Source organism: Phaseolus vulgaris, chromosome 7, assembly GCF_051622355.1.
Source record: "Phaseolus vulgaris cultivar YP4 chromosome 7, ASM5162235v1, whole genome shotgun sequence".
NCBI lineage: Eukaryota > Viridiplantae > Streptophyta > Magnoliopsida > Fabales > Fabaceae > Phaseolus > Phaseolus vulgaris.
Genome location: NC_143504.1, coordinates 11,008,908 through 11,133,985, shown reverse-complemented (window position 1 = coordinate 11,133,985; position 125,078 = coordinate 11,008,908). Strand labels below are relative to the sequence as shown.

Genomic DNA, 125,078 nt, shown 5'->3' with positions numbered 1-125,078 from the left:
CAGATGCTTCTATAAAAATAATGGTTGATTATCAACCTAAAGAGAATAATAGAATGGTGAACTGAATTGAATATCAAAGGGCTTTACCTCATTCCTGTATATAATAGGGAAGACTTTGAGAAAAGTTGGCAATGTAGGGTTATTTTTTTGTAAGATGTATTTTGAAATCAACGAAATAACATTATGTTCAATTGCAAGGCTATATTTTTGTTTCTCTCTTGTGAAAGCAGCATTGTGGACTATTGAATTGAACTGCATGTGTTTGACTCATCCAGTGAAGTAAAGAAAGCTGTAAAGTCAACATAGCACTACGCATGGGCAATTTCCTTTCTTCATTATAATAATATCACTGTATGTTGAGTGCTCTAGTTTCAAGGAATCAGCAACACATAAGTGAAATGCATAGCATTAATATTATTAATGAGTGGATGGGAGAAAAGGGAAGTCAAACAGTTATGCGAAAATGGAGGGGTTGCTTTTCAAATTCACCACTTATAAGTTATAAACAAGCATTGCAACGGATCTCGGTCTGTGCTTTCATACAGTAGCATAAATGAATGTCGAGAAGGCTGCTTCTTCCATATGTTGTTGAGGCACCCCGTAACTTTTATAATTTTAGAAATAACTTCTATAATTTCAGACATAACTTTTGTAATTTCATAAATAACTTCTATAATTTCAGAAATACCCTTATGTAAATAAGTTAAATGTTTGAAGTTATGGTTATGGAGGTGCATTGGCGTGAATATTTTGGATTGTGTAATTTGTTGAATCTTTGGATTATATAATCTAAAATTAATTGAAAGGGTGAGATAACTTCTCGATAGAATAATATGGAATTCATAATTGTTGAACAAGGTGCTTTGATGTCTTCAAACTCAAGAGGAATGTTTGAAGACTTTGCTGCTTGTAGTGTGTGTCTAGAAGTATTTGAATTTGTTAATCCATTCTTTATGATGATCCAAGGTTAATTGAATTTTAATCTTTTTGAAAAAGATGTGTTTTCTAAAGAGTGTGAAAATTCAACCTGTTGAAATGTCGATTCAACCGGTTGTTTTACACTTAGTGGATTTTGAAAAACTTGACTTTGTTGTCAAATCAATTCAATCGGTTGTTTCGAGAATTCAACTGGTTGTTTTTCTAAAAACCTTAACAAAATTCTGTTAAGCTGTACCAATCTGTTTTAAATTATTCAAACTGCTTTTGGTTATTTGAATTAAATGCTTTGATCATCTGATTGGAGTATAAACATGTTGTTTTACACTCCTGATCATTAACTAAGAAAGAGAGATCAATCAAAATAAATTTTCAAGAATTCAAAGTGCTTTTGGATCATCTCAAATTGTGGAATAGGATTGTCTTGTAATTCTAAACTTTAATATTTGATTTTACCCAGCTCTATTCTATTCTCTTCTTCCTTAATCATTGTATTTTTGTGTGACTTGGTGTTGTGCAGTTTCAGAGGGTTGTTCTGAAAACTGTGTTTCGTTGCCAAAGAGTGGTGTGTGTTGTTGAGAGGTTCAAGATTATCACTCTTGGCGTGTGTTGTGTAATCTAGATTTGATTACATAATGAATTCTCAGTGGTTAGATGAGGATTGGATGTAGCTATTGGTTAAGAGTGAACCAATATAAACATCTTGTGTGAATCTCTCTATCCTTACACTCTTTAAACTACTTTAGCTTTGATTTTTATAAATTGCTGGTATAAAGAACCGTATGTTTCGCAAAAACAATTGGCTGATTTTCTGGAATCAAACTAAAAAAAGTTTTCTAATTGGCTGAACAATTTTCTAATTGATTGATTTTTCATAGTCTTTCACTCTACCTTCAATATTTGCGGAAATATTTCAAAAATAATTCACCCCGTCTTATTTAAGGCTTATAATTATATTATAATTATAACAATAACATATAATTATAATAATAACCAGATTTGGAAAAATGGTATGGATTAAGCAATTTTCGTAAGACAAATATATATTCTGAATTACATGATTTTTTAACAAAAATATATTTCGGATTACATAGACCAAAAGCTAATATCAATTTCGAAAATAATTTTTTAACAAAATATATTTTAGATATTACATAAACTGAAAGTTAACCCGAAATATATTTTTTGAAAAATTACTTTCGAATTGTCCAAATACGGTGAACAATTTCATATTACAAAATGGATTTCGACATACGTAATCTAAACTATTTACAAAATACGAAAAACAAAATGACAGGAGGCACATTGACAAACTAGTGAACAATAATAGTAAAATATATTCTTTTTCACCACATAACCACAAACAAATTGTTAAATTTTCCCAAAATGCGTAAAGAACCTCCAAGAAATCTTCAACGAGTTCAAATGGATATTTGGGTGCTTGGAATTGCAACACTTAGAAAAATATAATGAACGAAGAAGGTGAAAAACTGTCCAGAATTTTAGAATTTTATTTCTTTTTGTAGTGGAAGACAAAATCGTATTTTCACATTTATTATGGATTCCAAGAATATATGAAAGTGCAGAAAGAAAAATCACATCGAAAATCTTACAAAATTATGTTTTTATTTTGGGTTATTAGACTAACGAGAATTTTATAAGATAATTTATTTTTATAACAAAATTATAATATTTCATAATAAATATATTGTTTGGATATACAGTTTCAAAAAAAATTAAATTCTTTTGAAACTTGATAATACATTCAGATCATGTACGTTTGTTCCTACTCTCCCTCATTTAAGATGTTATGTCATTGTTTATGTTATGATAGACTATAGTAGCACCTACTTATTATCTGTCACATATTTGCACAAATTGTTCTACTGGTTTGTTTCTCAAATGATTAATCAAGCATTTAGAGTTAAGTTTTAAGTGTTAATACCCAAAGAAATGAACCATTTTAAACTTATAGTTTTTGAAGGACAACTTTTAAATTAGATAATAATTGTTAAAAGAATGTAAAATCATTTTAAAAAAAAGTCTTTGAAATAAAATATTAAGAAGTAAAAAATAAACAAGTTGGGAAGTATTTTTGAATGAAATCATGAACAACTTATATAAGAAATTAAGATATCATTTTCAACTCGAAATCCTAAAATGATAGATTTTTGGGTTTTCTTTCTTATGTATTGTTCATCTTACTTATTGTTATTTCATGTAAAACTTAAACTTAGTTACATTTAGAATCTAAGCATGAGGGTAACAAACACAACAAAATCTTCTGAGTTATTTGACTCATTTGATTAATAACAAAAGTATAGAAACAATATTTGTGCAACATATATCAATATCATAGATTAAGCACCTTTCAATTGAAGGGTTTTCATTGTTATGCATTGTGAGTATTGCAAAAGGAAAATGAGTCTTACATTGTTTGGATTATAAACTCTCAAAGGACTTATATAATATGACTTTCCATATACCATCAAAGTGGGTAGAAAAGTAGGTGGACTCGTGTGCACAAAATTGTGGGCCACATTTTGTACCTTGGGAGCTTGTGCAACATACCACAGATAAGGGCAATGTTCATTCATTCCTAAGGAAACGATCTTGTTCATGTTATCAATCAACTTTTACTACAATCTTAAAGATTTAAATATCTACTCTGTTAGACATATATAGAGTTATTTTTGTTCTTATGACTTCTAAACCTAATTTTATACCAAGCACATTGACGATTTGACTCATGTGAATAAGGTATGTTGTCGCACTTTTTGTAACACATTATCCAACAATTTGCTATTGCTCTTATAAGGAAGTCAAATGTATTTGAGATTTTCTTACTCTCAAATACATTGTAGAAGACATGGTTAGACAAAATTTTGTTATTATAAAATACTATTGCTGGAAAATGATCGAAGATTAAGACATCAAGATATGTCACATGTTGCTTGAAGATATTAAAGTAGAAAACACAAACCCTACACGATGAATTCTTTTCAGAACTGCTAATTGAAAACCTTTCGTAACTAGACTAACTACAAATAAAAATTGAAGCACATACATAAACAAATATCACTATCGGATCTTATCACTCATATCATCATCAAAGACAGTAATAAAAATGAACGTGTTGTTGCATGAGCTAAGAATTATTTGCTAAGACAATTATGGTAGAAGACAAACCAACTCAAAAAAGGAACGAGAAAAAACTTAATCACAAGAAGATTTTTTTTTTAAATTTTCCCGTCCCAATGGATCTAACCTCACCCTGAAAAAGAAGGGAACTTGTTTTGTTTGTGAAAGGGCATGTCATCATGCACCTCAATGTAGACATAAAGTCAAGAATGAAAATATTCTTAAGACAAATATAGCTAAAGGGGAAGATACAATTGTTATAGTTGTTTCCAAAGTGAAAATTGTGACCATTGTGAACAGATGAGTGGTAGACTTTGAGACAAACAAAAATGTGTTTACCTCCTACATCGGTGTTGTGAGCAAATTAGTGGTAGACTTTGAGGCAAACAAAAACGTGTTTATCTTCTACACCGATGTGGGAGATGAAGAAAAAAAAGTATATGTTAGTGATTTAAGGACAACTCCAGTTCTAGGAAAAGAAAAAAATATTTTAAAACTTAATTTGAAAATACTTTAACTTTAAGTGACGAACTACATGTGTCATCTATTATAATTAATTTAATCTTTATAGCATTGTTGGGAAAGGTTGGGGTTAAAATGTCATTTGAGTTTGATAAGATTGTTATAACAAAGAATGATGTGTTTGTAGGGAAGAGATATTATAATCAATGTCTTTTTGTACTTAACATTTCTAAAGGTATCAATGAATCTACATTTGAATTTTCTGCTTATATGATTCCTATTTTCTATGACATCCTAGATTAAGACATGCAAATTCTTCGTATGTTATTAAATTACAATGAATATGATTAATTAACATTCATGACAAACAAAGTAGAAAATGCGATACATTAGTAGAATATACAATAACAAATAAAACATGTCATTTTGTAGAACGTCAAATTGAACTTCTAGGTTTAATTCATACCAATTTTGCTGACTTCAAAACAAACCATATCTAAAGATGGTAAAAATTATTTTATAACCTTTATGGGTGATAATTCTAGATAAACTAAATTGTACATAGTAAAATATAACGATGAAACGTTTAATATGTTCTTAACTTACAAAATCAAAGTAAAGAATTAATTAAATAGAAAAATTAAAAGAATTAGATCAAATATAAATGATTAATGTGTTTTCTTTAATGATTATTGCGTAGAAAAAGATATTATCCATAAAGTAATCCCGTCATATTTACCTAAATATAATGGAGATTGAAAAAATATGACTCTAAAAATTTATGAAAATTATATTTAATAGTTCGACTACTCTTGATATGTTTGCATATTAGTTTTGTGATTCTTGGTACTACTCGATAAGTTCCCATTATACCTTAAATTTTTTTACAATGTACCATAGATAAGTCCTTAGATACAATACCCGCACATTAAAAAAATCAAAAAATTATTTTGTTCTTATTATCACTCAACTTTTACTACAATCAACCCAAAAAGTACTACATTGTTGGTTGGTTGAGTATATAGATCACGGGTCATAACATTATAAAAAATTATTAAATAGAAATTAATTTTACAGACTAAAATAATTAGTTTCTATTTGATTAAATTAGAAATGATTTCATAAACTAAGAAAATTATTGATATTTAAAATAGTTCTATTATTAACAAAAAAATATAAAATAGTTTCTAAATTGGTATTTAACCACTAACTACTAAAATTTTAGCTACTAACTATTTTATATTCTAAATTAGTCTCTATTAATCTTTTAAAGATTAATTTAGAATCTAAAGTATGAGTAACTAAAACTTTGGTAGCTAATTTAGATATTAATTTATAAATCATTTTATATTTTTTATTAATAATAAAAATCATTTTAGATATAATATCTTTTAGTCTCTACATTATTATCTAAGTTAATTAATATAGTAATTAATTGCTTTTAGTTTTTAAATTTAATTTTTATTTAATAATATTTTTGAAATGTAAAATTTTTCAACTATGTTTTTTTTACTAAATCATTATATGTAATTCCTTTTATACCCATTTTACATTATAAATGGAGTAACAAAACTCTCACTCCAAATATTTAAAGCATTAAATAATTATTAAATGTAGCACGTTTAACTTCGGTCTTGGGATGTGTCGGGATAATCATATTAATTCACGAATGAATATTTATCAAGTTTCTAAATATCACATGCTCTATGCTATAAATTTAACATTCCATAAGTTAATAAAATAGAATGAATTGAATTTAATGTGATAGGTGACACGCAAAAATGCGTGAAAAGGAGCTCTTTTCATAAGTTCAAATAAAGTTTTTATTTTTATTTTTATTGTGAACAGATTATAATTAATGCTCCTTATGTCTTTCTCTTTCTCTATATATATATATCATTATTATTCGTGGCAATTACAAATATATTTTTATGTTCTGAAATAATCTATTGTAACCGGTTAAAATAAGATATGGTAAGACTTTGCATTAAGAGAGAAAATAAACAGACAACAGAAATATAATATGAAAGGATATTATTTGAATTGAGAGAGAAAAAGAAGATGTAATTTATTGATTTATAATAAAATAAAAATAACTCAGTTAATTCCGATCTCATTACGCGTGTATACCCATTTATTTTGATACATAAATTTTTTGAGAGTATAAAATTTTTAGTAGGTGAATTGTGTCCCTTTTATAATTTCTATTTAAAGAGATAATTGTACTTGTAATTGGTGTGTGCCCGTGGATGTAGATTGCAGTTGGCGACCGACGTTAAATCCTGTGTTGTTTATTTTTCTGCAGTTGATTCATGATTATGTGTTGCTTTCGCGTAAGTTTTTTCATCAATTTTTTCATAGCCAAAATTAATTGGTAATATCATATGAAACAACTTTTGACAAACTTTTTTTTCATGGATAATTTTCCACGGAAAATTCGCAAAAATAAAGTCATGAAATTTTTTTCATGGATAAATTATTATCTTTTAAATTCTTTATTTTAAAGAATATATCTATCAACATTCATTTAAGAAATAAATAATTTGTAACATTCCTTTTAATAGTTATATTAACTATAAATATCTTAATATCTCTCTCACATATATATATATATATATATATATTAATTAATGATAGGTAGGATTTTGATATTTCTCTCGAAATTAATTAGGAAAATTAAGATCTGATTACTAATAAATAAGTTGAGAAATATTTATTTTAAATAAATATAGACTTTATCATAATGAAGTGAGAAACGAACATGTAATATAGAACAAATCTGATTAATAGTCTAATAAATCTTAAAATGAGTAACTAGGATCAAAATAATAATTAATTAAAAAAAATAAACTCAATGTGAAAAAAAAATTAGGATGTAGACCTTATTTTACAAAAAAAGTTATAAAGTTTAAGAGAATACTTGACGTGTAAGATTTAAGAAAGAAGACATCATGTGCTCTAGCAAAAGAGGTCACCATATCACTTGACTAGAACATTTTGACTCCATCAGCAGACAAATAAAATTAGTCATGCACCACTTAAATTATAACAAGAGATGCTAGGAACGTGGAATATAGTCGTTAAGGGTGGATAAGTTTTCAAAATAAGTTATCTCCAAAATGGATAATTCAATATCCAATTAGATTGGTGATTTGAAAAGAAACATATTACTTTGAGACGTTGGATGAAAGAGTCATTCACAAGACGTGTAATGTAACAAATTTATTTTATCACAGTTAAATTGTTGTTTTGTTGGACTTTTAAGCTGTTATTTTATCGGTCTTTTTTTTAATAACATCTTTATAATGAGACAATAAGTTCCATGAATTTTTTTCAAAACTACATTAATGCAAAAGTCAAGAAAAGAACAAGCTTATAAAATTAACTAATAAGATAAGGTCTGTACCAACTTATATACTATTAATCGATCTTATTTTTAGTTAATTGTGAGATCTTTAACACACAAAGTAAAATTTAAGTTTAATTCAATTTTACAAAATTCATTTATATTATTATAAATATTTGTTTGTCGATAAAAAAATGTAAAATATTAAAGTATAGAAATATTTTTGTAAATACCTTTAATATCATCTGTAAGACATTGGAAACAATTCACTCATTCTTCTCCTCCTCTCGGCTTTTCGGCTTTTCAGTCTCTTGATGTTGACTCGGACTTTTGGTTACTGAATCAGTTAGCTTGGACTCTATTATATGATATTAGGGTTGTTCATGACTACTGGATGTGGACCATCACTCAGCTATTGGATCTCGGCTTCTACGTCCAGGATCACTCTCAGGTGGGTGTGTATACCTGCAAGGGGCTCCGATGATAAAGTCATAATCAGTTTGTTTGATTATTAGATAAAAACACTCTACTTACCTGTTAAACAAATCACTTATTTATAGTGGTTGTTGTTGGGCTTTAACTTGATTGGGCTTTTACTTTTCACACATTGCAATTACTAAGTATATTTTTAGTGTTTTGGGTCTATTTGTTGGACTTTGATACAATGTTATTTTATTCTATTATTTATTTATATTATTTTAAATTTCAATATTCTAACGACCTTTTGGCCTTTTGGCCTCTCGGCCTAGTAAGTATAAGAAATAATTCAATTATTCCTTTCGGTCTCTCAGCTTAGTAAGTACACTAGCCCCCAGGCATGAGGATTTTGGAAATGAAGAAATGTCGATAAGAATCACCAATTTTCCTTCTTTAAAAAATCCATCTATTGAGCTTTCAACTCGGTGTTTGCTAATTTCAAAAAAGCTTAAGAAAGAAGCTATAAATAGTGTTTCTACCACTGAGCATGAAAATTTAAAGAGAGAGATTGTTGAATCCGGGAAGAGTCTTCAACCTGCTCTTGATGCCAATTTGGCTTTAACTGCTCAAATTAAAGAGATTTTAGATGTTCATTCTTGTTATGATGCCGAGAAGGAGTCTTTTTAAAGACGAAATTGCTACCTTGGTTGTCGAAAGATTTTCCTTGCAAGCCGAGAATGAAAAATTGAAAGAAGGTTTAAACGATTTATCTGCTTCGAAACATGCTGATGGTAAGAAGATAAATCAGTTGGAGAAAGATTTAGAAGAAGCCCAAAGTTTTGTAATAGAACAACATCAGTTGGGTTTTTCTAAATCTCTCCAGCAAGCCGAATACTTTTACAAAATTCCTTTGAATACAGGCAATTTTGATGTTCAAAAAGATTTTTATAACGACAACCTCATTCCAATTGGAGAAATACCTTATGAAGAAGGTCAAGAAGAAGAAGCCGCCAATGATGATGATGCTATAGTGGATGTTGAATGATTAAGATCATTCTCTTTTGTTGGTTTTTGACGTACTTCCAGGTTATTAGTTACCGATTTTGTATGCTTTGTTATATTTAATATAATAGTTTTAGCATCATTATTTTATTCTTATTTTCCTTTCGGCCTCTCGGCCTAGTAAACTTATAAAACAACTCATGTAAAAATGATTAATTGTTTTAAGCTTACATTTTAAACGAAATATGCTTACGACTTTTCAACCTCTCGACGTTTTCAACTTATGATAAAAAAAATCATGTAAAGATAGTTAAATGATCTTAAACCTTTCGATCTCTCAACCATTTGACATTTTCAACATATCAACTTATGATAAAATAAATCATGTAAAGATGGTTAAATGGTCTCAAACCTTTCGACCTCTAACCCATTTGACATTTTCAACATATCAACTTATGATAAAATAAATCATGTAAAAATAGTTGAATGGTATGAAGCCTTTCGACCTCTAGGATATTTGACGTTTTCGACATATCAACTTGTGATAAAATAAATCATGTAAAGATGGTTAATGGTCTTAAACCTTTCGACCTCTCGACCTTTCCAAACAAATCATGAAAAAATGATTAGATGGTTTTATTCGAGAGCTTATATTTAGTTAAGAACATTTAGTTTAACAAGATAAGTTATTTTCCAAAACGAATTCACTTATATTGAAAACATTTTTTGTCGAGAGATTTGTGTTTTCTCTTAAGCCGAGAGATTCAACTTAAATAAAATAAGTTTTTCTTGAAGGAGAATTTACTTACGCTGAAAAACATCTTTGGCCGAGAGTTTTGAAGTGTTGGATTATGTAGATTTGTCTTAGAAGGGATTTGCTTATGGTGAAAATTTTGAAATGTATTTCTCTTGGGAGAGATTCACCTGGAATGAAAACTTCCTTGGCCGAGAGTTCAGGAGCATTAGATTATATAAGTTTCTTCTTGAGAGAGATTCACCTGGAGTGAAAACTTTGAAATGTATTTCTTTCGGGAGGGATTCACCTGGTGTGAAAACTTCCTTGGCCGAGAGTTTTGGAGCATTAGATTATATAAGTTTCTTCTCAAAAGGGATTCACATGGAGTGAAAACTTTGAAATGTATTTCTATTGGGAGGGATTCACCTGGAGTGAAAACTTTGAAAAGTATTTCTCTCGAAAAAGATTCACCAGGAGTGAAAACTTCCTTGGTTGAGAGTTTTGACTTGACTGAAATAAGTTTTCTCTCGGGAGGGATTCAGTTGGAGTGAAAATTTCCTTGACCGAGAGTTGTTACTTTTCGTTCTTGAAGTAAGAGAATGACAACATGCTTTTAGAAATGATTTCTTCATTAAACAGTTCAATCTAAAGAGGGATTCTCTTTTGGAATGAGAAAGCATCCTTGACCGAGAGGTATTATGTACATTGGTTGAGTATGTTAGAATATATGGCCTTAAACGAGGGGGGGGGGGGTGAATTGTTTAAGAAGGATTTTTGCAAACTTTTAACCTTAGAATGAAAATTCTTTGAAAGCACCTTGATTAAGCATTCAGTTTTTCCAAAACAATCAGCAAAAGCACAAAGCTGGAAAAACAATCGGTTGTTTTAGCGAAACAATCGGTTGTTTATACCAGTTCCAAAAAATCAAAACTGAATTAAAGAGATAGGGATAGAGAAATTGTACACAGTTGTTTATACCGGTTCACTCCAAACAAGAGCTACATCCAGTCTTCTCAGAAACCCTGAGGATATCCACTAAGCAATCACCACTTGATCACTTACACCACAACCAAGAGAATGACCTTGAACACCTCAAGAAACACACTCTCCTTGGCCAACACTAAGATTGTTGATCTTGAACACCTCAAGAACACACAACCAATCTCAGCAAAACACACACACGAAATGTTCAGCAGTTTACAAAGATTACACTTGTTACAGATGAATATCTGAAATCAATACAAGTAGAATCCTATTCAGCACCTTGATTAATCTCTCAACTCTTAAGCAATCTCAGAACTCTTTGAAAAACTCTTAGTTCAAAACTTTGTTTCAAGATTCTTAAAACGTAAAACAGTTTTTCAGAATATATCTAAGAATATAGTTTGTTATCAAATCTTAACAAACTCTTAATTGCATTTAAAACAGATTGGTCAAAGCATTTAATGACTGGAGCGTATTCAGTTAAAGCATTTAAAGCTCAGTCAAAGAAAACAGTTTTTCTGTTATGGTTTCAAAACAAACAATCGATTGTTTCCTCGAATCAATCGGTTGCTTTGTTACTTAACAAAATTCACCATTCAAAAACAGTTTTCAAACTTTCTCAAAACATCTAAGTGTAAACAATCGGTTGTTTCGATAAAACAATCGGTTGTTTCAACTTAGTTTGAAAAACATTTTACTTTGTTAAAATTGAGATGCTAATTGCTTTGAGATTTAATCTAAGGGTTGATTACAACATTAAACTACCCCAGAACAAAGCTTAAACCAGCACAACAGCATCAAGCAAAGCAGAGGCTTCATCATCCTTCAAAGGATTTGGATTCTTCAAAACATTGAACACCACTTGGTTCAACAATCTCCCCCTATTTGATGAAGACAAATCCCTGGTGCTTGTGTTGTACTGATTAAATCTGAAGCAGTTCCTACAGAGAAAACATTCATACTATCCAAAGCTTCTTACAACAGCAAGTTAGATTACAACTCTTTAAACATAATAAACAATTGGTTGTTTACACGAAACAATCGGTTGTTTCTATCAGCAGCAACAGAAAACAATTTTATACTTAGAGATTTAAACATTTTATTGCATATAAGACACAGATATACAAGAACCAATAATTCTCCCCCTATTTGTCTTCACAAATAGACTTTAACATGTATCAAAGACAGATTTAAGAGAGATTATTAAGATCAAGAATACCTAACTCATTTCTCAAGAAGAAAAACCTCTCTTTTGGCAAAGGCTTTGTGAAGATGTCAGCTAGCTACAGTTTGGTCTCCACAAACTTTACTTCACAGTTCCCATTTTGCACATGATCTCTGATGAAATGATGTCTTATTTCAATATGTTTGGTCCTTGAGTGCTGGATTTGATTTTTGGTAAGATTTATTGCACTTGTGTTATCACACATCAAAGGAACTTTGTTGATTTGTAAACCAAAATCTGCAAGTTGTTGTTTGAGCAATAGGATCTGTGCACAGCAGCTACCAACAACTATATATTCTGCCTCAACAGTAGAGAGAGCAACACATGCTTGCTTCTTGCTATGCCATGAGATTAGGCTTGAGCCAAGAAGGTGACAAGTGCCACTTGTGCTCTTTCTATCTAGCTTGCAACCTGCAAAGTCAGAATCTGAATAACCAATTAAATGTATTGGAGAATGAGAAGGATACCATAGTCCTACAGATGATGTTCCTTTGAGATATTTCAAAATCCTTTTTGCAGCTTTGAAGTGTGACTCTTTAGGATTTGCTTGATATCTTGCACATAGACACACCGCAAACATGATGTCCGGCCTACTTGCTGTTAGATAAAGCAATGATCCAATCAAACCTCTGTATTTTGTTTGATCTATACTCTTTCCAGCAGCATCTGCATCCATGTAGCAGCTTGATGGCATTGGAGTGCTTGCCTCTTTGCAATTCTCCATTTCAAACTTTTTGAGAATTTCCTTGCAATACTTTGATTGACTTAAGAAGATCCCATCTTTTGTTTGTTTAACCTGCAATCCAAGAAAGAAAGATAGTTCTCCCATCATAGACATTTCAAACTCACCTTTCATTGCAGCCACAAATTCTTCACACAACCTATCTTGTGTAGCACCAAAGATGTCATCAACATAGATTTGCACAAGAATTATTTTTGCATTTGACTTCTTGTTAAAGAGAGTCTTGTCTACCATTCCTCTTTCATAACCATGAGATAGCAGAAAGTTGCTAAGCCTCTCATACCACTGCCTTGGAGTTTGTTTCAGTCCATACAAAGCTTTCTTCAACTTGAAGACATGGTTGGGATACTTGTGATCTTCAAAACCCGGTGGTTGATCTACATAGACTTCCTCATTGATGTAGTCATTCAAGAAGGCACTCTTTACATCCATTTGGAAGAGTTTAAAACCACTCATACATGCAAAAGCCAGCAGCAGCCTCACAACCTCCAATCTAGCCACAGGAGCAAAGGTTTCACCATAGTCTATGCCCTCTTCTTGATTGTAGCCTTTGGCAACTAGCCTTGCTTTGTTTCTAGTGATCACTCCATCCTCATCTAGCTTGTTCGTGAAAACCCATTTTAAACCAATAATATTCATTTCATTAGTTTTAGGGACAAGAAACCATACCTCATTTCTTTCAAATTGGTTTAGCTCTTCATGCATAGCTTCAACCCACTTCTCATCCTTGAGAGCTTCTTCAATTGACTTTGGTTCAATTTGAGAAACAAAAGTTGTGTGCCTGCAGTAGTTTGAGATGGAGCTACGTGTGGAGACACCTTCCTTTATCTGCCCTATGATGTTATCCACTGAGAGATCTCTAGGAATCCTCCACTCTTTGGGCAGCTCACTCTGTTGCAGAATTTCAATCGGTTGTTTCTGCGAATCAACCAGTTGTTTTTCTGCACAGATATCCAGCTTTTCCAAATTGATGCTTTGTTCGTCTTCCTCAGCACTGATCTTTGGGTTCTCACTGATTTTGCGATCTACCTCATCAAAGACTACATGAACTGATTCTTCTACAGTCATCAATCTTTTGTTGTAGACTCTATATGCATGGCTTGTGAGAGAATAACCAATGAAAATGCCAAGGTCAGCTTTCTCATCAAACTTTCCCAAGCTTTCCTTTCCATTGTTGAGAACGAAACAGCTACAACCAAAGACTTTGAGGTGACTGATGTTAGGCTTCCTTCCATTGAAAAGTTCATATGGAGTTTTCTTCAAAATGGGCCTTATAAGCACCCTATTCATCACATAACAAGAGGTGCTCACTGCATCTGCCCAAAAATACTTAGGAAGTGATGACTCACTAAGCATTGTCCTTGCAAGCTCTTCAAGAGATTTGTTCTTCCTCTCTACAACTCCATTTTGTTGTGGTGTTCTTGGAGCAGAGAAATTATGTAGAATCCCCAACTTCTCACAAAACTTTGCAAACTTCTCATTTTGGAATTCTCCTCGATGGTCACTCCTTATGGAGCCTATGTTGCTGTTCTTTGTGTTTTCAAGCCTTATTGCTAACTTTTTGAATGCAGCAAAGGCATCACTCTTTGATTCTAAGAACAAAGTCCAAGAGTACCTAGAGAAATCATCAACAATAACAAGAGCATAATAATTTCCACCAAGACTCATAGTTCTAGAGGGTCCAAAGAGATCCATGTGAAGGAGTTCAAAAGGTCTCAATGAAGAGACAATATTTTTGGTTTGAAAAGAACTTTTCACTTGTTTCCCCTTTTGGCAAGCTTCACAAATGTGATCCCTCTTAAACTTGAGTTTTGGCAGCCCAATCACAAGATCTTTTGATATTAGCTTGTTCAAATGATTCATGTGAATATGAGCAATTCTTCTATGCCAAAGCCAAGATTCATCTTGCTTGGATAGAAGACATCCAATTGAACATGGTGAAGAGATATCTAGAAGATACACATTATTAACTCTCTTACCTACCAACATTACCTCTTTGGTGTTGGGTAGATAGATTTCACATGTGTTTGTCTTGAACATCACTTGATACCCCTTGTCACATAGTTGGCTAATACTAAGAAGATTATGCTTTAGGCCTTCAACAAAGAGCACATCATGAATCACCAAGATGCTTTCATCTCCTATGGATCCTTTTCCAAGAATTCTTCCTTTGTTGTTGTCTCCATAGGTGACATGACCCTCTTGCTTGAAGGATTCTCAGGAACTTTGATTTGTCCCCTGTCATATGCTTGGAGCATCCACTGTCCAAGTACCAAAGTTGTTTTCTTTCCTCCAAGATGTCCTACAAAAAAGATTTTCAAGTACATAGGTTTGGTCCCCTTATGAATGTGGGTCCATTTGGTTTATACTCATCAATACAAGCTTTATTTTTCTTGGGAATCCACTTCATAAGCCCTTTAGGAACAACATGTTTTCTGATTTTACAGAATCGCACAGAATGACCTCTTTTCATGCAATAGAAGCATGTAACAATCGGTTGTTTCGATGGTCCAATCGATTGTTTTTCTGGCATTTTCGAAAATGATTTTGAAAATCTATCTTGCTTGTTTTGTGGATTAAAACCCAATCCAGATTTTCCAAAAACACAATTTTGAGATGCTAGCACACTCTCAAAGTTAGATTGGCCTTTAGAAAGCTTATCCACTGTTTTAACAAGATAATGGACCTTCTTTTCAAGATTTTCGCAATTATCACAAACTAGAGTATCACACTTGCAAGAGGAGTTTTTGTAAATGATTTCCAGATTTTCAAAATCCATTTTTGAATTTTCTAAATCCTCTTCCAGTGCCTTTACTCCGTTTTCAAGCCAACTATTCTTTTCTTTCAATCAATTGTTCAAGAGAGCCAATCGGTTGGCTTCTTCATGAGTTTCTTGAAAGGCTTGAAGCAATTGACCATAATTTTCAGAGTTTGAAGAGTTTGATGAACTTACACTACATGAGTCATCCTCCCTTCTGGCCATTAAGCAAAGATTGAGGCTTTTTCTTGTTTTGCCTTTTCTTTCTTCTTGCTTGACTCTTTGTCATTGCTTCCTTTGGTTCATGAGCAGCCTTGAGTGTCTCCCACATTTCCTTAGCAGTTTTGCACTTTGATATTCTGAAAAATTCATTAGTTTCTAGTGCAGAAGCTATAATATTTTGAGCAGACTTATCAAGCTGAGCCATCTTACATTCATCATCTGTCCATTTGGACAAAGGTTTTGTAAAGAAAGCATTTTCCTTTTTGAACTTTGGAATGTAAGGACCATTCTCAATTGAGTCCCTAATTCTTTGATCAATGGATTCAATAAAGATTTTCATTCTTGCTTCCCAAAACTTATAATTCAATCCACAGAATAAAGGTGGTTTGTAGATTGAAGCACCCTCCTCAAAAGATAGTTTTCCAGCCATAGAAAAAAGATTTTTAGATCAACTTGAATAACTTTCAAGAACCAAGCTCTTGATGCCAATTGTTAGAATATATGGCCTTAAACAAGACGGGGGTGAATTGTTTAAGAAGGATTTTTGCAAACTTTTAACCTTAGAATGAAAATTCTTTGAAAGCACCTTGATTAAGCATTCAGTTTTTCCAAAACAATCAGCAAAAGCACAAAGCTGGAAAAACAATCGGTTGTTTTAGCGAAACAATCGGTTGTTTATACCAGTTCCAAAAAATCAAAACTGAATTAAAGAGATAGGGATAGAGAAATTGTACACAGTTGTTTATACTGGTTCACTCCAAACAAGAGCTACATCCAGTCTTCTCAGAAACCCTGAGGATATCCACTAAGCAATCACCACTTGATCACTTACACCACAACCAAGAGAATGACCCTAAACACCTCAAGAAACACACTCTCCTTGGCCAACACTAAGATTGTTGATCTTGAACACCTCAAGAACACACAACCAATCTCAGCAAAACACACACACAAAATGTTCAGCAGTTTACAAAGATTACACTTGTTACAAATTAATATCTGAAATCAATACAAGTAGAATCCTATTCAGCACCTTGATCAATCTCTCAACTCTTAAGCAATTTCAGAACTCTTTGAAAAACTCTTAGTTCAAAACTTTGTTTCAAGATTCTTAAAACATAAAACAGTTTTTCAGAATATATCTAAGAATATAGTTTGTTATCAAATCTTAACAAACTCTTAATTGCATTTAAAACAGATTGGTCAAAGCATTTAATGACTGGAGCGTATTCAGTTAAAGCATTTAAAGCTCAGTCAAAGAAAACAGTTTTTCTGTTATGGTTTCAAAACAAACAATCGATTGTTTCCTCGAATCAATCGGTTGTTTTGTTACTTAACAAAATTCACCATTCAAAAACAGTTTTCAAACTTTCTCAAAACACCTAAGTGTAAACAATCGGTTGTTTCGACAAAACAATCGGTTGTTTCAACTTAGTTTGAAAAACATTTTACTTTGTTAAAATTGAGATGCTAATTGCTTTGAGATTTAATCTAAGGGTTGATTACAACATTAAACTACCCCAGAACAAAGCTTAAACCAGCACAACAGCATCAAGCAAAGCAGAGGCTTCATCATCCTTCAAAGGATTTGGATTCTTCAAACCATTGAACCCCACTTGGTTCAACAGAGTCTTGATACTATTCATAGAAGTCTTCTTTGCCTGGCTAACTTGGATAACGAATCTACTCTTGAATTTTGTTCTATCAGAATATGCTCAATTTTGAGCTTGTTGAACTTTTGCTTGATATTTAAAACTTTATGATAATATTGTAACAACAAATGATCTTTTACCTGGTACTCACCTCTTATATGTCCTATAGTTAATTGAGAATCGCTTCTGCAATCATTGCTCTCATGTCCCTAGCAAGCAACAAACCTGCAATTAAAGCTTAATATTTCGTTTCGAGTTGGAAATTTCTCGACCTTTCCAACACTATTCCTGCTTTGCTTCCTTTCTTGTTTGATGACCCATCTATGTATAAAGTCCACGTGTCTCCTTCCAATGGTGTTGTCGGCAACTCGATGATGAAATCTGCAAGAGATTGTGCTTTGATTATTCCTCTCGACTCATATTTTATTCCAAACTCTGAAAGCTCGATTGACCACGCTACCATTCTTCATGCAAGCTCTGGTTTTCTCAAAACTTTTGCTATCGGACAATCGGTTCTCACTATTATCTGATGATTTTGAAAGTATGGTCGAAGACGTCTCGCTGCATACACCAAGGTAATGGCTATTTTCTCTACAAGTTGAGACCTAGTTTCGGCATTTTGTAGGGCTCGACACACAAAGTAGATTGGCTTTTGTTTTGGGAACTCTTGGACCAAAGCTACTCCTATGGCTTCATGTGAAGTAGCTAAGTATACAATGATGGGCTGAGATGACGCTGGTTTCACTAAAATTGGGGGTTCAACTAACATTTTCTTGATCATTAGGAAGGTTTACTCACACTACTCATTCCACTTGAAAGCTTCTACTTTTCTCAACCGTTTGATTATAGGTCTCATCCTTTCGACTAGGAATGGTAAGAATCTTGCTAAGGCAATCAATCTTCCAACTAACCTCTGAATTTCTTTTAAGTTAGTTGGACTTCTCATTTTCCAGATTCTTTCACACTTGTCAGGGTTTGCTTTAATCCTTCTGTTAGTCAACATAAATCCTAAGAATTTTCCACCTCTCACCCCAAAAACACGTTTACAAGGATTCAACCTTATACTTTCTTACTCTTGCAAACCTTATATCATTCCCCCTCAAGCAAACCCTTCAGAATATAGTGTTGATAAAACCTCTGATAGGCCTACTCAAACTTCGTTCGCAGCTTCTACTCCTTTGAGGAGTTTGACGATTTCTTTCTTCTCTTCTTTCGACCCTTCCCTCCCTTCTTTCATCTTATAAAAATGTTCTTACCTTCTACTCGCATACCTCATTTCCCTTTGATTTGGACTTCTTCCCCTTCTCAGTATCCCTCCATCTCTTACAAAACGCTTTAACTGCCCAACCTGAACTAACTCTTCTATTTGGTCTTTCAAAGCTATGCATTCTTCTGTGTGATGACCATGATTTCTGTTATATTGACAGTGCTTACTTTGATCAGCTTGTTCTGATGTTCGTGTTTTTCTCGATGGTGGTATTATCTCTACAGCCATTGCCTATTGTAATATTCGAGCTCTATTAGTGCTTAAAGGTGTATAATGTGGAAACTTTTGTCCATGAGGTCCTTCTCTAACTCTTTTATATTTTTGCCCTTCTTCTCTTTCATTATGTTTCTTTTCAACTCCACCATGTGCCCTCACCTATTTTCGAAGCTCCCTCAACTCTTCCATTTGCATAAACTTTGTTGCACGTTGTCTCAACTCATCAAGATTAGTTGTTGGCTTTTTACAAAGGCTTTCGGCAAAAGGTCCCGACCTTAATGCCGTGATCATATGTGCATTGTTAGTTATGGACTTAGATTGTGTATACTTAGTGCAACCTTTCCAAAATGCTCCATAAACAACCTGAGTGACTCTCCTTTCTCCTGCCTTATATTCACCAAAGTGATTGAAGTCAAGTGATGTGGTTGCCTTGTAGCAAATTGTGCTCCAAACTTTTCAACAAGTGTATCAAATCAATCAATAGATAATGGTGGCAAATGAGTAAACCAACTTAAAACTGCTCCCTTTAGTGTGGTTGGAAATACTTGGCATAAGATGGTGTCACTCCAGGTATACAAGCTTATATGTGTTGTATAAATTGATATGTGTTCATCAGGGTCCGTGCTTCCATCGTACTTATCCATAGTTGTATTTTTCCAGTTCTAGACAATGGAGTCTCTATGATTGCTTCTAAAAAAGGATGTCTTCTCACAAATTTTTCCAGTTCTCGGACAATAGAGTCTCTATGTTGGTTGAACAATTTCATATGAAGTTGTGTTCAAAACTGTTTCTTCATTCAACTTCCGCTTCATATATGCATTTTCAGCTTTAACATACTCAACTTTTCTTCATTACTTTTCTTTAGAGTTTTAAACTTCTCTTGTAACCTCATCAACATAGCCATTGGCATGACATTTTGGTTGTCCTCCCGCTTGGTCTCTTCTTCTACTTGCCATTCTTCACCTCTTTAGTTAACTCGCTTCTCGACTTCATGGTGGGCGCTAAAATGTTCTTACGGGCCTTGGAAACAATTAACTCCCTCCTCTCGACTTCTCGGCTTCTCAGTCTCTTGTTGTTGACTTGGGCTTTCGGCTACTGGATCAACTAGCATGGACTCTGTTATATGTGCTTGGGCATGTTCTCGGCTACTGGATGTGGACCATCACTAAACTATTGGATTTGATTCAGCTTTCGACTTCTAGGTCCATGATCACTCTCAGGTGGGTGTGTGTACCTGCAAGGGGCTCTGATGATAAAGTCATAATCAATTTGTTTGATTATCAAATAAAAACACCCTACTTACATGTTAAACAGATCGCCTATGGTTGTTGTTAGACTTTAACTTCATTGAATTTGTACTTTTCACCCTTACAATTACTAAGTATATTTTTAATGTTTTGCACCTATTTATTAAATTTTGATACAATGTTATTTTGTTCTATTATTAATTTATATTATTTTAATTTTTTAATATTCTTGTAAGTACTAGAAATAATTCAATTACATTTTTTTAATCTCTCGGCCTAATTACATTATCCATATATAAAAGAATTTCATACACTACATGCTTATATCAAACAACAATGATTAACTGTATTTTTTTTTTATCAGCACAATGATTAACTGTATAGAAAATATTCAAATACATAAATATACTTTTAGTTATGTAAAATAAAGGAATTTCGATTCCGTTGCCTGTCTTTATTTTCTCTGTCTTTAATTTTTCTAATATTGAAAACTTTTTTTTTATCTCCTAAAATTAGTTAATTGTTTATACATATTGAAAAAAAGTTACTATTATAAGTAACATATGATAATATTGTCGTATGACGTTAAACGCGACACTTAAAAAAACATAAAATTAGTAAAATAAATGTTATTATTTATTTTAAAATGAATATTAAAAAAATAAACAAATTAAAAATAAAGAAAAATATTTTATAAAAGCTAAATCAAAATTTCACACATTTGATAAAGATTAAGAATAGTTATTGTACCGGTATGGGCGAGACCGACCCCTTGTCTCCCTGACCGAGATTCACCTGGCCGCCCGAGACCCGGTCTACCTGACCGAGACCAGGAAACCCTGGCCGAGACCTAAGAGACTTGGTCGAGAGGACGAGGCTGATGGTCTACCCGATCAAGACTGGGGAAGCCTGACTGAGACGACCGGGACCATGGAATCCTGCCCAACGGCCGACCCATATTACCGTTAATGCTCAAACCAAGGTCAGTTAAGTTAATCTGTCATTAAGAATTAGGTAATACAACCCTAAGCAGGATCCACTCCGATAAACGGGCCCAACAAGGTAGACCCATTAGAATAATATAAATAGCACGCATCCCAAGGAGAAAAGGTACGTCATTTATTATTGTTCACCTACCAGAATATCATCACCCGCTTGACTAACTTGAGCGTCGGAGTGCCTTCGCACGTACCCCCACCATCCAGTGTTCACCCAAGACCGAGTGCCAAACGAGAAACAAGAGGACGAGAAGAAGAACCACAGTTCATCACCCAACAACCTGACCGACCGAAGGAAGGAGAAGAAGACTTCAATTGTTCTCTAGGTCCCATCTCCCTAGTAGAAACAATTATTTCAAATTTCATAAATAAAAACTTATTTAAATCAATACTCAAATGACAAATAAAAAGAGAAAATAAACAAATTCCATAAATTAAAACAAAATAAACAAATTTATAGAAAATAACACCGTAATCCGTAAACCTTAAGGAGAGAAATTAAAGTAATGAAGTTGAAGAATCAGTTTTCTTCAAAGAAGAATAATTATGACTAATGAAAAGCATAGGGATGAGAAGATATTTAGTTATGGTAAAATAATTAAATAATTAATTATTGTAAAATTATATTATTAGATTTATATACAGGTAGGTTTATAATACGTAATTATAAAAAAATTAATAATTTTCATAAGTTTATAATAAATAGTTGTTTTTTACTGTAAATAGTTAATTAATTTAAAAATAATTACAAAATTTAAAAGATAAAATAATGAAATAAAATATATTAATAAATTAAAATCAATAATGCATTTTATATACTAAAATAAAAAGTTTAAAATGAAAAAAATATCTTTATTAATACATGTGTATTCACATTTTTATTACATTAAAAAATATGCAATTTTATTATTTTAATGAATATTTAATTAAAAAATACAATTAAAGTTCTATAAAAATGATATTAAAAAAATTATAATCGTTATTTTTAAAAATAGAGATTAGTTATTTATTTTATTAAACAAATAATATTTTTTTTGTATCTAATTAAAAGATAACATAAAAAGAAATTAATAAATGACATCCTAGTAGATTATAAACAACTTTATGGAGCTTTATTTTAAAATATATAAAATTAAAATTGATATGATTATTATATATTATATATGGACACAGGTGCAATATCACTTAGGTTTTGCTATTTAAAATAATATACAAATTAGTTTTAATCAACAAATATACTTAATTATGAAATAATAAATGATTGTTAAGAAATAAAAAATTATTGTTAACAATAAAAAAAATATTTTTAAGAAATAATTTAAAAGTAAAAGAATTTAAGGAAGAAAATTATATGAATTTATTATTAATAGAAAACAGTGCTCTCCGGCTGACTTCCTAAAGTGGAGGGAGCATAAAGAATGAGATTGACCATTCCCTATTTTGAAGTTGAAACACAAAAAGAATTGCTGGTGAAGCTTCTGACATTTGTCACTTTCCACACTTTCGCTTTCAACTCTCTCCCAATCCCACTCCACGAACCGTTTTATTTTCCTCCACCCTGCTTTTCATTGCACCTCATTCGCACACTCTTCTCCCTCTCTCTCTCTCTCTCTCTCCTCACCGCCATGACGCGTCTCAGGAAACTCGGCACTGTCACTGTCACCGCCATCGCCGCCGTGTACGGCGGGGCTGTCATTCTGCACGATCCTCTAATATCCGCCAGCGACTATGGAGGCAATCACCGCCTCGAGGCCCTACGAAAGAAGGTACACCACCCCGGCGCCGTCGTGCCGGCCAGGGAGGCGCAGCAGTCGGTGCTCGCAGCCGCCTGCAAGTCTAATCCGCTAGATGTTCTCGTCATCGGAGGCGGCGCTACCGGTTCCGGCGCCGCCCTCGACGCCGTGACGCGAGGACTCAGTGTCGGGCTCGTGGAGAGGGAGGATTTCGCCGCGGGAACTTCGTCTCGGTCCACGAAGCTCCTTCATGGAGGTACATTGTTGCGAATGGATTATGATTTGTTTATTTTGTATCACTGATGCTTTAGCAGTGATGGATAGAATTCTCTCTGCTTTTCTGTTAAATGAATTTGCATTAATGAATTCAATCGTTGTTCGGAATCGAGAGCCTTCAGTTTTAAGGAACGTTTTAAACTACAGTGGTCAGTGTGGTTTGTTGCAATATTTGATATTTCAGGAATTTTTGGACAAATGTAGCGATGCTTTCACTAATACCTGTTGTATTAAGCCTTGACGTCACGGTGGTGTTGCAGACCGTTTTTTGACCTTTATCAGTTTAAGTAGTTTTATTTTCGGTCAATTTTGTGATTATCATTTAGTTGTTTTTTTAGGTGTAATAATGTGTGAATAATGTATGTCGATTATTATGATTTGAAAAATTATTTTTTAAGAAGATGATAGAACTGAACATATGCACATGGAACAACATCAATCTGTTTGAACTGGGTATATTCCAGGTTGGATATTGGCCATGATTCCTAATTAAGTATTCAAGGCTTTTGCTTCCTCATATTCCTTTTCTTTGTGTAAATCCTGCACGAGTCTACCTAACAAAAATAAGCTTTAGAGAGTTGGTACGTGGTATTAGAGCTTCTATATACAGTCAAATGATTTTCATTCTTCTAATCAAATTTGAATTTCTGTAGATTATATATATATATATATATATATATATATATATATAACCTTTGTTAACCCTTCACCTAACAGTTTGAACTTTTGGAGGAGTTGATTGTTAGAATTTCACTTTCTTTTGCACCTTGTCAAAGCGAGGTTTTCGTGTTTAAGCACTTATCTCGTTTCTTGTTGAGATCAAGAAGCATGAGGGGGCTAAGGCCCTTGAAGATGGGGAAAGAAAGAAAGAAAGAGAATGGATAAGAGTTAGAAGCAAAAGAAGAGAATGGATAATTCGTTATCAAATTTCTTCTTAATCAAGTTGGCTGCTGCCTAATAGCTAGTGTTTTTAAGATATCATTTGCATTAGGTTTTCAGGCGGAGTTCTTCCATGTGTTCACCTGTCATTCTGTTCTGTTTATATTCCCTTCATCCCTTTTTAATTGTCGTATTTTTAAAAGATTTTGTTTTTTATCTATTATTTTTAAAGTTGAAGATAATATTAAATACTCTTTTATCAATTGTACTCTTACTATCCGCCAATGTTTCATTATATATATATATATATATATATATATTCTAATGTAAAAATGAAAAAAAAGATAAAATAGGAAATCTTAAAACTTTTTTATCAGGATAAAATAAATTTATTGCATTTATTGATTTCTATATAAAAAAACTTCAACAGACAGATAAAGAGGAAAGGGGTACTTTTTTTTTAATGTTTTATTAAATTATGCACTGTTTTATTTTTTAGATTAAATTTTCTAAACACTTCTAAATCTAATATGTCAGTGTTTTTGTGAATAAGGTGTTCGATACCTGGAGAAAGCTGTCTTTAACCTTGACTACGGGCAATTCAAGTTAGTGCTTCATGCACTTGAAGAACGGAAACAGGTTATTGACAATGCACCACACCTATGTCATGCATTGCCATGCATGACTCCATGTTTTAGCTGGTTTGAAGTAGTGTACTACTGGATCGGCTTGAAAATGTATGATTTGGTCGCAGGAAGACAACTGTTGCACATATCAAGATATTATTCTACAAAAGAGTCTGCTGATCTCTTTCCCACTCTGGCAAGGAAGGTAAATGATAGAATTCTAAGGGGCACAGTTGTTTATTATGATGGGCAAATGAATGATGCACGGCTTAACGTTGGTTTGGCTTGCACTGCTGCTTTAGCTGGTGCAGCAGTGCTGAACCATGCTGAAGTTGTATCCTTACTGAAGGATGATGATGGAAAACGGATAATTGGTGCACGGATTCGGGACAATTTAACTGGTAAATATCCTTTTATTTCTATCTTTTAATAGAGACACTCGAGATTTGCTATATATATGTGTGTATATTGTATGTATGTATTTATTAGAAATTTTTTGGATAGTATATGTGAGTAGTTCAAGGAAACTTGCACTTTATATGTAAGACAATGAAATTCGAAGCATTATTGCCCTGTAGCAGATTTTTAGATTAGATTAAACTACATGTTCACAGCCTGGGTAATCCCCTTTTCCCTTAAGGGAATAAACATAAATGCTGATGAAGTAGAACTATTGGTCTCTGGTAAAGTCAAATGTGAACGGTACTCCAAGTTTTGCATCATGGATGGATGCTTATAAACAGATTTTTTACGTATAGTTTCCTATGTTTTTATTTGTATGAGCTAGGTTGGTTCACTTAAGATGTAATCAACTGGCTATTAAAATACTATTTTGGAAGTGTGAAATACTATTTGATAGAAATTAAGACAAAGAACTTGCTTCTGTGTGGGACGTATGGTAAAAGCATATACATTACAGTTTGGGAGCACGTCTTAATATGTTAGTTTTAAGAATCAAAATTAAATATTAGTTATGTATAGCTTAATAGTTAATTATTTTTTATGTAATTTTACATGCTGCAGGCAATGAGTTTGATACATATGCAAAAGTAATTGTGAATGCGGGTGGACCATTTTGTGACTCTATAAGGAAAATGGCAAACAAAAATGCACAGCAAATGATTTCTCCCAGCAGTGGGGTGCACATTATACTCCCTGATTATTATTCTCCTGAAGGAATGGGCTTAATTGTCCCTAAAACCAAGGATGGACGTGTTGTTTTTATGTTGCCATGGCTGGGAAAAACGGTTGCTGGAACTACAGATTCTAGTACTAGCATTACTTTTCTTCCAGAACCACACGAAGATGAAATACAATTTATATTGGATGCCATCTCCGGTTACCTTAATGTTAAAGTATGCTATACCTGCCAATATAGATGACTGTTTTTACTATTATTTTCTGAAGAATTGGTGTGGACAGAATACATTGATGTGATGATGTTTGATTGATTAAGTTCACACCTAGCAGGAAAAGTTATTGTGTTTTTCCTTTCTCTTATTCCTGATTTAGATTCAGAATTTAAAAATCTCATGGATATTGCTTGTTTTGAAATATGATGGATTGTCTAAACAAAAAATGGAAAAGAAAAGGAGAATGCGTTTCACATAAACCCCCTCCCTCTTCTTTTATTCTTATCTAGGTTTGTGTTTGTAATTCTTGATTAAATGATGTTAGTGAATATCCACTTAATCTACATGTTTTTTTTTTCTTCGAAAGAATTATAATTGATTTCTCCATACCTCACTGTTTGCTGATGGGGAATGAATAACGCGGTAGGTACGCCGCGCTGACGTTCTTTCTGCTTGGAGTGGCATTCGCCCATTAGCAGTGGACCCAACAGCCAAAAATACCGAGAGTATTTCAAGGGATCATGTTGTATGCGAGGATTACCCTGGGTTGGTCACCATCACTGGTGGCAAGTGGACTACCTATCGGAGGTAATTATTTAATGTGCAGCTAAAGTTTCTTTGTTGAACTGTTTTTTTCAAGTGTTGTTTCGTTAACCAAGTATGTAATTAATGATTGTTGCCTTTTTCTCAGCATTCCAGCAACATTGGTATTATTCTGACCAAAATGTCTTTTCAGCATGGCAGAAGATGCTGTTAATGCAGCTATTAAGTCTGGAAAGCTGACTCCCACCAGTGGATGTGTGACCAACAATCTCCGTCTTGTGGGTGGTGAAGGGTGGGAGCCTTCATCTTTTACAGTTCTTGCTCAACAGTATACACGCATGAAAAGTACGCATAGTGGTAAAGTTGTTCCTGGGGTAATGGATTCTGCCGCTGCAAGGCACTTGTCTCAGGCATATGGAACATTGGCTGAGCGTGTGGCTGCCATTGCTCAGGTTTGCTTGCATTACTTTATATTCCTTATTGTCAATTTCATTGAGCAACAAACATATACAAATGCATCGTAATGTAAAATAGAATATTTGATTAGTACCTTTTGTGATTTGGCGTCACGTTGGCAATTTTTTAGTTACTAGTGCTAGCAAAAGGAATATTATACTTTTTCACTCCTTTGAAAAAATTACATTTATTTTACAATCCACTTTAATAATATAATAATATATTAAAATTTTAAATTAAAAAATAAAGCAGATTTTATTAAAATATTATTATTTTAAGTTGGGAAATGAGTGTTATTTATTTGGTGGCACCACCCTTACATAAAAGAGACATGATTTGTCATAAATATGACATTTTGGATGTGGTGTAACGCATTACAAAATATTGTCAAATTTATGAGCTTTTATTTTTAGCTGATATCTATTATGGGATGTATCACGTATTAAGAGTGCTGATGTATCGAGAATCCTCCACCTATATTACAAACAAATGGAGAGAGAAATAATTTTTATTAAAATTGAACAATTTACGTGACATCAAAGTTATAAACGAGTCTGTTTCACTTTTATTTTTTTATGTATTAATAACCCATGGTATAGAGACTCAACTATTGCTGTGGATGTTATCGTATATAATTTTGCTGAGTCGTAGGGCATCTTCATAATAGTTTGGTTGCTGGTTGATGCGATTCGTGAAACTAAACAAATGGGATTGGATTTTTGTTTTCTGGACCTTCCTATTGGTGATTGTAAATAACAGTAACAGATGTTGACTGATAATAATTATGCATTTTGTAACAATAAGGATCAGGTATGAGATGGTAATATTTCTCTTAAGAGGCTTCATGCATGTTATAGGAGTTCTAGTATGTTGGTTGTTTCACAAGTGGTGCAGTTAAAATTGATTCTGTATTTTTCCTTTAAGAATGAAAGTTTAGGTAAACGACTTGCACACGGTTACCCTTATCTGGAGGCAGAAGTGGCCTACTGTGCTCGTAGTGAGTATTGTGAATCTGCTGTTGATTTCATTGCAAGGAGGACTCGTCTTGCTTTCCTTGAAACTGATGCAGCACGAAAAGCATTGCCTCGTGTGATTGAGATCTTGGCAAACGAGCACAAGTGGGACGATGCAAAGCAGAAGGAAGAGTTGGAGAAGGCTACAGAATTTTTGAGGACTTTTAAATCCTCCAAAAATGCTAAGTTCCATGATGGGAAACACAATTAGCTTTGTACTTCTGCCAAAGCATTCAATCAAATTAAGGAATCAAGGCCTTTAGTTTACACTTTACCAATCATCTTTGTATTTTGGCTTTTCATATTTATTTCTTCTTTTAATATTGCGGGTTATACAGAATAGAATTCACTTAACTGAAGCACTTTCGGTCTAAAGTTGACGTTCAAGATAGAAAAGTAGAAATCTTTTATTGAAAATAAATGAAATGAATAACTTTTCTATCTTTTTGATGTGTAATAAATGTTTTCTTTTTAATAAAATAATTCTACTTTTGTATGATTACCAAAGCCCGGACTTCTACTGTGAGGACAATGACTATATCAATTTTAAGGATAAGGAATTTTATATTTTTTATAAAATGCAAACACATTTAATATCAAATTTTGTTTCTGTTTGCTTAAATGATTTGGTTGAATAATATAATTTAAATTTATTTGAATAAAGTATTTTAATTATTATTAAATATTATATTTAACAATTTGAAAATATTAATCAATGATGTTATTCATTCTATGATGGTTCTAAGATTTCCCCAGATGTTCTTAAAGTTCAAGATTGTAGACTTTTTTCTTTTCCTTTTATTCTTTATTTATTTCTCAACTCTCTTTTAGCTAGACTCTCACTACACTCCATTGACTGCTTCGAAACTGTACTGGTATGGGTGAGACCGAGATTCGATCTCCTTGATCGAGATTCATCTACATGACCGAGACTATGGAAATCTGGCCCAGACCAGGGAAACCACCACGGACGGCCCGACCGACACATAAATCCATTAATGCTCAAACCAAGGTCAGTGAAGTTAATCTATCATTAAGGATTAGGTAATACATCCATAAGTGTGATCCATTCCACTAATCAGGCCCAATAAGGTAAGTCCACTAAAATAATATAAATAGCACACATTCCAAGGAGAAAGGTACGTCATTTATTACTGTGCACCTACTCGAGTGCCGATCACTCGCTTTATTGACTTGAGCGTCGGAGTGCCTTATGTAGGTACCCCCCATTCGATATTCACCCAAGACTGAGAGCCGAAGGAGAAGCATGAAGGCGAGAAGGATCCCAATGAAACCCTAGCAAGCTGCCCGACCGAAGGAGGAAGACAAAGACTTCAATAGTTCTCTAGGTCCCATCTCCCTAGCAGGAACAATTGGCGCCCACCATGGGGTCGAGAGAAACTAGCTAAAGGAAGAAAGTAAATGGTCTCAACTAGAAGCAGGGAAAGGATGATTGAAGCTGACCAGACGATGTTGCTACTGTCTCTCTAGAGAGAGATGGCCGAGATCAAGAGAAAGACAGAAGAAACTACTCAAAAAAACGAGCAAGAAATGCAAGTTCTCTGTAGGGAGAATGAAGAGATGAAGAAGAAGCTGGGGGAGGGAGGACCTTTTGCTGTGCCGACCAATGTTGTCGGTGTTGGGTCTATTAGTGTCTAAGTTCAAGAGGGGAGGGGTGAATTGAGCTTATAAAATTTTCGCAAGAACACACAATTTTTCAGTATTCCAGAGGCAAAAAGAACAGATTGTTTTTACATGAAACAGATTGATTTTTCAGAGCAGTCTTGACACAATTTGAATTTTGTTCAATGTAAAATTGTGATCAACAGAGAGTTATGACAGAACCAGATCAGCTTAATATAGTGAGGGTGAAGGATACAACTATGCTTAGAAATCAACCAAAAATTACACAACACAAGATTTCAAGAAGTATGATCCTTTCTTAGGTTTTAATGAATGGTCAGTTTGTTCACAATTCACTTAAACCATTATATGCAGCAACCTTGTTTATGATAAGAAAACTTTAACAAATCAGGAAGAACAGTTTTCACTTAACCCAGAATTAACATATTCAATTTCAAAAGAACAGATTTAGTTCTTGACAGAATTAAGCAAAAAACCAGAAAAGAGTGCAGGGATGAGAATACAAGATACACACGTTTTTATACTGGTTCACTCATACAGAGCTACATCCAGTCTCACCTTACCCCAAGGTGGAATACACTAAAAACAGTACCAATCACTTACAAAACCAGCAGTTCTTGAACACTACAAGAACACCACACACAATGCTGAAAAACCCTATTTCAGCACACCTTGCACTCCAAGAAACCCTATCAAGGAGTGACTAACACCTACACCTTTACAAAACAGAATAAAGGAAAGATTACACCTGAAAAGAAGATGCAAGAACTCAAAACCAGTAGTTCAATTTGCTGCAGAACTGCACCAGCACCTTCACCAAGATTCAAGGTTTCCTAGAACAAGCACACTTGAAAATCTCTTTGGAAAACCTTTCAAAAACTCTTTCAATCCTTCTTCTCACATGGAAATTGTTTGATCTCTGTCAAAAGCGTAATTCCTCAGCACTAATTCATGTGAGAGAGACTTTTCTTTATATAGAAAACAGTTTCTAACTTCTTTTCAAAAAACAGTTGAAAAGTAGTTAAGAAAACAACAGATTCATTTTTGAACTTAACAGATTTATTTTGTGAAGACTGCCAACTCAGCTTAACAGAAATAACTGTCTGAGTGGTACCTTTGGTGCCCTAACTAACTTGTGAAAAACCTTTCAGCAGACCAAAGAATAAACCTGTTCTTTCTCAGTGAAACAGATTAAAATATAGCACACAGGCCAGCTCAGCTTTAACTGAAATAACGAACTGAGCTTTCCCTTGGTGCCCTAACAGAAATTTAGAAAAGCCTTTTAACAGAGAAGAAATAAACAGATTCTTTCTCCATAAAACAGATTTATTTGTGTACTGTTTTAAAACTGTTAAAACCATTTTAAAAAGCTTTTCAAAAACCATTTAACCACATCATGTGCTTGATCTAGACTTGGTTAGGCATCTAGGATAGGTTACACAGCAAAAGGCAATCATACACACTTACAAGCCTAATTACAAATGAATCTAAAAACCTATTACAATCTTCAAAGCACTCAAGACATTTTCTTCATCAAACACACATCAAGCCTTGGTAGGGAAGAAGCTTCCTCCAACTTCAACAGTCGGTAGGTCCTATACCTCTCCCCCCAACCCGAGACCAGCGGAAGGGACGAGAGACAAGGTCCCACCCTGGGAGACTGAAATGGACGATGAGTCCTGTCTGGTCAAGTCCGCTAGGACAACCGTGACGACCGACTCGACCCGCCGACATCCTTTTACCAACACTATCATTGAAGTCCCACTACCAAACAAGTGGAAGGGTTTCAACCGAGGCCGATATGACGGGTCTACTGACCCGAACGAACATATTGACGCATACACCACCCATATGAGTCTCTACACCTTGGACAACGCAGTGTTGTGCCGAGTGTTTCCTACATCGCTGAAGGGAGCAACCCTTAGCTGGTTCACCAAACTCTCACCCAACTCCATTAACAGCTTTGCTCACTTGTGGCAAAGTTCGAGACTCAGTTAGCCACCAGCAGGCCACACCACCTGACCTCCATCGCCCTGGTAGGCATTCGCCAGGAGAAGGGAGAGTGGGAGAGTCGCTAAGGACCTTTGTTGATAGGTTCAACAAAGTGGCAATAAGCATCCGAAATCTCAGCCCGGACGTTGCCATGCATCACATGCTGATGACCCTGCGCCCAGGACCTTTTGCTGACAACCTGTGTATGCAGCTGGCCAAGAGCCTGGACGAGCAGAGAAAGAGAGCTGCTAAGTACATGCAGCTGGAAGAAATTCGGGAGTTCCGTAACCAAGCTCAAGCCGAGGCTACCGGGGAGAAGAACAAGGAAGAAAAGGATCGCCAAGGCCGATCAGGCCAGCGGGGCGACAAACGCAGAGATAACAGAGATCGACCAATCCGATTCTCGAGGTACACACCCTTGATGACCGAGAATTCTGAAGGACAAGATTGAAGAGCTCATCCAGGCCAGGCACTTGCACCGATTCGTCAGGAACGGTCGGGACCCACCTCGCCGGGCGGATTCCCCAAGGCGAACAAGGTCACCCCAACAGGGTCGAAACAACCAAGAGCGTAGAGACGACAAGCAGCCTAGGAGAGAAGATCCCCCTCGCACGGATGACCCTCCCAGGGAGGCCGACATAAAAGGTAACCGAGAGGTTTTCAACACCATAGTTGGCAGCTTCGCCAAGGGAGGGAGCACCAACAGCGCCCGGAAGAAACACATGCAGGCAGAAGAAACACCATAGTCAATGCGGTGACATTCCGACAGAGGATGCCACCCATCACCTTCACAGATGAAGACTTCAAGGGTGTGGTATAATGCCAGGACGACCCCATGGTGATATCGCTCGATATATACTGATTCACCATCAGGAAGACCCTTGTGGACCAAGGGAGTTCGGTAGACATCCTATACTGGAAAACGTTCAAAGCCATGAGGATACCCGAGGCCGAGATGGTGCCTTACGATGACCATGTTGTTAGGTTATCGGGTGAGAGGGTGGGTACCAAGGGCTACATTGAGCTCTACACCACCTTCGGCCAGGAGAAGAATACGAAAACCATAAGGATCCGGTATCTAGTCATCGATGCCAATATCTCCTACAACATCCTCTTCGGCCGACTGTCCATCAATCGGTTGATGGCCATCGTATCGACCCCTCACCTGACAATGAATTTTCCTTCGAAGACAGGAGACATTCTTACGGTCCACGTGGACCATAAGGAGGCACGAGAATGCTATGCTGAAAGCCTCCGAGTGGAGCCCTTAAGGAACGACATCTCTCCCAAGAGAAAGTCCTCCCGAAAGGATCGCTCACCTAGTGATGGAGATCAAGTAGAAGAGGATTTTACTAATGGAGGAAGAGGCCATCCACCCAAACATTTAAAGTTCTTCCTTCTAGCCTTCTAAAAAATTAAAGAAGAATTAAATAAAGAGAGGATCAAGCCCAAAGCCAACAAGAAGACTACAAGCATTCAAGAATGAGCTCCAATTAATATATCTCTTTGTAATTTCTTTTGTATAAATTTGTAAATAAAATAGAAATAGCTTTAGGAAGGTGCTAAGAGGGAAACCAAAAAGTCACCTCTTTTGTAAAGTACCTTAGGCGCTAGTTTGTAGGAAAAAACTAGAAGAAGTGATTCTTCTTAATTCCTTCTCTTTAGGCTCTAGTTTGGGAAGGGACTAGAAGAATGACCTTTCAAGCTCCTTCTCTTTTGTACATTTGTGACCAACCCTCTCTATTATAAAATGGGTGCTTGGATCTTTGAAATAACAAGTTAAAATTGATTTTTGAGAAGTAAAGAATCTCTACCAAATTGGTGAATGAGTGTGAGAGACTTGTGTCTTCTCCTCTTCTAGTCTTATCTTGGGAGATCTTGGGCTCTCAAGTGGCGGCAACACTTATCTTGAAGTCAATCCACCCCTTCAAGTGGCGTGCACAATTCCAAGAGCTTCATCCACATAAGTCCATTTTCCCCTTCACTTTCCAAATTACCCATTTTTGTTCTACTTGTTTGTTTTCACTTTCAATCGGTGCAATCTCTTCCTTATGATGTCCTCTTTCATTTGCTGCACTTATATTCAATTTTAATCGGTGCAAATTGGTTGTTCTTGCTGTTTTGGTCACGACCTCCATGGGTATAAATGCTATATGTTGTGTTCTTGAGTTTCTATCCATGGGTTTGTTGTTCTTTGATGGGTTTCTAAGTGAGTTTGACTTGGTTCTTGTGTTCTTGATTAAGTTCTTGAATGAGTAAAGAATCTTGATCCAATTCTAAAGGTGCTTATTCATGTTCCAACTCATGTTGAATTCATTTCATGTTAGTGGGTTCACATCATGTGGTATCATGAGTCTTAGGTGTGTTCTTGTGTATGTTTGAGTTGTTTTGGCACTTTTAATTCAAGAACTTTACATTCTTATCTTTACCTTTCTGTTTTAGGTTTATTTTTTGGGTATTTCTTGCTGTTTTTCTTGTTCTTAATACATTGTGTTTGTGTCATTTTGATATTTGAATCTCTATAAGTTTTGTCAAAGTCATGTTTATCCAAAAATGTTATCAATTCTATGTAGTCCTTTTGTTGATAATTTTGGTTTCTTGATTTTGTTTTGAGTGCAGTTTTATGTGTTTGTTTTCTTGATCCTTTGGTGCCTTTTTCTTTTTAGATTTGAGTTCTTACTTGTATTTTAGATCTATACAAGTTCTTGAAACATCAATTCTATTATGTCTTTTAAGTTCTCAATTCTATTTTTCATTCCAATTAGGTTTCCTCTGTTTTCTTGAAAACGTGCTGACTGTTTCGATTTATTAAAATTTCTGTGATTACTTGAAAATTCTGAAATTCTGGATTTGAGTTCTTGAGAGTGTTACAAAAAAATTAGAAAAAAAGAAGTACATCAAAATTCAATATAAAAAAAAATGATAAATGAAATACGTACAATGTGTAAAATTCTGCTTCTGGAAAAACGGTGATTCGACAGTAATTTTCGAAAATTCATCACAATTAATTGGCTTACTGTTTTTGAGTGATTGCAGTGCCAATTTTTAGATAACATCTTGAATTTTAAGTGGTTAAAATTTCACATTCCAGTTCAACTTCTTCAGTTCCAGATAAATCTGTAAAAGTCACGCACATTTTACATAAAATTCCAGTAGTTCTCTTTTTTTGTTTTCTTCATCTATTTTAGTGCTTTTCTTTAGGTTTCTTTTGTGTGCCATCCTTTCATTGAGTACCTTATTTTTCTTGATTGTCTTTTCTTCACTATTCTTTGAGTTTGTCATATATCTTGTATTCCTTTTGCTATAGCCTTTTCTTGTTTACACCTTTTCTTGATTGTCTTTTATTGTTCTTTAAGTTTTGTGGTGTATTGGCTTTAAGAAAGAGTGGTTTGCTTTGACATATTTCATTTGAGAGTTACCAAAACCTCAAGAGATTGGTTGAGGGAAGTATTCTTTTTTGGAGTGATTTGAGTGTCTTTTAATTTTCATTACAACACTATTATTGTTCCATTTTCTAACCTTGTTTTTCTTGAAATTGTTTGTTCTTGTGTTTGCTGTTTTCTTTTTCTAATGGCTACATATTCAAGTGGTGACTCTTCCAAACCACACTCTTCTCATAGGGCTTACATTCTTAATGAATTAAAAGAGGCAAAACGTGCCCTTGCCCTCCAAGATGAAGCTATTAAAAAGTTGGAAGGACAATTATAAAAAGTTAATTTGAAGCAAGATAGGTCCTCCAATTCAATCCATGGAAGCCACCATTCTCATAGACATTCTTCAAGAGGTTCATCCATTCCTCATGGCCAACATCATCATGGGCATGTTTTAAGGAGTTCCAACAACTATGGGAGCTTTGAAGAAAAGGAAGAATGGAAAATACATAAACTTGAAGATAGGCGCCAACATGAGGCATTGCCTTAGTCTCAAATTGTAAATCTTCCTACTTTTAGTGGTGTTGATGATGGTTATGTGTATTTAGATTGGGAAGTTAAAGTTGACCATATTTTTCATATGTATAAGGTCCAAGATGACTATAAACTTAGGATAGTTTCTTTATACTTTTTGGACTATGCCAAAGAATGGTGGCACCAAACTCTTAGGGACATTGGTTATAACAAGAGGCCTCCCATGGTCTCTTGGAATGATTTGAAAGAGTGTATGCGCGCGAGGTTTGTTCCTCCTCCTTCTAGGAAGGAACACTTGTTGAAGTTCCAAAGACTTCCTCAAGGACATAGGACGGTAGATGAATACTTTAAAGATTTTGAAACTACTTTGACTAAAATGAAAATGCATGCTAATGAAGAGTCAAAGATAAAATGGTTTGTACGTGGTTTAAGAAGAGATATTAGAGATTTTGTAGAATTAAATGAGTACTTTTCTTTAAAGAAAGTGGTTCACCTAGCCATCAAGGTGGAATCATACCTTTTGAAAACAACTTTCAAAAATACTCATGATGATGATTTCTACAACTCTTTTAGGAAGGATGCAAACAAAATTTCTACTCAAATTTCTCCTTTAAATTTTTCCAAACAAACCACTTCTCCAAAAAACGTTTCTACTCCAAATCCACTTCTGTATGAAAAAATACACTAAGAAACTTCTTAAGAAGTTTGGTTACTATGACTTTAAGTTAGTGAGCACCCCTTATGATGCTAACTTTAAATTAAAGAAGAACTAAGGAAAATCTATTTCTCAAACTTAGTATGCCTAAATAAACTGAGTAGATACACTCAGGCTTTGTTTGGATTAGAGAGTGGATTTGAGAGAATGGATTTTAGATGATTTAAAGAGAAAGTGTGAAGAAAGTGAGGTTGTTTGGATTAAGATAAATAGAGTAGAAAGTGTGGGAAAGTTTATGAAAGTTTGTGAATGATGGGATAAATGTGATTTAAATTATATTTTTTTAATTGATAAAAATATAAATTTTGTTCCTGCCGGTTGACCCGAAACGCCTTCGTGCGCCTACGTCACTCTTTCGTCCAGAATCCTTGCGTTTGCACGTGCCTTTCCTGTAATGAATGTCTGAAAACACAAAGACAAAGGGTGCCCTAGAGGCCGTTTGCACTCTGACGCTCAAGTCAGTCTTAGGGCTAGGAAACACCAAACTGTATAACTGTCACTGTGTGTGTTAAGTGGCGCAAGGGAATAACGTACCTTGTCAAGTTTGTTACCTTACTATTTATAGACTAAAACTAGGGTTTCCTTTTTACCCGAAATGGGCTTTTCTGATGGGGCTGGCCCAACACTGTTGTTACCCTACTCTTAGGATAACCTAGCGCGTGTGGTCCCTAACTGAAGTGCAACCTCTGGCGGGGTGACCACCTGGGTGCCTCCTCGTGCACCTGATCTCTGGGGTCATTCGCCTCTAGGAGTGCCCTAGTTGTTCCACGTGCCATGCATGCAGCTCACCCCTGGAACGCGACCCTCATAGGTCATATCTTTCCAGTGGCTCTACACTTTGTGTTACGCCTGAACGCCTCATCCACTCTACACACATGGACCCTCGTGATCTAGGCTTCTCCCTTACTGATAACTGGTGTGTGGTCTGGGATCCACCCCTCGTGGCCCAACTCTACTGTTTGGGTTCCCGATGTCCGATCTCTCCACACTGTCTAGTGGCACGTCGGTACATCCTGATGACCGATGTCTGACCACTCTTTGGCTCCTTGGCGCACGTGCTTCGCGAGATACTGGCTCACGCTGCTCATGGGATCCGCTTACGTGGCACCAACATTACCAGTGGTCAAGAACGCCCAAGGACTGGTCGGTACACAAGCCCCCTAGTCTCGAGCTGTAACTCATTCAGGGAAGAGACTAAGTCTTTGCCCTGGGTGACCTACGTGGCTCTGTGTGACAGGATGTGAATACTGCGCCAAAGTGACGTCTTTTTGGGTCTGTCTTATCTGTGCACACGTGTTTTGAACAATGGCTAGGGCTTAACGTTGTTTACGCTTCTTAATTTGCTTTAAACTTTCGAAAACGCACACGTCCAATCATTGTTCCATCATTCTCTAAAACTCTTAATTGCTTTGTCTTCTTCCTCGAGTATTCTCGCGTTTCCCCTACACATTCCAGCATCTTGCTATCTGATCAAAGGTACGAACTTTGACTATTGTTCGCACTCGTTTATTGAATCTGATGTTGGATAACTATCTGGGCTATTGAATCTTTGCGTTTCAATCGCCCTCTGTTCCTTTTTTCTGGGTTTCCTTCGAGTTAGGGTTCAAGAAACCGGAAACTCTAGGGGAGTTGATTCTTGTTATCGTAATGTCGTGTTTGCGCATTCTACCCTCGTGCATTCACACGTTTTATCGTTGTGTTTCCTATTCTTTCATATTCCGAAATTTGCACGCAGGTATCGTTCTGAGTGAAGAGAAACGGGGCAAACTGACTAGTATCCTGACTCGCCTCCGAGGGATGTCTAGGGGTGTGGGCATCTCTAGCCCCCACGCACTTGCTTCTGCCACTGTCGCGCCTTCGCCTACTCCTTCCACTCTTGCGGTCCCTCTTGTTGCCCAATCATCTCCCGCTCATTTTCCTTACGAGAATAATTCTGCTGAGAGGCCACTCTCTAAGAGGCTCAGGCCTACATCGGCGATTGCCTCCCGTTCTTCTTCCACCAGTCGCTCAGTTTCGCCCCTTGATCATACAGCCAGCATTCCCCTTTTCCCTGACCTTGGTGGGACGAGTGCTTCTGCAACTCCTCATGCCCTTGAGCTGCCCCTTGTTAGCATGCCCTTAAGGGCTTCCAACTAGGGGTGATTGTGGACCCGGATGAGGCCGCTGCGAGGGAAAGACTGGGCTTCAATTTTGGGGCTCTTCTTGCTCACTCCAATGCTCTTCTAACCAGGCCTGAAACGAGGGTAGTAGAGGCCAAGACTAAAGAAGAAACGTCCTAGCTGACTTCGTTTGCTGCCTGCGAGGTCGCACTGAAACAGGAGTTGGCTTGCCTTCGCCGTTCTGAGAAGGATCTTTCTAAACAACTTCGCGCCAAATGCCGAGAGGTTTCCGGGCTGGAGGCAAGAATCCTGCCCTTGTGAATCCGAGTCTTCGAACTAGAAGAGGCTGCTGAGGTGTCCAAATCCAAGATTGCGGGGCTTGAAAGAAGGTCTTTCAATCGAGAAGTGCAGCTGGGACAAGTGGAAACCGAACTCCTTCAACAAGCTAAGAGGTTTGAAGAAACCGAAGCTGAGCTGACTAGAGATGTTGTTCATGCCTACGACGCGGGTTTTGAGGATGCCCTCGCTCAGGTTGTCTGCGTGCATCCCGAGATGGACACTACGCCTTTCACGATATCAAATCGTGTCGCAAACGGGCAAATCGTTCCCAGGGTCCTTCCTTAACTTGTATTTGGTTGTCAGACGAACAATTTATTATCTGCTCATAACTTTACTTTCTCGAACATATAGCTGCTTTCATTTCCTTAAATCGAAAACTACTCTTTAACTCGCTCAACAGCTAACTCGTGGTGCCTGACACTAAGATGCTTCTTCTAGCGTTATGTGATATGCTCCCCTCATTGTGAGGAGGGGGTTTTAACTGCGAACTAAGTTGTTCCTCCTTGGCGTTCTTGCTCAAAATGAGAGGTGTTCTTTACGAACCTACGTCTCTACTTTCAAAGCCTCTAATCGCAAGGGAAACAAACCCTCAACTGATCTCGGCTTCGCTCAAGGGTGCGAAGGATTTATCTGGTGAATTGTTTTGTTCGACCTTGGCGTTTTCACTAGAGATGGGAGGTGTTCTCTCGCGAACCTACCTCTCCACTCTCAAGACTTCTAATGCAAGGAAACAAGTCTTTAACTAACTTCGCGTACTATTTCGTTTATCTCGCGAACCTACCTCTCCACTCTCAAAGGCGCGAAGGATTTATCTCGCGTACTATTTTGTTTAACCCTGACGTTTTTACTCAAGAAGGGAGGTGTTTCTCTTGTGAACCTACCTCTCCGCCCATAAAATTCACTTAACTTAGAGAATATCATCAAATGGTGACCCTAATAGGAATATGTGGTGACCCACATTACTACGTATACAAACCCAGGGAAACTTTTTCTGAAAATGTGAAGTGAGTGTTTGTCTTGGTTGGGGATGGGCATGAGGTGGGGAGAAACTGAATTAAATAAGGTGTTCTTGCACACACACATTTTCAGAATACGTTCTGTCTTAATTTGTTTATTTTCTTTTTGATGAATTGGTTGATATATTTTGTTTTGGAAAGTTTTGAAATGACTTCTCCTGACTCGATGGGAAAGTATGACGGTGAAAAGTTTGATCATGAAGAAAGAAAAATGAAGGTTTGATTTATTATATTACTAGGTTGCTAGCTGATAGTTAATTTTGAAATTGTGAAATTATATTCAATTTAAACATTTCCCTTGCATGTTTATTTTGTAGATTCGAGTAAGACACAAAGTGCAACCTGAACATATTGTTAACATCAAGAGAAATTTAACGTGATTGCAACGGCAAAGAATAGAGACAATCCCCTTTAAGTGGATGCTCCACTTAGAACAAGAATTGGACATGTAAAGTCCCCTTCTTCGCAAATTGATTAATAGGTGGAGTGTTGATGATAATTGTTTTAGGATCAGACAATATTTAGTACCTTTTAAGGTTGTTGATGTGTGTTTCGTGTTAGGCTTGTGAGTGGTGGGTGAAGAATTATGTTTGGAGGTTGATGGTAGTGGGTTGGTGAATAAGGTCTTCAGAGGAGAGGACATAAAGATACATATTCTTTAGAAAAAATTGGGGAACAAAGTTTATAGGGAAAAAAATGTTGATGAGTTTTGTCGATTGTACATACTTCTTTTATTATCTGTTTTCGTTTTGCTTAGGACTTCTAAAACTTTTTCTTCATTTTCTTTCAAGGTTTTAGATAATTTAGATGCATTGGATGGATAAAATTGGGGCAGTGCAATGTATGCCTTAATAGTTTCCAGTTTAACACGGTCATTCGAGGTATATAACAACCAAACGAATGCTCGTGAAATTTATTTGGCTGGTTGCGTTCCTGTTATGCAGGCTAGTGGTAATTATGAGAAATAATTATGTACTTTAACTTTATTACATTTTTTTACTTTTAAATGACTAACATTAATTTTTTGGGACGAGCTTTGGGTGTTCAACATGTTGGCCTTGACATCCCTGTAGAATCCCATACAATATCTTTTCTGAGGTTTTTGCAGTGACCGTGTGTAAAGATTCAATCAAGAAGTTTAAATGAAGCATTATCTGTTGCTGAGGTATTAAATTGTGTGTTGAAGATCTTCACTAACATTGGTGTATTTTTATATGTTGATCATATCAAAGAATTTGTTATTGTAGATTGTATGGGATTGTGCAGTGACTAAAGTGGAGGAATGACTGAACATTGTTAAAGAAACCCTCAAAATTGGAGAGAAACATCATGAATATACTGCCTATTCTCCAAGTGAGTGGGAGAAAGTTTGTAACGAGCATAATATGTGTGAATTTGTACTTCTTCAGAACAACAAGAGGATGCGTGATGTTTAGGACCAATTACAAGTGGTGAAAGAACTATTGCACAAACAAAACCATTTGTCATGTTCCACACCTGTACCTAAGGACAGTACAAGGTCACGTCCTCGAAGGTCACCTCCTCCACACTCAGGCGGTCGAAGCCCACATCCTATTGACATGTGTTAAGATGTATACAACGTTTTGTTTAAGATGTCACATATAAAGGGCATCCATATGTATGTCACATATAAAAGCCATCCATAACAATGGGTGCATATTTTCCCAAATAAACAACATTTGAAACACATAAACAATATAACAAACAGTTAGTGTTCATTTAAATTTGACACATATAAAATCCATCCATATGTATGTTGAATCATTATTTTGTGTACAATTTAGGACAACAACATACTTATGTTCATGCACACATGGATGTATAAATTACCTCGTCCTAGTGTAGAGATAATAGATTGGAAGAGGATAAAATGTGGTTGACGGGGAACAATCCTTGTGGAAGAATGTCCTTGGTTGAACGGTGATTGGTTGGAGCAGGGTCAGCACAGAAAATGTCCCCAAATTCTTTGATGAACCCTAATTCTACCTTCGCACTCTGTGCTTGTGGGAGAATGTGGTGGAGGCCAAATGTGCAAATGCAATACAATAGTCAGCGAATGTTTAAAACGAAAAAACAATAAACTGATTGAGAAATCAACAATCACAAACACATCAATGAGAAAGAGGGAGAAGGAAGCGTAACCTAATTGAGAAATATTGCCTCACTCCAATATTTTGAGTGTAACCTAAAAAGCAACCATTCAATACTGCATATTTTGGGTCAATCAAATATTTGTAGTGCAACCTAAAGTGGATCCCTTCACCACTAGACAATTTTTACTTAATCCATTTTTTTTGTGCAAGCTAAATTGGACCCGTTCAACACTGGATCGTTTTCGCTTAATCCAAATTTTTTGGTGCAAGCTAAACTGGACCTGTTCAGCACTAAACCGTTTTTGCTCAGTCCAAATTTTTTGGTGCAAGCTAAACTGGACCAGTTCAACACTGGACCATTTTCGCTCAATCCAAATTTTTGGTGCAAGCTAAACTAGACATGTTCAGCACTGGACCATTTTCGCTTAATCCAAATTTTTTTGTGCAAGCTAAATTGGACTCGTTCAGCACTTGACCATTTTCGCTTAATTCAATTTTTTTGGTTCAAGCTAAACTGGACCTATTCAAATTGAACCATTTTCGCTTAATCCATTTTTTTGTGTGCAATCTAAACTGAACCCGTTTAGCACTGAACCGTTTTTGCTCAATCCAAATATTTTGGTGCAAGCTAAATTGGACTCGTTCAGCATTTGACCATTTTCGCTTAATTCATTTTTTTTGTGCAAACTAAATTGGACCTGTTCAGCACTGGACCGTTTTCGCTCAATCCAAATTTTTTGGTGCAAGCTAAACTATACCCGTTCAGCACTGGGTCGTTTTCGCTCAATTTAATTTTTTTGGTGCAAGCTAAACTGGACCTGTTCAGCACTGGACCTGATCTAACACATTTTCTCCCCACATCATGCCCACCCCAACAAACACGAACACTCACTTCAGATTTCCATAAAAAGTTTCAATGGGTTTGTGTAGAAAGTGTAATGTGGGTCACTACATATCACTACTAGGGTCACCACATACTGTCACCCTCTAAATTGAGTGAACATTGTGGTTACTTCACACTATTTTTCTTTGATGGCCTCTAAAAAACTGATTTAACCCACTTTCTCCCCACCTCGTGCCCCTCCCCAACCAACATCAACACTAACACTAACATAAACACTAACAATCTCTTTTTACCTTTCTTATTCATGTCAACATTAAGAAATTTCTTTAAAAATTTTGGTACCTCATCAACCTAACATTCCAAAGAAGGACTCTGCATTATTCATACACCAAGACACATATTTGCAATAATTACTCACGAGATTATCTATCCAAAGAAAAACTATGCGTTATTTATACAACAAGACACAAATATGCAACATTCACTCAGAGGATTATCTATATATAGTAGGAGTATGCAGTGACCTCTCTCTCTTTATCTATATACTCAATAGGAATTGAAACCACAATATCATAGCTTTAGAAAACACCTTCTTTGGAGAAAAAAAATACTAAAAAACCATGCATACTTACACAAACTATGTACACCAAAATATATACTTTTAACAATATTTTCCACAAAAAATCAAGTCATACTCCAGAAAAATAAGCAAATAGTAAACATAAACAACTATGATCACATCACATGTAGTTCATTGTATATTCTAATTCTAACCAATTCCTTTTCTTTGTGTATCCTAATATGCTACTATGAAATAAAATACTACAATAATAGTAAAATACAAACCCACAAAGTAAACCCAACATGAAATACGAATATATATTTATCTTAAGAGTGTGTGCAACAAATTAGCTTTGGGTCATACAAGGGTCACCACAGGACAAATAACAGGAATCACCCAACAACAAAAATCACACAAGATCAATGTTTCACTTAATAAACAAATGAAAAAAAATGTATTACCTTTGAAAAGAGGATGTCGAAGAGGAGAACGCCACCCAACCACCGTGAAAAGAGGATGTCGAAGAGGAGACCACCACCAAACCACCCTGAAAAAGGATGCACCCACGACGACAACGAATGCTGCAGAAAAAGGTTGCGGAGAACCTGAAAGACAAAGCTTGCAGAGAACCCAGAAGAGGATGTGGAGGACAAGAACAAACCTAAATTCACATTCTAAAACACCCAAATACTAAATGTTCAGATTTTTCCTGAACCCCACGAAATAAAGTAACATTATTTATGCCACGTTGGCAGTTGTATGGTGGAACAACTCATTTAGAGTTGTACAAATATCGTGACCTTACTAAGAAATAAATCTTGACAGTAGCTCTATCCACTTAATATTGTTTAAATTATTATTTTTATTGTAATATAATATTTTATTTTAGAAAAATAATTGTAAAATAATTATTTTTTTAGTGTTAGGATCTTAAAGAAACTTTATTCTGTAATGTCGAGGGTTGAAGTAGTGAAAATTTCACTATGATTTGAATCATAATAAAAAAGAAATGGTTAAAGTTGCAAAAGCAAATTGAAAAAAAAAGAGGTTTTAAATAAGTAGAAAATATCTGAAGAAGCATAGAAGAGTCTTTATCCTTGTTAATTGGGCACCAAAAATTGGGAGCGGAAAATGGGTGCAACAACGGGCGTTGGCGCAGTCTCTCTTCTTCACTGTTTCTCCAAATCTCACACACTCTCTCTTGCATCCTTCCGCATTCTCCCTCGCCTCACATGCTCCTTCTCTTCCTCCATCAATTTCAACATCTCCTTCGCTCCCCCTAAGCCCAAGCCCAAGCCCAACAACCTCCACCCCCACCCCGACCTCTCCAATGAGCCCGATGGGCCGCTTCTTATCCCGTGGATCGTCCGAGGCGAGGACGGTAATCTCAAGCTCCAATCCGAACCTCCCCCGAGCCTCCTCAACGCCATCGCCACAGCTCAAACCGGAACTAGAAAGGACAGCAATCAAAAAACAAAAACCACCGCCGCCACCACCAAACCTCAAAAGATTCGCGCCACGGCGCCGCCGCAGCATTCCAAGGCGGCGCGGCGGTTCTACAACCAAAACATCAAGGAGTCCTCCGGCGCGCGCCTCAGCAAGGTCCTCGCCGCCTCCGGAGGTGAGTTCGTTACGGAATTTGTCAATGCCGTTGCGAGTTAGTGTCGACGGTTACGGAGTCAGTTACTGTGAATGTTTTCAGTTGCGTCGAGGAGAAGCTGCGAGGAGCTTATCTTTGAAGGGAAAGTTACGGTGAATGGTTCCGTGTGTAATACGCCTCAGGTTTGGTCTGTTTCCTTCAGTGATTTCATTTTGTTGGAATTATGTGAATTTGGAGGTTTTTATTGTTGTGTGTAGACTAGAGTTGATCCTGCGAAGGACGTTATCTATGTGAATGGGAATCGGCTTCCCAAGAGGCAACCTCAAAAGGTTTATTTGGCCTTGAACAAACCGAAAGGGTATGTTGAGCGTTATGGTTTGTGAGGATTCATTTTTCCATAAACACTTATAAGAGAACTATTTTTTTTTCTTGTAAGCTAATATCACCTTAAGTACTTACAGCTTTCGAAGAACTTAGATAAGAATTTTATACAAGTTAAGTGTATAAATTGATTTTAGCTTGCCGGAGAAATTTAATTCATTTACCTCTATTTTTTCCTCCTTTAAGGATTTATGGAAAAACATGCCCAAACACTACTTATAAATGTATGCCTACTTTGCACTAAGTGAATTTGTAGGTGATGCGAATGCAATTGCGTTTCCACAGGTATATATGTTCGTCTGGGGAGAACGAGTCTAAATCTGTGATAAGTTTATTTGATGATTTCTTGAACACTTGGGTACGTGACACTTTGAGCTTTATTAATTTGTATTTGATTGATAGTATATTTTTATTTTGAACTCTTTGATCTTAAATAGTTATGTTCGGGCATTGGATAACTCTTTTTGTGATGGTATATCATTTTCCAGGGTAAAAAGCGTCCGGGGGTACCCACACCACGGTTATTTACTGTAGGGCGCCTTGATGTTGCTACTACTGGGCTAATTATTGTGACAAACGATGGTATGTGATTTGCTGTGAAAGTAGTTTTATTTCCATTCTGTTGTTAAATTATGTCTTAAACAAGAACAGTGCTTCTAATGATTTATGCAATGATGTTTGTTTACAGGGGATTTTGCTCAAAAGCTTTCACATCCTTCGTCTAATTTATCAAAAGAGTGAGTAAATGAGTTTGGTTTGTGTGTGTGTTCTCAATGAGAAGACTTATGCTTCTCTAATGTTTCTTGTGGGGAACACATTGTGTACAGGAAGTTTGGTTCAAATGATTTTGATGCTGTGTGTTTCATAGTATTTAACTGTTTACTTGCACTCAATGATTGAAAATGATTAGGTTCTCCCTGTCCCATGGCAATCATTTCCTAATCTAACTCTTTATTGTATAATTTAATGTATGGATTATGTTATTCTTTTGGTGTTTGCATTTCTAGGACCAACTGACCAAGAAAGTTCTTCATTCAAATAAATTTCCAGTCTCTGAAACATCTGGTTTGTTTATCAGATACATTGCAACAGTAGATGGTTTGGTTTACAAGAGGCACTTAATGGCCATAAGTGAGGGAACAACCATTGAGGGTGTCCATTGTGTACCTGATGCTGTGGAGATACTTCCACGTCAGGCAGATATGCAAAGAGCTCGTATTCGCATTGTGGTAATGATCTTTTAGTCTGCCACATCAGTTACATAGTTTCTCAATCTCAATCTATTTGTGAAAGGTTGATGAAGTTCCCCTTTTTATGCAAATTATAGTGCTGTAGGCTATGGTATAGCATAGTATGGAACTATTGAGTGTTATAATGCTAATTTTGGTCATTCTGGGAGAGTGAGGAAACATAATTTTCACTATCTAATGTGACGTAATAAATTATAAAAACTTTGGGCACAGGAACTCTCAGATGAAGGACTTTAGCATATTATTAATGGCGAATCTTGTTTCCCTTCTATGTTTATGAGTGTTCAGCAGTATTTTGAAATGTGAATTTGTACATCTAACATGGGATTATTGGTATAGATTTAAGCAATAATGCAGGATATTGACATCCTCACCATCTCAAAATGATTTATTTAGTCTGTTGAATTTTCACCATCTACATTTTAGAGCATGTGAGTTTTCTGATTATGAATAGAAGGCCTAGCTGACGTTTGTTTGCTTCAATTAATTTGTGTTCTCATAGGTTCATGAAGGGAGGAAACATGAAGTTCGTGAACTTGTAAAAAATGCTGGACTTGAGGTTAGCTTAAATCATACATATGCTGGTTAACTTTCCCCTGAAGGCCAAAAAATTACTAAATGCTTAGGAATATTCAGTGTGAGAAAATCATGAAATTTAGTGAACCCAATGTTTAGGATTTTTAGGAGTTTATTTAATTTTGTTAATTGCGAATGGCATAACTGGTATAGATGATTAGATATACAGTGATGCTATTATATTTTTTCATGTGAGTATTGTCCACTGCTGATGTATGTTCCTAGCCACATCACGTATTGTTGAAATTGTTGTATCTTCAATTCAGTATCATGCTTTCTGAGGAAACACATTTACCAGGTGGACTCTCATAACTAGATAGCACTTTCATGATTTGGGTTTTGATAATTTATCGCAGTAGAAAATGGAATAATTCTTACCATATTTAAGTTATCTGTGTTGTCTGACATTATTTCTGTTTTGTAATGTTGATTGAGTAAACTCTTGTTATGCGACCTTGCTTTATTTTAAAATCCATCAGAAAAGTCAGACCAAATCAAAGATTTTTGGTACGGCTTGGCACTTATCGTTCCCCTTCTTGTCTTTCGTGGTATCTGCTTGTGTTTATGGGTTTCAACTTATGGCCATTTTAATTGTGGAAAGTTTCCACGTATAACATACTAAACGCTTTTTCTTTTTTTCTCCTTCAGGTAAATGACTAACTACATGCATTGCTTTCTTATTTCAGATTCATTCGTTAAAGCGAATACGCATTGGTGGGTTTAGACTTCCACCAGACCTTGGGTAATTGTCATGCATCCAATTTTCCTTTGTTCTTGAAGTAGTCTTTATTTTGGACCCAATCAATTGAATTCACCTTGGTAGGTGAATTAAAACATTTTTCTTCTGTTTCATTTCAGGTTAGGAAAGTATATTGAGTTAAATCCAACGAACCTTAACGCATTGGGGTGGAAGAGTTAACAAAAATATTTCTCGAGCTTATTCAGATTGGAACAGCTCTGATACCTGGTGAAGTGATTGGAGATTATTTTGAGCAGTTGCAGTGTGGAGTGTTTGACGTGAAGATTTCAACTGGGAGAAGATTTCAACTAATGCTTAGATATTAGCTTTTCATATGAACGTGAAGCCCAGTGATCAATTGTCTATAGAAATGACAGAATTTTAACCTAGAAGTGGCCTTTTCAAATTAGAGGACATGTTTTGATTACTTGGACTCTAATTTGGGAAAAAGGATTTTGAAAATAGTCATATAGTACTAGAATTATAGAATTATAAGATTTAGCAACCCTTTTGTTGAAGAATTAAGGCACATTGCCTCACTTTAAAGCAAAAAATATTTCATTTTCAATTCCATTAGGAATCTTTAATAAGTTTGCATTAATAATATAAATGCAAAAAGATGGCAGTCAGATAAAGTTAAAAAGAGGGAATCCCTCCTCGACAAAATTTTATATACACTAAAATAGGCACACGATTGTAGGAAGTAATTATACAATATATTTAACAAGAAAAATATACAAGTGAATTTCAGGTTGTTCTTAATATTGACTTCAATGAAATGCTCTTCACACCCAAACTCAAGACCCAAAAAATAGTGAGCGAGCAAGGGAATAACCCAAAAGGAAAACAGCGGGAACCAAAATCGAAATTACCATTACATTACCAATAATTGAGGGGGAAAATGGAATTGCAATCAAAACCACTTTTCACTGGCAGTCTACTTTGAAGTTGTTGTAAGATCGGCATCGGTTTGTTGCATCAGCATTTTCCGAAATATGAATGAGAAAGTCCGAAAATTCTGGAATAGAAACGAAACAGAACTTTCTACATGGATAATATTTCAGATACTCGATCCTGAGCATCAGGAGGAATTTCCCTTCCTGGAACCTGAACGTTAAGAAGGTTGGCATACCTGTAGAAATAGTGTCAATATAATTCCATAAAAGTGTATTAACAACTAAAATTTGCATAAACATACTCAGCGCGGGTGAACAAGTGCATATGTTCTGTAATGAAGGCAAGCAAGGCCTGCAACAGAAATAGGAATAATACCAATAAATAAGATGACATAACAAAAATTTCAACCAACGTGGAGCCATTAGTTAAGTTGACTTGCCTCAAATGGCATGTTCAATAGTTCATAGTAGGTGCGTACTCGATCCAATCTTTGCTGCACTGTTTCACTGTTTATGGATGGAATAGCTGCCAGTGCCTGTACCATCATCCAAAATTTTTATGGCTGTCGAATTTCGTTCGTGTTTTTTTACATTTGCCTAAGTTCCAGTTCTATCTGAATGTACAATTTCACATTCTTGAAAATTTAGCTATATGCAACCGAGAAACATTAATTACCTGTTCCAATGCAATAGCATTTCGACAAATTTGCTGGACGCCAAAAAGATTTATTGACTTCATATCCGCCAAAGCCTAATAAGTAAATAAGAGAACTCTTTCATTAGCAGTGAAAGAAAGGAAGTGATAGAAGTGATTAAACTGGAAATACAACTCCAAACATTAAAGAAAAAAATACAAAAAGTATTATACCTTAACAAATGCATTAGCGGCAACCCCACAAATTCCACCAAATAAGTAATTCCGCTTTGCATTTGAAATAAAAGGAGCCATTTCCTCATCTCTTCGAGTTATCTGGGGATTCCATTAACAAATTCCATTTTATGAAACGAATCAATGGATATAGAATTAACAAGCCTCAAAATTCAAATCACTGCAAGGCAAAACCTTTAGTTTATATAGAATATACACTCAAGATCCACTACCATCTACTGCCATGGCTATAACTTTCATGTCCAAATTTTAGCTCAATGAATTCTCAATAAATTTTACGAGCTATATTAGAAATTTACAACGCATTACTTAGGATTTAAAAAATATTGTTCCAGGACCTTATCCTGTTTTACTTGATTTTGAATTATCCAGGGGCAAATAATGTTTAATTGAGTTGCCACCTAAATCTGACTTCGGTTGATTTCATGCTAATGAAAAAATTGTCAACTAATTTCATCAATTGTAATTATCCTTAAATTTGATCAATTTGGATAATTTCATTAAGAACAAAACAGGATAATCATAAATCATCCCAAGCATGCAGAAACTGAGAAAGAAGAGAAACCATGTCGTCTTGAACCAATTACTTTATTCTTGGAATGGCCAATGGGTTACATCCGTATCCCTCCCAGGATCCAACTAAGTATCTTCATAAGATAAAAAAAAAACATACAAAGATTAAAAGACACACCTGTGAAGTGAGCGAAATGATGAAGTCATCGGGCTCTTCAGCATCTTGGTCATCCAAGTATTCTGTATTTGCCATTTCCTGCTCAAAATTGTAATGCTCAGTTATGTTTCGACATGATTAACTATCAAATTGCCATTCCTTCCACAACACAGACAAATAAACTCACAGGTGACATACCTGCATATGGAATATTGTCTCTAATTGCATCTCTATACGTAAAACCTTGAGGCAATCTATTGCTAGTTTCCTATAATCTTGAGCAAATGAAGCTAGAGTTCTCGCAGGAGCACTGTCTAAACGATTGTGGTGGTTTTTTCCTCCAACACGATTTGACGCTCTCTGAGTTGTCTGTCCAAGCCTGCAAATTTAACAGAGAATTTAAACACCACAAATAATGCTCTAAATATTTGGAGGGATCTTGAGCAAATGATGCTCAATTCCTCTCATTTTTTAAACAAGTAAAAAAACCCATCTCATACTACTCATTAAGGAAAGAGACTGGTATTATATTTTATGATTCAAACATGATAAAGGTGCAGTACCAGCAACGTGATATACAGAGGAAATATTGAATGGAAATTTGAAAAGAAATATAGACTGTTCCATGGCATTCAAGATGCTTGGTATCACCCTCACCGGTCTCCCTACTCAGTTTTTTATTGCCCTCTCCTTTTTCCTTTTCTCATACTCCTAACTGAATCTGCTCCCCTGCCCTACCTGCCCAGACCAGGTTGTTACAACGTGAGCTTACCTCTTTCTTATCAAACTCTGTCCCCATTTCTTACATAAGTTGTAGCTCAGCATATGGGGAAATCTTTTAGAAATCAAAGAAGTAATAGAGAAAGTACGGCATCAGTATTCTGAACGTGTGTTACATTGATTAACACTACTCTATAAATATTAAGAGTATGAATGTCAGCTTATACCCTATACTTAGAGTACACATCAAGTAACAATGATCCTGGCAAAGAAGACAATAAAATAAAACCTATTTCAACAGTCATAACCCATTTTCCTCATTAGAAAGGAAAAGAGTAATATACGATATAAGAATGTAAGAACTATACAGAGGAGGACAAGACGTCTAAACAGAAAAAAGAAAGCTAGCAAACAAAAATTCAACACAAAGCCGCCAACTTATTACTGTAAGGTATGTCAAATACCATAGAGAACAGCTAAGTGAAGATACGTCTCAAATTTAACGAGGTAAACATTTGATTAGTAACGATTGTAGTATTCTTTAGCTGTAAAGAGCAAACTAAAGAAAAAATTGCCTTCCTTGGTACAACCCATTAATCAATTATAAGAAGTTGAAGAGCAGACTGCCCACTAATAGAAACAATAGCCCAGTCCCACAAACTGCTGGCCACGGGAGAAGCAAAAAGGACATAACCCTTATGAAAATTAATGGATCTCAAAAACACTTTTGATGAACTCCCTCCAATTTTATTGTGTTGAAGTTGGAATTTACTATTGAACAAAAATAATTGCATCAACTGGAAGGTTCAACATATGAACTTTGCTCTTCTACATAAGATCAAGCCATCAAATTGGGAGGTAGAGATGTAATGAGATTGTAACTCGAAACATAAGATTTTCCTATATTAGTCAAAGACAGCTCTTACAAACCTCAGACACTGTTGAATCAAATCAGAGAAGCACACAGGCCAGAGGCTCAAAGGAAGCAGACTCACTAAGATCAACTATATCAACTATGCCGGTGACCAATATTGTAAGAAAAGGACATCTAGTTATGTCTTTAAGATGTGGTCAGGAGCTGTTTCATGGTCTTCTCGAAAGCAACCAATTGTCACTCTATCAACAACAGAAGCAGAGCTTGTAGCTGCATCAGCATGTGTCTGTCAAGCCATTTGGTTGAGAAAGCTTCTGGAGGAAGTTCATTTCAAGTAAAAAGGGCCTACTCTTATTCACCGTGACAATAGTTCAACTATAAAACTGTCCAAAAATCCTATTTTGTATGGGAGAAGTAAAAATATTGAGGTTCGATACCATTTATTGAGAGATCGGACAAGTAATGAAGAATTTGATTTGGTTTACTGCAGAAGTGAGGATCAAATTGCAGACATATTCACAAAGGTTCTCAAACTTGCAGCATTTCAGAAGTTGAGGCAGATGCTTGGAGTTAGCAAGACAGAGAGCTCTTAGTTTAAAACTAATATTAGAAACTAATGTTAGTTTAAGGGAGGGTTTTTTAGATATTTTCAGTTTTGTTATGAACTATACTACTGCAGTAGGTAGCAAGACAGAGAGCCCTTAGTTTAAAACGGATATTAGAAACTAATGTCATTTTGAAACAATCCTGTAACCAATACCAATACCAAAACTGGAAAACAGGGGACAAGAACAAACTGGAAACGTTTATTTCAATGAACAAATCGTCCACCACTGTCTATTAGCAAATTCCACAAGTTCCAACAGAATTTAAAGGAAACAAAACAAGTGGTTCCTATTCTATGCAGCCGCTAGCGCGCAGATACCCATGGATCATCATTCAATCACCTGTATAGAAGGATACGCATTTAGAAACACAGGAAGAAACCAGCAATGCGGCAGACTATTCAGAGGGAAGGAAGAGACTCACCTTTTGCCTACTTTTCTCTTGCTCCCCACCCCTTATATTCACATAGTCCTTTTCCCATTTGGGCTCTAACCGTTTTCTTCTGGATCTCCTCAATCCATCCACTTTTGAGAAGTTTGTTATGCCCTCCTGGCCCACATGTTTCTGCTGAGGTGTATTTTCATTTTGGCCATATTGTTGCGTTATATCACATTTTAAGGGAGAGTTTGTTAGATATTTTGAGTTTTGCTATGACCTATTCTACAGCAGTAGGTAGAATCTGATTTAAGTTGTTATGCTTACCTATATTTTAGGAGATAGTTTGGTATTCATCTCTTAGTTTTGTTTCCTGTACAGCCTATTTAAAAGGCTTTTCCTCATTAGAATAAATATGCACTATTCCTCCCAAACAGTATCCATTTCCTTTTCATTTCAGCTTTTCATACAACATACTATTAGCAATTTGCATAATTTTACCAATCTTACAATCCACAATCCCAGCAAAGCATGTTTCTCACTGGGAGTAGAATTGTTCCACCACCCACAACCTACAGATCATGGAATATACAATCTAAATTGCAATACTCACAGCATTGCATATATACTTACTTTATACACAATAGTACAATATGCAATTAAAACATTATCTAAATTGCAAAGCGTGTAAAAAATGCACCTTTCAATAGAGTCTGCAACATACTCCAATGAGTCACTAAGGGATACCAACAAAATAAGTTTGTTGTCATCATGGATTAGGTTTTCCTGAAGCAAAAATATAACAAAGTCACTACTGCAAAAACATAACAAATAAGAACAGAGATTTGTTAGTATAGACAGAAAATCAAACCTGCTTAATAGGACGCAAATTTAACAGCAATTCACTTAGTTCTATTTCAGCCTCAATTGTTTCAGCATCAGATGAATTACTTTCCACATTACACTGGCCGAGCAGATTTGGTAAATATGCACTAGAGGGGTCAAGCCTCATCAGTTTCTCAATATCATGCCTCCCAATAAGCATATAACTCTGCTTCTCAAGAACAGCCTGTAATATAATTGATTAAAATGTTGGAAAAAAGTGAAGGCCACCATGCTAGAGTAAACAACTCTTTATAGATATGTCAATTATCAACTTACCCAAATGCTTCAACTTTTAGGTGCAGGTACATAAACTGTTATGTATCTAACAATCTCAAGAACCAACATAACCCAAATGCTAAAGCTATTGGGTGGCATACCAAGACAATTGTTTAGGGAAAGGATTGGGACTATAAATTTTATGGGGCCTTTTGAGACCCTACATTGATTACAGAATGGCCAAAGCAGAGCTATAAAGTTTGGGACAATCCTCACCTCATTAGTGAGCTTGAGGCTAAGTTAGACTCATCCCAAATTTAGGATGGTAGCAGCCTAGAGTAGATGATATTAGGTTACCCTCAACTGCCCAAAAATGTACCGAGCTCTGCAGTTTTCCCAGTGTCATCTACTTGGCTTTAGCTTTCCCAGTACAATAAAAAATAAAATCAGCCTAGGGAATGAGGTCTCGTGATCTAGCTTTTAATGTTGAGATAGCACAAAATGTTCAAATTATATTCTACAGAGACAAAAAGAGTTAGGATGTTTATTGAATTTTAGAAAGTTTTGGAGCTCCCAACAGACAGTCCCCTCAAGTAACAATTAGTATGACCTGTTGGTTATCCCCTTTGATCAAAGGGAAAGGGATAATCACTAGACCATACTTCTGAAACTTAATTCAATTAAAAAAATACAGGAGCAGCAAGGATTAAACTCCTGGCCATTTGGCATAGAATTGTGTTCTTAGCTTCTTTATGACACTCAGAAAGTGGTTGTACTATATAAAGAGAAGAGAAAAAAAACAGTGTGTGTATCTATTGATGTATATATATGAGCTACAAAACAAAGGTAAGGCATTGGCTTAAGCCTAACCTTAAAGCTGGGTACATACAGAAGAAAATACGTTTCATTTTAAATACTCCCCTCAAGTTGGAGGATAGAGGTCATATGCACCAAGCTTGAAACATATAAAGTGAATCCTAGGTCCTCTTAGAGATTTAGTTAGAATGTTTGCGAATTATTTATTAGAGCTGACAAACTTAGTAATAAGTTCCTCGGAGAACAACTTCTTTCAAACAAAATGACAATCAATATCACTGTGTTTAGTTCTCTCATGAAACACTAGATCGAAGGCTATATGAAGAGCTGCTTGATTGTTACAATACAACTTCATTTGTTCTTTTCACAAAAATTCAAATCTTGAAGGAGTTGTTAAATCCACAAAAGTTCACACGTAGCTAGTGCCATAGATCTATAATCAGTTTCTACACTAGATCATGGCAACAACACTTTATGTCTTACTTTTCCAACTTATAAGATTCCCTACAAGGAATCCACAATATCCAGTGGTAGATCACCTATCAATGTGGCAACTAGCCAAATCTGCATCACAATAGCCTAAAACTTGAGTATTTCCCTTGTTCTCATATAACAATCTCTGTCCTGGTTTCCCTTTTACATATCTAATGATCAATGCGAGGATTATCCATAAATTGACTCACAAATTTCTCTAGATAAGAGAGATCAGGTCTTCTTACTTTGAGATAAATGAGTTTTCCAACAACCTCCTATATCTCTTGAGAAAATTTCACCTTAGTCTCTCATTAACTTCTGATTTGAGTATTTGGTGGTAGAAGATCTAAATCACGAGGATCTTCAGGTAAGGATGAAGGACTAATTTGTGTCCGACCTTGGTATGTGAGAACAAATGATGGAATAATGTCATCTACACTTTTGAGATTGAGGTTGAGAGGAAGCTTGAATAAATAATGGCCATAGGATGGTACAGGAAGAACCTGTTGAACAAATAAAAAAATTTCCATGGAGAACAAGAAAAAAAATATGTCCTCAAATAAGGTAACATTAGGTTAGGAGACATATAAAATCTTTGGGTTGAGGGAGAGAATAACATTTATACCCTTTCTGAAGGCAAGAATATCCCAAAAGAAAAACTGAATAGCCTTTGAATACACCCAAACACACATGGAGATGAATATGATATAGAGAGTCATTGGAAAAAATTATAATGAGGAACTTTACTTTCAAGAGTGGAAGAAGACATCTTATTGATTAGGAAACAGGTAGTGAGAACCACATCTCTCCAACGATGAACATGAACACTAGTATTCAACATTAGAGAGCAAGCATACTATTTTTTTACGTCTATTCTTTCTCTTTGCTATACCATTTTGTTGAGTGTGAGGACATGTTGATTGGTGTAAAATTCTCTAGGAAGATAAGAATGAAGGAAACACGGTAGAAAAATATTCCTTAGCAATATCACTTTTGAGAAGTTGAATTATCTTTCCAAATTGGTTTTTAATTTCATTGAAGAAAGACATAAATATGGATAAAAGTTCTAATTTGTCCTTCAATAAAAAACCCAAGTACATTGAGAGAATTTATCAATAAAGGTTACAAAATAATTGAAAATAAAAGAGGTGACTAACACTACTCAGTCCCCAAATAAAAGAGTGAATGTTAGAAAAAGAACAATTATACATTGACAACTCAGGAAGTTTTATACAACCTTTGATGTGATAATTTTAACAAAAAAAATATAATAAAGGGTAAATTTGTAGTTAAATGATGTGAAAAATTATTAAAATAATAGTATTGGGAGTTGTTATGTGGGTGGAGAAAAAAAGTGGGTTGTCAATATATCATGGTTCTTTGAAAAAACAAAACTATATTGTGTTTCAGACTTTTCAGAAAAAAGAAAAATCTAATATGTTTTCCTAACTGATAAGATTCAAAATCTAAAGCATGAATTTGTTTGAGATCAAGAATCATCATCTTTAATTTTTATAAACTTGGAAGGTCCAAACAATCATGCAAAAGTTTTAGGGCTAGAGTTGCAAAACAGGATGTAGAGTGACTTAGTTTCCAATAATAAAGACCTCGTGACTCACATCCTTCTCCAATCAGATAACCTGTACCATGCTCTTGTATAACAAAGAAATTAGCAGTAAAGGTCATAAAACAATTTAAAGAGCGATTCAATTGACTCAGAGATTGAGTTGTAAGAACAATGAGGAATGAACAAGACAACATTTAAATTTAGTGAAAGGAATAAATAAACTTAACCAATTCCTTGAGATGCCACTTTGGATACATTGACAACAGTAACAATATGAGGAATTTTTGGATAAGAAATGGATGATTACTAGAGATATGGTCTGATGCACCTTCAAACAGATTAAAAAATGCATGCAATAGACACATTTGACATTAAAAAGGATTGACCTTGACTGATTGATTTCATAAACTTGTACCTAAAAAAACCCGATTGATTTCTTAAACTTGTACCTAAAAAATTCTTGGTACTCATAAGATTTTGGATTCTAATTTTTCAGATTTAGACATGTGAACAATTTTATTTTTTTTGGAAAGCCATGCAAGGAATAAAAATTATCATGACCCATTTACTTGTGGTGTGAGCATTGAGAACATCCGTTCCTACCACCACATGCTCCTCGTAAGTTCCAACCTCCTCCTGCTCTTCCACAAGGGATTGCCATTACTAAAGTTTGAACAGAAAGGTCAAATAACTAAACCATCAATAGAAGGAATTTGATGGCCATGCAGAATCTGATCATGAACATGACAAAAATCTAAATGTAGACCTAAACCAAGACCATGTATATGTATCAAGTTTTTTGTTGAGTTCCTCTAATATGTGAGCCACTAAAAATCTTCTAACTGCTGCTGCAGCCCTAGCCTCTGCCAAATGTAGGACCATATCATGGTTGGGTTGTTTGAGAGAAGCTACTTTTTGAGTTGCATCAAAGAGACACTGAATATTATTCACAAATGTCTTATGCATTCTTCCAAAAGGAGAAACATGTTTTGATGGTTCCGACATCTCTAAAATATCAGGCTCAACTGATTGCCATAAAAATAACACATGGTTGGAAGTTAGTCTTTTGACTCTGAGATCTGATTGAATTAGAAGTAGAGCTCTCTTCAATTTCCAAACGGTCATGATATTTTTTACCAAGGAACCATAGCTCCATGGAGATAGACCATTACAAATTATTCTTCAAGTTGACCTTTGCACTTGTAATGGTAGGAGTAAAAGAAAAGGAAGGAGCAAAACCTACTAAAGTCATCTAAAAGACGAAGAGCAACAACCAAAAATGAGGAGAGAGAAGAACCCTAAGACTGTGAGAGGGGCAATGTGTCCCAACACCAAAACACTTCGAAATAGTTAAGAAGGTCAGAAACAAAGGCAAAAGATGCTGATGAGACACACCGTAGTGATGCGAAGTGATTTCGGCACTGCCTTAACCCTAACCCTAAAGTTGGGTAAAAGAAATAAAAATAATAAAATAAGATTTCATTTTAACAATTGTTTCAAACAAATGACTTTGTCTAGTACCATGAGGGCTTGGCATATTTCTAATAATGCTTCCGTGTGTGACTGTTTTTGTTTATATTTCTTCAAAAGATATATCCTTCATAATTGGGCAATTTCATTGAAGGTATTGTTATCCAGAAAAAGGAACAAAATACCTCCATGTATGCAGTTCGACATCTTTCATAAGTCCTCTCCAGAAAAGTTTGCACATACTTCACAAGATCATTAGCAAACTTGGGCATTGCTTGTGCCCAGCCAAGCACCTACAATAAATTAGATGCAAAAGTCAGGGAACACATCCGTGTTCTATAAACATCAGTTGAAAACAAATAATCAAGTATAATGGAATAATGTCCAAACTCAGAAACTATTAGACGAGTATTATATAATCTTCTCAGCTAATACAGAAGAATAAAACATCACATTTTTAGAAGATTACTATCCAAGTTAAAATTTACCTCCTTTGTCAAGTGATCTATAGCCAATAATCCTTGTAACACAGGCCGACCCTTCTCAATTGATGGAGTGTAAGCAGTAGCCACATGTGCCCTTGGACGAAATGCAGCTGGACCTATGTTTATATGTAAAGATCAAATCTTAATACACACATATGGTGGAAAAATCTGAGGGCATATACTAATCTCTCAGTCAGTCATACACTCATTCTATTTTTTTTATCATGAAATAAGAAATATTTTCTAATAATTTTATTGTAGTTTCAAATAACATGTCTATAACCAAATAAAGTATGGTAGCATATCAGACAAAGCAAACTTCAAATTGACACTATAATTCAGATGTTTCAAAAAAAATAACTAAGATGCACAATAGACAAAATTAGGAGCTAAGCATGGTGCTCAAATAAGGGATACAGAATGAACAGTCAGAATAGTATAAAGACTTGCTTGATATGGCTTGCTGTACGCCTTTTCGGTAGTCCACAAACATAGTTGGTAAAAAGTGGTCCTTCACAAAGTTCTCCACAAAAGCTAGCAAACCATCATTGCTGTAATTCACAAAGTGTACAACACCAATTAACATTAATAAGTTACATAGCAACAAAATTTGAGCGAGAAATTAAGCATTATTGTCTTTCAGAATCAATTAGAGAATATATAGTAGAGATACATTAAGCAGGGTATGCTAAAACAAGATGTAAAACTTAACAGCAAACTAATTGGGAAGCAATCGGAGAAGTAGTAGCTTCCTAATTTCATCCTATTTCCTTACTTCGACTAGGATTAGAAGTTATTGGATGATTAGGGTTAAAAGTCTATTATTGGATTAGTTATGTAGGGCTTGTATTAATAGAGTTACATTAGTATTTAGCCTGAGTCTTACAACAAATAAAAAGGTCTCGGTGCTTTGGTTTTACACACTAAATCAATCCAATCTCACATTATTCAGGGTATGCTATATAAACTATTATTTTTAACCGTATTAGAGCTTCTATAACCAAGTCTGCAGAGTTCAATACTTGCTGCCCAACTTTCAAACTGTAGGACGTTCTGAAATTCATTTATAATGGACATTTGGTACCTGTACCTCTAAACTTCAGTATCAGAATTATATAGGGTATGGGAAGAAAGAGAAAAAAAGATTGGCAACAATGTCTTCAATATATAATTGATCAGTACGTTTATGTTTGTCACAATTCAAGAACCGGATAGAAAGTAATGAATCCAACTCCTCTGAGCAGCTTACTTTAATGGGCAATATTATGTTTGCAGGCATAACAACATGTGTTGAAATATCAACTGTTAATATTCTTATAAATGCCAGAAAGAAAAAATGATTAGAGGACATGGCAACTGTTGAAGTGTAAAAAATCTCAGAGTTTACAACGGTTGTTGAAGAGCAAAAGATGCTTGGAGGATGCAGCTGCTATTGTCGAGCCAAACTTCTTGGAGGGCATACCGAGCACAAAAATGTTCAGAGGTCATGGTACTTGTTGGAAAGCAAAAATGCTCGGAAGGTGCAACAACCTCTAAAGACTAAATGGTTGGAGCTGTAGTGGCTGTTGGAGAGAAAAAATGCTCAGAGAGTGTGGCGGATGCCAAAGGGCAAAACTGCTCCAAGAGCGCAGAAGCTGTTAGAGAGTAAAAGTGCTCTGATGGAGGAGCGATGGCTCTGGGGGAGTGAATGTGCTCAAAGGGCACAACTATTTTTGTGGAGAAAAGTTCTCGGAGGACATGACAACTGCTAGAGAGCAAAATACTGTAAAAAAATGCAGTGGCTGTTTGGAGAGCAAAAAATGTTGCAACGGGTATAGTTTACCCAAGAGAAAATGCTAGAGTAACAAAGTTAGACCCAATGTGTCTAGGGAAAAAAGTCACGGCCCAAAAATGTACTAGTGACAAAATAGGTCACGGTGGATGATAATGCTCTATACCATATTGAAAGGAATTTTTGTAATTGTGTTGTGTACACACATGAGTATTCTTATTTATAATGAAGAAATACAGTAAGGAATAAAATCAATAATTAATAATGAGAAATATTTCTTAAGATATTTCCCTATTTGATGAAATCAAATCATATTTCCCTATTTAATATAATCAAATCATATCTTTCACAGACTACAACAATTTTTAGCTCACCCAAGTTGGGAATACTTTGCTGGAAGCATTGAAGCAAGTTTATCTGTGAACTGCACAAAGAAGTCAATACCCCGGTCAGGAACAAACATGATCAGGAACATGATCAAAACTTTACATGAGTATAGAAAATCAAATATGCAACACCTGAAGCACAGGTCGGTATATAGATGCAGCTAGATAAATGCCTTCCTCAGGCAAAACTGCTGCTGAACCATAACCTTCTTGTAGCACATTGGGACCCTTCCTATTCCAACCTTGGCGAACAAGATCAACTCCTGAATATTATTGCAACCAGCCATAAATGTTGAAATGAGAAGAAATTAGAAACTAAAAAAAAAGAAAATGATAAAGAAAAACGTGAGTGTGTATCATATGATATAAACTTGTGTTTTAAGGAAAATGACTCGTCATTAGATCATAAACTGCAAGTACAGAATAAAAATAATTACAAGTAGTAAACTAAATGATAAAGAAACTTCCATGGGTGGTTTAGAAATTAAGGTTATTACAGATGACACATGTACCAGGTCAGAAATGCATACTATAGAAATGGAGAATCTTCACAAGCTGAAGAAAAACCATAAAGAATTGTAGACACTTAGACACACAAATGGCCAGAAAGCAAATGTTCCCTAAATATCAGCAATTGCTTGTTTATGTTCTATCCAAAAGTACTTGAAGTCTTAAACATAAATAATTTGCTTATCCAGATCAAGATAGTAATAAGACAGACTCATATCATGTTTATTGGACAGCAGCTTTAACCATCTCAAATGTTAAACAATTACCAAGGAGCTTAGAAAACACAACAAAGAAACATTCTAAATATTCTGACAAACACAAATTACTTTGACATTACAACTTTTCTTGCCAGCAAATAAATCACATAAAATTCCAAAGAGACTATTTCTCTATTTAGAAATAGAAATTTTAGGCAAAAAATACATTGAGAGGAAAAGGCACCCTCTGGAAAAAAAATCTAAACACAAGTACGAAAAACAAAAGCAGCAAGGCTACCCAATCTCTCAGCCTACAAGAAACACTTGTCCTAAATAATTAGGTCCGTATATAAATAATAATGCGTAAAAATAATGCAGAAAAAGATACTAATACACCATAAGACGAGGCATGCACCATAACTCATGATAAAAAGATCAGAGTTACTAGTGTGTTGTGATATTTTACACATTCAAAGTGCATCATTAGGTTTTACCAACACTAATCACAAGCTATCATCCACTGGATGAACTGGATGTTAATAATGATCAGCACAAAGTTACAAATAATGTTATTTATACAAAATTTCTCCTCAGACTCAAACAGATTCATTTGCATCATTCAGAAAAAATTATAGAGACGAATGTGTTATCCAGATCCCTGAATCTGAATTCTAAAGTATGACTTATCTGGACAATGCAAGTATCTTTCTAAAGCTCAATCATCAGAAATATTGTCAGTTAATCAAACTAAATTGGAAATCCAATCAAGGAGAGACTTCTTCTGTAAATTCATTGGCACATCAGTAGTTTGCATAATTTGTGCAAATTATGCAAGTTACATCAAAATTGCATGGCATGTCTTAATCACTGTGTAAACCTACATCAACATAATTCTTTCATCCTATTAGTAAGTGATTTAGATCTAACTCAACCCTAAAAAAGTGACTCATTAGGTGAGGATTGCCAATTGCCTGCAGATATACACTGTACTTTTTTACACTATAGTCAATGTGAGACTTGGGTTTTTCTCAATTTGGCCCCTCAAGTCCAACACTACTGGGCTCGGTACGTACATAACACAGTGAGTAACCCTTTTAATATATTCGTCATAGACTATGATACTATATTATACAGTGGTTTAGATCTAACTCAACTCTACAAAAAACTGATTTATAAGGTAAGGATTGTCCACTTATATATTGTATTTTGACTCTATCTCTGGTCAATGTAGGATTTGGGCTTTTCTCAATACATATGTTAAAATTTGAAAATTCATTTTACTTCTTTCACAGAATTTATCGTACCCTGATTAGGAATTGATATAGTAGCATCTGTAAAGCGAAATGCGAAGGTAAGACCATCTTCTGATCCATCCCTGTAATCAATAAGAAATGATAATTAATTAGTACATCACAAAAAATTGACTCAAGGTGGAGTTTATTTGGTACAGGGAATCTTTCATTTCAATTCAAACAAAATCACTTTATTGTCCCAAGAATAGGATTCCTAGGAAATTTTATAAAATGTGTTTGGTTATTAATCTCATAGGAATAATTGTTAATTTCTGATGAAGTTTTATTCTCATGGGAAAGTTTAGTAACTTGACAGTCAATTTATAGAAGTTTTATAGAATGTATGGTAATTGCATTGAGGTCATTTTTTCTCTTCGCAAAATTGCATAACATAATGTTAAAGGGAAAGACACAAAATGAACTATTATGAGACAAGAAATAACTTATTTGAGTTGCAAACCATTTGCTCCTCAATTAGAAGATTAATAGAGGATCCCAAAAATAGTTTTCTACCCTGACAGTTTGCTTTAATTTATTATCTTTAGTTTTATGCCATGTTGGTAGATTTTTCAGAATTTCTTGATTCTTAGGTGCTGGGAACTTATGTGGCTAAAGGACCCATATACAATACAAAAAGAGAAGCCAGGTGGTAAAGGTCCCCTCATGATGAGCTCAGGGGAGGAGGGTAAATGTTTGCTGCCTTATCCCACAAATAAAGAGCTGTTTCCAGGATTTAAAACCTGTGACCCCCAAGTCACAAGGCTGCAAACATACCATTGCACCAGGGATCATCCTCTCAAATGAAACTAATTAATAGTTCAAAATAAATAACAAATTCAAATTGAGCAAATATTTCTGTTAAATGTTATATTAAATTGAGCAAAGTTTAGTAACTTGACAGTCAATTTATAGAAGTTTTATAGAATGTATGGTAATTGCATTGAGGTCATTTTTTCTCTTCGCAAAATTGCATAACATAATGTTAAAGGGAAAGACACAAAATGAACTATTATGAGACAAGAAATAACTTATTTGAGTTGCAAACCATTTGCTCCTCAATTAGAAGATTAATAGAGGATCCCAAAAATAGTTTTCTACCCTGACAGTTTGCTTTAATTTATTATCTTTAGTTTTATGCCATGTTGGTAGATTTTTCAGAATTTCTTGATTCTTAGGTGCTGGGAACTTATGTGGCTAAAGGACCCATATACAATACAAAAAGAGAAGCCAGGTGGTAAAGGTCCCCTCATGATGAGCTCAGGGGAGGAGGGTAAATGTTTGCTGCCTTATCCCACAAATAAAGAGCTGTTTCCAGGATTTAAAACCTGTGACCCCCAAGTCACAAGGCTGCAAACATACCATTGCACCAGGGATCATCCTTTCAAATGAAACTAATTAATAGTTCAAAATAAATAACAAATTCAAATTGAGCAAATATTTCTGTTAAATGTTATATTAAAGAACAATATAAATTCAAGTCACGTGCCTTTTATCTTTGGAAGGGACTTTGCTTGCAAGCCTAGCTGTTTGAACAGCAGCATCAGCAGATGCAGCTTCAGGAGTGGCCCGCAAAATTTCACATATAAGTTGTTGGCATTCACTCTATAAAAACATGAGTGAAGGAAATATAAGATAAAAGTATATATAAAAAATAAACAATATAATTTACGACCTGTCAGTCTCATTAATTAATTAGGTCCCCCCTCTGCCTTGAACTGAAACAGAAACTTTTCACGTTTCTGTCACAAAATGATGAGATGGAACAAGCCAACAAAGGATATTAATTATTCACATCACATATCTTATTAGTTTCATATAAATTAGACTGCCCTTTGCCATTAACTGATGAACCAGAAACTTAATGCATTTTGGTCAAATGATCAAGCATAACATGATAGAATGACACAATCTACATGAGCCACGTTGCAGCCATAAAAACGTTCATGCTTTAATACCAATCAAATAGCATGAGGAGCTAAAAAGGAAGACTATACATATATGTGTGTATACACCAAAAACCACCAGGATGCGTAATATTTTCTTACACTGTCTCAACAGTTGACACTCCCCAACAAACACATCAGTCCACCTATGAATTTGTTAGACATAAAACCATTCATATTAAGCCTTTACCTAACAAGCTAAGGGCCTGCCTATTTTGAGAAATTGGTTTAAATTTTATTTTATTTCCATCATTAATAACAAAAATGTCACCTTGTTTTATGTTTTCTATTTCAAAGATAGTGGAGGAAATGGTGAAAATAGCAATTACTATACAAGTCTTTGAAAACAAGACAGAGAAAACAAGGTTGTATTTTCATAATTAACAGGGAAAATAGAAAACATTTTCCCATGCCAAATAGCCCCTAAGCATTTAAGGATTATCAAAGTTGGTTACTGAAGTGGTAGCAAAGTGACCAAGCCTTAACAACCAAGTAGTCATCAATTCAATCCTTGCAGCCCTAATTAGATTTGTAAGAGATCTCACATCGCCTAGTGATATGGCAAAATCATAATATATAAATGTGATATAAACCTCACCTTACAAACCAATTTTGTGAGATTGGGTTAGGCATAAACTCACTTACAAAAAAGATTCAAGGTAAGTTCCTAAGTGTGCCTTGCACATCGTTTGCACTTCAAGCTCAAAGGGCTCTTGCAAACGAGGGGTGTTTAAAAAAAAAGCATTCATCTCAATCACTTATCAGCTAAATCTTTTAAGGAAAATTGGTCACTGACAATGTCTGATTTATTTAGAGAGAAAAAGTATAAGTGTACTTAAACTTCTATTAACTATCCAATAACCATTATTTCCTATATACTTTATTTGGGCGGGGTTTGTACCCTATACCAAGACAACAATCATGTCTAGTCATACTAAATTGTATATTTAACTTCTATTATCCAACATCTTGCAACTAAAGTGCCCTCACATACCTGTAACACCGTCAGGGAGAAACCAATGCTGTAACCTCCGGTGACTTGAGATGCTTCAGAATCAGGGTTAGAATCTACTGGCATTGATCGTGGCGTGTTTATGTCAGCATGCTGACTGGCTTTTGCTTCTAAAAGCTCCCCAACGATAACATGATTCTCTAAAGAGTGACACATGAGATTGCAAAATTATTTTTTAATAATGTATGATCAACACAGAAAGGAGAATAATACATAAATTATTGAGTCTCACCAAATAATCGAACAACAGCATCCAAAATTGAATCAAGAAGCTCCTTAGCAGCAACCTGTGCTTTCCCACCAGGAGCCATAAGTGGCGATACAGGGCTCACAGCCAACAGAGTCCCAGCGATAGATATTCCATTCTTACGCTTATGTTTTGGTAGCTGATAACTTTCCAGTTGACCTTTTATGAAGTGCAGATTACCTGTTCCAGCCTGCAAACCCTGACCAATGCTAGACCTTGATGAATTCAAAAACTCTGCATGAGCTTTAATCTTTGATGTAATTATCTCGTGAATTGTTGGCCGCAACCTTTGGCTGGTATAGAAAAAAAAAACAAACACAGAAAATACACCAACATAAGCAAATATAGCAAAAAGGATAATAATAAAATAAGGTGAGACATACACAGTCCACACACACTACAAGAGATAATAATAAAATAAATCACCAATATTTAGTTCTTTTCTGCCAAAAGGATGATTTGCATTTGAATTTCAAGTTTTTCCCAAAACAAACCACTAGAAGCTTAGAACACATACACAAAGGAAAGAAACCCCACAAGTATCAATCAGGATTGAACCAAACATCTTTCTGTACATCTGCAGACTACCACACAATATCTAACATGTATCTTCATTTACTGACAGCAGTCTTAGACTTGCAAACACTAGAACTGGATAGCACCATTTACGTTGAGCATAATGTAAAATAGCTATTCATCAAAAGCGGAGGATGGTGTTAGAAATTTAGAATTTTAGATTTACTACCATCTAGAAAATATAAAAGACTGACAGCTAAAAATTCACATCATTTTCTTTGAATTGGGAAGGTACCAGCATCTATAAAGTATGATTTGCATAAATTAGAATGTCAGTAATAGGGATAAAAAGAAAATTATTAGAATAAAGCTTTACAGAAATAAATAACAATGGATTACTTGTTTTTAAATAGTATAACTGGCAAATAAAATTGCAGAAAATGTTTTGATGATTAAATATATATAAAATCTTAATTCAGATGGAGAGAAGAGATCATGCTAGCCATAGAAGTGTGCAAGTTAGTTTGAAAAGGAGCTTGATTTAAAAAAGCATTTCAAAATCTTTAAAATTGTAATAATGAAATTTAGTTAGAAAAAATAAACACAAATGCAGGAGAGGTGCAAAATAGGACAATATTGAAGCTTATGTTAGAAATGCCTTTGGATAAGAGTGTTCTGAAATATAAGAATAAAAAATTGTCAAGATAACAAACCATATAATAGCACCAGCAGCTGCAACTTTGCCAAGCATGCAAAGGCACTCAACCATGGTCTGAAAATACTTCACATGAAGAGGAGCATCACTCTTTCTCATTGTTTCCTATGCACAAAAACTTCAGAACATCAGTTCAAAAAAGTAGAAGTCACCAGAATTCAAGAAGCATTTGTGAATTCAATACAATTATATTGCTCATACAAGAAATTCATCAGGTGTCGAATTCGAGAGCCATGTTGGCATTTGACGAAGAGCATTATTGGAATCCCTTGAAACATCATTAGTTGCCATATTCCCATCTAAGGTAGCTTCCTCATTTGAATCTGCCTCATCATGGCCATTGAGAGAACTGAAATACATTTGATGATGATATTTATTACATTTTTACAAGTATATTCAGTAAGTAACCAGAATCCCAAAACACATACAAACATACATAAATAAAATACATATAAAAGTGATAGGAACATCATGTACTGCACATAAAATACAACAAAGTGATAGGAACATCATAAAATCCATCTTTGTTCTATGAAAGAAATATTCGCCATCAACAGCACAGGGTACAATAATTAAAAAACATAATGTAGCAATAGGAAATCAGTAATATGATTTATGTACAGAACAAGTAGAAAAATAGTATAAATACTGATAAATTCAATTAACCAGTCTTACCCTCCCTCCATTGATCCTGTTCTGTAGGATCCATCAACCTGGAGACTATTCCGATTGTCACCTTTGAATGATCTTGTCCTTCGAGACAGGGATTGTGAATTATGTGCAGCAAGGGCAACAGCGGTGGTGGTTGGCACTTCATCATCATTCTCTAACAAAGTTGAGCCAGCAACACTACACAAATAGCAGTTCAAATACATTTAACTTCACAAAAAAAAAATCACACATCTTAAAACTTGAGAATAAATACTTCAAACTACTCAGTCAGATTAAAAGTTTGTTGTAATTGTACATTGAAACATCCTCCATGACATCCAAATGTTTCCACACAAAAACACATGCAAACAATATATAAGAGAAAGTAACTAAAGAGAAAATAGAGCTCCTGCATGCGAATAGCATGACAAAAAATATGCAGCAAATATGATGCTTAAAGCTAGACACTAGATGGGAAAAGAAAATACCTATATTCACCCTTATTGTATAAATGGGCATGCAAATCCTCCAAAATCTTATAAAAGAGAACTCCGCGTAACTTCGTTAAATCAGAACGGACATCTTGAAGCGCCCCAACCTGAGCCACCCATAAACAATAATTATGACATACAAAAAGCACATGGAAATGTTCACAAAGACAAATAAATAGGTTGGAAAATATGAATAATGTGAAAAAATGAAAAAAAAAACAAGCAACAGTACTCTAGACATGAGTTGTAGAATAGTTACATTTGGTTGAAAGCTCAATACAAACTAAACTAATGGAATTGTTTAAAAGCCTTGCCTTTTAGCAGGATAGGCCTGAATAGAAATTTCCTTGCATGGACAGAATTAAATACTATAATTAAGAGATTAGGTCATACTCGTTTTGTATTATTAAATGGGAACCATTAACCCCTAATTTTAGGAATTAACTGTATATGATGTAGTTTAGGAATTTCTTTACTAAACCATTTGAATTCTATTTAAGAGTAACTGCACTTCTAATCAAATTACCCAAAAACATTTTTCTAACTCCCTTCCGTATGTTAGTGTTTGTAATTAACATTATTGTCTCTCTGGTGTTTTGCTCACAGTAATGTTTGTTTTAAGGGAATATCCATTTCCAATAAGCAGAGAGGTGCACGCCTTTGTTATATATTTGTATTTTCTAAGGCCTGTTCGGTTTAAGAAATCTGTTTCATTTTGTGTTTTCACTAATAATTACAAAAATGGCACCTTGTTTCATCATTTCTAGTACAAATATTTGAAATCAGAAAAAAAAAATGTGACACTTTTGTTAACAGCAATAAATTAAAAAATAACTCAAAACAAATAGGCCTTGAGTACAAGATTCAAAAATATATAACTATAGAAGTCCTCAAGATAATGGTAGTAAGTTAAGATCTTACAGTTTGAAGACCTCGCTCAAGCATCAATATTGATTGCACATCCAGTTGAACCGCAGCATAAAATTGCTTCTCTGAAATGAGTTTCTCAATGCGAGCTGGAACCTGCATCTCAGAGCTTCAGAATCAAAACCCTCTATGAAACCAATAATTTTAAACAAAGTAATTGAAAAGAAAGCATGTGTTAAATTATTATCAAATGAAAACACTAAAATCTAAAAATGAAAATGACAAATAATTTGCTCTCATCAGATACTTTTTAAACAGATACTATCGGCTCTTCAGTGCCTGAGCATTCAGATCAAGAGGTTATTTCATACAGTATTAGAACAAAGTTGACCAAAATGTCTATAGTCCTCTGGCATCATCAGTCTAATAATTAGAATTTCAATGCAAAGTAATATTATGTTTTAGTAACATAAGTGTTAAGAATTAGCCTCTATTTTATCTTTGTTCATTTTTTTTGTCATGATAAAAGCAAGCAAATACTGTTCTACAACTTAAGGATTTAAATTTTAAGGTCATGTGGTTATTTTACAGTTGAAATCACTAAAGAGTTTAGACAAAAAAAATACATGATGTTCTATATAATTATAATTACTTATTCTTTTGCAGTTAAAGAAACATGTTATACAAATACCAAAAATGCAAATGCTTTATTTCAAAGCATAAACTGCATAAGTAGCTTAAACAACTCAACTCGGCATATAGAATCAGAGCAGCAAGCATAAGTTTAAACAATCAAAATGAGATTGCCTTATTCTCATAAACTGACCAAAGTCACACAATTGCATCAGAATGTCTACAACAAAGAATAAACCTTAGCAATGTCTTCAATTTGATCCAATAAGGATATTATATGTCGCAGTGTGACTGATCGATACCATAGTTGATGCAATTGCTTATTGCGAGCACTTAGGCGCTTCTTTGCCTCTGCCAAATCTACTTTTAAGACAGATATACTTTCAGTGGATTCACTGAAGAGCTTCAAGATCTGGAGATAAACAAAAAGATTAATCAAACAGAAATTCATAATGATGGGCTACTAGTTATAATTCCTCTATAGTTAGGATCTAAACAAGATGAAATGAAAGGGAGTAGAAGCTGAAGAAATCCGGTTACCATTCAAACTGTTTCAAGTTCATTTGAAAAAGAAAATTTAAGAATCAAAAACAGTCTCAATTATTTATTAAAACATTAAATAAAATGTCCTTCCTTTTATTTACATTTAATAACTCCTTCTCAACTTTAATTTCTTAAGATACAAGAAATCCTGGTTAAGATTGTTTCTTGTTTCTCATCTTTTAACCTTGCATGCCTGATCACAAAAGAAAATGTCTTAAGATTGTAATTACACAGCATCAATAAAAGAACTAGATTAAATGGTCATAAAAAAGGAAGGAAAAATAAATATGTAAAGGTATATATAACACATTTAAAAAATAACCGTAAAACATAAGCAATGGAATTAAAAAACAACAAATTATGACACACAAAATGCTTGAAATGAAGCTAATACCGCCATATAAAGAAAATGTTACAATTATAATTAAAAAAATATTTTGTTCTTTCTCTTGTCTTATAACTAACTTATGAGAAATAAAAAAGATAACAAATCTTTGAAAATTAAACAAAGCAGCAGCTGTTATGCCAAAGATATGAACCTGATATTGGGACAAAAACTATAATCTGTGGCGGGATCTATGTATACACATTATCATACAACCAAGACTTTCAATGGCAAACGACCCAGTTGTCCATAGTTCAATGTATATTTGAAGTGATCATGGAAAACAAAATCTAAAGAAACCTGGGAATAGTTTTGGATAGCTCGGTTGAAGCCACTATGGTAGGAATGTACTACTTCATCCACAACATCTTCAATGATATCACTTTGCTCCTTCAAAAATTGGGCGGCAGCATCACGGTCTTTTGATGTCAAAATGTGAACAACATGAGGTAGTGAATCAAAACGAGCAGCAATCCAACATTCATCTATCCTCAAGAGGTCTTCTCTCAAATACTGCATTACATTGAGACTCAGATTACCAAGAATAAGTATACAGTGTATGCATGACTCGGTGCAGAAGAAATACCGTAGTACATAACAAAAGCTTCAGAGAAAATAATTCAGACTCCTAATTTATAAGTTTACAGTCAAGACATCTTTAGTATGAATAAAGTTAGAAACAGAACAGAGAATTTGCACGAAAAAGGCCTTTCAGAAAAGTTTAAAGTCCATATCACTATTGGCAAAAGAAGAGCGATTAACAGAGTCAAGCAAATCAAGCAGGGGTCTAACTTCCAAAGCTTCTCTATCAGAAGGATTTCAAGCAAAATATAAATTTTAAGAGATGGCAATGCAAAGAACACAAATGTCAAAGGGCTGGAGGGGGGATATAATGTTAAAAAAATGGCCCTGACACATAAATCTTCATAAAATATAATACATTATCCATCCCTGAATCTTAAAGAAACCAAAAGCAGGAATATATCATAAATATGAGATGAATATAAAAAATGTCTTACACGGATTGAAACCAATTATGCCATTATTTTTTTAGCATCATACCAGTGTTACATTACAAAATACCTCTTACTAATAGGCTCACGGCTTAACTTCACCCCCACAATACCAACTTGTAAAGGTGATAATTAGACAAGTTTTAGAAGCATTATTTAAATCTTATATCTAGTCGATGTGGGATCTCAACCTGATAAGAGTCAATATCTTGTTGGCAGCACACAACGAAGCTTTCACTAAGCCTATTTGTCCAGTCCCTTATTATAGGTAGCATTTTCCAAGACACTAGCAATCGAATCTATTAGACCACACATAAGGCAGCTTTCAACAATGCCCAAGGGAATTTTATGTTGATAGCAAACATTATCTTCTCCTAACTAAAGCATTAGAACTTTACATGTAATGAAGTACATCATGAAAATTCTCTATTACAACAACGTCATAAAATGTGAAACAAGAGTTGAAGGAATTTATGACACCATATGATTCACAAGACTCAAAGCCAACTAGCCAGAGAAAAATAAGATGCAGGCACAGTAAGGGCCGCTTATTAAATGTTATTCAATCTCTAAAGACACAGCGAATTGGTTTGAAATGCCTTAGAAAGGTTGTTTGAAGCACGGAATGGGAAAAGGTGCATGGGTCTGATTGTTTTACTTCTCCATTGTTTTGGAGCTGCTTAAACTTGGGAAAAGGCAAAAGAGACTTTAAGAAATTTGTTTATGGGTTTTGTCAAAAGCCAGAAAAATAGATTGAATACATACAAAAACTCCTCTTCCTTCTGCCTTTGTAATGCAAGGACTTATCATAGAACACAGTAATTTTGTTCAAGCTAAACTCGGGTACCAAACCAAACAAGTGAAATTTTCCCACAACTTGCACAACTGTTATTGGCATCTTCGAGCAACACACACAGGAACGCCCAAAGGATCTTAAAATTGAACCACTTGCAGAAAATCTCTCAGTCAAGAAGGCCACTAATCTAATCATGAATAGAAATCTTAGAAGGAACAAAGTAAAGCTTACAGCTTTATCTGAAGGCAAAGGTAACTCATCAAACATTCCCATATCGAGTCTTCAGTGTCACCACACACCATGAAGGTATAGGATTAACTTGCTCCAGCAAACCCACAACTTTAACTGCAATGCACGAATACAAGTTAAAAAAAGAAAAAGAAAAACTAATATTCCTTTAACATAAAAGTCAGGTACCATCTACTAAAAACACACAATTGCACTCAAATAAATAATAAGAATTCGCTTGACTTTAACTGGAAATGAATCATAAAAATTCTTAAACAAAATTACGTAATATTAAACAACAACACTTCAACATGCGCACGTCTCTAGCCGATAAAACATAGTTTAAAAATTGGAATAACAAAATCAGAAACTTTTCCTACAAAATGCTTTTCTAAAACCTATCATGAAGAGCAAAAATGATACATGCACAATATAATGAAAACTCTCTCCGTCATTCTGCAACAGCCAAAAAACTCAGCAACAAATTTCCGTTCGTAAGTAACCATATTTATTTCCAATGCAGTTTCTGACCATTATTAAAATTCAATCAGCAGCAAAGTCCTAATAAACTTAATCCAGCACAGCACTGAAAGAGACTAACAACCAACGTACAATTAGACATCCTTATTGTCATTTCTACGGCGATACTAACTAAAACACCAAAAACACGATTCAACAACTACGAACAGAGGCAGATCCCTGATTTCCGCTCACGCGAACACTTCAGTTAAGCTCTTTAGCAATTCACTCACACGTAACAGACTACGCGGTGCGATGAAACAAAAGCATTTGACAATTCAGAGTGAGAAACTCAAAAAAAAAAACGGTAGCAACAATTCAAAATACGCATCAAGAGTTGAAAGATCTTGAGAAAATGAAGCTCGAAATCGAGATTGAGCGTGTGCGCGGTGAATCGAAGGTTTTACGAATCAAACCTGCAGCTGAAGGAATGAATCAGAGGCGAAGAATTCAGAGTGATGACGACGGAGAGAGGGTGGAGGGCGCGCGTGAGAAACAGACACTGAGCCTACGGAAAGCAAAGGTGAATTGGTATGATTGAATTGACTGGTATTAATATTAATTTTTTTTATCTATAACTAGAATGGTAATAATAACAATAATAATAATAATAAATAAATAAATAAAGACACGCTTTAGGAATGATAACAGTATTTTATTTTGTTTTAAATTTAGTATTTGGGTAAATATTTGTCTCTTTCTTTTATTGTTTTTAACTATAATGGTTAGAAATTGTGCATATTCTAAATGTGTCATAATGTCACACTTTACCATTACATCAATACTCTTCTAACAATAAAACAAACATTTTTAAATTTTGATAAGTAAAAATATACAAAACAATTTGGAGGGATGAAATCCAACATAAGCGATTTTAGAGCTAAAAGATGTTTTTAATTAAAAATATATTTAATGATGTTTTTAATTTCTAAAATTTGGGATCAATTGGTTCTCTAAATTTAAAAAATATTTTAATATCCCATTAAAAGAATGCAATGTTAGTCCCTCTAATATATTATCGGCTAAAAATATTTGGAAAGTTATGTTAATCTTTAAAATTTATACCATTGTTTTTCAAATTTATGAGACTAAAATATTTTAAAAAAAAATAAGATGTCAAAATCTAATTCATTTCAAATTTTAAGGACTAAAAATAAATCAAGTCTAAAAAATACTATTATTAATTAAAATAATTAAACACTATTCAAATGTTTTTTATTTAGATTTTTTACAAACAAGATTAAATATAATAAAATTTACAAACATTATATTACAATAAAACATTGTATCAATTATTTCATATGCATAAAATATAAATAATAGAGTTAAAAAAGTGAAAGCATCTTGCAATTATTTTTTTAATTTTTTACATACTTTATTAGTCTATTAAATATGTGATATCATACTGACGTGCTACAAAAATGTTTTTAAAAGTGTTATAAAAACGATTTAATTTTGTTAAAATTTGACAACATGATGTCATTTTGATTTTTAAAAAACCTTTTTAAATGACATATAAATATCAAATTAAGCATTTAATGGAGAAGTAAAATACACTAAATTGAAATTTGCAAAAAGTTAAATGTGTACAAAAATAATTAGTAAAATCGTACAATAAATAATATTTATTAAATAGTAGAAATAAAATATAATAAAAATGTGTTAGTATAGTTTGACGGGAGGTTTTTGCACACGATACCAGTCTTGGTCGGGTACAACCTTAAATGCTGACTTTTACTAAAATAGGAAGTTCCAAGAATTACGGAGTTTACGGTGAGAGACAATAGCAGAAACTAATTCTTTGTATAATCCTCGCATAACATCATCTTCAATAGAAAATTTACAACATTCCATATACAGACAAATAATAAACAAACATAATACTAAGTTTCTGCAAAAGTTTACCAGCCCATTACTGGATTCAAAATATAAAAGATGAAAACACTATTATCAGGTGGCCATGGTTCATACAGGCATAATTCTCTGATCATCTATGAAATATATATATATATATATATATATATTGAGGTAACAGTGAGACTATGAATTCCGCAGATTATCATCCCCTTTCATTCGCTGCAAGAGTTCTAGTATGCTTCCAGCTTTTCTCTTCGCTCTATCAGTTCCATTTTCTGATAACTCCTGCAGTGCTGCTTCTGCACCATGTTCTTTAGCTAGTTTTAATAGCAGAGGATCTCCACTGCATAGAGACCACAAGACAGTGGCCGCATTCTCTCGGTTGCGTGGAGAGCCGGTTCGTATAACCTCAACAAGAATAGGGATTGGCCCGGCTTGACCAATCGCTACCCTGCCTTCATGGTGGCTTGCAAGAATTGCCAATATAGCTAGTGCTTCATCTACCATTCCACCACCAGCATCCTTCAGAAATTGTATCAATGGTCCTACTATACCAGCTTTTACAGCTCTTGCTTTGTTTCCCTGATAAATAGATAGGTTAAAGATTGCAGTAGCAGCATCCTTCTTACCTCTGGGAGTACCTTCACAAAGTAACTTTATAAGGGCGGGGATAGCTCCAGCTGCACCTATTTGCACCCTGTTCTCGTCTAGAACTGATAAACTAAAGAGGGTTGCAGCTGCATTTTCTCTAGCCTCCATGCTTCCACTTTTTAGTACATCTACAATATCTGGTATGGCTCCAGCGTTTACTATAGTTCCTTTGTTACTCTCATTGATGGAAAGATTGAGAAGCGCTGTAACGGCGTGCTCTTGAGTTCGAGGGTCCGAAGAAGACAACAAATCTACCAGAGGCGGAATTGCTCCGGCCTCAGCAATGCATACTCGATTATCTGCATTCCTCTTAGCCAGCAACCGGAGCTCACCAGCAGCTGCCCTTTGCTGTTCTATATTGTTACTCGCCAGTTTATCAAGTAAGGCACTAATAGCAGTTCGATCGCAATCTGAATTACTGCTTCCACAACATTTCTTTGTTCTACAACTCCCTTGCTTTTTTGGTAGCTCAATACCATTGCTTTCACACCACAAAGCAATCAGACTCTTCAGAACATAGTTAGGGGTAAGGGCTGTATGGACAAGAGTCTGCTGTGTCTTGGGACAGGTTTTGTGACCAGCATCAAGCCATTTCTGAATGCATGATCTTTCATATGTCTGCAAAAGAAAACAGAAATTTATGAATGATATAACTTACACCATAGAACAGTACCATGTACAAAGACAATGTCAGATTGTACCTGACCAGTAGAGACAATAACAGGATCTTTCATCAGTTCAAGAGATATAGGACATCGAAAATCATCTGGGATCACGGGAGACCGGTGCTTAACTGTTAATTTATCACATTCACTAGTGTCGACTTTGGGATTTTCTTTGAGCACATAGTCCCTCAGCTTGCTAAGAAGGGATGTGATCATTTCAAAAGAGTCTCCTAGTTCTCCACCACTTGTGATCAACAATTCATGTAATTCACTAGATTCTTTCCTTAGGTCATTTATTGTCCTCAGATGCAACTTCTCAGAAAGTCTTTTGAGTAGAGCAGGATCAGGGTCTTTTTCTTTTTGTGCCATAGCCATATCCATGTCTAGTTGTATATCAGCAAATTCTGTTTGAGCTTTAGCTCTTTTGAATTGAGAATGTACCAGTTCAATCTGAAAAGGATTAAAATAGTTGTGAAAAATATGGCACATAAGATGCTCCCTTCTCTTTGCCAAAAATATCACCCAGAAATTTAAAAGAACAGCAATCAAATATGATTAGTAGAAAGAAATGATAGGAAAATGTTTGAACCATCATGGAATTGTATACGGTATTGCTGGCCTCCTTCCAATATATGATAAAGGTTTACCTGTTCTCGAACTTCCTCTGATATCTCAAGTTTGTAGTCAAGAATTTCACTCAGCACAGCTTCAATTTTTTCAGTTACTTTTTGGAATTTATCTGCTGTGTCATTCATCCGCAATGCCTGAGACATGTAAATCATTACTTGATTAAAATTAACAGTCAGGATGAACTAAGATGTTAGGTAACAAAACTGAACAAGGAGGCACAGAGCATCTGCAGATGCTATACTATCTTGCTCAATGGACACTTCAAATTCAAGAAACAGTACCCACTTAAGCCCAAATGTAAAACGTTCACACAAATGTCACTTGAGCAAATGGATTTATATAGCTTGATCATAATTACTAAATTTAAGGGGTTGTTTAGATTTTGAGCATATAAAATAAGTGTACAGATCACTCAACAATATACAAGAAAATTATTCTTTCCATCTCAATATGGCGTAGAGTGTTCACATCCACCATGAGAAGGGGTTTTTCCTTCCATGCATAGGAACCTCAAAGCTTGACTTCTCTTTTCCTTTTTCATCTTTTTTTGTTTACTCCTCTCCTACAAACCAGAATCTCATTCTTTGCTTTGTTCAGGAGCCACTGATCAACTATTCTAAGGGGTGACCACCACATTTGTATTGCCTTAAGGTCCCCTCTGTATATTTCAACAAAGCTCTTGAGAACACCAAAATCTTAAATGTTGCTTTAGTTCAACATTTCTCCGACTGTTTGCCTATCTCGACTATTCTTGAAAATTAGTTTATGTTTATTTGGACATTGTGTGCTTTAACCCTTAGTACTAGTAAAGCATTGACATTCTTTTTGTTTTGTTTCCAACTTAAATGATGGTTAAGCCTATCTCTCTCATCTGATGATGTTGATGGCTTCTGCAAAATGTAAGTATGAAGGTAGATTCTGCTGAAGTGTTTAGTTTGGCTAGATTAACTATTCCAAGGCAGTTAAACATTGCAAATAGCTTCTGCTTGCAGGTTAAATTTATTTTCTTTTCTTCCCAACTTGGCCTTGTTGGTTACTCCACATTTGGGATTTCTATTTCGTCGATTTGAATACTGAGTCTCAATTGTCATTTCATCATAGCAAAGATATTCCAGTGTCATCAAGACCTCGCCTGTGTGTTACAAGGATCAAGTTGATAACTCTTTCAAAGTGTTGGTGGGGACTCTATTAACAAGCTAGAAACATATGATACATATGCTCCAACTTGAAGGGGGAGTGTTAAAGATATATTGAGATACTATCCTATAATTCTCCTGTTTCACTGTTTCCTTGTTTCTCTATTTTATTCTAGTTTGTTTAGATAGTTTGATCATATTGTTTAGTTTCCTTAGCTTTGTCATAACGCCTAAACTTTAGAAATTGTTTTAGATTTTTTGTACATAAAAAATTCTATAAATGGCTCAACGACATAGAAGTGAAGTGACATCTTTCCTTCCACCTCTTTACAATCGCCTACAAAACCAAAAATACACAAAATTAAACCCTTGGAAACCATACCTGATAAAGCTTGCTCCCTTGGTTGACAGCCTTTAAAAGGGTCTTAGCTAAATCTAAAGCAACCAAGAGAGACTCAAAGCTCTCAAGTTGTTCATCGCTGAGGGACTCATCACTATCTTTCAATTCCTCAAAGAGAGGACTCAAAAGCTTCACCCTGCGAATCAAATTCCCATATACCCTCCTGCAGAAGTTCTGACACTCCAGCAACCCAGAAATATCCTTGATGCACTCAACCAAACGACCCAAAACCACGCCCTTCGAGCTCTCGCTCCCACCCATGTTGAGAAAAAGTCAAAGCAGCAAACTTTAACCACAAGATCGAAGGAGCCTATGAGCTGGAAGGTGATTGATGGAACCCAGATGAGGGAATTGCGGGGAGATAGTCGAAGAAGGGAGGAATCACAGTGTAGAATTGAAACCCACCAATTATACCATGAGCTGAAAGAGAATATTGTGCTGCGTTACTTGAGAGAGAAATGAAATTGGAAGATTGTGGAGGATGAAAAGAAACTACAGTAATCAAATTGAAAACGGAAAGAAATTGATCTAGCGGAGGTTTTGTGGTTGACCTTTTGGAAAAGGTCTTTGCCTTGTTCGTAGGTAAGAGATGAGACAGAGACCATGAGAGAATCAACGGTGGACTCTCTCTCTCTCCTTCGACCAAAATGTCTTTTCTGTTAGCTTTTACCCCTCTGAAATTTCGACTGCTGTTTGCGTTTTTTTTAAAATAAAAATAAATTAATATAAGAATCTCCTCACATTTATATATTCAACAAGAATAAGAAATTTCTTGAAATTTAATAAATATATTTCCAAGAATATAAAAATATCAAGTGAGGACATTTGTGTAACTTACAAAAAGTTGTCTGAAATTCATGCAAATTTCCTCGTATTAGTTCTTTTTTTGGCTCCACCAGATGAATTTTGATTGGCACACATGAATTATTTTTAAACTTTAAATTGTCGTTGTCATTTTTTCAGATTTTTTATTTAGAATAAAAAAAGTTGAATTTTAGTCTCCGGAGGATATTATTATATTGCGAATTTTCATATGAAAATGGAATATTTTAATTTCAAATTTGTATATCCAAAAATATTTTATTTGTGTTAAAGATATAAATATAAAAAAATAAAGGTAAAACAGACATTTTGTTTGTTTTGTCGGGTGATACAGAAAGAATTAGCCTAGTTTTTTTTGACACATTCAATGAATTGCATACATTTTTTAGTTAGATGTATAAATATGTTATATTTATCTAATTAACTTTTTCTTTTTTTATTATATTTTTCTGTTATTGTCAATTTTTTATTTCTTCCATCACAAAATTTAGCACTTTCTCTACCATTAAACTAGTAGACAGATATCCCACTATAATTTAAAACTAATGCTTAAACTCAGAGAATAGGAGGGTTAGTACATGAAAGACTAATAATAAAAGAATGTTATTAATGTTACTTTTTATACAAACTTTATATATTTTACAATGACTTTAGTAATTTTAAATGTTTCTAAAAAAATAATGGATCCTTTCAAATTTTATATATTCATAAAAAAAATGTTTCTTATATTATGAACTTATTAAAATCTAACCTAGAATATTTTAATAATACAAAGCTTTAAAAAAACCTTATAAATAATTATATTTCCATTTAATTTTTAAAATTATAAGACTTCTGTGTATTAAAATCATCTTTTAAAATATATACGGAATACACTTTATTAGTTTGAGTAGGAAAATGATTTCTTTTTGTCAAATTTTGTGGTATATAAAATAAACTAAAGTGGACAAAGATAAATATGTCATCAGGACTAACTTTCATGATTGAGATTTTCTTTTTCTTTCTACATATTTCGTTTTTCAATTTTATCTTTTATAATATTTAAATATAACAAATTTAATACGGTTATATATATAATTTTTTCCTTTTTAATATATATATATATATATCCTTTAATGAAAGAATATATTTAATTATTATTATAATTTAATAAAAAAATTATTAACAAAAGTTTTACTTCCTTATAAATTATAACTAAAATCAAATAAATACACATACATTAATTTTTGTTTGGTTTTCTATATAAGAATGAATTTATTTTTATCATACTCTAAATTAGTGTTTTGTTTTTATGTATATAATAAAAATTGAAATAATATTTATAATTTTACATTATATATTAATTTAATAAAATTAAAATTATTATAAACTCATAATATATATGTATAAACAAAGAAAACACGGCAAATTTTTAAATGGATAAAAAGTATTCATTTTAATAGTTAATATAAGATAAGAGAAAAATAGTTTATATAAAATTAAAATTTATCTGAATATTTTATTACTAAAGTTAAAATAGTATATAAATAGAAATTCAGTTGTTCAGGTTTCATTTTAAAAATCACTTCTTTTTTCTTTTCTTTGCATTCTATCTAAGATTTTAATCTTCTCCTTTAGGTTGACAATCGGAGTCCGTTATCATACTCCTAGTAGTGAATATTACAAAACCGCTTGATCATAATATTTAATAAAGTAAGTTCATTTTGTTATTCTCTTTGAATCAAATTTTGAACTTGTTAGGTTTGTCTTTACATAGGCTTTGCATGTGACTTTTTTAGTTTCAGGGTTAATTTCTATTAGCCTAGGGTCCTAGTAATATAGTTAGATTTTTTTATCAAGACTTTGTGGTGCAGGTAAAACTACCATTGAGTTTTTGGTAGGTTTGGAACTTTTAGTGAGCATTTGCTCAAGTTCAGACAAGGGAAGTTAGCCTTAATTTCCAAAAGAACTCTAGGCTAGAAGATTGGGATGTAGGGGTTACATGGTCACCAGTCTCAAACTTTCTTGCAAGATGGTTTGTTTTAAGTATATTAGAAGTTGATTGAGATTTGAATGTGAAATTTTATATATGGTAGATATTATAAAATTATATTGTTTTTTATTTGAATAAGTAAATGAATGTATTTAAATAGTTTGATGAATCACTTAAAGGATAATGTTGTTGAGTATTTGTTGTTTGATTTTGATTATTCAACTTTAACAGGGACTTTGTTACTTTAGTTTAGTATATTTTATAAAATAACAATTTGAATGAAAATATTAAGTGCTTTCAGGTCCATTTTCGCTCAAACCAGATAGGATCTCGTTCAAGCGAAAATGCATTAAATTCTAAGGTACTTTTTGGTCCATTTTCGCTCAAACGAGATGGGATTTTGTTCAAGCGAAAATGGGGAAAACTCTGGAATGTTCGTTGGTTAATTTTCGTTCAAATTAAAAAAAATTCGCTCACACCAAATTTATTTATTTTTTTTTAAAAAAGATAAAAACTTAAAATTTTTATTTTTGCTTTTGAAAGCCTAATGTATTATTGCTTATTGTTTTTAAGTGAAAATTATAAATTTTATTTAAAAGTATGATTAAAGGAACTTAGTTATGTGATTTGATTTACATGTTCTAGTTACAATTTTTTTCCCCTTTTTCCCATTCTGAACTTTTAAACTCAACCAATTTAATAAATAACTTGATTCGTCTTGTTTAAAAATATCCTTAATATTAGAAAAAAAAAGGATTACATTAAGATGAATTTGAAATGATAATGACATGTAAATTCAAAATACTGTTTAACATTGCCTACCTTATTTCGAAAGTGAAACTTAAATATACTTTTAATTTATGTAAAATAATTGGCTTTTAATTCTACTTACTGTAATTTTTCTTTGTTTTTAGTTTTTAAAAAATTGAAAATCATTTATTTGTAATATTATACGATACTAATTAAATGGTTATATATTAAAAAAAAGTCAAGTGATTGTTGCATATGACACATATTAATCCTGTAATATAGTATTAATAAATGAAATTTAAAAATTGATGAAATAAAAGTTATTTGTCTATCTTAAAATGATTAGTAAAGCATAAAAATAATTATATTGTTCCTTTAAAGGATAGAGAATGAATTAAGTGGTAATTCCTACAATTGTAGATTGGTGAAGCAATCTTTTGGCAACAAGTTCTTACTTTGGAAATTGAATAAACTAAAAATGTTGATATTATAATTAGTTGTAAAATATTTAAAGTTATTTTGAGGACCTTTATTTGAAGCATGATTTTTTGAATTTTTCTATGAAAGGTCAAAAGCATTTTGAAAATTTCAAATTAACTGTGTGCCGACATGTGACGATGCTGCAAACCGCGTTTTAGATAAAAACACGTTGCCTTTTCTTTTCTTCTCTTTTATTATTTCAACAAAAATTCTTATACGTCATTTTCCATTAACATGCCTCCACTCATGAATTCTTATGTTATTTAATATATTTTCTTATAAAATATTTAACCCTTTATATAATATAAGTTTGTCAATAAAAAAAGTAATTGGCACCACAGCTTAACTTATCAATATTTCAATAAAGCTTAATATTTTGCATTAGGTGTGTATGATATAGACTATATGCATTTTTCATGCACAAATTTTCATAAAGATCTTAAAATTAAGTTAAAATTGTGCTACTATCGTTAAATATATTGATATGATAATAAAGTTTTGAAAAAATATATTATTAATATATATTAATATGATTATTAGAGTTTTAAAGTAGAAAATTTAGATATCTTATAAAACTCTGAATCTTACAAATAAAACATTATTTTTTAATATAAACAGTATATATTGAAACTACCAACTCGACAGAAAATAACATCAAAGAGTAACATTATAAAAAAAATAAAAAATATTATTTATGTATTAATGATATTAAATTAAATTTTAATTTGAATAATATTATAATATTATTTACCGTTTAAGTATAACATTGATTTTCACATAATTGTAACTACATTAAATTAAAATTTAATCATGATGATTAAATTAATCCCTTAAGTCTGTAAAAAAATAAAATATAACAAAACGTATAAAAATGTAAATCTTGTAAAACCTCATAATTGAAACAAAATTTGAAACGATATGAAAAACAATCCAACATTGTAGGATACAGTTGAAATAAAATAAAACCTTTTAAATCTTATAACACTCTCATATTGAAGTTGTTTTAACGAATTTAACTAAATAATGCGCAAATTGTGTTTTTCATTTACAAATGACAATAAATTATACTCTAACTGTATTCATAACCTAAAAGTTTCAAGCTTTAACTAAACAAAGACATGTTTGAACAAACATTTTAATTCAGTAATTATTTAATAAGCCCAAATAAAATAAAAAACTTGTTCATAAACTTAGACCCTGAAATAAAATTTATACAAAGCAGCAACATCCAAATACGTTAAATTTAGGCATATTTGCAGAAAGCACGGTGTTCAGTAAACATATGAATGGATGTTTGATATTATAGCCTAGGCCTAGAAGTCATGTTTGTTTGTGGGTCTCACAGAGCATACCCTAAAATATATCATCTACCTGATGACATCACATTATTACTGGTTGATAAAAGATCACAGATATATCTAACAATAATCACAATATATATAAACACAATCCATACACTACAGTTTTGGAGGATCAAAAGCAAATGCAGATCCCTTGCTGAACTGCTATCTGGCTACTTCAACTATCTGATGGGCGAGGCAATCTTTTGGCAATTTCCTGTCAAAACCAAGGATGTATGATATCTCAAAATAAAGGGTTGTAGACAAGTCATGAACAAAACATAAGCTCAAGGCAAGACATTGTAATAAGATTAATATGCCCATAAAAGACTAGATCACGTTAAACTACACGAGCAATCCACCAAAACAAAAGGGGGGGAAACAGCACTGCCCAGGTCCTTTGTCTGCCATATAATTTTTTTACATAATTGTCAATGTTTAAGCTTGAGTCTAAGAGTTAAAAGTGATGATATTTATTGCATCTTAAAGATATTAAGCATCAAAGTCTTCAGTGTATTTACCAAGACAAAAGAGGAAGAAGATTAGGAGGTTGTCTATACAAACATGCAATCATGATATGGAAAGTAAATATTAGTATTAAGATCATCATCCACTGAGGCAACACGGTTATAGTAATAATAAAACAATTAATTCACCCTAACATGAATTTAGAATTTTGCAAGATGTTTGAAATCAAGTTAGGTGGCACATCAAACATGCTAACATGAATTACAATTTAAGATTCACTTACAGCATACCATGACATTATTGTCATGGACACGTGAGAAATGACTGGATTCAGGAGCTGCAGCTTAAGTGATACCAAGTCTCTTAGGAGACTACTAACCCAAGATTCATGATTCAATCTTAGCTGGGTCACTTTGCCTACATTTTGGCCTACTCTTCCCTTCCCCATAAAACATCCAAGACCTCCTTTTAAACCCCAAAAAAGGGAAATGAAAAACTAGTTAGAGGTCCTAATCCGAACTACAAACTGAAATCAGATCAAAATTCAATGTTCGGTTGATACTGTAAATCTCATTGTAGGCTACAAGAACAAAGTTTTAAAATAACCACCTCTGGAATTGCATCAGTAACACAATTAATTAACTGATTCGGAACTAAAGTTTTATACCTCAGTAGAGGCAGCCACCCAATTCCGGACAAATTTCAAGTATTATAGGTCAGAAACAGCAAGTACTTTAGAATAACACATCAATAATTTTTATTAATAGTGTTGTTATTTCATGCCAAAAATCATGCTTGGTTGCAAACTAAACTTTTTTTATCTTTCTTAATATCTTCAGCACATAATTAGCAGGCATCCAATGGCTGTGATCCTTTTCATACATAGGTGGCTACCTAGAAGTTAGTGCTTTCCAGCATGCTTGTTGAACTTCTCTACAAGTAACAATCTTGCGTAACCTCAAAATGTAGCCCTGGCCATTTTATTACGGTTTCTCTATCCTAAAATATTTTTTAGTAGTTAACTCCCTTATGTATTCCAAGACCAAGACATTACCTTTGATGGAAAAGATGCAATCTTGGATTTTTGTAGGACGGAATTCCTATTTCAAGATCATCTTTAGCCCCTCCAATAGGTCTATATGAGTTCGCTACAAGTACAACTATCTTCAGGTAGCAAGAGCATCATGGGGAAGCTTGCTAGTAGCATAGTCAACAATGTCCTAAGAGACCAAAGATCAGAGTTAAAGCCCAAAATTGACTACTAGCATAGCCTCTCCTAAAGATCTGCAAGTCAATATCAAACAGTATTCCTACAGTTCCTAACACTTGATCATTACTTAAGCATCTTTGTTGCCTGAGTGTACTGTAGAACTTAAATTAAACAGATTAGAATTCCGATCATATGACCAGTACCAAAACAGGACCACATAGTATTTTGGCACCTTATATTCAATCCAAAGAGACATTGATTCTCAAATATTTTAATAACACTTATTTTATGCACATAAGATAAAACTGAGAACATAGATATTCAAAATAAGTAAAAAAAAAAATTGCAGGGTCACCCAAGATAAGATGTGACCATGTCCAATCCTAATTGCCATACGCATACCGATTAAACAGCTAACTAGTTTCTACTGTTCATACATTCTCATTCTTGCCAAATACAAAATGACATGATTAATTTTATAATCTAATAACCAGAAGAAAGCAAACACCAAGCGTACCTCAAACAGTTCATTTATATTATCTGCTGTCTTTGCAGATGTCTCTATGAAAAACATACCATTCTTCTCAGCATAGTCAGTGCCATCCTTCATGGAAACATTAAAACAAACTATGAGGTAAAAAAACGAATTATTTTGTTTAAGACAGCTGTATTATGGAGGAAGGTTGCACTACCTGGACAGCAACTTCCCGCTTCTCTTGAAGATCAGCTTTATTACCGACCAGTGCCATCACTATATCAGGGCTTCCATGTTTTTGTAGCTCCTAAATTATCAGTGTTTCAGTTTTCAGTTGCAAAAAAAAAAAATAGAAAGAAATGCAGCTCCTAATAAAACAAACAGCTCATAATCTAATGATTTATAACATGCAAGTAAGATATATGGAACATCTTAATCACAGTACATCAAATAGATGTCAAATATACATATATCAAATTAGCTATGTTTTTTATTCTTCACATGGTTTTTCCAACAACTTAATCCATAATGACAATTATTAGATTTTCTTTTTCCAACTGCAATAAAATCCAATAACTGCAATCTCACCTGTGAAAGGAAAAATGAGGGAAAACAGTCCATTGGAATATTAACATATTAATCATAGTAGTCAATAGTGGATAGCGGCAGACAGGCTGCTCCTAAAAAACACTACAGTGGGAAGACAGCTATTCTAAATTATACATAAATTCTATTTAATTATTACATATTCCTAGTTACACACACACACACACACACACATATATATATATATATGTATGTATGTATATATATTCTGTTTCTATATATTTATACATGATTATTTCTCTATTATATAAAATATAATTATGTATTAATAAATTTTCTATATTTTTACAAATAATAGAAAACCTTATAGTATCATAACAGTATAATATATGGTTAGTTAAAAAAAGAAAAACCCTCCCCAGTAGTAGGACAGTCTGGGGGAGAAGAGTGGCCCGATTTGGGCTGTAGGTTCCAACACCCCTTCTCACTCAAGAAACTAAAAAACCTAGCTTCTTTTAGTTTCTCCTATCAGCTGTCATCCACTTTCACCCAAGAAACAAAAATCCCAAGCCTCTTTCTCTCAGCACGACTACAGACTCCTCACCCAATCATTTTGTCCACCCAAAACTCAGAAGTTACAGAATAGAAGCTGTCTGATGACCAAGCAGATCACAGATGTTGTCTGGTAACAATGCTAACAGATGAGCAGCCACAACACCCACAAATTGCTGCACATGGCACCGCGACAACCAAAATGGCCAGAAGCTCCGCAACAAGTGCCACAAGAGCAGCAGGGGTGCCAGTCTACTCTGCCACCCTGCAATCACGAGCATATGATTGACTAGTCCCATATGAACTCCAACCTTAAATCCAAATATAATGAATTTCTTCTGTTTTCTATAAATGAGAACAACAAAAATCTTTTCCCATTAGGTACTATATATGGGTCATCCAACCACCCTTGTGTTATGTAAAAAAATAAATAGAAATGGAGTGGATGATCTAACTCAAACCAAAAGCTAGGTGAAAAGAGAATTCCCCAAGCTCCGTAAGGAGTATTTTGGCCACATTACTAGTGGGACTTCATAACACATTTCATGCTCCCTTGAATGGCAATCTGAAGTGCAAAATTTGCAGAACTAGATAACCGATAGCCCAACATCAAGACTAGAAAAACTTCAATACAATACTATAAATGGTCTGCGTCTAACTCAATCCAAAGCATACTTCTAGTTATATGCAGAATTGAACATCCATGGATATACACGTCACCCATCCACCTCACGTGTCCCCCACGTTTGAAGATATCAAAATTCCCTTGAAGACTTCTATACCATTAATGTATTCTTACAAGAAAAAGTAATGCAGGTTTACTAGGTGTTCCCTTTTTTCAGTTTTATAGCCTGTTGCTTTCTTCTTCAAATTTCCAAATGATTTGTCTGTCTCTAAAAGAGAAAAAGACGAGCCACCACTATTGAAGGTATCATAGCTGCAGTACACATTCCAATCCTTCTCTTTCCTTATCTCTCATCTACCAATATAAAACCTTGTAATACAAGCAAGCCTTCCATGCTTGCACATCCTAGCTCACATAATTATAACTCAATTACAGATCAAAGACAAAACATCAATTTCTTTAACTTCATTGTTAAATGCTTTTAGGCACGGGTGTTGCCATCTAGTTCTAGTCACAATGCACATACATCAGGTCAATTACTTAATTACAAATGTTTTAAATGAAGGAAATGGATTAAAACAGGACTATATTCTATTCACCATTGCACAGTTCCAGACTAATTAATACAGGGAATTTGTTATTCATATTTTAAATAACTAACCAAGCAAGAAATGAGAAAGTAGAACCCTGCAATAACTGCAAATCTACCTTAACCCAGTACTGTGCTTTGCTAAAAGATTCTGGGCTTGTTATATCATAGACAATAACTGCAACTGCTGCACCTCGGTAATAGAGAGGTGCTAATGCAGCGTACCTGAAATAAATTATTAGCAAACAAAGGTTACTTCAAAAATAATTTGATCTTGAAATGAAACAAAGGGAAAATGTTAAACAAAATGTATTAAGCAATTGCATAATCTGGAAAGATAAATGACAGACACCTCTCTTGACCAGCAGTATCCCATATTTCAAATTTGACTGTTGTAGAGTCTTGCAGAGCTATTGTTTGCGACAAAAAAGAAGCTCCAACAGTTACCTTACATTAAAAAGTCTAAAAGATATAAGAATAATTTCATGGAATAACAAGTCATACTATTAAGAAAGCTTACATTATTAAAAAATAAAACAAAGTATCGAAACAAAAGCAACATATTCTTACTTTGGATGTTGCATCAAACTGACCACGAACAAATCGTAGAACAATACAGCTTTTACCAACACCAGAATCACCTAAGAGAACAAGCTGTTTTCAGTGACATATCAAGGTTAGTTATGGTTTCCTTTAAGGTTAAACAAGAAAATACTAAAGTATGACAGACTCAATTATGATTAATTCCAACTGAATCCCACGTTTTTTCAATTACTTGTTAAAAGTTAAAAGCAACATTATATACAAAAATTCCTGTCAACTATGTCCATGTTCATTCTATCTGCTTTTCCATAAACACCTTAGAGTATCAGGTCTTCAAATCCTTCACCTCTATGAACACGTCCTAAGGGTGGAATGATTGTAAGTTTGCAAACAGATGCTTGGAGATAATCCAATACTTGCATGGACCAATATAGCTTTTTATAAAAATTAGTAAAGTTTCATCTATGACAATATTTCCCATTCACTCTTCATTTGGATGTGTATCAGATTGCAGTCTGGTCAATAACGACACAATGGTTACACCAAACACAGCTTAATCACCCATTTAGACCCACTATTTATTTATTTATTTTATTCAATTTGGTTTTACTTTGAATAAATGGTTCGATCAAGTCCCTCAATTTTTAAAAGCACAACAATATGGCCACTTTCCATCCATTTAGCAGTATAACTAACAAATATTAATGATTTTAATTTACACAAAATACCATCATCGCATCAAGACAATTTATAAAACTAATGTCATCACTTACAACAATGAAAGGGTCACATCAACGCATTTTTAAAAATTGAAGGACTTGATTGAATCTTGAATTAATAAAGGGAGGAAATTGAACAAAAAATATAAATAATAGGACCAAGAAGATAATTAAGCCCACAAATCACTTGACTTTCATCCATTGCCATATATTTCTCATTCATTCTGATAATTAAAGGTCATAATCTTATCAACAAATGCAATCCATTCTTTTAGCAGATCAAATTTCGGGTAGTAAGGTATTTCAACATTTGTCACTAATTAAATTATCAAAACTTACAACAGCTAACAAATAACAATTCACAATCAAAACAAGACTAGTATGACAGAAGCAAGGTACATATATGGTTCTCAAGCTTTTAGTCATTTTAGATAACTAAAAACAGGGTTATGTTCTCTTTCAGTATGCTGCGGCTTTCAACAAAAACCAGGAAATTAATCGTTTGCAACAGAAAACGGAAAGCTCCCCAGCTACCCTCTCCTAACATCAATATTAGAATTTGGTTTTAAACCTAACTCAACCCAGGAAGTAAGCTCCAGAGGTTCCCTGCATATAAATTCTATTTAGACAATTTCCCTAGGTTGTAATCAGCCACGGATCTCTAACAATTGACTTTCTCACTCGACAACAAATCCAAAATTTACAAGAAACTGGTAAATGCATGACACCATATTGATAAATTGATAAATAAAAGAAGAACTTTTTTTCTTTATTCTTTTAAAAAAACCAAATAACTAGACAAAACACGAGCAATCCAAGAACTCTGCACAAATACCTTGACCCTTAGATTCCTGGCATCCTGCCCTCCACCATTCTCGGAACTGGGTCGACCCAACTGCCTTGAATCCCTATCTGCAAACCCAAAATCAATTACCCCAAAATCACAGATCAAAACCACAATCAGTCAAAAATAATATTTTTTTTCCGAAACCCTTTTGAGCTCCCGAGCTAAATCAACGACAAAACATCAGAGTTTACCCGGAAAGGAGGAGCCGCAACCCATAGCGAGAGGAGAAGATTTCGAAGTGGGTACAGATGGGGGTGGTTGATGATTAAGAAAGGGTTATTTTTATAAAAAAAAAAAATTGGACCCTTTTGTTGTTTTGTTTTGTGTTTGTTAGGTTGTTGGTTCCCACGAAAATTGGTGGTGTGCCACCAGCACAGTGGTGGAAGATTGAGCGTTGGTTAATGGGAGCTTGCAAATTATGAAATTCTGGCGTGGTTTGCACAAATCTTAGGGCCTATTCCTTTAACCTGCTTTCCGTGAGGACGAGGATTTCCACTCCAGACCAAAATCACTTTTTTTAAATTTCTCTATATGATTTTTTTCTATATTATAAAAATAAAATTTATGTGAGATATTTTTTTATGATCCGGATATGTCTCGATCAAAATCACCAAAAAGACTAATCTAAAATTACTGAGATTCATTAAAAAAAAAAAACTCTTTCAATTTATAAACAGCTTGTGATTCTCTTAAATAAGATGTCACAGTTGTGTTTATGGTTCATTTATGATTTTTATAGAATATTTTAGAAAAACAAATGATAAATTTTAGCTTATTTATTAGATTTTGAAAACATGGTTATGGATTTATTTATGGAGAACATTTATATTTAGGTAGGACATTTAATTTGTAGAGATGAAAATGTGAGTTTTGTTCTAACTTCGAACAATTCTTTCCTTTTTTTCATTAACTATGATTGATTTTAAAAAAATTATAAACTAAGTTGAGTTAACATGACACGATTTGACTGTGAAAAGATGATGTCATGACAGTATAATTTTTGTCATATCAAAATAAAGTCGTGTCAAAGTGACACGATTTAGTATTAAATACAAAATTGTTACAACATAACATGATTTTGATTAGATTTTTTTTAAGATTACATTAAAATCATATTACATTTGCACAACTTGAATTTTAATTTTTTTTTATAAAAAAAGTTTGTTTGTATTTTGTTTTTTAAAATCTTTGAAAAATTAATTGAATTATTAATTTAACAAATTTTATAAAATTAATAAAGAAATATTTAGTTTTTTTAATTGAAAATTTAATTAATAAATGGTGTTAAAACCTTAAATTTAAAACGTAAACTAAAAGTTTAAAATATAAAAATAAAAATGCCACAAAATTTAAAAAATATTAATAAATAGTTGATTTTTTGAAAATTTGGTATCCTCAATTTCCTTTGGTTATTGGTCATGATATTCTTTATCCCATTTCAAGCAACTTTTATTTTAACAATCTAAGTTCTCTAAAAAAGTTATAACCATTTGAAATTATTTCCTACAAGACTTTATAAAATTTGTCAATTTTTTTTAGTAATTTAATTAATTATTCTATTTAATATATATATATATATATAAATCAACAAAGTTAAAGTCGTGCTCTACATTAATATAATATACTTTGAACTGAAGTTGTGCCACCAAAACACGATTTTATTTTAAAAAATATATTAATCAAAATTGTGTCAAGATAACACGACTTTATTTTCAATGTAAAATTCATATTATTTTAACGTGACTTCAATTTGACATAAAATTGTGTCATCATACAATTTTTTACAACGAAATAATAAGATATTCATACTTTTTTACAAAGTAATCCCAACTTGATAAAAAAAAGGAAGAATTGTCGCAAGTTGGTAAAAACACCGAAAATGTTTTCCGAACATAGTTTGCAATAAAACAAAAAAAAAACACTAGAGGTGAGTAGGAATTCTTCCTGCACCTCCATCTCTTCTTCAACCACCCCTATAGTAAAATTGATTTTACCATTATGACCTTGAGTAAATAATATTAAAAAATTAAAACTAAACTTAACTTTTATTTAACCTATGTTCTCACTTTCACACTTTTAACTTTCACTTTCATTTCCAGCAGTAGGCGCCCACCCCCTCCCCCTTCAAAGCACCAACAACGACACACACCTTTCACTCCAAATCTCTATCCCAATCACTTTTGATACAATCCAACTCGATAAGCAGATGACCAAAGACACAACATACACTTCACAACTAGGTCAGTCATCTCAGCATACAAGACCAGATCTCACCAGGCCTCAAAAAAGTCTTAGCATAAGAAGAACCAAACATGGACCAGAATATAAGTTGTTCTTCCTTCTAGTCTTTTCACAAGACAAGTTTATGTAAAATAAATTAAGCTCACTTTAGGGGTGTCAAATAGAAGAATAAGCTAGAGTAGGGCGTGCTTAGTAATTTGAGTAGGGTGTGCTTAGTAATTTGGGTTTGTGTCAAACCCACCTTTCATGACATGTGCACCTAGGTTTAGGGTTTCTTTGACCTACCTTCTAGAAGGTTTCTCACAAATGACAACCCTATCCCTCTATCTTGCTCTCCAAGTCACTCTCTATATAAAGGTGTCTTGCCTCATGTATTTTTACAATTGAATTTTGAAATAGAAAGGAAACTCTGCAGGAGTATTTAGTGAGCTTTGTCTCCTAGAAATTGGGTCTTATCTTGTGTATTTGTGCACTTCAAGTGGCGGCTCTTCACCACTTATTTTGGAGTCTCCTCCCCCTCCAAGTGGTGTGATTCCTTATCCCATAAGCTTCTTTTAATCTCTTCACCTTTTTGTTTTTCTTTCCTTTTCCTTACACCATTCTTCCATAATTATATTCATTTATGTTCGACTTTCTTCATCATCTTTTGCTTCTTTTCATGTCCTTTATCTCCGCACCTTCATCATCATAATCACCATATATTGTGTTTTTTCTTTGCCCTCTAGAAGTGAACCTTCACACTTACTTAACCACTTGGTTAAGTTCGTGTCCAGTGAGAATCTTCTTTGGATTTCTCACCATATTCTGTCTAAAACAAAAACTCATAAACAAAGTGCCACCATAAAATGTGCAATCCTAAAATCAACTCACATCAACTCTTCAACTATTGAACCTCCTTATCCAACACAAAGATTCAAAGAGGTTAGTAAGTTTTGATTCTTTGATTGTAATTGTTTAGTCTTGAATTATATTTCTCTTCGTTAAACACATTACATATTTCTATTCGTTTAGTTAGTTCTGAATCATGTAATTCGTGGTTAGTTTCTTAAATAGGTATGGATTATATAATTTGGTGGTGTTTAATTAGGTTTCAGATTATATAATCCGGTAGTTTTTTTTTAAATACGTTCCATATTATATATTTCGGTATTGTAATATAGGTTTCAGATTACGTAATTTGGAAGTTTTTTTGTTTAATTAGGTTCTGAATTAGGTAATACAGAAGTATTATTGTTTGGAGATCCGAATTAGGCAATTCGGAAGTGGCTTTTTTTTGGAGTTTCGGATTATGTTATTTGGATGTGTTTTTTTTTGGGTTCCTTATTCGTTAATCTTGAAGAAATTTTTTTAGATTATGTGCCATGATTCAACTATGACTATATTATCCCTTATCTTATTTGTAAATAATTGAAATTCACATGGTGTTGTGGACATATATAGCTAAAACAAGAGGTGTTGGATCTCAGGGTCGTGATTGGACAAGATCGACGACATCGGTGTGTAGAAGAGATCAAGATATTGTCAAGGAAAGGATTGGTGTTGATGCTCATATTGATAGTGACAATCAACAAGGATTACGTGATGATGAACAAGTGGAACACGGAGAAGGGTTTCCTGGAGGACCTTCTGATATGTCTTTGTTGGTAAACTTTGTTGACCATGTTATTGTTAAGCTCTGGGAGGATGAAGTAAGAACGGAAAAACCTTCAATTAAATTGTCTTTGTTTATTATTGTTTAAATTGATTTAATTACATTGAATATATACAAATTTTGTATTAGGATCAGGGAGAACTTAAATTAGTATCCCACGGTAGGAAATTACGTAAATTTGGGATGTCTCATGCTGATATTGAGCTTCTTGTACAAAATTATGGATTGTTTTGTATAAGTATAAAACATAAAACAATTAGACGTTATACACGTTCTAAACAAAGTAAAGGGTATTTTGATATACTTGTTTGATGTTGTATTTCCCAAATGCATTAACGAATTTTTCCAACACTTCACAAACTTTTCTTTGTGCGGAATAATCCATGTGTTCTTCACAAATTCAATAAGTAATGGTCACGATGAACAAATAGTTTCAAAATTTTTAACAAACCCATCAAATTTAGCAATCTTTGTACCGTCAGTGATAGTCTTTCATGAATCCCTCACAGTTTGCCAAGCCTCGACAAAATCTACTAACATTTTAGACTTTGCTTTAACATTCTTATTGATGTCAAACCGACAAAGAAGACTTGTTGCTTTAGGAAACACAATATTGATGGCATTCATCAAAGCAAGATCTTTATCACAAACAATGACTTTAGGCCCCACATGCGATGCCAAAAGTGATCCTCTAAATTTTTGTAGTGTCCATATGAAGTTCTTTTCTTTCTCACTAGATAAGAACGTAAAACCAGCAGAAAATGACAAACCTGTACAAGTCACACCAACAATCTCAAACAAAGGCAGTCAATATTTGTTTGTTTTGTAAGTTGTATCCATCAAGAATACAATGTTAAATGCATTCAAAAGTTTCACAACATTAGGATAAGTCCAAAAAATGTCACTAACAATATTGGAAGACTCATGACACGTACTCCAGTGAAGACAGTTGTCATGGTCTATGATGAACATAGTTTTATTCACACTTATTCACTTTAATAATAAATTATGAGAATATTATAATAAATAAATTTATTGTTTTAATTAATATTCTTCTAATTGGGTTTATTTGGACCTTAATTATTATTTATGTTATTTTTGTATTTTTAACCCAAGTTGCTACTCTTGGATCAAAACAGGAAACAAAATTCTAAAATAAAGAATTAGAGAATTAAATTTGCAAATGTTTGAGAAAAGGAATTGAATGCAAATTTCTGTCGGGATATTCTCTAAAAATTCTGCAATTAAAATTCCTCTATAAAATCCTTCAAAAATAGAGAAAATATACTTTGAAGATATTATTCAAGAAAATCTTTTGTAATATCTTTCACATCAACGTTGGAATCAATTAAAATCAATGCACAAATCAGAAGAAGATTGGAAACAATATTTCTGGAAGAGAAGCAAGAATAAAATCTAAGACTAGTTGAGAATGAACATATATGTTTAATAATTTGAAACATGAAAGGAAACATCTGACAATTGTAAAACAATATCATAAGACAGATTTTAATCCGATTTTGTGCAAGGAAAAGAAGATTATAAAAGAGACTTCAGAGGAAGGAAGAGTGAGCTTTTTGGATCGCATCTTAGGGGCGCTTCATAGGGTTTTCTTAGTTTCTTTTCTTATTTGTAATTCTTTTATTTTGCCTCCATATGAAGGGCTAAACCTTTTTGGTTGTTTCCTTTGTAATTCCCCCATTGAGTTATGAGGTTTTGCTAAATAAAAGTTTTCATTTTTAATTTTCTATAGCAGTTGTTTTAATAGTCTAATCTCTTGGAAAACTAGTTTTTGTAAGAGGTTGTACTTGAACACATGATTGAGAGTCCTCCTTATCTTAAACTTTGGTTTCTTAGTTAGTTTGAATTGTTCTAATTAATTTATTGGGCGCATGATTGAAGAGAGATGAGATAAGCATTTTCATGGAGTATACGCATGGAATAAAGTAGGTATTGATTAAACCAGTAGATGCATGCTTTGCTGGTGAGTTTCAGTTGAATTAGATTGGCGCATGTTCAATCTGGTTTAGCTTTGTTGGAGGATTGAGAAATGATTAATCTTTAGAGAACCTGTGAAGAATTCAATAGTGGAAGAACTTGGGGATCAACCACTTTTTATTTTTTATTTTAATCTTTATTATATTTTCTACACAACAAGTTTAACCCCTTTTATCTTTATTGTTATTGTTAATTTTCATTGCTTGTAGGTAAATTCTAAACATTACTTACCGATTTAACTATTGGATTCGTTGGGAGATGACTTGGGGTCATCTGACCACATCTATACTATCATCTTTCTAGCGTTAGATAGGTCTACGTTGGAATCATCTTAATTTGACAGCAAATTGACAACTATCAGTCTACAACATCATTAACTGTTATAATTCAGTTCTTGGTCCTTTGAACGATCTCTTCTACGAGTATCTTGCATTGTATACTTGCTTTATTGTTGTCATATTATCCTCATTATTCTCCTTCAAAGTACGTAGTATGTTACCCGGCTTAACCATACTTTTAGTCATATCAACAAGTTTGGAATGTTCATTTGCTTTTAATCTGCCTACATATGGATGACTAACTAATGTATCATACAAATCATGATTATGAGTACCACATATTACCTTAAGTACCCAACCTTGACCCTTTCCAATAGGTTTACCTCACAATTTAAAGGGACATTGACATTTTTTAGTACCAGTTACAATAACCTCCAAACCATCGTTGTACTTTTTGTAACTACCACCCCCCCCCTCCTTTCACAACCTAACAAGACATATGTCTTTCTCCCTTGCTTTTCATTTGCTATGTCAGACCTAATAATGGCAATAACAAAACCAAGTCCATAACTAATCCTACGGATCCATTCAAGTAAGTCTTCTCGTGAAGGAAACATCTACACAAAGTTATTTTAACAATATTACAAAATCACTTATTCAAATTATAAGGCAGTAAACATGAATGAAATGAAAATTTATTCACCTCATATGTTGTAAAATGGGCACCATAGTCTCCTTCAACCAACTCATGTTGATGCATAAAATTCATTAATTCTTCCATGCTACGTATCATTTCTACTTCATTGGATCTTTTTGTAATCAATCCAACCTCCATGTTCATATTTACACCTTCATCCATAAAACATAAATTTCCATTTTAGTCTAATTTTCATAAATTCACCCAATATGCAAAATAAAAATAGCATTCAATTTCCCTTCCGGATTGTGTAATCCATAACTCATTTAATAACTACAAAAATGCCTTCCAGATTGGGTAATTTGTAAAGCATTTGCCAACTTAAAAATAACTTTTGGATTGCGTAGTAAGTCAAATTTTAACAACAAAATGAATTATGAATTACGTAATTTGTAAGGCATATTTTAAGTTATAAAATGACTTCCAAATTGCATAATCCATAATTCATTTAGTACAGGATTACGCAATCCAGAAGTGTGAGTTTGGTTCATTCCGGATCCAATATACGTATGGATTAACTAATCTGGAACACTTTAATTTTGTGCTTGTCTTTTGGATTACATAATACAAAACTTAGTTCCAGATCTAGAAAAACGTTTTGGATTACCTGATGTGGAACATAATATTCTATTACGGATTGAGTGATCCAGAATGTTATTCCAGATTTGGAACTAAGTTCCGTATTATATAATTCAGAGCATGATTGTTTCACATTAAGGGTTACAGATTTTGTGATGTTGATCCAGCAGATTAACCAATCCAAAAATAAGCATTTAAGGCACCAGATTGAAGAACCTACCTGAGAATGACGAGCCAACCACAGTGAACACCACCACCACAACAACACTCCTGACGCCACCACTATTGTTACCACCACCACAACGAGCACTGCCACCACCACCACAACAACCGTTAGCACCACAAGCACTTTTTTTACTCCGCGACAAAGTGTAAAACAAAGTTTCTATTTTTATCTTTTTACTGAAAAATAATTTTGGGATTTAAAAAATTTATGGAGGTGGTGGAAGAAGTGATGAAGGTGCAGGAAGAAATAGTCTCAACCGATTAGGGTCAGTTGCAATGACCCCTTTAGTATAATTTGAAAAAGGTGCGAAAGAACTCGTCTCACCTTATTTTTTTAAAACATTTTGTAATTTTATGTAATTATTGTTTATTGTTTATTTTATGTTAAACTCTAATATTTTTTTTATTATATGTTTTTTACTTATTTATAATAAATAATAAATTGTTAATTTTTAAGCGGAAAATTCTTTTTTATATAAGAGACATGAAAAATTTAGTAATAAAATTTCTTAATTGACATGTAATTATGTCAAACACGTTATATATATTAACACATATAAGTCTTATATAAATCCATTCAAATTTATTCTATTTTAAAGTAAAAAACACGAATCTTCTATTTTAAAGTAAAAAACACGATGTTATTTATTTATTTTAAAATCTACTTTGTTTATTTGGTAACAATTGAGTGGGATGTATATACCTATTTTATTTTAGGCATTTTCTTCCTGCACCCCACAATTTTGTAAATTCCGAAACTGATCCCCACAATTTTGGGATCTGGGAGTGTGCTACGAATTCATTAATCCGGAAGTGAATCATGTTGCATTCCGGATGAGGGGGTGTTCCGGAAGCAAAGTTTGCATAAATTATTCATTTCCAGATTGCTGAATCTGGAAACCTAATTTCTATTACGGATTGGTGGATCCAGAATGATTTTTTTCAATTATGGATTTCTGAATCCAGAATGCATATTTTAAATTATGGATTGACGGATCCAGAATGGTTTTTTCAATTATGGATGTTTTGCATTTTTTTATTTTAGATTAACACTATCATTCATGTACTACCGGAAGCATCAATCCAGGAGATTACCGGATGCGCCAATCCGAAAATTTACCGGAAGCGCCAATCCGAAAATTTACCGGATTTCATAATCCGGAATAGAAAAATAAATAAATGTACAGTTTATATAGGGACATGTTTGTCTTTGTGAAACTTTGTGGGGTGCATGAAGAAAAATGTAGGGGTGCAGGAAGAAAATGCCTTTATTTTAATGAGGAAAGTTAATAGGGGATTTCTTCCAACATGCCATAAAATGTTTAGACACTTATTGTCTATTTCAGAATAAGGTTTCTGAATATTTTTTTTATTTTATTTTGAAAAGTGACGGGGTGCTAAAAGAAATAGCCTTTTTGGGGTTCATATGCTATGGAGAAAATCTGCCCAAAATATTAGCTCTAAGCCCAACCCAATAAACCTATCCTACATTGGGCTGTTTCTTTCTGCACCTTAACAAATTTTTGTCTGCACCCTATCATTTTTTAAAAAGACTGTTTTATCCCTTTTAAATATGACTTCTAGATTACTCTTTCTAAAATATTTCTGGAACATATTTTTCAGAATACATTTTATTATTTCCGGATTTACCAAAAAATGCATTTCGGATAGGATACTCCAAAAAGATTTTTTGTCTTCAAAATTTTCTATTTCAGAAACATTCTTTATTTACGGAACCCTAAATTTGGAAACTTTTTACTTATAAAACGCCTATTCTGAAATCACAAAAATCTATGAAAGGATAATTTTATTATTTTAAAGAATATAGGGTGAAAAAAATGTAGAAAGAAACTCCCCTACATTGAGAATTAAACTTTCAGAGAAAATTAGTCTCACACAGAAGGGATGTTGTTATTCTCAACCGGTTTCATATGTTCACTTTATTAAAAAAAAAACAGTTATGTTGTGTACGATTTTTCATAAACAAATGATTTTGTAAAAAGGTTGTCTGATGACCAAATTATTTATGATAAAAATTCTATTTTAAATTCAAATTTAAATTTATTATGACAACATTATTATCTTTAACAGTAATCAAGCTTACCATCATACTATTAAAAAGGTAATTTATATCATATGACGCGACTATTATATTATAATCAATTTAATTATAATTAAAATATAATTATTTCGATTACTAAATGACTAACGTATTCTGTGCATATAGTTTGGTTACAATAAAAAAATTGTATCATAATTAAATTTAATAATATTCAAACGGTCATATTAATTTATTTTTAAGTAAACCTTGTATCATAGTTAATTTAATTACTGATTAAAGGTAATTTTGAAAAATAAAACTATAGATAAAATATAATATAATTAAGCCATTATATTATAGAAAGAAAATAATAGAAAATGTTATTGTAAATGATTTGAAAGTTCAATCGATAACAAACACAAAGGTAGCTTTTGAGAGTGAGCTAGAGTTACATAGGAGAGTGATGGAATGACATTGTCTTTGGAGAAAAGTATAGAATGGTTAATATCTTGAATTTGAGGATTAGGTTTATGAGCAGTCATTGGATAAACTTAAGATGAACATTTCATATCACTCCCATGTTTAAACAATACATATTATCTCAATTAATTAGCATTAATTACCATAATGTGATGGCCTTAGTTTTAATGGTTACTTTGACATGACTAGTATATGTTTTATAATTTTAATTTTTGAGGACTAAGATGGGGAGGAGAACAAATACATAAAACCAAAACAAGAACACTCATTTGAGGAATCCATGAGTTAGTGTGTGCATAAAATGGTTGGCCCCATTAATTAATTGATGAATGAAGAAGCTAAAAATAAAAAGTGAGGAAGAACATTAGTGGACTAAACCTAAGGGATGATTAGACCAACCAACCTCTTAGGAGACAATGGCACCTGCAGTGTAGAAAAAGAAGGTTGGATTAATGGTTTATCATGTATTTTTAAGCAATGGTGATAGACAAATGGTAGGCAAAGATTTGACTCATACCTCGTGTGCACCATAATCTTTGCTAAACTTTCATACGTCTCAATCTTGTCAACTTCATGGTCAAAGTGTATTGATTTGAATCAACAAGACTAAAGAGTAGATTAGATTATATAATAAGAGAGATTTAGAACCATAGATTAACTTGCTTAATTGCAAATTTTAGTTCTAGTTTTTTTTTATATGTTGGCATAAATTCCTTTGTTTCATGTACCCAAAAAAATATCATTTGATTTTAGTTAAATAAATTTAAAGTTGTAATTAAATTTGACTATTTAAAAAGTTAAATTCAATATTTGTTCATATGTATAATATTTATTATAATATGATAATTAAATAAAAACTAATTTTAAGAAAAAAAATAAGTATTATATTAACTAATTTATATATTATTTTACAAACTAAATATTATTAATATTTAAAGTAGTTTTTATTATTAATACAAATTTTAAATTAATTTTAAATTTATATATAATATTAATTACTAAGACTTTAGCTACTAACTATTTAGAGATTAATATAAAAAATTTAAATATAAATAATTTTTTATTTTTTAAAATAATATCTATTTTAGTTAATATAATAATTATTTTTCATCTTTAAAAATAATTACTATTTAATATTTTTTAATTTATAATGATTATAATAATATTTATAATGTATTTATCTATGCTATTTTGAAAAGTTATAACTTTGTTCATTACCATTATACTTAATACACACCATTATATAATATCAATTTTTAAGAGCGCATGGCATCTTAAATGGATTATTATATACATTTTTTTCACAAATAAGTTTACTATTTGAATTATCTGATAGTTTAAGTTGCCTTGGTAAATATAAAATTAATTTATTACAAAATTATGTTGATTTTTTGCACGAAGGAATGTTAAATGCTAAATTAATAAAAATATTTAAGGACAAGTTCAATAATAATAAAAAGCAGAGGTTATATTCAAGTAATTTGAATATAATGACCGGTAGCTTAAGCTAACGCACAAATTAAGAATAACAGTCAATATACTATCCCTTTTAAATAATTATATTGAAATATTCTCACTACTCCATATTTCAATAAATGCATTCCTTTGAATAAGGAGAAGATAATTAATTTGATGACATATTAAGAAGAAAAAATAACTATACTCCATTGTATTATAATGTGAGAACACAAATCAATTTTGGAACATTTTTACAAATACCAAAAATTAAGTTCATTTTGAAAATAGAAGTAATTAGGTACTCAATTCATCTTCTTCCTTTCTTCATCAATATTTGGAGCTTGAGCAACTTAGAGTTTCACATGGTATCCCAATTGTTGAGATAAAGAAAGTATTCCAACCGTCTAGTTTCTATGTATGTCCATCTCCAGTATACTCTTCGTGAGACTAAAACCTTTTATTTTAAACTCTAAACTTTATCTTTGTTTGTGATCATCTAATTCTTCTTTATACTAGTTGACTATAAGAGATATCATTCACATATAAGTATCATAACTGCACATCTGGAACCTCATTTACTTTAAAAAGTCATCAAGTCTCTTGTATCACTGCCTTTGACTATGTTTCAATCCATACAAAGATTTTTCCAAGAGATAGACATTCCCCTCCTTTTTAACAAACCTCTCGGGCTACTGCGTATAGATGGTCTCCTATAGAATACCATGCAGAAACGTTGTCTTCACTTCTAACTATTCTAACACTAAATTGTATTGGTTAATAATAGACATTAAAATCCTTATGGAACAATGTTTTACCACAAGTGAGAATATCTCCTTCCACTTATGTAAAACTTTTCGCCATCAATCTAGCCTTGAATCTCTATCCCTCCACACTTAGTATTTCACCTTTCTTCTTGAACATCCACTTGCATCATATCACTTTATGATTTCTTGGTAGATTAATAAGTGTCCACGTATGGTGATTCCTCAGAGACTCAATTTTTTCTTCTGTGGCAACTTGTCATTGTTGACCTTCTAAATCTTCTACAGCTTCCTAAAATCTTATAAGTTCTTAACCACTTATCTCCCCAACTTCTATCAGAGTATAATTGATAAGATCATCATACCCAAACCCTTGTGTAGGTTTGAGCATTCTCCTCTCCCTATCACTCGCAAGTTGATAGTTGGGGTCAAACTCTACACATTTAGGTCTTATTGTGTAAGAGGTAGGCAGTTGGTGAACATCATCTAACACCTAATCATCTAATGCCTCCAAATGATGTGATCCCTTAGCAGAAGGCTCCACCTCAACATGTTTTTTCTCCTTTCCCTTCTCTAGATCTATGCACATCATAGTCATTTGAGTCTCATTGAATGTGATGTCTTTACTCATGAAACACCTCGCCTCTCTAGGTTCTATCCTCCACAGTTTGTAGCCCTTCATGTCTTTTACGTATCCTATAAAGTTACATTTCTAGGTCGTGTTTCTAGTTTGTCTTTCTTGATGTGTGCAAATACCAAGGCACCAAACGCCATTAGGTTCTCATAATATGTGAGTTTTCTACTGTTTAGTGCCATAGGAGTCTTATGATAAGTGTCTAATTTTAGTAATATTTCATATTAAAATATAGTCACTTATGAGGATTTATTGCTAATTTATATATAAAATAAATCTTAATTTATGAATTTATACATTTATACATTTTTTATGAGCTTTATTTGAATAAAAGCATTTTATTCCAAATTTGGTGTTAATTGCAGATTTCTAGGGAGGATTGAAGATTTGGAGTAAAGGAAAATAATTTGAGCTAAAAAGAGAAAGCTGGAAGGTCCTAGAATGGAAAAAGATGCAAAGAAAGATTAGGCTTTTTTTACGTTTTATCATTTAGCCCATTAGCGCAACACATGAAGCAACCTAACCCTAGAAAACTAGGATAAATAAAGGGCTAGAGGCTCAATCCTAGGATGCCAGATTGAGAGGAAAACACCATAGAGTGAATTGTAACCCAATTGGGAGAATGGAAGGTGCTAGAAGTATGCGTGGCTAATTCTACCCTTTGGAATTGAGAGTAATCTGCTCAAACTCTTCTGAGATTGAGGTGATATCTTATATATTAATATCTAGTTCTTGATTGATTATTGGTATTGTTGTTTTACTTTTAACTTTTCGTGACAAATTGAGAATCCTAAATCTGACCGGGAGGTATTTTTAGGGTTTGGACCTAAACAACAATACTTAACATATTTGAGTGCTAGGAATAGACTTGAAATGTTAATTGCTATTAACATCTGAGCTTCGTTCTAAGTTGTTCTTATAATTATGCGAGAGATCGATAATTAGGGAACATTCTTAAGGATTTTATATGCGAGGAATCGATATAAATAATTTTTATACGGGCATCAATTTCAATCAAAGAACTTAATATTGACATGCTAATCAAAATACATGAGAGTGAGAGAGATGAAACCTAATCCCTATTTTTCCAACTTGAAGCAACCAACTCTTTGTCTGTTTTCTTATTGATCATCGCCAACACAACCACTTTCAATACATTTTTAATTGTTTTGTTCTATATTTAGCGATTATTGTACTTGATAATTCACTGTTCTTTGTGGGATCAATATCCGTCCTTAGGGACAATTATTACTTCTGACAAAGCGGTGCACTTGCCTTAAAAAGTCATCATCTTACAATTCAGAGTAGATGATGCAATCCTATTTATTAGGTAGGCAATTGTGTTTGAAGCTTCCATCCAAAGGACTTAGGCAATCCAGCCCCTAGCAACATACATCTCATTCTTTCTAAAATGGTTTAGTGCATTTTATTGTGGTGTACTTGCACCTTTTTATGCCTCTTAATACCTTCTGTTTTTCAAAAATCGTTGAAATCCCCTTAAACAAACTCCAACCCGTTGTCTGTCCTCAACACCTTGAGGTTGATACCCTGATGATTAGTCACCATGGTGTTCTACTCCTTAAACTTCTGAAAAGTTTTAGTCTTATTTTTCAAAATATAAATCCATAACCTTCTTGAGTAATTGTCTATGATGGTGAGGAAATAAGACCCTTCACCATGAGTTTGAGCTCTTGTTGGAACCACAGATATGCATGAGCATACTCAAAGGGTTTACTGAACACATGCTTACTAGTCTCAAACTTCAATCTTTGAGACTTTCCCAAAACACAATGATCATAAAATTTCAACCCCTCCATCTTATTACCTCCTAACAAGTTATGCTTCTACAACTCCACCAAACCTTTTTCATTGATGTGTCCAATCCTCAGATGTTACAATTTTGTCTTATCTTGCATCGTTTTTGAATGGTTTCAAATGCATATGTGATCACTGTTAAACTGTCTAGGATGTACAAGACATTCTTTTTCTCCCCTTAGCAACTATAAATGTTCCTCTTAGAATCTTTATCACCCTTTTGTTCAATCTTCATTATTAAACCACCCTGATCAAACATGATGAACAAAATATTCCTCTTTAATCATGGAACATACCTCACTTTTTGCAACAACATCTTTTGGTTATCAAACATCTTTAATAAACCTTATACCTTGCACCATACAGGATTTATTGTTCCCAAAAAGGACCACTCCACCTTCTTTCAATTTCAGGGTCTCAAGGAATTCCTTCGTTGGTCACATGTGATATGCGCACTCTGAGTCCATGACCCAACTCCTTTGTGTATCAGACACAAATGCCACCAACACTCCCGCAGTGATCTGGTTATCAAAATACCTCCCGCAGTGAAAATTCAAATAAACTCATTTGAAATTCCCACAAAAAACAAGTCACATGGGAGGTGTGACCTTTTTCTACTATGACACCTCCTAAAAACTACACCTACACCACTCTCCTAAGTCACATGGACAATGTGACTTTATTTTACATTTTCACACTCCTTTATTTAATAATCACACCTCCTAAAACTATACAAGAATATTTCAAAGCTTGGCCTTGCCCCTTATGGGATGGACTTGGGCTCTTTGGGCTTTGGCCTTCTTGGGCTTGGGCTTGGGCTTTGGGCTTGGGCCTCATCTTTATTTTATGTCTTCTTTTAATTTTGAGAAGACTAGAAGGAAGAACTTCAAATGTGAGGGTGGATGTCCTCTTCCTCCATTAATAAAAGCCTCCTTTATTTGATTCTCATCACGCAGTGTCGTAGCTATTAGACTCAACAACAACACCAACATACTCTTTCTTGAAATGAGATCTCTTGCCTTTCCCATTTCTCTTCTTGGTTGGACAACTTGACTTGTGATGACATTTATTGCGACAACTAAAGCACTCAACTTCTATTATATCGTTTGACAAAAATTCCTTTCGTCTTTTTCCACTTAGACTCACTCCCTTTCATCCTCTTTGACTTTGACGCGTTCAAACTCAACTCATTTTCCTCCCTCTTTTAAGTCTTGAAACTTATGAAGCTCCTTAGTCCTTATTGAGGTTTGCACCTCCTCCAAGATAATGGTTTGTTCTTTCCCGGACAACAAACGTATTTAAAGTGTTCTACATCTTGGGTAAGGCATTAAGAAGAGGTAAAAACTTAGCATCATCCTCAAATTTCACCTCAATATTCTCCATGTCATTCAAGATCTTTTTGAAATCTACTAGTTATTCCATTATCATTCTTGACTCCGTCATTCTGAACGAATACAATTATCGCTTCAAACAGAGTATGCGTGCCAACGATGTGTTGACTTCAATCTTTAGGGGTATAGGTAAAAGGTTTTGCATTGTTCAGTTATGATTAGTATTGCTATTTATGGTTTGTGTGAGTATTACTCTAGCCTTTGAGGATGTTGGGAGCTCAGTAATACTGATTTTATATAAGGGTTGGGGTATCTTGAAATATCATTTTTTTATTAATTTTAGGTATAATTACCTTATTGGTCCCTACATTTCGGGTTAATATTCAGTTTAGTATAGTGATTTAAAAAAAAATCAATTTGGTCCCTATGTTTTATAAAAAATGCCCAAATTGGTCTTTTCTGTTAACTCTCCCCAACAATGTCAAGTGTTGCTGATGTGGCAGAGAGAATTGTTGATGTGGATTGTGAATTAAGAGACACATGAGATTGAGTTTGTGAGGTGGCAAGTGGAGGGGTTTGGCAAAGATTAGTAAAGTTCAAAATTGTCAAATTGTTAAAACTCTAAAAGTGGACTTAACTGAAAAAATAAAACCAAAATTAAACGTTGAAGAATGAGTTGTTTAAATTATGAAACTGGTGCCTACAGTGTGAAATCCCAAAAGATTTATAAATGAATTGCTAAATGGAGACAACCTAAAACCGCGTGGAATTGATTATATGAGAATCACACCACTAAATGTAGCTAAGTCCCACATGCAGGTGTTGAATATGGAATCGCAATATTCCTAGGTGCTTTCAATTGCTTCTTCAAGCTAGTAATAATTCAATTGAGTAGTGTGATGACGCACAGTAAAACCCACCCCCAATACATTATTTAACAGTTGAACACCACACACAAAATTTCATCCAAACCTCAAGTCAACACACTACTTTCCCAAACATGAAAATCCCTAATCCCATACTCACTCTCCTTATTCTCTTCAACCATCCCCTTGCATTAGCAATCATAGAAACATGTTTAGACAATGTTTGCCAGGGTGGTGAGCCACTAATCCGATTCCCATTTTGCATAAAAGGAAAACATGTAGAACCATGCGGATACCCATGCTTCATAGTCTCCTACACCCAAAACGCCCAAACACTCCTCAACCTACCAAATTGTGCCACTCAAAATCCAAACTAAAAACTATGTCGTGCAAGAATTGTGGGTGAACGATCCCAACATTTGTCTCCCTAAACGCCTCCTCTCTCTTAATCTCTCCACCTCGCCCAAACTCACTGATTGCAATTGAAAAACTCAAACCTCAATGTTCAACTTTAACCCCAATCATCCACTCACTGATTGCAATTCAAAAATCCTAACCCTCAATGTTCAACTTTACTAATTTGTCAATCCCCTCCACTTGCTACCTCACAACATCCAATCACATTTCTCTCTGCCACATAAGTATCACTTGACGTCGTTGGGAGAAGTTAACAGAAAAGATCAATTTGGATACTTTTTAAGAAAACAAAGGGACCAAATTGATTTTTTTAAACTACTGTACTATATTAAATATCGACCCTAAATGTAGAGACCAATAAAATAGTTATACCTTAATTTTAATTATTTACTGATAAAAAAATAAAAACTAAATTAAAATTAACAAAGTTTTTCAATTTTCTATTTGCAAGGATTGATACCTATAATTTGCAACGATTGAATATGAAAAAACTCCGAAAAACATCAAATTGTAATTTCATGTATCATACACCCACTCTATCATATAAATAAATTTCATTTACATATTATTTCTAAGTAAAATATTTATAATCTGTCATCTTTTAAGTAAAATATTCACAACATCACCCTTAATCAATAAAATCACCACTCATCATATCCTATCATAAAATAGTGGAAAATGAAGAAGGAAAAGGAAAGTGAAAGGAAGATGATAATGGAGAATCAATGAAAAAGAAAAGAGTAAAGAGGAAAAAGGAAAAAGAAACATTGAGAATAAAAGGAAAAAGAAACATTGAGAATAAAAGGAAAAAGAAGAAGGAAGGGAGAAAAAGAAGACAATGATGTAAATTTAGAGATTCATCAATTTTTTTTTAAAAGAAAATTTGAAGAAAAAGAAGATTAAAAAGACAAAGAAAAAGAAAAAAAGAAAAAAATGTATAAGAAGAAGATGACCAAACTTGTTTGAAAACATTCCTATATTCCCAATAAAGTAAAAACATATTTTTCTAAAATTTGGTGATATGGAAAAATAAATTAGGCCATTTGGCTCACTTGAATCACTTAATAATTATAAAAAGGATTGAATGATTCTCCAAAAGTGTAGTGACCTACATAAACATAACAAATAGCTGCGCATGGCAAAAAAGAACACGAAGCTACAGTGAATAGCTGCATGGAACCTGTGTTGACATTAATTGTGTGTTGATGTTTTGTTTTGTAGAACCTGTCTTTCTTACTGCTACTCCCACTTTGCTGGAAATAAATTCATGCACATTACATTAATGGTTCAATGAATCAAACTGTGTGAGTGTGAGTGATTATATCAATGTTCAGTGATCTCATTTTTTCCCCCCTCAATTATCATTTCACCTAGAACTTGGACGCTTTTATTTGGGACAAACATTTTCACTAACTTCCCATTACTATAAATCCAAAATTCACACAGCACATAAAATCTCTGTTTATGATAATTTTATAATCATTCCAAAATTATTGCAATACTATTCTCTGCAATTCTGAAAGGTGAAGTAACTTTGAACTTCACCTATTTTCTTGTTCACCAGAACCTTCACATAATTGCCACATGTGTTGTGGGACCACTCTAAATTATTTGGGAAGGTTGGAATACAATTAATGTCTTAATTTTTTTCAATCATAAAAGAGATAAGGTAATCAAAGTGAGACTCTTTTTCCTTTGCGTGGATGAAAACCAAAACAACGGTGTATATATTTACTCATATTGAATAAAAATTAATATAAAAATAAAAAATAATTAGTTAATATATTAAATATAATTTTAAAAATTAAAAATTATTAATATATAAGGTAATGTTTATTTTTAGTAAAATCTATAAATTGATATCTAATTAATTATCAATGTTTTAATTATTAATATTTTTACGTTCTAAAATCTTTTATTAATAATGAAAAATATTTTAAATATTAATAATATATTTAATTTTTAAAATAATATATAATTTAATTAATATAATAATTAAATATTCTTTATATCTAAAATTAGATTCTATTTTATAATTTTTTTATTGATTATCTAAAATTAATCTTTTACAGAACAAATTATTTGTCCAAAGTTATTTTTCGTTTATTAAAAATCATCTTATCACTACAACAAAATCAAGAAATAAAAATCAATTTTAAAGACAAAAAATAACTAGTGGTTATAATGATTAAATTATAGAATATTTTAGAGATTAATTTTTTTTTTCTAAATTAGTTTCTATTATTGTTACACAGTTTCTAAATTGGTAACTAATTAGCTGCCAATGTTTTAACTACTAATTATTTAGATTCTAAATTTAGTAGCAAAAATCTTGATAACTAATTAACAATTAACAATAATAGAAGAAACCAAATTTTTTTTATCTCTAAAATGGTCTTTAATTTAGTCAATATAATAACTAATTATTTTTGTTTCTAAAATTTATTTTTATTTAATGATTTTTTTAGTAGTGTATATTTTAATCTTAAATCTTATTTAAATTAAGGTTATTAATCTCATTTAAGAAGATAACCTTTTTCTTTAGTTTTCAAGACTGAAGTTTAAATGATTGAGAAAGATCATGACATGCTTTCAAATTATAGTATGCTTATAGGCTCATAACTTGCCACGAATATATATATATATATATATATATATATATATATATATATATATATATATATATATATATTACACACACTATTTACAGTATGTGCTCATTCTTTTGATTATTTGTCACTTCTGAGGTGATGGCCCATGCAATTGTGTGCCTGTTGTTGAAAATTTCTATTCTAGTGCAAGTCGTTGCATGGGCCACAACCTTCATACGTAACATTTGTTCACAAATACAATTTCTCCACCTCGTATGGACCAAAATAGAAAATCATTTTTCATTTTTGAAATATGACAATTATAAATTTATTAACAATACATAACATTACTATTTAAAAAAACTATGAACATATTTAACATTTAAATTAGGTTTAATAATTTATGTTTATCATTTTAAAATTAATAGATTTACTTAAATTTTGTTTCAGACTATTAAATATAATTACTCCACTGAATTTTTTTTAAAAAAACTATATATATATATATATATATATATATATTATGGGTGCATTGGTATATTTATGACAGAAAGTGGTGCGATTTGAAGGTGTGAGAGAATGATGATTGAATAAATGAATTATTTAACCAACAATGATATGATCTTTGCATTTCGTATATCCAATCTGAGTGCGTCAACTTGCAGCAATACGATCGATCAATCAAAGTTTTAAGTTCTGTGGCTTCTGCATTTTGCCTGTGCAAAATTAATTTGGAGAAAATTGTTGTCTATCAAATGTTTCGATAACCCCAAAATCTTGTAGAAACACGAAAAATACATAGTAACGTGTCTCATTGTTTTCCGTTAACAAAAAATTGAAAGACAAGTTGTATTTGTTTCGAAGTATTTTATTTATTTATTTATTTATTAAAGAGTGATCTAATGAAAAGACAACTTCAATATGAATTAATGATACTTTGACATTATTATTGCTAAAATTAAAATCATAAATAGTTTTATCACACTGCATTTATTTAACCAATCTTATATTAGAAAATTTATTTAAAGATTTGAGATTAGTTTAGTATTATATAAGAAGAATTGAACTTAATTAGAAGAGGTGTTATTCTTTCTTTCACACACTATGTTCTCTATGTATTTTTTTTCACACTATGCTCCCTATGTAGTTAGAGTAGTTTTTAAAGAAGGGAGGGTAGATGTTGTAGAGATCTTTCACCTAGCATAGTTAAAACATGATCTTGGATGAAGAAAAAGCTTCATATGTTAGTTTCTCATTTTTGAATTGGGTTCTCTACCCTATAATTTGTTTGCAATCTTTGAGATGACATAGGTTTTTAACTGTATGGATTTGAAAGCTTATATGCTTCTGTTAGAGTTTAGGATTTAGGGTGTTAGTAGGTAACCTGTTTTGTCTTTATTTTTATGTTTTGTTTTCCCCCTTCGATGGAGTGTTATGTTTCCTTGTCTTAGCCAGATTTTTGGTTGAGAAAGGGTTTTCTTGGTTGCAGGCTCAGGGCTATTTGAGGGAGGGAGGCAAGCATAATTATGGTATGTGTGCAAGGGTCTTCTGAGGGTAATTGGTGTAGATTTTTATCTTGCACCACTGAACCACTACATCTCTATCTGCTTCGTCTTTTGGAAGTCTCTTAAGCATAGTTGTGGCTAAAGCTTTTTGTGGTTAGCTGGATGGGATAGATCTGTGGCACGATGAGTAGTGCAAAGGGGAGCATGCACCATTGCCTCAGGTGTAGATCAAACAGGTGATGCAGTAGGGCTCTATAAATTGGGGTTGTTGCAACCAACATTGTTGGCAAGCACGCAAAGGAGGCTATGCATGGCAGATTTTGTAATCCTTGTTATGCGACATGGCTTACTAGATAGTGCTATGCAGGTTTTGGATCTTTGTGTATAGATTATAAGCTAGCAGAATTCAGGCGAGTGGTAGGTTCATATTGGTATGGACTTTGTTTTGAGGACTCTCATGTAACTTTTGTTTTTGGCTTGTTTTTTAGTGGGTTATGTATGGTAGTTTTATTGTATAAGAGTTGATATATCCTTAAATAAACCTAATTATTTTATTTACTCTTTGCTAATAAAAAGAATATAAGGAGAATTCGCTAGTGCAAAAAAGCTCTTAGACAACGTTTTTTAAAGCTCTTAGACAGCAGTTTTGAAACTGTGTTCTATCAGCACGTCGTCTATACTTTTAACTTATAGACGAAGTTTCACAACCTAGTCTTATAAGGTATTACAGACAACGATTATTTTTTACCAATCATCGACTATAACTTATAGCAAATAAGGTCAAAGTATACTTAGAGAATGGTATAGACTACAATTGTTGTCAAAACCGTTGTCTATTATGGTACTTTTTTTAAGTTCAAATATTTTTATATGTTTCCTCCTCTTAATTAACCTATTCATTTAAAATCCCAACCAGATACAGATTCAGACAAATACACATTTTTTCAAACAAGAAAATTATATATAATGATAATCAGTTACAAACACAAATGTATATTCTTATCTATCTAAATTCCTATACATTATAAACATGGTATATTACTTAAACCTATATATTATTCATTAGTTATCCTAGAGTTATAGAAATTAATGAAGTATGTTGTCCAAACATTTCTCACATAGTCAATTTCTTTCAAATGTAGTGGTTGAACATCCGTAAAATACTGCAATACAAAATAAGATCAAAATAGTGTTAAAGTACATATACTTTTATTATAAAGAATAATTTAAGTATTATTACCTACTCTCAATTTCTTTGAATGCATATCCTTATATAATGGTAGTCGTCCATTGCATAACGTAGTAACCACACTCATCCTCTTATTTACGTAATCGAATTCCAAGACAACAATTCCCTTTTCCTACATACATTTGAACAATGAGACCCGGACAATAATGAAAAAGATTTAAAATTCAAAAGCAAAGATTTCCATTCAGATGAGAAGAAAAAGATAATGATCCAAGTAAATTTGAAACCAATTTTATAATTTGGTGTATAGCAGTTTAACTATATCATAAAGGCAAAAGCTATTGTTTCATTTACCTGGCTTTATATTCTTCCTCTCGATGGATGCCAATATGACAAATTCTAACTAAAAAAATTAATTTCCTCATCCCAACGGATTGAATAATCCTTGTATGGCTTTATTGGATGCCTCTGTTCCCATGTAATATTACGTTTAGAGGAGAAAATTTAGATAGAAAAAGAGAACTTAGATAATGAAACTTCTTATTCAGTCGAACATGCAATGTCTAGGTTCTTCATATATATTACAAGACTCTTCTTTGTTAGACTCCGTAGAGACTATTTCCCATAACTATTTGACAATAAAACTCACCATGAACATTGAATCCATATAAAAAAGAGAAGCATGAACATACTATTTCTATTTCCTAAAGTACATTAAATATCATTATTCAACCACACCCTTTCAAGTCTTAAGCCTTTTACATATTATATTCAATGTTTATATTATTTATAAATCCTAAAATATTTATAAAATAATATTACTTATAAATCCTAAAATTATTTATAAAATAATATTATTCTAATTATAAACCCTAATATTAATTATTAAATTTTAATAATCTTAATTATATAACTAAAATAATATTAATTATAAATCCTAAAATTATTTATTAATTTTTTTACTCTAATAATCTATAAATTAACGTATTCATAAAAAATAATAATCCAAAAAAAATAAAAATTTATTTAATAGTAAAAAAAAAAACTTGACCAACATGGTGATGGTGGGTAACGACGATGCGAAGGAGCAAGGTGAAAGAGACCAAAACACAATCAAGAATTTGCCCTAGACAGTGAATAACCTAAAAACGTCAAATATGAGAAATTGAGGAATGAAGGAACAAGATACAACCAATGAGCAATAGAGTAAAAATTTACAAAGAGCAATGGAAGCAAGGTGCAGGGAGAGAGCAAGGTTGCAAGGAGACGAAAATGAAAATGAAAGTGATACGAGCGTAAATAAGACGGACTCTGATTAAAGTAAAATAAAAATCATAGACAACGATTTTTACTAATAACCACAGTCTATGTGCTTGGTCATAACTATAGACAACGGTTATACTATGAACCGTTGTCTATAAGTTCGTTTTAATTTCAAAAAATGTAACTACATTTTAATGGACAACGTTTAACTTTGAACTGGTGTTATAAAGTCGTTGCTGAACAATTTTTCTGCAATAAACATAGACCACTTTGAAGTGTGTGTAACCACAAACTTAAATACAAATTAGAATATTTAAAATATAGAAAAATACAGTAAAAAATAAATTTCATCAAATAAAATATAAAATTATAAGTTTTTAACTCGTATTTTTCTTTTCACTCACTTTAATTATTTTTAATTTTTTCACCTTTAATTTTGAAGAGTTTAATAAATAATAAGTTCATTGAAAATATCTTATTAACATAATTTTTTTAATTTTAATAATTTTTGCCTTAATATAAAAACAATTGTGTAATTTTACGGGTGAGTTACATGAAATCCATCTTTATGCCTTTAACATGCAAGTAAGAAGAAAAAGAAAATCATACTTACAGGTATTCATTTGGTAAACCCATATATATATATATATATATATATATATATATATATATATATATGATATGTAAATTAACAACTTAATTGATATATTAATTAGCATAAAATTGATTCTTATATCTAATTTTAATTAATTTTTAAAAGTGTAAATTTTTTACTTTTGTTCTCGATTTAAAAAAATATTAATTTTAGTCCTCATATTATTTTAATCCTTTAATTACCATTTTTTTTTTACATTTTTAGTTCCTACTATCTAAAGCCATACACTTTAAAGAGATTAAAATGAATAGCATTACGTATATATACGAATTAAAATGTAAAATCTCTTAGCTATAAAGACTATGCATTTTTTTTTATCTATTTATAATAACCTGCTTTAACTTATTTTAGTAATATATAAGCAACATGTTTGATTTGTGTGGCAATAATAATGTCACTTAGATTTTTAATATGGAATGACCAATTTCTCAATATTTTAGAAGATTTAATTGGAGACTAAGCCTCATTTAGCATTTATAGTCTCTAGTTAACATTCTATTAATTTGCAATTCAAAATATTAAATATTTAATTTAATTAATAGTTTTAAGGAGGAGGTAGACAAAGTCTTCAACCTAATATTATATCATTTGATTATTTTTCGAGTTTAATCCTTAAAAAAATAGTTGTAAATGAAGCTCATAAATTTGTATTCAAATAAAATTAATCTAAATTAAAATCTTATGATATTTTTTCATAAATAAATAAAATAAAATAATTAAAAAATATTTAAGAGATATTTCACCCTGTATATAAAAAAATAACCTAATTTAATATTTCTTAACAAATATCCTTACAGAAAAACTATCATCACATCCCACAGTAATAGTTATTACTTGCTATACCTCCTAATTTTGCATGATATTGATATACAAGTTCATGATAAAAATAAAACTAAATTTATAATAATTATTATTATTATTTAATAATTTAATAATTTTACTTTAAGAAAAAAAATCATGGTTGATAATAAACACCTTTCCCTGTTTAAACCACTTGAGCATGTTTTTGAATGATTAAAGGCATGGATACATTGTATGAATTGTGTGTTGGTAGCTGTAACATGGCTATTACATTACAACTGGAAATTAACTGGAATTTTAAGAGAACTTTCTCAATTCATGCCTCCAAGCTTTTAAGCCACATACACAACATCTCTTTAATTTTTATTCACCTCCCAAATATTTCACTCAAAAATATTATTTCTAATGATTTATCTCTCATATCTATAACAAATATTATAATAACTGTCTAAAATATTAGAATTAGACTTAGTAGTATATAAGTATCATTCAAATCTTTAATCGAGGTTAAAGAGACTTAAATAAGATACACTTTCTTCTTACAATTAATGTTTTGGCTTCAAATATGTTAATATACTGTTAAAATTAATTTATTCAAATTACTGTCCACATTTTCTTAGAATTAGCATAGTTGTCAGTGTTATATCTCTTTTATTTTACTTCTAATAGGCCTATAAAGAACTTACAAATTAGGTATTGATGGTGGTATGACGAAATTTTTTTTAGAGGTTGAAATATTTAAATAAACAAAAATGAAAAAATCTATTCCACATATAAACCTTTTCTTGAAATAACCACCAAAATAAAACAGTGCATTTTCATAGTTTTCAATATAATATATTATCTGAAATTAAAATATAAAATTTTAGTTAGAATTTTCTGAGATATTGAAGTCACTAATTAAAGGTGAGGAATTCATATAATTGATGCAATGTTATAAGTTGAAACATTGTTAACTTCATTTATTTATGAAAAGAAATATCCTCATATATATGAAACTTATGAAAAAGGTTAAAATTTAAAACAAGCCACTAAGCAAAGAACCCAAATAATCACCAATCTTCATAATTCAACAATAGACTCAGTATCACAAACTTAGAGGTCAAGCTTTCGAGTAATCAATTACGATTTTCTTAAACGTGACTTTGTACATAGGTTATTCCAAACACTAATGGTAGTTGGTTTTTATTTTTTTATAAAAATAAAATATTATAAAATAATTCAGGTCTAATTTCTTTTTTAAAAAAAAAACTAATTCAACCATGAATATTGAGATGAACCCAATATCGAATGACATAATATGTTCAACAATTTAAGATAGGATAAACTCTTCATAGTAATTGAGTTTATGTCTAACTCAATTTTACAAAATTGACTCAATAAGGTGAAATTTGTCATCACTTATATACTATAATTTAATTTTATCTTTAGTCGATGTAAGACCTCTAACACACTCCCTCATATTGAGAACATCGTACATTCATATTGAAGACATCGAATATGAGTATTGAGAAGAACTCGATAACAAGTGGTACAATAAATCCAAATCTCAATTAGAATAGACTTTTGATTAATGATTTTGATACCATACTACTAAGTGGAATTATGTTTAATTCATCCTCACAAAACCGATTCAAGGAGATAAAATTTGTTTATGCTTATAATTTAGATCTTATATTTAGTCTTTCTAATCTCTATCATAAAAATTTTAACATTATAATTATTTTTGTATAAAGATTATTACAATCCAAATGTAATTATTTTTTTTTCCAATGAAAAATAGTAGTATAATTTCAAAAGATATAAATTACTATTTGAATGTCCTCTAAAACTTCCTCTATTTAATATCCAAAGTGTTTTGAATAAGACTTGTATAAAATATAGATGAAAATAAAAATGGTGACTTGTAAATTAAGACTGGTGTCATTGGTAATTTATGGGTCTATTTTGAAATGAATACTAGTAGGGACAAAGGGTGGTCCTTGCTGACTGCAATTTGCAAGCAATAATTAAGAGATGTTTTTTTTTTTTAATTCTTAATTTTTTATTTTATTTTGTTTAGTTTACATGAAACACATCCAAATAATTCCCAGTGGAGCGAAGAGGGAGCTTCTAAAGTCTTAAAATTAAGGATAAATCACTAGTTTTATTTTTTAAGTTAACTTTTTAAAGATTCAATTTATTGAATACCTTTTGTTTCAAAATATTTAATTCATTAAATTTTTTACTTACGATATGTAAAGTCATGGAACATATATTGTTCTATAGAGTTAAAACCTAATTTGTAATAAAAGAGTAGTTATTGGAAAACATTTTGTTTCCATTTACATGGGGATACTTTGATATTACATAATTGAAGAAAAGATACCAGAAATTGTTTTGTTGGAAGGTATCGCCGTTATCAGAAAAAAAGAAGGAAAAAGCGACATTAAAGCAATCCAAACTTACACTCACAGCTGCCTCATAATGGATGTCACTTTAATTAATATTCAGAGTTTAATTTGTTGATGGCTCAATTTTGGTAGTGTCAAACAAAACATTTTTCATTCCATAATTAAAATTTGAATTCATATTTTTTTATAGAATATGAGTTTCTTCTTTTCCAATTGGGTCAGTTTTTGTTGATTCATTCATAGGATTGAGATTAACAAGTTGAAAAAACTTCAAATCTTGTCTTAGCTTGTCTAACAAGGATGGGACATACACCAACCCAATTCTCCAGAATCTACCATTCTAAAGTCCAAATATTTTATGAATTATATATACATGGAATTATTATATTTATTAGTTGGAGAAATTTATGAGAAGTGGACTTTAAATTTAATATTTTTTTAAAAAATAAATAAGATTTATACTTATTTATATATTATAAAATATTTTATTTTAGTTATTGTGGAATTTTGGATATAAAACATTGTTGATATTATAAATATAATATAATGAAAAGTATCCTTAAATGGAATGGTTGTGGATAATCCACACACATTCAAACAAGAGCCATGGATCCCACACAACCTAGCATGGCACTTTGTGGGGGTCATTCTTACTGGCTATTTTGGTATCACAGAGAGTTTGTTTGGTAACAGGGGCCATGTTTTCTCCCATTCTCTTTTTGCTGCCCAAATTTACCAAACACTAGAATTAATTTAGCTCACAGTTTAGGCAAATTCAGCCTTGTATATAGTTACATTTTTCATAGGTTTTGGTCCCAAAAGATGAAAGGATTTTACATACAAACCAAACATGCATACACCTTAAAACACTAAAGAAAAGTGGAGAAGCATTGACCCAACATTTGCAAGAAAATAAATATACAGTGAGTTTCTGCAAAAAACCAGTTGAATGAATTTTAGTGGCAACTGATAAAAAGCTGTCAAAGTATATATATAGGGGTTTGACAATAGTCTTACAACACTCATGAGTCAAAACCTATTTGTTGAAGAAAGCAAGAAAACCTCACAATCTTTCATTAATTTCTGACATATGAAGAAAGAGTAGATAGAAGTTTAGATTAATTACTCATTGCAAAAAGTATGTGAATAATTTGTTTACAACTTGAGAAGTGTATCATAATATAATGCAGTCTGTACAACAGAAAGAGAAAGCATGAAAGGAAAGAGGAAATTGATGGAAAGTAACTTCATTCTCTCCAGCAAACAAGCATTGTGATGCACCTCCTGAGGATATAGAACCTTGCCCTTTGCTCCTTAGCCAACCTTGTGCATCTCCTTCCAAAGACTTTGAAGGGTTCACACACATGTTTAGTGCATGAGTTTATGTCTTCTTGCATCATCTCTCACAGTAACTGGTTGTGATGGATGAAGTGAAATGGTTCTGAGAAAGAGAGAATAAGAAAAAGGGAGAGTAAGGTTTATGCTTTATAGGTGTGGCACACGAGGGAACGTACCATGATTGAGTTTGTCAAAGTTTGATGATGATGATGATATTCTTCATCCACCTATCCCTATGTCACTTCTTTATTACATAGCATGCCACACTCTATGTCTATGTGGATTAAAAACCACACATTGCCCTTTTAGATCAACCAAACTATTTGGCTAATAAATATACCATGTACAAAATACAGATAACTCATTAAATTAAATTTGTTTTATTTTATTAATAATTTAATTCCACTGAACTAAACTTAATTCATGGAAATTCTTATAAACTGCAGGTCTGAAATATTTGAACAATTATTTATAATTTATTTATTTATTTATTTTAAGACATGTTTTTCAATATTATAAATCACAGTACACTTTACTTTAAACAGTTTCATCTCACAAATAATTCAGTTCTTAGACTGGAACTAAAATAATAATCCAGTTCAATTTTTAAATTAATTTATTGTTTAATCTAATTATTAGGTTTAACACTATAATTTGATTCGGTTTAATTTCATAAAATCCAATTAAGCTAAAACAATTCAATACACAGGTAAATTAACCATTTTTTAACTTTTTCTTTGGTAAATCTAATCTCTTATTTCGTTATTCTTTTTTAAACTTATCCTCGTGTTGATTTATTTAAATATCAAAATCAGAGTTTTTTTTATTAGATTTAGCTTTTAAAACCAGTATAAATTCGAATATGTTTCTAAAACTGATTATTTATTAAGAATAAAAAGCGGGTTCAGTTTTTTTTTTAAATTGAATTATTCTTACCGATAATTTTGCATTTACATTCTCTTGACGTAAAATTGAAATACAAAAAAAAAAAAAATCAAAAAAATTACCACTGAAATTGATCAATTTTTTCATTATTTTTCTTACTTTTTTTTATCATACCAAACAAATTTACTCACTCCCTTCACAATAAAGAAACAGTACTTGTTGAAAATTACAAAAAAAATAATTTTCAGCAATTATTTTATATTAAAATAAAGTATAATACATATTGATTTCCTAATAGAGAGGTTTATAGGTTTTAAAAATAAAAGACGAAACAATTAATTTTAAAAGAGTATATTTATTCCCTCTTTTTTGGTTTATTTAGGAAAACGGATACGAAAAAGTGAATTGGGTATAGAGGTAATGGCCCCATTAAAAAAACATTCGGTCCACTATATTTATCGTTCTGCCTACGAAGTTTAAGGTTATCTTACAGTGTCAGGCTTTTGAAGGGCTTTTGTTTGGCCCATGATTTTCTGACATATGTAGCTACATTTTGTAAAATCTTAAACTCTACGACCCTCCTCTTTAAAACTATTTTTTTTTTCTAGAAGTTTACCAATTAGAAACAACTCACATTTTGAATTTAGTTAAAATCTTTCCCTTTTCAAAATATCTACTTTGCTTTTCACTAATTTAAGTTTATTTATACAGTTAGGTTACATAAAAACAAGTAATATTTACTTTTAAATATTCTAATCAACTTTTGTTTCGTTTATCTTAGTTTTAAGTAAAACCTAAGAATAATAATACTGTGTAAAAATTTATTAGGTAATTGTAGTTTTAGTATTCAAGCAGACTATTTATTTTTAATTAAAGTCTTATAAAAATTATTTTAAATTTAATTCATGTATTTTTATTACTATTCTAATATTGTCTTATAAACTATCTATATAAATAGTATAGTTTCTTTATGAATATGTGTAATTTATATATGTATTTTTTTTAACGTATCTGTTTTGATTAGTTCTTCTATATTTTTATATTTTTTTTAATAATAATTTTTTTATCTGATGTGTTATTATTTATTTGTAGAGATGGTATTAAGTTAGAAAGTTATATCATTTCATATTTAATAGGCGTAAAGTGTTTAAAGAATAACAGCTAGAAAGAGAAATAAAAAAAAATAAAGATAGTAAGGAAAGAGAGAAATGGATGAGTGAAAATAAAATAAGATGTATTTATACAATATTTTAAATTATATTAATATTTAATATTTAAATAATTACTTTATTTGATTAAAGTAAAGTGTCGTAGAAAGTCAAAATATTTCTTACTTATCTATTTCTTTAATGAAATATTTTTTTTTTAAAATTTGTGTTGCAAGTTTTTGTTTTTTCTTTTTTACATTATTATTTTATCTCTTTTATTTTTAAAAATCATTTCAAATATATTTTTATAGTTTATTTCAAATTTAATTTTTTAATGTTTCGAAAGAAATTTTTAAATATTATTTTTATTTTACTTAATTATACTACTTTTTAAACATTAATTGATTTGTTTTATGATGTTCAAAATACGTGTGAAACTTTTAAAATATATGAAATTAATCATACGAATTAAAGCATAATTTTTTATTTTTATATTCAAAGTAAAGATTAAATAAATAATTTAGTTGTAAAAAAGTAAGAATTTTGGAGAACTGGTTGCAATCATGAATTGTGCTTGGTTTGTAAAAGTTGTTGCTGGATTGTGTTTTGGTAGATAAAGAAAATTCCGATCTTCAAATTCTTTGGGAATGCCTTCAAGATTCCCCATAATAACAAGGCTTTTTTGTGGCAAAAGTCCAGAAAAAATCTTTTGCCCAGACATTAAACAATGCATGTTTTGAAGAATGCAAGAATCATCTCTATGACAGGATCGTGCTGGCCAAATGAGATAAGTCTCTTACTCATTTGGATTTATGCAAGAAGCTTAAACTTTCTTGGGTTTCTTTGGGACCTTGGAAAGTCACCATTGGTAAGGGATTCTATGACTTTACTTTCTCCTTTAGAAGACAAGTGCAGTGTGCTTGCAATTGGCACTTGGAATCTCAATCCTCACATCCTTAGGGTTATCTTTATAGTACTTGGCAGTCAAAAGCAAACTTTTCTATTGCTTGAGGAATTGGAACACCTTTGGCATTAGATGATTGCACTGTTCAAAAATCCACAGGTTTTTTTGCATGGGTGTTGATTTATTTGAATCTTTTAAACAAGCTTCCTAACCAGATTCTTGTGGTCAATGGGTAGTCAATGATCAATAGAATAAAACTCGGTCAATGATAAAAAACTGAAGTTTTATTTAGGTAGTGAAATTGAAAAGATTACCACAGTGATTTTGTTGAAGGAGATATAAAGAAACAACATCAAGTTATATGATGTTAAACAAGTGTTTGCTGGGAGACAACCTAGTATTTTAATTATGTTTTTTTTGTGTGTTTTGTTTAGTTTTTGTTTAAGTTGTGTGTTTTATGGTGAAACCAAATTTGATGACCCCATAACAGTTTGGATAGTATGTTGCATGACCTCGGGATAAGTATTATTTTTTTGGTGGCAGATCCAACAAATCAAGTAGGACCATCTATAGCTGTAAATGAGGATTTTAACACAGAGCTGAATGGATTGCTAAGAAGAGAAGATTCAACATAAAGCAAGACCAAAACATAGTTTTATATTTGTAGTTATTTATTTTCAGTTGTTTAAGTTGCTTATATTTTTCAGTTGTTTAGTTTCTTATTTATCTCTTTTCAGTCATTTAATTTGCTTAGATTTTTATTCCTGAGTTATTTTTAGTTTTAATTTAATTGTTCAGTTGTTTTTTTTAGTTTCTTTTTCTTAAATAAAGAGAATTGCAATATTAAATTTGAATTGTGGAAAAAAGGACTTTGTGTTTAAATATTAAATAGTGAAATGAATTAGACACATGTTAGAAAAGAAAATGTAATTCAATCCTTATTCAAATGTAGTTGAAATTGTGATACATGAAAATTTAACAGAATGCTTTAATTAGAACAGAGAATGACAAAACAATAAGGAATGAGACTAATACCAAGTGAGTGTGTGAACCTTAAACAATTTGAAAGTTTGATTGATGAATTGACAGTTGTGGTTGTTTAATTTTTATTTTATGTTACATCATAAAAGAGCATGAATATGATTAATGCAATGTTAGTTAGGAACCCAATGATACAACCCAACTCAACAAGCAAATGAACAAGGACACCACAAGCACTTCACACCTAGGTCAGACATCTCAAAATACAAGATGAGACCCCACCAAACCTCAGAAGAGCCTCAACAAAAGAAGAGCCAAACATGGACAAGAATATAAGCTATTCTTTCTTTTGATCTTTTTACAAAGACAAGTTTATGTAAATAATTTGAGCTCACTTTAAATAGAAGAATAAGCTAGATAAGGGTGCACTTAGTATAATTTGGGCTTGTGCCAAACCCAAATACACCCATGTACCACCCCATTTTGCACTCATGTAACCCTACCTTCTAAAATCCCTTCATTTGGTGCGGCATTGCCTAGGTTAACCTAGTTTCTTGGACCTTATTTGCCTTGACCGCCCTCTCCTCTCACTCTTTCCCACCAAGGCACCCTTTCATTTAAATAAGGTGCCTTGCCTCATGTATTTGGAGCTTGAATTTTGAATAGAAAAGAAACTTTGTCAGAGTGTTTAGTGAGTCTTGAATGCTCTCATATTTGGGTCTTATCTTGAGTGTAGTGCACTTCAAGTGGCGGCTCTTCACCACTCATCTTTGAGTCTCCCACCACTCCAAGTGGCATGACCACCATCATCTCCATAAGCTTCCTCTATCTTATCTTTTCCTTTCTTCCATTCCTTACACCTCATCTTCATTGCCTTTACTTGTTTTCTCTTCCGGTCTTTATTGCTATTATTCTCTTTTGTTCCTTACCTGTATTTTCACAAACATCATCATCTTCACTCTATAATTGTATTTTCTCTTTTGCTCTCTAGAAGAGAGCCTTCACTCTTAGTT

At 33.0% G+C, this 125,078-nt stretch overlaps 5 protein-coding genes and 1 long non-coding RNA gene across 8 annotated transcripts; 2 read left to right on the top strand and 4 right to left on the bottom strand.

Annotated features, from left to right (window-relative positions):
* Positions 1–22,804: 22,804 nt before the first annotated feature.
* Positions 22,805–28,673, top strand: SDP6 (FAD-dependent oxidoreductase family protein). The gene is made up of 6 exons (XM_068635666.2): positions 22,805–23,340; positions 24,793–25,266; positions 25,889–26,220; positions 26,645–26,805; positions 26,954–27,212; positions 28,141–28,673. The coding sequence occupies exons 1-6, from the start codon at positions 22,977–22,979 to the stop codon at positions 28,438–28,440; spliced, it is 1,890 nt and encodes a 629-aa protein (XP_068491767.1). The 5' UTR covers positions 22,805–22,976; the 3' UTR covers positions 28,441–28,673.
* Positions 28,674–44,421: 15,748 nt separating this feature from the next.
* Positions 44,422–48,573, top strand: SVR1 (pseudouridine synthase family protein). Of its 2 annotated transcripts, none has more exons than XR_016514460.1 (10): positions 44,422–45,080; positions 45,162–45,241; positions 45,317–45,417; positions 45,726–45,798; positions 45,929–46,022; positions 46,129–46,177; positions 46,448–46,669; positions 47,193–47,249; positions 47,953–48,008; positions 48,125–48,573. XR_016514460.1 is itself a non-coding variant. In XM_068635404.1 (10 exons), exons 1-10 carry the CDS (start codon positions 44,591–44,593, stop codon positions 48,183–48,185), a joined length of 1,212 nt encoding a protein of 403 aa, XP_068491505.1. In that variant the 5' UTR covers positions 44,422–44,590; the 3' UTR covers positions 48,186–48,573. The 2 variants fall into 2 exon arrangements, 1 of the variants encoding a protein (XP_068491505.1); XM_068635404.1 differs by having other exon boundaries at positions 46,519–46,669.
* A 63-nt stretch (positions 48,574–48,636) lies between these two features.
* On the bottom strand, positions 48,637–74,223 carry SEC8 (subunit of exocyst complex 8). The gene is made up of 27 exons (XM_068635403.2): positions 74,080–74,223; positions 73,148–73,261; positions 71,408–71,620; positions 70,418–70,591; positions 69,601–69,702; positions 68,677–68,786; positions 68,213–68,386; positions 67,739–67,886; positions 67,536–67,642; positions 66,292–66,599; positions 66,042–66,199; positions 64,591–64,706; positions 63,117–63,187; positions 61,238–61,368; positions 61,094–61,143; positions 59,399–59,499; positions 58,952–59,064; positions 58,649–58,756; positions 53,907–54,104; positions 53,736–53,821; positions 50,659–50,839; positions 50,482–50,559; positions 49,770–49,871; positions 49,578–49,652; positions 49,342–49,437; positions 49,204–49,253; positions 48,637–49,137 (listed from the first exon to the last, which is right to left on the bottom strand). Exons 2-27 carry the CDS (start codon positions 73,187–73,189, stop codon positions 49,050–49,052), a joined length of 3,180 nt encoding a protein of 1,059 aa, XP_068491504.1. The 5' UTR covers positions 73,190–73,261; positions 74,080–74,223; the 3' UTR covers positions 48,637–49,049.
* Positions 52,849–53,212, bottom strand: LOC150025776 (uncharacterized). Its single transcript, XR_016514461.1, has 2 exons — positions 53,084–53,212; positions 52,849–53,001 (listed from the first exon to the last, which is right to left on the bottom strand). It is a non-coding gene; the product is annotated as an uncharacterized LOC150025776 (long non-coding RNA).
* Positions 74,224–75,447: 1,224 nt separating the features above from the next.
* PUB14 (plant U-box 14) lies at positions 75,448–79,688 on the bottom strand. The gene is made up of 5 exons (XM_068636529.2): positions 79,554–79,688; positions 78,985–79,422; positions 77,484–77,600; positions 76,873–77,286; positions 75,448–76,789 (listed from the first exon to the last, which is right to left on the bottom strand). The coding sequence occupies exons 2-5, from the start codon at positions 79,261–79,263 to the stop codon at positions 75,704–75,706; spliced, it is 1,896 nt and encodes a 631-aa protein (XP_068492630.2). The 5' UTR covers positions 79,264–79,422; positions 79,554–79,688; the 3' UTR covers positions 75,448–75,703.
* A 4,571-nt stretch (positions 79,689–84,259) lies between these two features.
* ARA6 (Ras-related small GTP-binding family protein) lies at positions 84,260–91,508 on the bottom strand. Of its 2 annotated transcripts, XR_016523592.1 has the most exons (9): positions 91,132–91,471; positions 90,929–91,005; positions 89,402–89,485; positions 89,184–89,278; positions 88,951–89,056; positions 86,737–86,826; positions 86,562–86,648; positions 85,889–86,054; positions 84,260–84,583 (listed from the first exon to the last, which is right to left on the bottom strand). XR_016523592.1 is itself a non-coding variant. In XM_068636527.2 (8 exons), exons 1-8 carry the CDS (start codon positions 91,154–91,156, stop codon positions 84,545–84,547), a joined length of 603 nt encoding a protein of 200 aa, XP_068492628.1. In that variant the 5' UTR covers positions 91,157–91,508; the 3' UTR covers positions 84,260–84,544. The 2 variants fall into 2 exon arrangements, 1 of the variants encoding a protein (XP_068492628.1); XM_068636527.2 differs by lacking the exon at positions 85,889–86,054 and having other exon boundaries at positions 91,132–91,508.
* Positions 91,509–125,078: the final 33,570 nt, after the last annotated feature.

Excerpts from the sequence above, each read along its gene's own strand:
- SVR1 (XM_068635404.1), top strand. The coding sequence starts at position 44,591 with ATGGGTGCAACAACGGGCGTTGGCGCAGTCTCTCTTCTTCACTGTTTC. Across the intron at positions 45,242-45,316 it reads CCGTGTGTAATACGCCTCAG|ACTAGAGTTGATCCTGCGAA; the intron begins GTTTGGTCTGTT and ends TGTTGTGTGTAG. Across the intron at positions 47,250-47,952 it reads TAAAAAATGCTGGACTTGAG|ATTCATTCGTTAAAGCGAAT; the intron begins GTTAGCTTAAAT and ends TTCTTATTTCAG.
- SEC8 (XM_068635403.2), bottom strand. The coding sequence starts at position 73,189 with ATGGGAATGTTTGATGAGTTACCTTTGCCTTCAGATAAAGCT. Across the intron at positions 54,105-58,648 it reads GTCGAACTGCATACATGGAG|GCTGTTCTTGAGAAGCAGAG; the intron begins GTATTTTGTTCC and ends ATTATATTACAG. Across the intron at positions 50,840-53,735 it reads GTTGCAGACTCTATTGAAAG|GCTTGGACAGACAACTCAGA; the intron begins GTGCATTTTTTA and ends TTAAATTTGCAG.
- ARA6 (XM_068636527.2), bottom strand. The coding sequence starts at position 91,156 with ATGGGTTGCGGCTCCTCCTTTCCGG. Across the intron at positions 89,279-89,401 it reads AGTTTGATGCAACATCCAAA|GTAACTGTTGGAGCTTCTTT; the intron begins GTAAGAATATGT and ends TTTTAATGTAAG. Across the intron at positions 86,649-86,736 it reads AGCGGGAAGTTGCTGTCCAG|GATGGCACTGACTATGCTGA; the intron begins GTAGTGCAACCT and ends GTTTCCATGAAG.
- SDP6 (XM_068635666.2), top strand. The coding sequence starts at position 22,977 with ATGACGCGTCTCAGGAAACTCGGCACTGTCACTGTCACCGCCATCGCC. Across the intron at positions 25,267-25,888 it reads GATTCGGGACAATTTAACTG|GCAATGAGTTTGATACATAT; the intron begins GTAAATATCCTT and ends TACATGCTGCAG. Across the intron at positions 26,221-26,644 it reads CCGGTTACCTTAATGTTAAA|GTACGCCGCGCTGACGTTCT; the intron begins GTATGCTATACC and ends ATAACGCGGTAG.
- PUB14 (XM_068636529.2), bottom strand. The coding sequence starts at position 79,263 with ATGGGTGGGAGCGAGAGCTCGAAGGGCGTGGTTTTGGGTCGTTTGGTT. Across the intron at positions 77,287-77,483 it reads CAGAGGAAGTTCGAGAACAG|ATTGAACTGGTACATTCTCA; the intron begins GTAAACCTTTAT and ends AATCCTTTTCAG. Across the intron at positions 76,790-76,872 it reads TTATTGTCTCTACTGGTCAG|ACATATGAAAGATCATGCAT; the intron begins GTACAATCTGAC and ends TTTCTTTTGCAG.